General features: G+C 34.7%; 10 protein-coding genes and 1 long non-coding RNA gene across 17 annotated transcripts in view; 8 read left to right on the forward strand and 3 right to left on the reverse strand.

Moving 5' to 3' along the window:
- Nucleotides 1-1,101, reverse strand: part of LOC104884989 (uncharacterized) — a 6,774-nt gene extending 5,673 nt beyond the window's left edge. The window contains exons 1-2 of the long non-coding RNA XR_008968604.1: nucleotides 922-1,101; nucleotides 449-612 (exon numbers count right to left, since the gene is read on the reverse strand). This is a non-coding gene — a long non-coding RNA (uncharacterized LOC104884989). The remainder of the gene's footprint in view (nucleotides 1-448; nucleotides 613-921) is intronic.
- A 14,429-nt stretch (nucleotides 1,102-15,530) lies between these two features.
- Nucleotides 15,531-22,885, forward strand: LOC104887845 (putative pentatricopeptide repeat-containing protein At3g16890, mitochondrial). 2 transcript variants are annotated; one of them, XM_010672593.3, is made up of 5 exons: nucleotides 15,531-18,041; nucleotides 19,971-20,511; nucleotides 21,600-21,844; nucleotides 22,297-22,522; nucleotides 22,610-22,885. In XM_010672593.3, exon 1 carries the CDS (start codon nucleotides 15,818-15,820, stop codon nucleotides 17,927-17,929), a length of 2,112 nt encoding a protein of 703 aa, XP_010670895.2. In that variant the 5' UTR covers nucleotides 15,531-15,817; the 3' UTR covers nucleotides 17,930-18,041; nucleotides 19,971-20,511; nucleotides 21,600-21,844; nucleotides 22,297-22,522; nucleotides 22,610-22,885. The 2 variants fall into 2 exon arrangements, with proteins under 2 accessions (XP_010670895.2, XP_010670896.2); XM_010672594.4 differs by having other exon boundaries at nucleotides 19,971-20,373.
- On the forward strand, nucleotides 20,296-22,737 carry LOC109133544 (uncharacterized). The gene is made up of 5 exons (XM_048640660.1): nucleotides 20,296-20,365; nucleotides 21,438-21,503; nucleotides 21,600-21,823; nucleotides 22,297-22,522; nucleotides 22,610-22,737. The coding sequence occupies exons 1-5, from the start codon at nucleotides 20,296-20,298 to the stop codon at nucleotides 22,735-22,737; spliced, it is 714 nt and encodes a 237-aa protein (XP_048496617.1).
- A 499-nt stretch (nucleotides 22,886-23,384) lies between the features above and the next one.
- Nucleotides 23,385-29,475, forward strand: LOC104888063 (protein trichome birefringence-like 4). Its single transcript, XM_010672892.4, has 5 exons — nucleotides 23,385-24,016; nucleotides 24,820-24,979; nucleotides 27,008-27,207; nucleotides 27,983-28,141; nucleotides 28,760-29,475. The coding sequence occupies exons 1-5, from the start codon at nucleotides 23,460-23,462 to the stop codon at nucleotides 29,067-29,069; spliced, it is 1,386 nt and encodes a 461-aa protein (XP_010671194.1). The 5' UTR covers nucleotides 23,385-23,459; the 3' UTR covers nucleotides 29,070-29,475.
- A 10,509-nt stretch (nucleotides 29,476-39,984) lies between these two features.
- LOC104887846 (protein trichome birefringence-like 4) lies at nucleotides 39,985-42,448 on the forward strand. Its single transcript, XM_010672597.4, has 5 exons — nucleotides 39,985-40,636; nucleotides 41,020-41,179; nucleotides 41,297-41,478; nucleotides 41,715-41,873; nucleotides 42,069-42,448. The coding sequence occupies exons 1-5, from the start codon at nucleotides 40,257-40,259 to the stop codon at nucleotides 42,397-42,399; spliced, it is 1,212 nt and encodes a 403-aa protein (XP_010670899.1). The 5' UTR covers nucleotides 39,985-40,256; the 3' UTR covers nucleotides 42,400-42,448.
- A 491-nt stretch (nucleotides 42,449-42,939) lies between these two features.
- On the reverse strand, nucleotides 42,940-44,755 carry LOC104888064 (protein trichome birefringence-like 4). The gene is made up of 5 exons (XM_057393218.1): nucleotides 44,217-44,755; nucleotides 43,922-44,114; nucleotides 43,601-43,800; nucleotides 43,356-43,514; nucleotides 42,940-43,273 (listed from the first exon to the last, which is right to left on the reverse strand). The coding sequence occupies exons 1-5, from the start codon at nucleotides 44,753-44,755 to the stop codon at nucleotides 42,940-42,942; spliced, it is 1,425 nt and encodes a 474-aa protein (XP_057249201.1).
- A 4,191-nt stretch (nucleotides 44,756-48,946) lies between these two features.
- Nucleotides 48,947-60,979, forward strand: LOC104887847 (AMSH-like ubiquitin thioesterase 3). 2 transcript variants are annotated; one of them, XM_010672598.4, is made up of 14 exons: nucleotides 48,949-49,343; nucleotides 51,322-51,386; nucleotides 51,480-51,555; nucleotides 51,654-51,842; nucleotides 52,539-52,639; nucleotides 54,693-54,798; nucleotides 54,885-54,931; nucleotides 55,083-55,365; nucleotides 55,481-55,570; nucleotides 55,664-55,726; nucleotides 56,570-56,644; nucleotides 57,323-57,385; nucleotides 58,492-58,544; nucleotides 60,565-60,979. In XM_010672598.4, the coding sequence occupies exons 1-14, from the start codon at nucleotides 49,218-49,220 to the stop codon at nucleotides 60,737-60,739; spliced, it is 1,512 nt and encodes a 503-aa protein (XP_010670900.1). In that variant the 5' UTR covers nucleotides 48,949-49,217; the 3' UTR covers nucleotides 60,740-60,979. The 2 variants fall into 2 exon arrangements, with proteins under 2 accessions (XP_048496662.1, XP_010670900.1); XM_048640705.2 differs by lacking the exon at nucleotides 55,664-55,726 and having other exon boundaries at nucleotides 48,947-49,343.
- Nucleotides 60,980-61,721: 742 nt separating this feature from the next.
- Nucleotides 61,722-66,943, reverse strand: LOC104887848 (uncharacterized). 2 transcript variants are annotated; one of them, XM_010672599.4, is made up of 6 exons: nucleotides 66,625-66,943; nucleotides 65,503-65,712; nucleotides 65,342-65,400; nucleotides 63,456-65,234; nucleotides 63,025-63,178; nucleotides 61,722-62,555 (listed from the first exon to the last, which is right to left on the reverse strand). In XM_010672599.4, exons 2-6 carry the CDS (start codon nucleotides 65,618-65,620, stop codon nucleotides 61,912-61,914), a joined length of 2,754 nt encoding a protein of 917 aa, XP_010670901.1. In that variant the 5' UTR covers nucleotides 65,621-65,712; nucleotides 66,625-66,943; the 3' UTR covers nucleotides 61,722-61,911. The 2 variants fall into 2 exon arrangements, with proteins under 2 accessions (XP_010670901.1, XP_010670903.1); XM_010672601.3 differs by having other exon boundaries at nucleotides 65,342-65,397; nucleotides 66,625-66,942.
- A 6,174-nt stretch (nucleotides 66,944-73,117) lies between these two features.
- LOC104887849 (protein FAR1-RELATED SEQUENCE 11) lies at nucleotides 73,118-77,890 on the forward strand. 4 transcript variants are annotated; one of them, XM_010672606.4, is made up of 6 exons: nucleotides 73,118-73,362; nucleotides 74,319-74,546; nucleotides 75,075-76,067; nucleotides 76,179-76,625; nucleotides 76,951-77,032; nucleotides 77,312-77,890. In XM_010672606.4, the coding sequence occupies exons 3-6, from the start codon at nucleotides 75,087-75,089 to the stop codon at nucleotides 77,803-77,805; spliced, it is 2,004 nt and encodes a 667-aa protein (XP_010670908.1). In that variant the 5' UTR covers nucleotides 73,118-73,362; nucleotides 74,319-74,546; nucleotides 75,075-75,086; the 3' UTR covers nucleotides 77,806-77,890. The 4 variants fall into 4 exon arrangements, with proteins under 4 accessions (XP_010670908.1, XP_010670907.1, XP_010670905.1 ...); XM_010672605.4 differs by having other exon boundaries at nucleotides 73,120-73,362; nucleotides 76,179-76,583; nucleotides 76,951-77,890; XM_010672603.4 differs by having other exon boundaries at nucleotides 73,122-73,362; nucleotides 76,951-77,890.
- Nucleotides 77,891-82,493: 4,603 nt separating this feature from the next.
- LOC104887850 (uncharacterized) lies at nucleotides 82,494-88,195 on the forward strand. The gene is made up of 3 exons (XM_010672607.4): nucleotides 82,494-83,337; nucleotides 84,166-84,434; nucleotides 87,733-88,195. Exons 1-3 carry the CDS (start codon nucleotides 83,170-83,172, stop codon nucleotides 88,124-88,126), a joined length of 831 nt encoding a protein of 276 aa, XP_010670909.1. The 5' UTR covers nucleotides 82,494-83,169; the 3' UTR covers nucleotides 88,127-88,195.
- A 966-nt stretch (nucleotides 88,196-89,161) lies between these two features.
- Nucleotides 89,162-96,739, forward strand: LOC104887851 (importin subunit alpha-1). The gene is made up of 12 exons (XM_010672608.3): nucleotides 89,162-89,322; nucleotides 89,438-89,673; nucleotides 90,820-90,916; nucleotides 91,021-91,112; nucleotides 91,216-91,347; nucleotides 91,459-91,644; nucleotides 91,726-91,889; nucleotides 91,972-92,050; nucleotides 94,191-94,319; nucleotides 94,701-94,828; nucleotides 94,914-95,276; nucleotides 96,186-96,739. The coding sequence occupies exons 2-11, from the start codon at nucleotides 89,461-89,463 to the stop codon at nucleotides 95,272-95,274; spliced, it is 1,581 nt and encodes a 526-aa protein (XP_010670910.1). The 5' UTR covers nucleotides 89,162-89,322; nucleotides 89,438-89,460; the 3' UTR covers nucleotides 95,275-95,276; nucleotides 96,186-96,739.
- The last annotated feature ends 11,235 nt before the right edge of the window (nucleotides 96,740-107,974 follow it).

A 107,974-nucleotide genomic window follows, 5' to 3' on the forward strand; every position in this document is an offset into this window, starting at 1 on the left:
CCATCGTCTAAGAGCGAGTAATCATATCAGCCATGAAAAGAACTTAACCTAGAAGTCATACTCATATACAAGAGAATCTATGACTGAACTTCATGATGTTGTTGATGTGTCTTCAATGCCTAGAGCATGAGTGTAACAGAATAGAATTTAAGCCCAAGAACCTATTGTTATCGCTTTTCAAAGAGTCCACGCTCCAAGGGCACCCAAAGAGAAACTCAAGGAGATTAAAAGAAACAAATGATCAAACTTAACTTTTAATACAAGAAGGAATCTCTGCTGATCACATGTTCAATTTCTACTGCTTCAGATGCTACAATATTAGATAAGCTCTTAAATCATGCAATCTCCTATTTTAAGTACTAAAATTTATAATAAACCAGGATCATAAACAGTATATTCAGCATATATAATAAATATTACTATACATATATGTGAAACAGCAACTTACCTAGACTTGAAACATGATTCGACCAAGGCCGGCCTGACAGAGGGGTAAGATTGAGAAAGACTGGTGCTACGTGTGGTATCAGCTCTTGCAGTTGCTCTCTGCCATGAATGTGAACTCAGTCCAGACAAAACATATGCCCTTCTTCTCCCTCTCTACTAGTTCCTCTGTTTCAAAGAATTATAATGAAAAACCCTTTTTTCCCTTCTTTCCAAATTTCGAAATAGACATATATCTTAAGACCATCGAGTAAATTTTGATTTAGGTAAATTCTTTCAATTTTTTACATTTTTGAGTTACTCAAACAATATCATGAACATCACAGACGTAGAAGTGAAACTTAGTCCTATTTGATTTAGCCAATCTTTGAAACATATGATAGTAAATTAACCGAAAAAGAACAACACAAAGGTTACTGTTCTTGCAATAGTTGATGGAAAGAAAGAAGAAAAATTCAGCACATATAAATGAAATACCTGAGACCATAAAATCTGAAGCAAATGTTGCAACTCAGCGGCGGAGAGATGAAGAGGCTAGAGTAGTTCTGATGAAACTCTCTCATCATATTTTAGATAGAGATTGATAATAGAGGAGAGAGAGAGAAAAATGAAAATGATGTTGCAGCCTTACAGGACTTTATAAAAAATTGGAGAGCAGAAGATTGTGGATCTTTCCACTTCCCCATAAATCTCATGACATCATTACATTATTCTCTCAATAAATCTCATGACATCATTACATTACTCTCTCAATAAATCTCATGACATCATTACATTAAAACAGATGATGTTATTATGATATTATCCTACTTGAGTACTTGGAAATACTTGCTGAGTTGTTATTAGCTATGAGCCTATATGATATCTACTCATAATTATTAATTTATTATGAAATTGTGGAAAAAGTATTGGTAATTCAAAATGAGATTATAAAATGGCATCTCACAAACTTTTGGTACCAAATAAGTTAAATTAGTTTCTCAAACCTACGTCGAGGGATTGCTAGCAAAAATTTACCCCAACCCATGCTCCACTCAAGCTCATCATCGTCCATATTCACACTTTTTTTCACTATGTCCTATAATTCCACATAAAAGCAGAAAAAGGTAATATTTAATATGAAATTAAGATGCAGATCACCAAGTTATGTGGTCATTATTGCAGGATTTCGATTTAAGGCTATTATTTTTGGCAAAATGAAACTCTCTTTATATATTTTCTAAACGCATGACCTTGTACAAGGTAAAAAAATGGTAAAAAAAAAACTTTTTCGAGCATCAATTTATGGGGTCATCATTACGGAATTTCGATTTAGGCACCCATTTTAAAAAAGAATGAATATTTAGATTTTGGATTTATGAATGCATGACCTTATAGAGCTTGAAAATACAACCATTATGGAAAAAAAAATTGCTCAAAATTCATTTCCGAACAGCATCAAGTTATGAGGATCATTATAACTGGATTTCGATTTAGAGCACCCATTTTAAGAAAAAAAAAATGAAACTTTATATATCAAACTTCTTAATGCACATCCTTTTAGAAAGTGAAACCCTAAACCCTAAAATCTATATGTTATTCCAAGAACCCATGTGTCGTCTCAAAGAGTCTGGAGTTTTAGGAAAAAAGATTCATGAATTAACGCTTTTCCGTCCAAAAATGTCAAAAGATCATAAACTGGGATACACGACACTGAGACATTTTTCACGAATTCAAAAGAAACTTGTGAAATGAACTCTAGTGTGTTTGGATACCGTTAGAATTCATACATGCTATGGAAATGGACATATAAGACGGAAAACTTAACATTATAGTTATTAGGATTCCAACCGAGAATATTATTCATAGTCATAAAATGCAATCAATGTGGATAGTCTCAATAACCCGTTAGTCATCCTAAGGGTCTATTCTCTTCGGCATAAAACAGTTGAACTGAACTGAACTGAACTGGGCTGAACTAAACTGAACTGAGTTGAGCTGAACTGAACTGAACAGAATTGAAATGAGTTGAACTGAACTTAACTGATTGAATTGAATTAAACTGAATTGAATTAAACTGAATTGAATTAGATTGAATGTAATAAATATATAATTAATATTTAAACAATAATAGTATGATTATTAAATAATAATTATAATTATAAGTAATAATAATGAATAATAATAATAAAATTTAGTAATAAAAATAATGATTGGGTTGGATCGCGAAAATTACATCATTAACCGTCTTGACGCGATTTGATTGGTTTATGGGCTAAAAACGTGGGTTTATTTGTGCTTTGATCTAAACCATGTTCTTCCTAATAATAATAGTAAATAATGAGTAAAGTTATAATAAACAACAATAATATATAGAAACAACAACAACAACAACAACAACAACAACAATAATAATAATAATAATAATAATAATAATAATAATAATAATAATAATAATAATAATACTTAATAGTAATGATATAAAAATATGTATTATAAGAGTAATTAGTAAAATAAATTATACCAACATAATAATAATATTTAACAAAATGGTTATAAAAGAATGGAGTTGTACTGAACTGAATTGAATTGAATTGAATTGAACTGAACTGAACCGAACTGAACTGAACTGACTGATTGGAGCTGAACTGAACTGAACTGAAAAAGTTGGGGAGAACAGGCCCTAAGAAGAAGAAGAAGAAGAAGAAGAAGAAGAAGAAGAATTAGTAAAATAAATTAGACCAACACAATAATAATATTTAACAAAATGGTTATAAAAGAATGGAGCTAAGCTGAACTGAACTGAACTGAGTTGAACTGAACTAAGCTGAACTGAACTGAAAATAAGCTGGGGAGAACAGGCCCTAAGTAATTTTTTTTTGTTTTGGAAACATTCCAAGTAAATTAAAATCACATTACCAATTAAATAAAAATAACGACTATTTCGGAAATGAATCCTAAAACGGGAACACGAAACCTTTGGAAGACTTTGGCTTTCACTATTTGGGGCCCTTTGGGTCAAATGTGTTTTATAGTGTCATTTTCTGAGAAATCAATCATATTTATAAAAATCCTCCGAGTTAGTGAACCGGGGAACACGCCTTAGTGTTATGTCGGAGATTTCTTAAAATCATACTAAGGACGCCACTTCTAGTCTCCAAGTAGACTTAAGCTAATTAAGCGTTGATTTCTATATGGTAGAAGTTCATTCCGACGCCATTTTTCTAAATATTTTCAACAAATCTTTAAAATCTCTATTTTCTCTATGTTCGTAGAGACTTTGGTGGTGCTTCGTCTCCCATTGTTGATTCTTGTTGTTGTTTTCTTCTTCGACCTCCTAATCTCCTTGTTGTAGCTTCGATCTCGCGATCAAGAGTAATTAGAACCTTTGAACCCTTACTACGAGTGCACATGCAACAAAAAGACTGAAAGAAAAGAGATCAAACAACAAATAGAGTAACAATGATAAAAAAAAAATTAAGTTTAGCTAAATAAATTAAAGATAAAAAAATCTAATATTGTTAGTCCCCGACAACGGCGCCAAAATTTGAAAGGTGTGTCACTCACTTAACAAAAATAATTTCATAACTAATTCTCCTAACTATTGGAGGCCCTTGCAGTCAAATGTGCTTTACAGTGCTATTTTGTGAGAAATCAAACATATTTTAAAAAATCAAACAGTGCCTGAGTGTCATTTCGGAGATTCATAAAAATCAAACTAAGAATGCCTCTTTTGGTTCCCGAGAAGACTTAGGGTTCTCGTGCATTGGTTTCTAGACGGTTGAAGTTCATTCCAACGCCATTTTTCTATAGATTTCAAAAATTCTTTAAAATCTCAATGTTAAGTGACCTCCGGTACACGCTTGTGAGGCACTTTTCGTGATTGCTTAAAACCATCCTAAAAAGGCAACAGGAAACCTTTGGAACACTTTGCCTTTCACTATTTGGGGCCCTTTCGGTCAAATTTTCTCTACAGTGCCATTTTCTCATAAATCAAACATATTTCCAAAAATCCTCCAAGTTAGTATATGCCTGAGTGGTACTTCGAAGATTTTTTTAAAATCTAACCAAGGACGCCTCTTCTAGTCCCCTAGTAGACTTGGGGTTCCCGTGCATTGGTTTCTAGACGGTAGATATTCATTCTAACGCCATTTTTCTAAAGATTTCAACAATTCTTTAAAATCTATATGTTCAGTGACCCTGGTACACGCCTGTGAGACATTTTTAGTGATTAATTAAAATCATATTAAAAAGGAACAAAAAAAAGAAACTTTAGAAGGCTTTCGCATCCACTCTTAGGGCCCTTGCGGTCAAATGTTCTTTACAGTGCTATTTTGTGAGTAAATTAAAAAATCCACCGAGTTAGTGAACCGGGGTACACGTCCGATTGTTCTTTCGGAGATTTTATAAAATCAAACTAAGGATGCCTCTTTTGGTCCCTGAGTAGACTTTGGGTTCCTCTGCATTGATTTCTAGACGGTTAAAGTTCATTCCAACGCCATTTTTCTAAAGATTTCAACAATTTTTAAAATTTCTATGTTCGGTGACCCCCTGTACACACACTTGTGAGGCATTTTTCGTGATTACTTAAAACCATCCTGAAAAGGCAACACAAAACCTTTGGAAGAATTTGACTTTCACTAATTTGGGGCCATTTTGGTCAAATTTTCTTTACAGTGCCATTTTCTGAAAAATTAAACATATTTTCAAATATATCCTTAAAGTTAGTGAATCAGGGTATATGCCTGAGTAGTATTTAGAAGATTTCTTAAAATATAACTAAGGACACCTCCTCGAGTAGACTTAGGATTTCTCTGCATTGATTTCTAGACGATAGAAGTTCATTCTAACGTCATTTTTCTAAAGATTTCAACAATTCTTTAATTTCTATTTGTTTAGTGACCCCCGGTACACGCGTGTGAGACATTTTTAGTGATTATTTGAAACCATTATAAAAAGTAAAAAACATAAATTTTAGAAGGCTTTCGCATCCACTATTGGGGGCACTAGTGAAAAAAACTGTTTTTGCTACTTATCAAATGCTTTGGTTGTCTAATCAACCCGAGCATTTGTGAAAATTTTAATAAAAAAAATTCACAAATGCTCGTGTTAATTAGTCAACCGGAGCATTTGATGTCAAATGCTCCGATTGACTAACCAACACAAGCATTTGTGAATAAGTGCTTCTTGCCTCTAGTCAATCAACCCAAGCATATTGTTCTCCTTTTTTTTATTAGTATTAATTCCCCCACCTCCCTCCCTCTTCAAATGAAATTACTGCTCCCCCTATATCTGTCTTTCTGTTCTCTCCCTCCCTTAACTGGTTTCTCTTTCTCTCTACTCATCCCCATCTCCTTCCATACTCAACTAATGAAACCCTAACTTCTCCATTTCTACCCTCCTTATCTCCATCTCCTTATCGTCACCTTGGTTTTCATGCTAAAATTCCTAATACGTTCGTAAGAAACTCTGAATTCGGATGGGTCCCCCATTTCTAGGCATTTGATAAGTAGCAGCCCAGAAACTCTGAATTCGACATTGGATTTAGATAATCCCTAGATTGCTTTCTCTGTATTACTTAATTCTGTAACCTCCATTAATTTCTTCTCCAACTCAACTAAATCTCTGTAATTTTTCCCTTAAGCTGCTTCCCAAACAAAGCAATGGTATATTTTTCTTTCTCTTAATTTCAGTTTGATCTGGGTTGTTTCTTGGTTTTTTTTCCCTCACTAAATTTCATCGAATTGCAAGTTCGTTTTACTTCTTCGCGTCTTTTTATAGATCTATTTATCAATTTCGCTCTAATATTGATTTATGTATTTCTATATAATATCATAATTGAACTGGATTTTTGTTGGGGCATTTTATTGTCAAGGTTTGGCTAATATTCCTGCTTCGTTCTAATCTTCTTTTAGGATTATGTTTGACCCAATCTTTAGTGTAGTTAGGACTTAAGAACAAAAAAATTAGATATATTTGTTGCAACCCAGTTTAACCTTTTCTTTTCAAGTACTTTGTAGTAAAGATCAATTGACATTTTGAAAGCCATTAAGTGTCATATAAAGAGTTCCATATTGCTAATTTCTTATGGGAAATACCATTATGAAGTATATTTTAAACGTCCTTAATTCACTTTTTTTTTTCTCACAAAATAGCATTGTAAAGCACATTTAACCGTAAGGGCTCTTGATTGTAAAATAACACTCAAGCATTTTTATGAGAAATCAAACATATTTTCAAAAATCCTCCGAGTTAGTGAATCGGGGTACACGCCTGAGTGTTATTTCGGAGATTTAATAAAATCAAACTAAGGATGCCTTTTCTAGTCCCTGAGTAGACTTAGAGTTCCTGTGCATTAATTCCTATACGGTAACCTTTGCTAGAGTTGTGCCTTTGGGTGTAAAGCAGTGTTGGAGAACCATCGTCCGAGGAAAATTTCTCCTTATGTGCTGATGGACTTTTTGTCCCTTGATTAATGCACATCTCTTTCCTATCAAAAAAATATAAGCGAAGGGGGAGAAAGATGGTTCCCCCTTACAAAAAGTTTGATGTAACCTTAATAAATTTAAATGAAACAAGTTAACAATGGAATTGAATTTGAAATTTGAAATAACTATTAAGGTAAGGAGAATTTTTTTTGAAATTAAAATTAATTCATTGATTTAATGCCATTCAACAATTCTATAAAATCTCTATGTTTGGTGACCCCCGTTACACGCATGTGAGGCATTTTTCGTGATTACTTAAAACTATCCTTAAAAAGCAACACGAAATCTTTGGAAGACTTTGGCTTTCACTAATTGCGGCCCCTTCGGTAAAATTTACTTTACAGTGCCTTTTTATGAGAAATCAAACATATTTTCAAAAATCCTCCGAGTTACTGAACGGTACACGTTCTCAAACATATTTTCAAAAATCCTCCGAGTTACTGAACGGTACACGCCTGAGTGTTATTTCGGAGATTTAATCAAATCACACTAAGGATGCATCTTCTGGTGCCCGTGTAACACTCCCAAATTTCTCTCTTTTGGAAAACTTATTTAATATAAAACTCCTTGAGAAACTTGAGAGTATTACCGCCACGTGATAATGTTAAAGGCTTTAATACTAACTACTAATTGAACTTAAACTAATGCAGCGGAAATAACTTATAAATAACTTCTCTTTATAAACTTTATTGTACAACTATATAACAATACAAATAAAGAAAATAAAATAACAACTCCTTGACTAATTATGATTCCTCACTAGCTCCCCCATATGAAGTATGCATCAATCAACCTGTAAATTCTGCTCACCAAAAGGGTCATCACAGGGACAAAGTCATAAAACAAAACAAAACAAAAGCGTGTCAGTAAAAATACTGAGTACATGTATATGTGAAATATTAAACTCTTTATTTAATCAAACTTTTGAAATATTTAATTTCAAAAAACCTTTCTTGGATACTTGATAATACTTATATAATATAAAGTATATAACCTTGATAAAAATCCTTTTTCCTTGCCTAGGTACCTTGCCTAAAGTGTGCACACCCTCCAAGTTTAGTATTCCTTACTGAGTCTATTACGAGGGGAACTACCTTGTCCACATGACTTATACAAAAAGTACATGGGTAAATAATATAATAGCTACCGTTCTTGCTAATAAATAACAAGCCGTGGCCTCTTTATAAATTGTGATCATAAAAGATCATATAACTACTAAAAATCCTTTGGAAATAATCCTCCTTTAAAAAGAATAATAATTCTTAAAACTTAGCCATATAAAGGCATAAATTAAATAACTTGTTAATATTTGAAAGCATACTAACAAGGATAGTAATAATACTAAGAATAATGATAATATTAATGTTGAAACTCTCATCATTGATAAAATATAATGACAATGTAGTAAATCACGCCTTAAAGAATTAAAAAGGAAGACTGACTTTACATGACAATATAATGACAATGGAGTATTAGATTTTCAACTTGTACATGCAAAAACTCATTAGGTGCACGACCAAACTCATATAAAACAAGAATATTATTAATCCAAAACGATAACCTTAGAAATATGATATTAAGTTTGCTAACAATTTTTTTAAAGATCTACATATGCACGCACCTTGAATAATAATAAGGACTAGGGAGAAAGAGAAAGGTAGGCTAAAAGGGAGAGAGAGTTTAAATTTGAGAAAAGAGATTTATTTCTCAAATTTGGTGTGAAAAATATGATGGGTGGAGACCCCTATTTATACTAGTTGGAAAAGTAGAATCGGAATAGGACTAGGAAACTACAAGATAAATTTAGGAAAAAAGATAAACTAATCTAGTTAAGATATAACTAATATTTACGCTTATCCAACTAAGATTAGAAAAAGATATAAATTATCCCATAATATATAATTATCTAAGATAAAATAACTAAAAGATAAGAAAAATAACAAAATTAACCAAACCTCATCACAAGTTCACAACCGTGTGAGATAGGCGGTGGAAAAAAAATTCTTTTTTTTTTTTTTTTTCTTTTTATAAAATATTTTTCCTTTTTTTTTGCAATTTCTTTAAAATATTTTTAAATTGTTACTAAAATACTTGAGTTTTAAAACTAGTAAACTTAGGCCCAATATTTATTTGGGCTACAATTTATTTATAAATACTCAAAATCTTTTATAAAAGCCTTTTTAATAAATAATAAGCCTTTTTTAGTAAATAAAACCTTTTTAGAAACTAAAAATTTTCTAAAAACATAAATATTAACTTACTAAAAAATACGGAGTATTACATCCCGAGTAGACTTACGGTTCCTGTGCATTGATTTCTAGACAGTTAAAGTTCCTTCCGATGCAATTTTTCTAAGGATTTCAACAATTGTTTAAAATCTCTATGTTCGGTGACCCTCAGTACACGTTTGTGAGGCATCTTTCGTGATTACTTAAAAGTATCATAAAAAGGCAACATGAAACCTTTGGAAGACTTTGGCTTTCACTATTTGGGGCCCTTCCGGTGAAATGTACCTTACAGTGCCTTTTAATGAGAAATCAAACATATTTTCAAAAATCATCCGAGTTAGTGAACCGGGGTACACGCCTGAGTGTTATTTCGGAGATTTAATAAAATCAAACTAAGGATGCCTCTTATGCTCCCCGAGTAGACTTGGGGGTTCCAGTGCATTGAATTCTAGATGGTCGAAGTTCCTTCCGATGCCATTTTTCTAAAGATTTAAATAATTCTTTAAAATCTCTATGTTCAGTGACCCCCGGTACACCACTGTGAGGCATTTTTCGTGATTACGTAAAACAATCTTGAAAAGGTACCACGAAATCTTTGGAAGACTTTAGCTTTCACTATTTCGGGTCCTTTCGGTCAAATATACTTTACAATTCCTTTTTATGTGAAATCATACATATTTTCAAAAATCCTCCGAGTTAGTGAATCGGGGTACACGCGTGAGTGTCGTTATTTCGGAGATTTCATAAAATCAAACTAAGGATGCCTCTTCTAGTCCCCACGTAGACTTAGGGTTCCTGTCCATTGAATTCTAGACGGTCGAAGTTCGTTCCGATGCCATTTTTCTAAAGATTTAAACAATTCTTTAAAATCTCTATGTTCGGTGACCCCCGGTATATTACTGTGAGGCATTTTTCGTGATTACTTAACACTCTCCTAAAAAGGTACCACGAAATCTTTTGAAGACTTTGAATTTCACTATTTGGGGCCCTTTGGGTCAAATGTACTTTACAATGCCTTAATATGCGAAATTAAACATATTTTCAAGAATCCTCCGAGTTAGTGAATCGGGGAACACGCCTGAGTGTTATTTCGGAGATTTCATAAAATCAAATTAAGGTTGCCTCTTTGGTCCTCGATAAGACTTAGGGTTCCTGTGCATTGAATTCTATACGCTCGAAGTTCCTTCCGATGCAATTTTTCTAAAGATTTCAACAATTGTTTAAAATCTCTATGTTCGGTGACCCCCGGTACACGTTTGTGAGGCATCTTTCGTGATTACTTAAAACTATCATAAAAAGGAAACATGAAACCTTTGGAAGACTTTGGCTTTCACTATTTGGGGTCATTCCGGTCCAATATACTTTACAGTGCCTTTTTATGAGAAATCAAACATATTTTCAAAAATCCTCCGAGTTAGTGAACCGGGGTACACGCGTGAGTGTTATTTCGGAGATTTAATAAAATCAAACTAAGGATGCCTCTTCTGGTCCCCGAGTAGACTTAGAGTTCATGTGCATTGATTTTTAGACGGTCGAAGTTCCTTCCGATGCCATTTTTCTAAAGATTTAAACAATTGTTTAAAATCTCTATGTTTGGTGGCCCCCGATACACGCTTGTGAGACAATTTTTGTTATTACCTAAAACTATCCTAAAAAGGCAACACGAAACCTTTAGAAGACTTTGGCTTCCACTATTTGGGGCCCTTTCGGTCAAATATACTTTATAGTGCCTTTTTATGAGAAATCATACATATTTTGAAAAATCCTCCGAGTTAGTGAACCGGGGTATTTACAACGCCTGAGTGTTATTTCGGAGATTTAATAAAATCAAACTAAGAATGCATCTTTTGGTCCCGGAGTAGACTTAGGGTTCCTGTGCATTGATTTCTAGACGGTTGAAGTTCCTTTCGATGCCAGTTTTCAAAAGATTTTAAGAATTCTTTAAAATCTCTATGTTTAGTGACCCTCGGTACACGCATGTGAGGCATTTTTCATGATTACATAAAACTATCCTAAAGAGGCAACACGAAACCTTTGGAAAACTTTGGCTTTCACTATTTGGGGGCGTTTCGGTCAACTACACTTTACAGTGCCTTTTTACGAGAAAACAAACATACTTACAGGGTCTAAACATTAAAGAGTCGACTAGGGGTAAAAAAAGGTCAACGCCGGTAAATGGTAAATTTGGCCGGAAATTCATAAAGTGGTTCATGTTCACAATCGAAAGTATTTTATTAGGTCCTTTTTGACAAAAAAAATTTTATTAGGTCTTTCCCCACAAAACTTGTATTTTATTAGGTCCTTTCTGACAAAAAAAACCCATTAAAATAAGTTAAATTAGGCTATGTTTAGTTCACCTTATTTTTGCTTATTTCAGATCTAAATAGATCAGATCAGAAAAAATAAGTTCAGATCATGCTTATATTTAAAATCATTATATCTTTCATTACATATTAGTAAAAATTATAATAATTGAATATTAATAAAGTACTCATTGAGACGAATCAAACAAGACCCACGTGACTATATTTTTTCTTATATATTGAGAAAAATCTAAAAGATAAGATCTTGTAATTAGATCGGTTCAGATCATATTAGATCGGATCAGGAAAAAAAAGTTCAGATCAGATAAGTCCAGATCAGAATTTTTCAGGTGAACTAAACATAGCCTTAGTTTCTTAAGCCTACGTCGAGGGATTGCTAGCAAAAAGTTTAGCCCAATCCATGCTCCACTCAGGCTCATCATCATCCATATTCACACTTTTTTTTCACTATGTCCTATAATTCTACATAAAAGCAGAAAAGGTAATCTTTAATAAGAAATTAAGATGCAGATCACCAAGTTATGTGGTCATTATTGCATGATTTCGATTTAAGGCTCTCATTTTTGGCAAAATGAAACTCTCTATATATATTCTAAACGCATGACCTTGTACAAGGTAAAAAAAATGGTAAAAAAACTTTTTCGAGCATCAATTTATGGGGTCATCATTACGAAATTTCGATTTAGGCTCCCATTTTAGAAAAGAATGAATATTTAGATTTTGGATTTATGAATGCATGACCTTATGGAGCTTGAAAATACAACCATTATGGGAAAAAAATTGCTCAAAATTCATTTCCGAACTGCATCATCAAGTTATGGGGATCATTATAACTGGATTTCGATTTAGGCTATGTTTAGTTCACCTGAAATTTTCTGATCTGAACTTATCTGATCTGAACTTATTTTTTCTGATTACAAGATCTTATCTTTTAAATTTTTCTCAATATATAAGAAAAAATATAGTCATGTGGGGTCTTGTTTGATTCGTCTCAATGAGTACTTTATTAATATTCAATTATTGTTATTTTTACTAATATGTAATGAAAGCTATAATGATTTTTAAATATAAGCATGATTTGAACTGATCTGATCTGAACTTATTTTTTCTGATCTGATCTGATCTGATTAGATCTGAAATAAGCAAAAATAAGGTGAACTGAACATAGCCTTAGAGCACCCATTTTAAGAAAAATGAAAATTTAAATTTCAAACTTCTTAATGCACATCCTTTTATAAAGTGAAATCCTAAACCCTGAAATCTATATGTTATTCCAAGAACCCATGTGTCGTCTCAAATAGTTTGGAGTTTTAGGGAAAAAGATTCATGAATTAACGTTTTTCCGTCCAAAAATGTCAAAAGATCACAGATTTGGATACACGACTCTGAGACATTTTTCACGAATTTAAAAGAAACTTGTGAAATGAACTCTATTGTGTTTGGATACCGTTAGAATTCATATATGCTATGAAAATGGACATATAAGAGGGAAAACTTAACATTATAGTTATTAGGATTCCAACCGAGAATATTATTCATAGTCATAAAATGCAATCAATGTGGATAGTCTCAATAACCCGTTAGTCATCCTAAGAGTATGTTCTCTTCGGCATAAAACATCTGAACTGAACTAAACTGAACTGGACTGAATTGAGATGAGCTGAACTGAACTGAGTTGAACTGAATTGAATTAAACTGAATTGAATTAGATTGAATGTAATAAATATATAATTAATATTTAAACAATAATAATATGATTATTAAATAATTATTATAATGATAAGTAATAATAATGAATAATTAATAATGAATAATAATAATAGTATTTTTTAATATTTTTAAATGATAGTTATAAATAAATAATATTAATAATCATAAATTATTATTAATAATAATCATAAATTATTATTAATAATAATCATAATTAATGGTAATAATAATAATTAATAATAATTATTTTATATTATTTGTATTAATATACTAATACTTGATGATGATTATATAATAACAATAATATCTAAGAAGTAAATTAATATTACTATTTTAATAATTAGATTTAATAATATAATATTATTTAGTAATAAAAATAATAATTGGGTCGAACCACGCAAATTTGCATCATAACCCATTTTGACGCGATTTGATTGGTTTATGGGCTAAAAAACGTGAGTTTATTTGTGCTTTTGACCTAAACCATATTCCTCCTAATAATAATAGTAATAATAATGAGTAAAGCTATAATAAACAAAATATTATATATAAATAATAATAATAATACTTAATAATAATATAGAAATAAATGATAATAATAATAATAATAATAATAATAATAATAATAATAATAATAATAATAATAAGGGCATGTTCTCTTCAGCATAAAACAATTGAACTGAACTAAACTGATTGGAGCTGAACTGAACTGAACTGCTTGGAGCTGAACTGAACTTAACTGAATTGAATTGAATTGAATTAAATTGAATTGAATTAAATTAAATTAAATTGAATCAAATTGAATGTAATAAATATATAAATAATATTTAAACAATAATAATATGAATATATATTAAATAATAATTATAATGATAAGTAATAATAATAATAATAATAATAATAATAATAATAATAATAATAATAATAATAATAATAATAATAGTATTTTGGATATTTTTAAATGATAGTTATAAATATATAATATTAATAATCATAAATTAATAATAATAATAATTAATGATAATTAATAATTATTATTTTATATTATTTGTATTAATATATTAATACTTGATGATGATATATAATAACAATAATATCTAAGAAGTAAATTAATATTACTATTTTAATAATTAGATTTAATAATATAATAAAATGATTTGGGTAAGAAAAAAACATAGTTGATTTGTCTTAGGTTCGGTCATGTTCAACTTATTCTAACTTATTTCAGAAAAAAATAAAGTAAGATCAGATGAGATTAGATAAGATAAGTTCAGATAAGATCAGATGAGATTAGATAAGATAAGATAAGTTCAGATAAAATAACTTCAGATAAGATAAGATGTTATGTTCAACTTATCTCCACTCATTTCAGAAAAATTATAATAAGATAAGTTCATATAAGGTAAGACAAGATTAGACAAGATAAATTTACATAAATCTCATTTACATAAGTTTTACAAATTTATAACTAAAAATATTAATGAAAAATTATATCTGCAAGTGTGAAAATCCAAATGTTGCAATTAGAAAAAAAAATAGTGGAGGTACATTTTAACGACTAAACTAGCGGAATTGTAGTAAAATATTTTAAACCAAGGAAGTAACATACATTTTAACGACCATCGGTGACAATTGAAATTATGATTCTATATAAGAGAAAACTATTAACTCAAACAGCAACAATAACAACAACAACAACCGTATTACTAATACAATAGCAATAATAATAAGTTTAACTAAATTGAACTGGAACTGTGCGCAAAATGAGCAGGGGTAAGGTGATAAAGTCGTAGGAAAATGACACCTCAAGCACAAGATCAAATCTCGTCTACGTCACTATTGTTAAACCATATTATTTTGTGCTATACTCCCTCCGTTTCCTAAAGATCTTCTTTGTTACTGTTCCTACATATATACTAAGCAGGATCCATTTGTGTGGGATGGGTAAAGTAGGAGAGAGAAATGGATTAAGATAAATAAACAAATATAGAGGGGTTAAAGTAGAAGAGAGAAAAGGAGTAAAATTGAATTAATAATGTAATGATGGACCGTATGATGGGGACATGAGAGGGTAAAAAAGAAGGGGGGGGGGGGAAATTCCAAATAAGGAATAAAGTAAAAGAGGGAATATCTTTTGAAAACACACTTAAACGGAAAGAGAGAAGATATTTAGGAAGCGGAGGGAGTATTAAAGTAAGACGGTAAGAGTTGACATAAAACTAACTGAACTAAATTGAAACTGTACCCAAAAGAACATGACCTTAGTCGACGACTCGACATGTAAATCCAAATAACAATAAAATATTTCCTCCGTTTTTTTTACTTGCAACACTTTCCTAAAAGGAAAATAATAATTACTTGCAATACTTTCTATGTTTGTTTTTCCTTTCTCTCTATCTCTTTCCAATCACATGAGACCCTCTCTTCCTATCCAATTTTTTGTATTGGAGTTGATGAAAAAAAAAAAAGTGTTGCGAGTAAAAAAAAAACGGAGGAAGTAGAAGAAAGCAGGCCTAAACCTCGGCAGGCAACCAAACTCTCGGAGGCTCGAACATTCATTCAAACTTAATACCCAACAAAACAATCTGCCTTTGCTTTGCTGCACTTACTTTCTCAGTGGAGACTGTAGAGTGGACATGAGGAGATGAAAGGCCTCTCAAGTTTAGCTTCTAGGGCTTCTCCTGCTTTCAAAAACCTTACTAAAAATCACCCAAATCAATTTAAATCCTTCAGAAAACAAAACCCTACAATTCTTGTATCAAATACCCAGAAAACTGAAGATCAAAAATTGAGAGGTAGGTCTTCTTTCGATTCTAATTTCAAAAACTGCACCTTTAAACATCCTCCCCTACAAAATTTTCGCCCTAAAACAATTGATTTTGAAACTCTTTCTCAAATTTTGTTGAGAAAAGACTGGCATTTGTTGCTAAATCATGAATTAAAGGCGGGGAGGGTGGTTCCTACCCCTCAAATTGTGGTGAGTATTATTCAAAATCAAGAAAACCCATTAATTTCAATGAGGTTTTACATATGGGTTTTGAATTTCAACCCATTATTTGAGAAAAATCAGCAAATTAGGGGTGTTTTGAGTAATGTATTACATAGAAAAGGTCCAGTTTTGTTATCTGCTGAGTTGGTTGAGGATATTAAGAGTTCCGGGTATCGAATTAGTGAGGATTTTGTATGCATTTTGATTGGTAGTTGGGGTAGATTAGGGTTAGCAAAGTACTGTGTTGAGATATTTGGACAAATTTCATATTTGGGTCTTAGTCCTACTACTAGGTTGTATAATGCTGTACTTGATGCTTTGATAAAGTCGAATTCGCTCGATTTGGCGTATTTGAAATTCCAGCAGATGCCTGCTGATTGTTGTAAACCTGATAGGTTCACTTATAATATCCTTATTCATGGGGTTTGTAAGGCTGGAGTGGTTGATGAAGCACTTCGTTTGGTTAAACAGATGGCAGATTTGGGTTATGCACCGAATGTGTTTACGTATACAATACTAATTGATGGATTTTGTAATGCCAATAGGGTGAATGATGCTTTTGGGGTATTTGAGACAATGAGAGCTAGGAAAGTGGCTCCAAGTGATGCTACGTATAGGTCCTTGGTGCACGGGGTGTTTCGTTGTCTTCGGCCGAATAAGGCATTTGAATTGTTATCTGGATTTGTTGAAAGAGAACCAGTTTTGCCTAAAGTAGCTTGCGATACTGTATTGTACTGCTTGTCGAATGACTCCATGGCCAGGGAGGCAGTTTCCTTTTTGAGAAAATGTAGGGAGAGAGGTTATCTGCCTGATACTTCTGTTTTTAACATTACATTAACTTGTTTAATAAAGAAGCTGAATGCTGAAGAGACCTGTGAAATAGTGAATAGTTTTTTGGAATTAGGCTTAAGTCTATCTTTGCATACTTATCTTACCCTTATTGAAACTTTGTTAAAAGGGGGACTTGATAGAGAAGCAAGTCAATATTTGGTGCAGGTGTTCCAGGCTGGATTACTATCTAATGTTAACTCATACAATATGGTAATTGATTGCTTGATGAAAGCTAGGATGACTGAAGAGGCACTAGATATGTTCTTAGGGATGCAGCAAAGAGGCATTAAACTAAACCTTGCTACTTTTAATACATTAATTGATGGGTGCTTTAAAGCTGGAAAAATAGGCAAAGCTTGTGAACTCTTGGTGATGCTCTTACAGCATGGATTTAAACCAGATATTTTCACTTTTAGTTCAGTAATTGATGGTCTCTGTCGGGTGAATAGGATTGAGGATGCATTTGGTTGTTTTGCTGAAATGAAGGAGTGGGGCGTTATTCCTAACACTGTTACTTACAACATTTTGATTCGTTCTTTGTGCATTGTTGGGGATATTGGTAGGTCTATGGCATTCTTTAGAAAGATGCAATCTGATGGAATTGACCCAGATGTATATTCATTCAATGCTTTGATTCGAAGCTTCTGTAAAATGAATAAGATTGAAGAAGCCTGGAATTTGTTTGTCTCCATGCTTGCATTAGGACTGGTTCCAGACGATGTCACATATGGTGCTCTTATCAAATCAACGTGTGATACTAATAAATCTCAAGATGCAATGGACATTTTCTTGTCAATGGAAGTTAATGGACGTGTTCCAGATTCACGTACATGTAATTTTTTTGTTGATACCCTTGTGAAGTTGGGTCAGATTAAAGAAGCCCAGGATGTTTTGAGTAAATGCAAACAGTGGGGTATAGCAGTGAAGTCCGTGTAAGTATCGGCTTCAAACTTTAAGCACTATTCTGGTATTTGAGCTGCTCCACAGGGTGTTCAGGCACAAAGCTTTCTGTGCTCCCTGTTTCATAGCTGACTTGGCTGCATGAGAGGTATGTAGCTCAACACCATTTTTAGAATGTTATTTCGCTCATTATATTGTGCTGGCAACTTTTTGGTGTATTAAAATTGCCTGTTGATTGCAAAATGTTACTTCATTCAAGTCACTTTCTTTGATTTTCCTCGTTAGAGAACAGCAGTCTATTTCTCCAGATCCCCCATAGGTGACAAGAACCGTCAAAAGAAGAAAAAAAATAGAAGGGTAAAGGATAAGAAACATCTTAGTATTTGATTGTTAGTTCCATTATTAAGCCTTTGCAAATTGCAACCGTATATTTATCTGAGTGCAGACAACCTTTTATGAAGCCCTTCATGCTTATTATATCATTTGATTATATACTTGATCTAAAATCACAGGATATGCTCAAATTTCAGCAAATATGTATACATTTGTCGTTTCTTGTGGCCCCTTGTGGCTTTGGCCCACTTCTCATCCTATGGGTATTAACTCTTAGATTGGGTCTTTTATTAGCTGGGATAGGTTCCCCACTGCCCTTATGCACCTGGGAGAAGAGTTGAAAATAATAGGATTGACATTGTAAGTTATAAATTCAAAATAAAGAAATATTAATTCCCAGCAGCGGCCACATCCTTCTCTAATATATTGGCATGTTTTGTTGGGATCCTTTACCTCAATCTCTCTTGCACAGTTGCACTGTACTGCCTGAAGCATTTCACCTTAGGTTCTTGCTTGGTGTATGTTTACTAAGATATTATTAGAATAACTACTAACAACCATATATCTAGTATTTGGCTGTCATGGCCGCCTAGCAGACTCTTCTGCTTAATAGTATAGTACTCTCTTCGTCCCCTTTTGATTTCCCCATTTTCTTTGGATGTCCACAAAGATTGCTCCATACTTAAATTGACCATTGGGACCTTCACTTCAGTCTCATATTTCCTTTATTTGGTCCCATCATTTTTGTCTTTCATCAACGCTAAAATTACCAAAGCTCAATGGGGTAAACAAATGCGAATTGAGGGAGTAGAATATTAAGAATGCTTTACGCCGTAGTGATACTCCTTGCTTTTAGTGTATATGAAAAGTTCATATTATAAATTCCCTTCTAAATTGAAGAACTTGAGCATGTTTATTCGACTTGTATGCTATTCTTGCTCATAAATTTGATCCAGAGCTTGGTTGAGATATTGCTTACTTTATGCAGAAAAAGTAACTGCTGAATGCAAGAGGCTCCCCTATTGTTGAGTTTTCTGTTCAAAGAACAAAAATGTACTCTGCACTTGAACTGGCCGTTTTTTGGATTATTCACAATACGAAGCTATATATTTAGCATAACTTTTGGTGGCAGGATTCTTAAATCTGATTGTTCATATATATAGGGGAACTTTCTAAACCTCTCAAAAGTATTAATATGAATATTATGTATTAATAAGCCTGACCTTTCTGACATCTCCTTCTGCATCTACAATTTTGACTGATGATTGATTCGTCTACCAATTTTATTTGACTAAATCAAAATCTTTTTTGTGCTTCTTATAGAATATGAAATAGCTGATTAAAAAATCTTTGCAGAAATGCTCTCTTCGTTATCACAGAGTCAAGGGGTTGGGTACATATCAACCCTCCTTACCCTGCCTTGGTTAAGTGTCTTCAGAGGCACTAGGGTCATATTGATCCGAGTACTAAAAGGGAGGAAAATCTCAAAGAAAGAGGAAAAAAAGCAGAGAATTTTTGCGTTAACTTTCTTGTTTGTTAGGCAACATATTCTCTGACCGTAAAAGTAGGAAACTAGAATCACTTATTTCATAAGTAGCATAATACGGTAATGCCCTTGATTATTTTGTTCCATACTCTACTTTTTCCAACCATGGTTTTTGTAGTGAGAATGTATTAAACAAACAAGGCTCTATGTCCTGGTTGTTATCTTAATATTGATATGGAATTATCCTGCTCTGTGCAGATGGCTTTCATGAGTCGATGTTTGAAAAAAAAAATGCTAGCTCCATGAGACAATATCAGGCATGTTTAGGAGGATATGGTCGAGAAGAAGTTGAAGAACATTCTTTATAATCACAATTAACGAAGTGCATATACAACTTTGTATAGCAATCATTGCTTTAGAGATTGAGCCATTGAATTGTCTGAGGAAGATTATTGATCCTCGTGGAATAAAGTGACATTTATGGAGGGAGTATAGCAGGTGAAGATTTTCAAAGTGCCACAAGCTACTACTTCGCTCGTGACAGGAGACACCAGATACGGCTTCGAGGAAGAACTAGATATTAATGGCGTTAAGGAGGGCATTATCAGACATGGCTATTAAGCAGATGGCTTTACAGATGCAATCTGAGACGTGTCCTTAGGTAAGTGGGTTACATGGAGGAACTAAGATCTCACCACTTCCCACTGCAGACATAACACAGATAGAGAATGGAAGCCAGAGTGGCTGTCATTTGTCGTGTTGATATGAATTCATTTAAGTTCACCACAGTATGTGATAGGTAATGTGTTTTATCAAAGAAGAAAACTGATCATGTAACACAGAAGGTTGATGTGAGATAGTTTAGCTAATAAGTCCTGCCCCTCACTGATACAGTGGACGAGGTAATTAGGTAAAAAAAAATGTGTATAATGTGGACTTGAAGGTTTGAATATGGTCTCGACGTCTTGAGTCTTGACGACGACAATGATGATGATAGTGAAGAATGATTAATATGTAATATTAATAATTTATTATCTTATGCAAAGGGATATATTATCTTTGAACTGGGTTCCTGTTTCTTTGGAGAAAGAGTAATTTGCTGCTTCTATTACATTGTTATAGTTGTACTTTCTCATGCTTGTTTCATACTCAAACCCCTCTGGGGTCTCGCCTGCTTTTTTTCTTCATGAGATTATCAATGTATGGTATGACTTGGGTCAATTGTTTCTTATTGGATGTTGCCCAATTAAACTTGGGAAAATCTGTGTGTCATCACCAGAATTTTTACTGCCTGAAATTACTGAAGGTTAGCTTGATCTGAGTTACCTATATTCTAAAGGTAACTTGTCTCAGCAGAAATCAAATCAGAACTTTAGGTTTGAATTCAAAATATGATGCATAAGATCTTAAGTAAAGTTGGTGACTTACACCCCAACTGTTCTCTCATTTTAAGGAGCTATTCCTCTATTGCACCCAATTTTGTTAAGAAAACCAACTCAATACTTCATAGCATAAATTCCTACAGAAGAAAGATATTATGGTTGGTCATTATATTCCAAATTGGTTGGTCTGCATTATATTTTCTCCTAAGAGTAAAAGTGATCTTTCCAGACATTACCAAAAATATACTCCTATATTGTCATGTTTTATAAAAAGAAATAACTTTATGGCTTGTATCCTTCAAAGTTTTGTGAACTTCATATTCTTTGTTAATGGCATCCTCAGTCAGAATTATTCAGTATCTTTTGGTGACTGTGATAATCTGTACTCTAATATTCAGTTTCACCTCAGGTTATAAGATCGTATTAGTATTTATCTAAGTTTTGTCAGGTTTGATTTGGTTGAAGATTGTCTCAGATTTTAACATAAGTTTCTATATTTGTTCAGCTGGAGGAGATTACGATTATGAGCCTCAAATCGGACCTTTAGGCAAACATCCTGATGAAGGCAATGAGGACCATGGTCATGAAGGGTTCAATGAGGATCACGGTCATGAAGGGTTCAATGAGGATCACGGTCATGAAGGGGGTGAGGAAGATCACGGTCATGAAGGGGGTCAGGAAGATGCTGGTGTGAGCGCGGATCCAACTCATATTGTTGATGGAGCCTTGGTTTGCTTCCATGGGAAAAATGTAAGGGAACTTACAGCTTTCTGAGCCAAACCTTCCTACAAGTTCTTCTATAATAGTGATTAAATTCTTCTACTAGTGAGATTAAGTTGAAACATGTAGTCGTCTGTGTTTTTATGGGGGGTGAAACCTCCAATGCTTAAATTCTACACTTGAGAGCATGATGCACATCATGTCGCCAATTACAAATAATTTTCATTACACTTGCATGTTCTTTTGTATGTTCAATTTAGTAGAACATATAGGTATCATAAAAAGAACATGCAAATGATATATTGTACTAAAACAAACCTACAAGTGCAATGGAAAGAACATACAATTGATAGCGTGATATGCATCATCCTCCAAGGTGTAGGATCTAGATTGCAAACCTTGCCTTCAATTCAATGTTGGCTACCAGGGTGGATTTTTCTAGCTCAAGCCGAGTTCTTTAACTCTGTTTTCTCATGTAGCAGATCTACAACCACTGTGATGAATCCTGCAGACTGACAGCACACGGGGAGCTCCATGTACCCCACGATCACGTCGATGAGTTCTGTAGCGGGCCTTGCCTTGAGGAGACGAACCATATGCTAGACTGCATAGATGGGATTATGGGTCACTTTTTGTTCTTTAATAGGGCCACCACTCAGGATGTCAGGGATACAATTCTTGCAGGCTGTGGACATGGTGATAAAAGAGGTAACAACTTGTTATTTCTGCTGCCATTAAGCTGCATCTTTTGTCTCACTTCCTCGCGAGTTGTTAATCTCTGAAGTTTTCATGCAGGTAATTTTGATGTGGGAGAGCACATTGAAGCTGATGAAGGGAGCGGAAGCATCGGATGCAAGGCTACATATTCCCTACTGTCTGGCATTTTTCTTTCAGCCATAGGGCAAAATCTGTTACTATTGTAAAACCATGGTAGTAAGTAATTATTGACTATACTACCTAGGCTTATTCTCTCGCAACTTTTGCTGTGAGATGTGCTGAGTATGCTTGAAACTTTTTCTTTTGACAATTTGTACTAATTTATGATGAAGGGAATTACTCTTTTATTACGTACTGCAATAGTTGTCATGTGTCCCATTTGGATAATAAACAATCTACGGCTAATCGAAGATGGTTTTTTGGACAATCATATCATATACTCTCTCCATCTTAAAATATAGTTCCCATTTCTATTTTGGGAGTCAAATTTTAAAAACTTTAACCAAATATTCTTACTAACGTATACAAAAAAAACATATTCATAAGGGGTCTTGTTAGATTTGTCTCAATGTATAAATTCCTAATATCAACTTTTTATATTTTTTACTAATAAAAAATAGAAGATATCGTAGATTAAAGATACGTCTTGGAGACTGTGCAAAATGAAATAGGAACTATATTGTGGGATGGAGGGAGTATTTTCTTATATCTTGGAGCTTAGTGGTCATTTGGTTGCACATAAGAACTTACACATCTACGAGTTTCGCTTCTTATGAAGTACCAGAGAATTGTTTAATTGATTATTAGTTCATTTTGCTAAGTTTTGGACCCATATTAGAGGATGGGCAACTTCATAAGTCATAACTAATTAACAACCATCATCATTGAACAAAGTCAAACAATTCTGTCTCTCTTTCTCTGCTAAAACATGGCACCACCAACAAACATATCATCAATCTTTCAATACCTTCGATTAACAAAAAATCATTCGATCATCTTAACATCCTTTGTTCTCCTCTTTTCTCTCCTCACTTTACTAAATTTGCCATTAACATCCAACTTTTTTAAGTCAACCCCAACATCAACTTCCAACACCAACTCATCTGCTTATTTCTTCTCAAACACTTCCACCACCATTGCACCTCAAAGTATCATCACTTCTTTTTCGAACAACTCGGCCGCGAAACAGTCCATCTTGATAGCTAGTCCTCCTACAAGAAGCTTAAGCAAGAATAACTCAAGTTTGGTTATTACTAGTCCATTGCCTAGAATATTGCCGAAGAAAAATGGCTCAACTTTGGTTAGGAAGATGAATAACTCATGTGATATTTTTGATGGGAAATGGGTATTCGATGATTTCGATCCATTTTATACATCCGGGTCTTGCCCGTATGTAGATAGCACCTTCAATTGCTTCAACAATGGCCGCTCTGATCTTGGTTACTTGAGATATAGATGGCAGCCTTATGGGTGTGATATTCCAAGGTGACTTTTTGGTTTGTTTATATTGTTTTCTTTGAGGTACAAAGATTAATCTCTTAAAATTAGTTGATTGAAATCCTTTTTCAAGTTCTTGCATACATAACATGCTTAGGTCTCTCTCACCTTCGGAAATCTATTACAAGTTGAACCCAAAAACACTAGTGATACTAGTTGAGTTAATATTAGATGGTTGAAATTGTTCCAGACTCCACATTATTGTTTGAACCTCCTTTTTGCGCATATGGTTTGAACTTTAACTATTTTCGTCTCATGTGGCCCATAATTTAAAAAGTATTGCTCCGTCCGGAGAAATGATAAACATCTAACTGTTAGATATTTGCAAACATCTAATAGGAAATAAAAAATAATAAAAGGCTGAAAAAGTGGTGATGTGGATCCCGGGAAATAGAAGAGGAATAAGACACTATTTATATTTCATGAACACTATTTTTAGTTGCATAAATACTAGTTTTAGTTACACGAACACTAGTTGTAGGAGAACACGATTTATTAGCATCGAAATTTTCGAGATCACTTTTTTGTCTAACTAACAGTTTGCAATTTTCGAGATCACTTTTTTGTTCAATTGACAACTTTTTACCATATACATTGACAGTTTTACTCCTGATAGATGTTTGCAAACATCTAGCAAAAAGTTGTTTATCATTTCTCCTCCGCCAGGGCCTCCTTATGTGCAAGGAGTTGTAAAAATGAGATGACCTTAGTACTTGATATATAGTCTACTTCTAGTCTTCTATAAAATTTCTTTTATGGAAAACAAAAATTATCTTTGTGATTCTGATTAGGTTTGATGGGGAGATTATGATGAAGATGTTAAGAGGGAAAAGATTGGTATTTGTGGGAGATTCACTTAACAGGAATATGTGGCAGTCTTTAATTTGTCTTTTGAAGATGTTTAAAACTTCAGTGATGAAACATGAAAGTGCTCATTCATTTCATTTCAAGGTAATTTAATCACACAAGTATGATTTTCTCTTATGGGTTGACTGGCTCTTGAGTCTCTCTTGTATCATCAATTTTGTTTATCATGCAAGTAATGTAACCATGTTACTCCTTTGATTAGAAAGATTCATCCTTTTAGTCAAATTTTACCTATATTGATTAATATTTTATATTAGTATAAATAAGTAATTATAAAAGGAACATAATGATAAATTTATGTAAGTATACTAAAATCAATCAGTATTTGGTTAGGTGATAAGAACTTTCTTTTTTTTCCTAACCTCCAAGTCATGACACCAAATTCTATTAGAAGCTCTTTATAGGTAGAGACGAATTTCCTTATTCTCTCCCTGTTCTCCAACAAGGTTAGATTAATTCCCTTATTTATTTTATTTTTTGACCGGTGATTCCCTTATTTGCTAAAAGGTTTTTTTGCTAAACGTATATTAAAAAGAAGCCTGATATCTTACCAAGTTACCATATAGAGCTGATCATTTTGGCTCAGCCCGGATTTTGGGCATAATTTTTTGGCCTGCGGTCGGGCCCGATTCGAAATTTGCTTGGCTTTGGCCCGAAAAGCCCGCTAATTTTGACCTAAAATAGTGGGCTTTGGGCACAGAACTTTGGCGCGACCCGACCAATGGACAAATTTTTTGTCGCGGGCTGGCCCATGATCACCTCTAAAAAACATTACATGTGCGTATTGTAATTTAGCAATGAGTTTTTCAGGTTTCCTTATTTGACTTGTGCGATAGGAATAAAGATGGAATGAATTAAGGAGTTGTTCGTTGCCAAAAGGAAAAAATTAAAGAGTTGTTAAATGTCGCCCTATTTTATGATAATGGAACTAGTGTTTAGGCCCGAGCGATGCCTTGGGGTTTTTCTGTGCTACTAAGAGGGATAGTAAAGATTTTTTGTTTATTTAAATAAATGTTGTATGGGAAAAGATGATTTTAGGAGAGATAATGGAGAATAATTGGTGAAACAACATTAATTGTAACATTTTGGTTGAATAAACAAAGGAAAAAACAAATTTCAAGAAGCAAATAAATGATGGGACACGGTTTTTCTAGACAAAATACGAAAAAATGTGGAACTAAATATGAAAATGGGAACTATATTTTGGGACACCCAAAATGGAAATGGGAACTATATTTTGGGACAGATGGAGTATAATTTAGTAGTAGTTAATTTAAATAAGTCATCTCATACTCATTTAAAAATTTATGTCATTCATTATATGGATTTCGAAAGTTCTCTTTTCATACATCATCATTAATTTTCATTAAATAAGCAATAATAGTATAGTGGAGTGATGGTATCTCTTTCTTTCATGGGATTGAATATTCACGTATGCTTTTTTTTTTTACTATATAAGAAAGATGTGGATAGAATGTTATTCATTAAGGGATGGCGACACATAGCACATATACTTTCTAAGGAGCACTTATCAATATATTAGACGTGGATGCAGCCTAGGCCCATATTTAATACAGACTTATGATCAAATTTTGTTTATAGCTAGTATTACTGTAAATATAAGGGTAGTACTGTAGTGGACTAGTGGTCAATACTCTCTTCAAATGGTATCATGCATACATAATTAATTTTAATGAACATGCAAAAAAAAATTTTTTTTAAGGATGCAAGGGATATGTTTAATAACATTAACTAATTACAACACATATTTGTAATTTTGTGGATACATGGATCACTAAGAGACGTTAGATTAGATGGTGATTTTTTGAAACCCCTTACATAAGGTCAGGGGTTCGAGCCCAGGCTTCAGCTTATTTGTTTTTTAAATAATGAGCACTTGACTTTGTTGCATCGACGTTGTTACACACGCCTTTTAATATATATGTATAGATTTCGTTCCACCTCCATTTTAGGCCACGGCGAATTGTTTTTTTACTCCAGTCTGAATCAGAGACGAAACAAATGTTCATATCTGCCTATGCTAGGGTGAAATTTCTTATTGGAAAACAATCGGACAAGCTATGTGTAAATCTGTTGTTTGGAATTGGGCAGGATTTCAATTGCAGTATAATATACATAGGAGCACCATTCCTAGTCCAACGTTGGCAGCTGCCAGCATTAGAAGGCGCAAAGACACCAAGAGAAACTTTGAGGCTTGACACAATCGAAGATCACATCTCCAAATACCATGATGCTGATTTTCTCATTTTTAACACTGGACATTGGTGGAATCACAATAAAGCAAAGAATGGGTATGGAAATTTTCGATCAAAATGTAATGTTATGAGTGCTTAATTTAATCCTTAATCCCAATTTTTTATATACTAATCATGTAAAATAAACAATTGGAAAATTAGGTTAGAGTTGTAGTCTTGTAGATGTCATCTTATTGTCTGGGTACATGGTGATTTTAGGACACTCACAATATATGCACCCCCAAAAAAATATATATAATGTAGATCTGTGTAAAATGGAGGATGATTGATTAATATGCCAAATTAATCAGATTGAGTTGGTTAGGCTGATTTTGCATTTGCCTAGAGTTTAGGTTTCTCATAATAAACATTAGAGTAACATTGTATGTAAAAGGATAGTATGGTCTTTTGCTAGTCGTAGGTCTGTATTGTAAACATTATATATATTGAATGCAATACAGGCCTACGGCTAGTAAAAGACTATACTATCCTTTTACATACAATCTTACTCTAATAATAAATTCGTGTTGATTTTGTGTAAGTTTCTATGAGGCATGTTTTATTTTTTAAAAAACTACTTTTTGAGGGATTAAACCAATTGGTTGAAAAGTGATCTCCAAACTAGATTCACATAACTCAATTTGCTTAATTAGCATGTAGGGCCTGTTCTCTCCGGTTTATTTTCAGTTCAGTTCAGCTGTTTTATGTCGAAGAGAACATGCCCGTAGTGTTTAGTTGTTGAAAGAAGAACGGAAGAGGGAATTTGACACAAAATATATGTGTCTAAGAAATATCCTCTTAGATTTATTTATAAACTTAAGTTGTTTTGCAGGGAGAACTTCTTCCAAGAGGGTGATGTTGTGCATAGAAAAATGGATGTAGGAGAAGCCTACACAAAAGCATTAAACACTTGGGCAAAATGGGTTGATAAATATGTCAACACCAACATAACCCAAGTCTTCTTTCTAGGTTTCTCTGCTATTCATTTCAGGTGAGAATTTCTTTATGAACCATCTTTTAAAACAGTTCTAACCAACAATAATATGCAAAATAGTCAAACTTTGATATTGTCTTCCTAAGTCTCATATGACTAAATGATGTAATTGCAATGTGGAGAGAAAAAATACAAATTTTTGGTTGTAAATGTTATACCATGTAACAAACCAAAATACATCGCTTCTTTTTATATAAAAAAAAATGACATGAAATAAATTACATAGGGTTTTCTTTTTTTGATAATTATATAAGATTAATGTCATTATTTATATAGCCATATCATTATTGTTGGAGTCTATATCAAAAGTTTTTGTGTAATATGTTTACACTCAAGATACACATAAGAAAAAAACAGTCGCAAAAATGTACTTTTTTCTCTCGTTTGTCTTCCCTTTCAAGGGTCATCACCTTCTTTTCCTTACATATTTAACATGTTATAAGTCTTGAGAGAATACTTCTATATTCCGAGATGATATATAGTTGAGATTATCTTAATGAGAAAGAACATAATTGTAACTTTTATTAACAATTTTACCTAAGTTAAAACTTAGTCATCCTAATTTTTGAAGTGGATAATTTAATTACTTCTTTTTTTCAAAATTAATTGGGGCAGAGGAGGGCAATGGAATTCAGGTGGAAGTTGTCATGGGGAAACAGAACCAATAACGGATGAAAAATACCTAAAGCCATACCCATGGATGATGAGAAGTCTTGAATCAATTATCTCAAAGATGAAGACACCAGTAATGTACCTTAATATTACCAAAATGACGGATTATAGAAAAGATGCACACCCATCTATATATCGAAAGTTCAAGAAGAAGAAACACAAGGAGCGAACTCAAGATTGTAGTCATTGGTGTCTTCCTGGAATTCCAGACTCTTGGAACCAACTTATGTATACTTCGCTTCTCTCTTCTTGAAAGCTTAATAGAACTTGCTAATTTTTCAGGTAAAGTAGTTATTTTTTCATTCTTAGGACAATAAAGATTTATATTGGTGATAAAATTAAAGCTTAGTAAATTTTTTACTTATTTTGGGTATCTTGGATAGGAGAATATTTATAGTACACCTGGGTGTGTATCATGCTCATGGTACACCCAAGACTATTTTCTCCAAATGAGCAAAATGAGTGAATGAGCAAATGAGCAAAATGAGTGAATGAGCAAATGAGCAAAATGAACAAATGAGCAAATGAGCAAACATTTCTATTCATTTAAGAAAATGAGCAAACACTTTTATTACAAAATGAGCAAAATGAGCAAATGAGTAAATGAGCGAAATGTCCATATAAGCAAATTTGGTGTCAAATGAGCACCTGAAGTTCTAATTTATTACAAAAATACCCCTAGGTGTACCATGCTCATGGTACACCCGGGTGTACTATGAGTGAACTCCATGGATAGCTAACGCACATAATGTAATTCTTGTATTATAATTTGACAATTGATATATCTAGAATTTCTTTTTTTTTCATTTTGTGATTTTGCTTCTTTCTATTTCTCACAAGGACGGTTAACCTTAGGCTATTAGTTGAAATCTGACGTTTCATTTTGTATCCGATTTTGTTTATCCTTATCATTAAACAGTATATGATGAGTTGATGACTTTCACTTTTGGTTAATTTTTCATCTGAACTTCTATTTATCCCCCTAAAATTACTTAAAATTACCCCAAATAAAATTGAAATTACATTTATATTTTCTTTTTTCCCTAACCCACCTCCACCACCACCCACCTCCTACCACCACCACCCACCAGCAGCCCCCCACCCTCCCCCACCCCACCAGTAGCCCCAACCACCATCCACTCGTAAAAAATCGAAATTTTTTTGGGACATGGGCGAACGTCCGACTTAGACGTCTAGCCTGGACGTTCGGTCCATGGGTGGAACGTCCAGGCCGGATCGCACTAGTAGAAAAAAGATGATTTGCGTCCCCGGATTTGCGTCGCACAGACACGGAAGTGACGCAAATTACCTTTGTGCGTCGCATGACAAAGAGCACTCGACGCAAAACATCAATATTCATATCAGCATACGAGAAATATGCGTCGCACCGTATGTAAGTGCGACGCAAATTACCTTTGTGCGTCGCACCTAGCTCCGCGTGCGACGCATACTGAGCTTCTAAGTGTGGGGGATTGAGCCAAATGTGCGTCGCACCAAGTCCACGATCCGACGCAATTGGCCCAAACCCTAAAAACGCGTCCCTGACCCTCTCCCTCACTTAACCTAACTAGTAATTCTCCTCCGTCCTTCTCCAGCCGTTCATCTCTCTCTCCCTCCCTCCCCTCTCTCTCATCTCTCCCTCTCCTCTCTCCCTCTCCCTCTCCCTCACTCAACTGTAATTCTCCTCCGTCTTCGTCTTCATGTGTCGTTATTGATTATTGTTATTAAACCTGCGGAAGATTAGCAGATTGAAGCCACTTTGAAGGTACTTCGATGAAATCATTGCTATCAGAAACTTAACGTGTTGCACCTCTCTGCATTTGTCTTCCAACAACATTCATCCTTCCTTCTCTCTCCCCAAAAATTCAAATTTAACCCTTCATTCTTTTTCTTCCAACGAACGAGATAAACTCAACTCAAAAGAAGAAAAATTGGAAAAAAACAATATTGAATCGAAAACCTTCATCATCGTAATAATCAGTTAATTTGTTCGATGCTGAAGATGCTGAGAGTTGATGCATCGAAGATCTTCATTAAATTCCTGTCACACTCAAATCTTCTTCTTCTTGTCCCAGGTATTTTTAGTTATTTTCGCCCACTAAATTATTGTTATTTTCACTTTTGTTTATGTTTGAATAATATCTTCATTGTTTGTGATTCCGGCGACCCGACAAGCAGCGAATCATCAACTCTCAGCATCTTCAGCATCGAATCGCCGTTTAATTTCTCCCACTGTTTGCAGAATCAGCATCTTCAGCATCGAATCGACGTTTAATATCTTCATTGTTTGTAATTCCTCGCTTGTTTTTTTTGGTTCATTTTTTTAATTTCGTTTTTTTATGTTAGATCTGATTATTTTTTTAATTTCGTTTTCAGATTTAGATTTTCTTTTAAATTTTCTCTTCTGATTTTTTTTTAGGTTTATTTTCTCTAATTAGTTTAATACATTTTTTGATAGTCACAGTAATAAACTATGTGCAGAATCAAAACAATATTGTTGTTGAGTGTAATTTATCTCTTTTTCTTTATTTTCTGTAATTTATTATTACAAATCTACGATTGCGTTTGCACAGTGCCTCATTCTGTTCATAAAATCAATTTTTTTAACCAAAAAAAAATTTTTTTTTTTTTTAAAAATTGAAATTTGCGTCGCACGTAGCCCAAGGTGCGACGCAAATCACTTATCTGCGTCACACCTTAGGTAATGTGCGACGCACAATACCGCTCTATGTTGGGCAAGGGAGAACACTTGCGTCGTACCGTATAAAGGTGCGACGCAAATAGCTGAACCATTTGCGTCGTTTCCGTATACGACGTAGATCGTTTCTGAGTAATTTGCGTCGAGGGCTTTGGCGTCGCACCATAGTCCGACGCAAATAGGCGCCTCACATCCGACGCAAATTGCCTTTTCTGTACTAGGACGTTCTCCCCATGGCCCGAACGTCCAGGCTAGACGTTCGGGCCATGGGGCGAACGTCTAAGTCGGACGTTCGCCCATGTCCCAAAAAAAATTTCGATTGCAAGGAGGCAGGTGGGGGTGTTATCTGGGTTAATTTCATTTGTAGCAGATGTAGATTATTGTCATCAAGAAAATTATTGCAGATTTAGATTAGAGAGGGTGGGTGAGACGTTCTTTTTGAACTCCGTCCTTCTAGGGAAATGGGCTTCATTGCAAGATTGATAATTTCAACCTCAAAAATCTTGACTTTCTTTTTGTTAATCTTCCGTATGAATTTTGTTTTCCATCTCCCATGTTTTTGTTCGTTTGTTTTTTCCTCCTACTTACCTCAAAAAATGCCGGCAGGTGGAGGTCACATGCACCTTTCCAATGGAAAAAGTTGGTGACATCAAGAAAATTATATGGCAAGGGATGGTGAGAGTGGTGGTTTCGGGAATAGAGGTGGTGGTTAGGTAATGGTTGTGGGAATGGAGGTGGTGGTTGTGAAAAAGAAAAGGGGAAAAAGGAAGGGTAAAATTGAAAATATTTAATAGGACCGGGTGATTTTAAGTAATTTGAGGGTGATGTTTAACAATCTTCTTACCTATGATGTTGTCCTAGATAGGATCATAGGAACACCAATTAACATGCAAGAGAACCAGTTATGATCTCATGTATCATTATGTGTAAATCCCAATTCTACAAAATATTAGTGTTGTACCAGAAGGAGAAAGGATTGAGACATAAGATGAAAGAGAAATGGGAGATATAATCCTCATTGTACGAGAACGTAACATCTTTAATTGTATATTATCCATGATTATCCACAATAAATTAGAATATAATTAGAAGTTATTTTATTGGCTAGATCTTTAAATGGATCTCTTGACTCTTGTGGTGAGTCAAGGCCTGCCCTCAAGATTGAGAAAAAGAAAGAAAATAAATTTATTTTTGAAAGACTAAAGGGAATGTAGGTAAAACCTAAAACAACAATGAAAAATATAGAAGGGTAGAATTAGGAGATTGGAGGATTCGATTATATTCTTGGAGATAAACAATTGTAGTATTGAGGAATTATAGTTTTGGAGAAAAATCATTTTGAAGTGGAGAAAGTATAATTTAAAGAGGAGAATTCGTACAAGTGTGGATAATCATTGTGTTAACCTGATTAGGTTAATCCTGACATTTAATATATATATATATATATATATATATATATATATATATATATATATATATATATATATATATATATATATATATATATATAATTATATATATATATATATATATATATATATGAGAATTTTATATAAATGATATGGAGAAATATGTTCAAGTGGTTCAAAAGGTAATTGATGAATTTTTCCTAGCTTACAACCAACACAATCATTATGAACATGCCCGGTTAAGGCCCTGTGCAAGGTGAGCAACTGCACAGAGCCACAAAAATATAAGGGCCTAATTATTTTGGTCTGACCAAAGGAAAAAAAAAATGAAACTGCACGCCTTTCTCTATTTTCAAGCACTTCCCTTCCAATTCCCAAAACCCCATTAATGATACCTATCTCTCTCATCTCCTATTCCCAAAAAAAAATCCAGCCTTTCTCCATTACAACTCTAAAAAAGTAATTTACAGAGATCAATTATTATCTGTTTCTTTCGTAGATGGAATAGATGGAAAAACCCTTAAGCAACATTCTTGAAGTGGAGACAATTTAGGGTCTGTTCTTTTCGGCATAAAACAGCTGAACTGAACTGAACTGAATTGAACTGAACTGAACTGAACTGAATTCAACTGATCAGAACTGAACTAAACTGATCTGAACTGAACTGAATTGAATTGAATTGAACTGAAATGAATAGTGATATGTGAGAGTAAAAGTATTGTCAAGAGCTGAACTGAACTGAACTGAACTGAATTGAACTGAACTGAACTGAATTGAATTGAACTGAACTGAAAATAAGCTAGGGAGAAATAATAGTATATGTTTCTTTCTTCTTCAACCTGCAGCTTTCATCCACTAATTGAAATCCTTTTTTGTTTCTGGTATGGGTTTTTAGATTATTCTCTAACTATGGTAACTATTTTACTTCTCTTCTCCTTTTTATTATGCTATCAAATTTCGAGTCTTTTTTTTATAGAGAAAAATGTGGTTAAGGTTAAATTTGTGAAGTTTTGTGGGTAATAAAGTGGAAGAGTGTAGACAATAAATTACAACAAGAAGAACAATTGGAAGAAAAATTTGAAGAAGAATTACAAGTCGAAAAAAGTTATAGTAGTTTAGTGAAGCAAATATCAGGAAGTAATAATAGTGGAAGAGGCACAAGTTCGATAGATTAATAATATTCAATTTATTACTAGTTGAAGGTAATTTCTAAATTATGAACATTTTGTTATTTAGTTGTTTTTTGTTTGGCTAATCTGAAATTTTGGTTAATTTTATTACATTTTTATTATTTTTGGAGGTGTGAATTGTTCAATTATTAAATTTCAATGTTTATTTATTAATATGGGCTAATTTTTGATAGTGAAGACAAGTTTGGGTTCAATTGTATAGACACATTGCTTACCGGATTCCTGAAACAGAACCTCCCCTGTTGTCTTGTCATTAACAGAAACGAAATTTTTATCAAAACTCACAACACAATCAAAACTCAAAGAAAATGGATAATGAAGCAAAGTGGTGATCGTATGATCATAGTTCGTATCACGATCCAAACCAAATAAAGTAGACTGAACCAAATCTTGATTCGAAACTTGACACTAAATAGCATCCAAAGAATCAGCTATAACCATCCATTTTTCGAGAATCTCCCTTTTTAATATGAGAAAGACAACATTTCAATTCCATAAATCGTGCCATACGAGCATGCATAAAACGAGTTTCCAAATGATTAAAAATTTTCTCAGAAGTTGATAAATCATGAACATCAACAAACACATCACGGGATAAAGTGGCAAAAATCCAAGATTTAATTTGCTGATCAACACGTAAATAATCATAGAATTGAACATTAGGAATCGAAACACCACGTTCATTTAAGACATGAGAAGGAGGAATTGAAGTAGACCAAGTAGTGTCTTCAACCATACAGAGTAATTGATGGGAAAGAAGCAAACAAGTAATTTGAGTTTTCCACAACAAATAATCCTCAAGAGAAGATATAGTGATAGTTACCAACTGGTTGAGATTTGGAGCAGAAATTTGCGGAAGTGTGAACACGGGATGCTGAACCATGGATACGGACGGCATGGCAACAATGGGGGGGTAAAAACCCGGTGGAAATCGCGATGGAGTTCGCGAGAATGAGGAGGGTGACTGGGCTTGAGCGAAACCCGAAGAAAGCCCAAACAAGGGCTTTGAAAAACCATCAGCAACTATAGAATGTTGCCATAAGCCAGCAATGCCAAAGGAGGCCAGCGAGCCATAGGCGGAGGGTGACCACTCCCTGTCGTAGGTAGAGATGGCAGTGGATCCTGGACCCGGCTCGGATCCATGGATTCGGATCCGTTTTTCCGGGTCTGGATCCTTAAATTATGCACCCGTTGGATCCAGGTCGGATTCGGGTCCACTTGTCATATCACGGATCCGGGTCCGGATCTGTACAATAGACCCGGATCCGCAGATTCGTTTTTTAAAAAAAATCTCCACGTTGGGCTGGGCCTCCTGACCTCCTCTCCATTTTATTATCCTAAGTCTTACTCTGTTTATTTCCTCGAAGGCTTATTTCCTCCTCTCCACTGTTCTGAAACTCGTGCGTCCTGCGGCAGTAAACCCTAAGTCCCTAACTCCCTTCAGCCTCCTACTCCGGCTAGACCTTCGCGTTTCTCCACCAATTCCGGCCACCGGTTTCTGCTCGTTCTCGATCCACCATTTCTGGCGGCCAGTTCCTGCGCGTTTCTCCACCGTTTCTCCATCGGTTCCGGGCTCCAATTTCTCAGCTCTTTCTCTCTCTTTCTCGAAGGCTTTGTTATACTTTTCGAATTTGATTTTTTTTTTTGTTATGTTTTTTCTTGTTATCTATCTTCTTAACATCTTTCTTAATATTGATGATTTTCTAGGGTTTTGATTTGGTATGATATGTTTAGGGTTTTTTATACTTTTCGAATTTGGTTTTTGATTGAGCCGGACCCGTTTTGGACCCGAATCCACAGGATCTGGATCCGGGTCCACCTTTTTAGACCCAGTGGACCGGTCTAGATCCGACCCGTTGGCATCCCTAGTCGTAGGCGTCACAGTGGCAGCCGGTGCAGCGGAAGACGCTACGGCAGTGGTGGTGGTCATGGCCGACGCAAATGAAGTGGAATCCATGGTGTATTAGAGGCCGAAGGAAGCAGGCGAAGGGATCATGAAAATTTTTAATTTTTCTAAAAGAAACTTAGGTTGTGATATCATATACAAGTGTGGCGAATAATTAATTTTAATTTTAATTTTAATTTTTTTAAAAGAAACCTAGGCATTTGTTAAAAACATGACTTTCAAATAGATCGAATAGAGCAAACTTATCCATTAAAAAAATTCATTCATAGAGAAACAATTATCTGCAACAAATCGGAGAAACATCAGATCTAAAAATCCAATGATCAAGGCTACCTGTCCTACAAATACTTTAGTATAGATCTTAACTTGACCCTTTTAAAAACAAAATTCTTAAGCATACAACAATTGGCAAAAATGTGGACCTAACAAAAACCAAGTCTTAATTGTTCACATTAAAAAAATAAAACAAAGTACTACTGGAGTAGTGGAGTAAGTATTATATACATGTCTGTTGAAGTGAATAATGCCTTCCACGAAATAAAGAATGTAACACTCAAATTATATGACGTGCTCTAGAGAAGATACAAAAGCGCCGGACAATGCAATTAAAACTCACGAAAATTTAATCATAAACTGTAATACTCCTATATAATAGTACTAAAAAGGAATATGACCGAAATCAATGGGAAAATCATGGGGCACACTCAAATTGTGAGCAAAGAAATGCAAATGCACAAGTGACAAGTTATGTAGGTGGTAGTTGCCCTTGATGTCCTAGCAATTAAAGTATTATGATTATGATGTGTTTCCATCAAAAAAGAATTATGATATGTAAATTCAATTGGCAGCCATAAAGCACCAAGGATAGAAAGAGATGGTAGCTCAATGAAGTACCACCCTGAATTGTAAGGCATTGATTAGGGTTTCAATCCTTATTTCAATATTGTTGGGGCGTTTACTTTTAGCTGTTTAGCCTTGTATCCAACCTTTTAGCTAGTGTGCGCTGCATGTTAGTAGTCTAGTAAGGGTTGATTTTCGGACAAATTATCTTTCCTAATAAAAAAAGCACCAATGACCCTTGGGTTCAATGATATCGCTTTTTATTTCCCATATCATATCTTGTTGGAAGCAAATTTCAATGTTTGGAGGGGGGGAGGGGGGAGGGGTTGGGGTGCTTGTTGGGCCTTTGGGTGAGTGTTCTGTGTGAGAACAACCCAGAGAGAAAATTCTTCTTACCATAGGGTTCTCGAAAGAGGGTCCAAAAAACATTGGTAGCAACAAAGCAACATAAGGTGATTGCTACAAAATTTGGTGAAAATTAAAATCATAGAAGTCAAATTTATATTTAGTGGTGTTTTTTTTAATAGAACAGAAGCAACTAATTAACTCCATTTATTATTGAGAATTGCTTCATAATTTCGAATTGTTTTATTTTCTTTGTAATCTAAGGTAGAAAGTTAGGGCCCGTTCAGTAATACTATGGTTTTCTGTTTTTTGGTTTTTTTGATTTTCAGATTCATTTGATATATGCTCTATAATGAATAAAAAATTAGTCAAATTGATTGGGAACATTATAATTCTAAAAACTGACAACTAAAAAGTGAAAATCACTTTTTCTGGTTTCCTGTTTTTGGTTTTTAGTTTTAAAAAAAAAACTAAAAACAAAAAACGATAACGAACGGGCCCTTAGAGTATGATTTGAAGTTAGTATGATTTGTTAGCATATAATATTATATTGGAAGAGATTTTCGCATTTGAGAAATATGTAGGTTGTTTTTATGAAGGGAAAAATATGTAGGCATATATATCACTAATCACTGTATTGCACTTATAAACTCTAATGGTTCAACCTTTAAGGTGCAATTTGTATAGATGTGTGTGTGTTTTTTTTTTTTTTTGATTAGGAAACTAAGTCAACCCAAGGACTAACCCCCTATAAGGCTATTAGCCTGTAGGAAATACCAACACATTGGCTGGTAAGACATGCATAGTATGCAAAGGAAATACCCCAGCATAATGATGAGGGGTAAGGATCGAACCCCTGACCTCAGGGGTCAAGGGGGAGCGCTCTATCCACTGTTATAAGTATAAGTTGTATAAGTATCTTGTGGGAAACCGGATGGTACTTCCAAGTACGTAACAATACGCTTTCCTACAAGAATTTTACCGACCCACTATGATCAACAAGGTTCATGGTAAATTCCTGTGAGATACGAAGAAGGTTCAATGAAGTTTGGTTGATGACAAACTTCATCCACTACAATGTGTTTGAAGGATGTGTTTTACTTTGAACAAGGAGAGAAATCTAGAAATGAATCTCCTTAGGCAAGTTTGTGAATGTATCTAACCACTTCCAATATGTGATATCTTCATATATATACCTTATAAGATTTTACAGAAGAAAAGCCTGAAAGCACGCAACCATTCAGACGAAAAGACAAGCACCAATTCGCGAATCGAATCAGTTCGTCACAAAACGGACGAACCGGAGCTAGCGCTCCAAGGAGGAGCGAGCGCTCCTCAAGCCTGCAGGTTGGAGTTTCTCGCAATTCCAAATCCCTGTCGGATTTGTGCGGACGCTCTACTTGGAGAGAGCGCTCTCCAACGCCTTTTCGTTATTTCCTTCTAACTAACTACGTTTCATTACGCCACAACATCGAAACGCAAACATCACAAATTAATAACGAACAAATTTAACTATAAATGTTCTAACATGCACTTGAGCTAACTCCTATCCTTTTGTATAGTTGGGTGTGAGATCAGCAGTCTAGCCATAGTTAGGCAATAATTGAGATTAAATCCAACAATTCATTAGTCATTTTCTCCTATTGCGTGGCTAGTTCTTACAAGAGTTGGCAAAACTGATAAGTAATAGTAGATGTGAAGTACTACTATCCCGCTAACATATTGCTGAGAAGGTAATTGCAAATACAAGGTTGTTCAAGTGGAATACTAATATGAAGTTCACTATTGAGTAGTAACAACCAACATTAGTACTTTTGTCAGCTTATTGTTGAAACTTGAAAACATTACTGATATTGGTGGGGTTACTTATGTACCATGATGGGATTATTTATGTCCTATGTTGAGGTACTTATTTTAGGAGTTACCGATCAATATAAGATGAGTTACTAATTGTTTCGACTTTCTTACCATTATCAATGGTTACATATATAAATTGAAAGAATTACTTGCAGGGTGAAAATTTGGTGTATGGTTTGGACTTGGGACTAATCCAATTCGATCCGAACAAAATTTGGATTTCAATTTGCCAATCTGAATCCAAACGAATTAGAGTGTGAATCTGATCCAATCCAATCCAATCCAATCCGATTTTTCAAACTCTAGTTTGGATCCAATCCGAAAAATCGATTTTGTAAAACTCTATTTTTTTATGCAATAAATAAGGCATGACAAGTCGATAACAACATCCCAATAGATTTACAATTTACGAATTCATAATTTATTACAAAACCCATAGTCTATTAATAAACTAATAACAAAGCCATAGGCCATATTTCATTACAACGTAACGTGACAAAATACCTGAGATTTAGTCCAACAACACACAAAAGGTTCAGTTCAACAACAAAGAATACAACAACCCTTAAGCAATGGGCGATTTTTTTAAATAAATCAGTTTATCACTTAAGCCCACTCCAGAATTTACATAATACAAAGCATATTATTATTTGGTTATATTGGATACTAATCCAATCCGATCCGAAAATCCAATTTTTCAAAAATTCTCAATCTAAATTCAATATGAACAAATCCAATTTTTCAAAAAGTCTAAATCTGAATCCAATATGAACACAATTCGAATCCGACCCGATTTACTATTCGGATTGGATTGAATTGGATTTCGATTTTATCCGAATAATTTTCACCCCTAATTACTTATATCTTAATATAATTAGTTCGACTTTTATACACGTTGCGACATGGTTATTAACCATGCAGTCTTGCTTGAAAAATTATATCTTCATCAAAAAGAATAACAGGGTACATGTTTTCTTGTTCACTCAAAGGTTACAACAGTACATGGAAGGAAGATAGTCTTTTTCAGATTCACTTCCATTATGGTTGACTTTTCATAATTTTAAAGTGTATTTATGGCGTATGATACAAACTCCCTCACGTATCATAACGAAGTTAAATCTACATTGAACAAATAACCTTCTTAACAAAAAAAAACTTTCAACAACTATTAACAACCATCTTTCTGTGTAAAATCATGACTCAATTATCAAACATTTCCATTTCTCAAAATCTTCCATCAACAAGAACAACAGTGATCTTCACATGCTTTCTCCTGTTTTTTTCTATCCTCTTCTTACAAAATTATCCATCTTCTAACACATTTTTATCAACAGCATCAGCTTTAACTTCCCAACTTATCTCTTATTCCAACTCTGTTATTAACCCTTCTTCTCCAAATAACACAAAAACTTGTGATATATTTGATGGAAGATGGGTTTATGATGATTCTTATCCGATTTACGCACCCGGGTCTTGCTCGTACGTCGAAAACGAATTCAATTGCTTCAGAAATAGCCGCCCTGATTTTGGTTACTTGAAGTATAGATGGCAGCCATATGGGTGTGATCTTCCAAGGTCTACTATTTCCTCTGTTCTATGTAATCTTTTTTCGGATTTTTTTAAACTTTTAGCAACAATTTCTATTTTAAAAGTTACGTGGGATGACAATTTTGTAGCCAATTACTTTGCTATAGGTTAGTTTTTCTTTTGTACTAACCTCGCTAGATTAGTGCCTTTTGACGTTCAGCAATACTAGTAGATGCTTAAATGTCCAAGTATTACAATATAAATCTTTTGAATGTCTTAACATGTTTATTACTTGTTGTGTAATAATAACCTTGTTATAGTTACCTTCAAAAGTACTTATTAATGATTGGTCAATGTTTATGACAAAGTTTAAAGGAGGAATCTTCTGACATACATTAGATTATAAAAATGGTTGATATGTGATTTAACAGGTTTGATGCAAAGAAAATGATGGAGATGTTAAAAGGGAAAACATTAGTATTTGTGGGAGATTCATTGAACAGGAATATGTGCCAGTCTTTGGCTTGTTTTCTGAAGATGTTTAAACCAAAAAGCTCAAGATCTGGGGCTTTGTATTCCTATGATTTTAAGGTAAGTTTATTATCATACTTTATATCAAACTATTTGCATATACTACATGATAATCATTAATATATATAGATCAGAGAAATGTACATGTTTATGATACCCATTATCTTTTTGTTCTAGGATTATAATTGCAGCATAAAGTTGATCATAGCACCCTTCTTAGTGCAACATCGATACCTCTCGAAGAAAAAAGAAAGATTGAGGTTGGACATCATGGAACCTATTATCTCCAAGTACCATGATGCCGACTTTCTCATCTTCAACACTGGCCATTGGTGGAATCATAATAAGTCCCAAAATGGGTATGGAATTATATATATATCAGTAGTTTTTCTTTCTCCTTGTGGGTACATATGCTATTTTGCTTTATATGTACGTTTCGTAATAAGAATATGTTTGGTTCAACATTTTTGAACTCTAAGAAAATCGATCAAATACCTACTCGATTTCTTTTTATTTAGCTCAACTCCTCGTCAATGCATTATATGATTTGATAATCTTATTGACAAATGTGCTTAAATTGTTGTTTCTTTTGCAGGGAGAATTTTTTCCAGGAGGGGGATGTTGTACACAGCAAAATGGATGTAGGACTAGCGTATACCAAAGCGTTAAAAACTTGGGCAAACTGGGTTGACAATAATGTCAACAAGAGCAAAACACAAGTCGTATTTCGTGGGTTTTCTAATACTCATTTCATGTAAGAAATGTTTCACAAATTTAAGTCTTCTAACTCAAAATACATAAATTTTATATTATCTCTGTATTTTTAGAGGTAACATTTGATTATTATAATATATTCGTTAAAAAGGCAAATGTTGCATCTAAAAGAAAATACATGAAGTATCTATCTTAAAGTTACTAACAATCTTATGTTTGATTGAAATTGGTGCAGGGGTGGTGATTGGAATACGGGAGGGATTTGTGATGGAGAAAAAGAACCAATTAAAGATGAAAAGTTTTTAACACCATATCCATGGTTAATGCAAACACTTGAAACAGTAATTTCTGAGATGAAGACACCAGTGTCATATCTCAACATTACCAAATTGACGGATTACAGAAAAGATGGGCACCCATCGATATATCGACGTCCTGGGAAGCCAAGACGAGGAATTATTCAAGATTGTAGTCATTGGTGTCTCCCTGGAGTTCCAGACTCTTGGAACGAACTTATGTATGTCTCTTTGTTACAATCCTTAGAAGGATCCAATAGAACTTCCTAATTTGTAGTGTTTTACTACTATATAAATGAGAAATGATTACCCCGCGAAATATCACTGACTTGTAAGTTAGTAGAGACTTTCTTCTTTTGAAACATTTACATCGATTTTCTACATATATTTTTAAAGATAAATAAGGGTAAATTACGATTAAGAGACCCTTCTTTCAAGAGAAACGCCTAACGTCCTAATTCCTAACCTATCACTTTGAAGGATCGAGAAAAGTTGCATATAGCCGTATATGGACTTGAATGCTCAGTCCAATTTGCCCCCATATACATGCCATATATGATATTACCTCACTCAATGTGAACAGTGTAACTATTGTATCATAACCAAAAATGAGTAAGTATACGAGTATCCATTTCATTTACAACCATTAAATCAGTGACAATTAACTAGTCCTGTCATTATATTTCATCTCATTTTTTCCTCTTACAAACATCAGTTCATCTTTTTTGATTAAGAAAATCAGACTTTCATTAATCTAACCTAAAAAAATTCACCTAACAATGACTAAAAGGAGAAAAAAAACCCCCAAAACTAGGGAGTTCCATTAGGCCATTTAGAAGACATCAACAAAGAAGCATAGAGTAGCTGGTTCCAAGAGTCCGGAACTCCAGGGAGGCACCAATGACTGCAATCTTGAAACATTCCGGGCCGTCTCTCGGTCCCAGGCTGCCGGTATATAGAAGGATGCCCATCTTTTCTATAATCGGTCATCTTACTTATGTTAAGATACACCACAGGTGTACTCATTTTCGAAATCACAGATTCAAGTGCCTTCATCATCCATGGATATGATCCTAGGTACTTATCATCTATTATAGGTTCTGTTTCTCCATCACAATTCCCACCTGAATTCCACTGTCCTCCTCTGTTAAATCACCAATATAAAATCAACCCATTTTACTTTGAAGATCATCAAATAATGGGTTAAAAATAGTTCAATTAATTACCTGAAATGAGAAGTAGAATAACCAGCAAAAAAGACCTGAGTTTTGTTCTTGTTCACATTTTTATCAACCCATTCTGCCCATGTTTTTAAAGCTTTTGTGTATGCTTCTGTAACTTTTAATTTGGAAAGCACAGTTTCACCCTCCTGGAAGAAATTCTTCCTACACAAAAAATTCAATCATACACTTTATTTATGTACTTATACACTGAAATTAAACAAAAACTTGTAGGAGAATATTTTTTTTACCCTTTCCTAGTTTTGTGATGAGTCCACCAATGTCCAGTATTAAAGATGAGGAAATCAGCATCATGGTAATTAGAGGTTGTAGCTTGAATCAAATCAAGTCTTAGCATTTCTCGTCGCGATTCGACACCTTTCACACTAGGAAATTTCCATTCTTGAACTAAGAATGGTGATCTAATGAACTCTACAGTGCAATTGTAATCCTATATAGTATATACAAGAACACCCAACAACAACAACAACAACAAAAATTACACAATGACTAAAAATTTTACTTGAGCAAGAAATTAATGTACTATAGTTTTGATATTGGATAACTTTTACCTGGAATTTGAAAGAATAGAAACCTTCAGTTCTAAACTGTCTTTTTCCTGAAACTTCAAACATTTTGTTTTTATCAACTAAAGACATTCTTAAAGAACAAACCAAAGATTCCCACATATTTCTATTTAGTGAATCTCCTACAAACACCATTCTTTTCCCTCTTAATATCTCCAACATCTTCTTCCCATCAAACCTACCAAAAAAAAAATGAAGAAAAATAAAAAAAATTTCAAGAACGAAAATTCTGAATTAAATATCAAAAGAAAGATAAGAAATGAAAAGAAAAAACAGAGACCTTGGGATATTACACCCATTAGGCTGCCATCGATACCGCAAATAGCGAAGATCGGAGCGGCCATTGTTGAAGCAATTGAAGGTATAATCCAGAAATGGGCAAGACCCAGGTGGGTAAATTGGGTCAGAATTATCCAAAACCCATTTCCCATCAAATATATCACAAGAATTTTTATTCTTGTTAATAACAAAATCATGCTCTGTTTTTGATAGTGTTCTTGGAGAATTAGACCCATTTTCATCAAGTGGGATAGGAGAATGAGAAATAGCCACATTCGAGCCGGTTTCGAATGTTCGGGCTGCGATAATGGAGGAAGTTTTGGGGAGAGAGGAGAGAGATGAAATGTAGTTTGAAGCAGAGAGAAGGTAGGAAGTTGCAGTGGGTACAGTTGTGGAGGGTAAAGAGTTTGGTGTTAAAGGAGTTGTGTTTAGTAAGATTAGGAGAGAGAAAAAGAAGAGAAGAAGGAAAGTTGTGAAGATAAATTGATATTTTCTTCGTTGAAGATCATGGGAGATTGTGTATTTTTTTAATGGCGCCATTTTTACAGAGAGAGAAAAAACAGGGTTATACTCTGTTTCATGAGTGTGGTTGATGGTGGTTTACGAGGTACTTCTGTTTTATGATAGTTCTTTTTCGGCATGTATGGAAAATTTTCATGTTTTTTTTAAAAAGTTGCATGGCACTTTGTAAAGGAGATTAACTAGTGTTTGATAATCTACAAGTTGTTAGTTATGTTTCTTAGATAAGATTTATACTTCCTCCGTTTCTTTTTACTTTGCAACGGTTTGACTTTTACACTATTCATCAACTCAACTTAGTTTATGTTTGGTGATTTATAGTTAAGAAAAAACATATTCATGTGGGATCTTGTTAGATTCATCTGAATGTATATTTTCTGAATATATACTTTTTATAATTTTTGTTTATCGATAATTAAACTTATTGATGGTTGAAATTATGTATTGACAAGCGTGAAAGTAAAATTGTTGCAAGCAAAAAGAAACAGAGGAAGTATAAGATTGTTAGGTATTATTGATTCAATTTTTAAAATATACTACCTCTGTTTTTATTTAGTTGCAACGTTTTGACTTTCACGCTTGCCAATGTACAATTTCAAATTGTTTTATCTCTGATTGTATGTAAGTAAAAATTATAAAAATTTGATATTATGAAAGCTTACATCGAAACGAATCAAACAAGACCCCACATGACTATATTTTGTTTAACATATAAATCAATAAATATGGTCAAATAAGAGAACATGAATAGTGTAATTTGTCAAACGTTGCAACTAAAAGAGAACGGAGGTAGTATTTGGTTATTGTAGAGTTAAAGTATATTTGGAGTCAATATCTGTTTATTTCGAAAATCGCATTACTTACTTTAAGCCATAAAGCTCATTTTAAAAAATATTTGCTTATTTTCAAATCAGTATGCTCAATTGAAAGTTAAATTACCTCATCTAGTAATTTGAAAGTTGCTTTTGCTCAATTTGAAATTTTAAATTTGCTCAAGATATGTATGAGTTTGTGATGTATGAGGTGCTAAGAAGTAACAAAGAAACAAGAGCGCAAGAAAACTGGCTTTAATGAGAACGTATTGTGTCGGACTCGTCCGACCATAATCTTGGTCGGACGACTTTCAGGTGGTTCCAATTTTTTTTCCAGGTAGTCTTCATTTTTTTTCAGGTAGTCTTCATTTTTTTTTCAGTTAGTCTTTTTTGTTTTTCAGTGGGTTTTTGTGCTTCAGTTAGACTTACTTGGGTTTCAGTTGGTCTTTATTCTTTTTCAGGTAGTCTACATTTTTCTTCAGGTAGTCTTCATTTTGTTTCAGTTAGTCCATTATTTCTTTCAGTTTGCCCATTATTTCTTTCAGTTGGTCCAACTGAAAGAAAACAAAGTCTAACTGAAAGAAAAGAAAGTCTAACTGAAAGAATAAAAAACACCAACTGAAAGAAAAAAAGAACTAACGGAAAGAATAAATGTGAAGAAGATGCCAAAGACACATTAAGAGCACCAAACAACAACAGCGGGTTGAAACTCCGGCGAATGAGGGTTCTCCGACTCACCTGAATTCTGTCCCTTCTGATTTTTCTGCTGAAGTTGGTGCACTGGACAACAAATCTCTTCCTGAAGAGCTTTCAAGAAATGTTGTGTTTCTATCGTGCGACAATTCCGGTTCTATCGTGCGACAATTCCGGATGAAGATGAGTAGAGGAGAGAGAAAGAGGCATTTACTATTCATTCAGACTTTTAGTATGTATGCAGTATGTATGTATCATTGTCATCTATCCTAATCTTGATATCATCTATGCAAATGACTAAGGTTCTCTGCAGATTCCATTTGCTGACTTTTGACTCTCTGAGTCTGTTGTTCTATGTGATGAAAAAGAACAAGTTCGGGAGGAAGTGAAAGTGGAGATTTTTGGATTTTAAATTTGTTTCAACAAATTCAGAGTACTGGGCTCAGCCCGTCTGACAATATGCATTGGGTCAGACGGTCTGACCCAATACTTTCACTTTATCATAAACATTAAATCTTACAATAGATGAAATAGTCGAGCTTAAACAATTTTACAAAAGCAATAATACATAGTACTGGAAAAACTTATTGTTTATAACACAAGTTGAGGGGTTTCTAAAATTTGTAACCGGAATTGAAATTGGTTGGACCAGGTTCTCATTTTTTGGAATTGATTTTGGAACCAGTTAGGACAAGTTCCCACACCGGATACCCAGTTATCTGAAAGTGTGATGTAATGTCGATTCTGACTTTAAGTGACTCTCTAGGATTGGTATTGGAATGGTTAGGAACCAATTATAGTATTGAGTATCCGGTACCCAATGACATTCAAAAGTTTAATTGTTTTATTGTTAAACTTGATAAAGACTAGAATAAGAACCATATCATATACTTCCTCCGTTTAGAAATAGTTGCACCATTTCTATTTTGTGCACTATTCACATCTTACACTTAGATTGTCTTTAGTGATTTATATTTTAGGAAAAACATAGTCATGTGGGATCTTGTTAGATTCGTCTCGATGTAAATTTTTTTAATATAAACTTTTTATAATTTTTACTTATTGATAATTAAAGATATTAATGGTTGAAATTATACATCGGCATGCGTGAAAAGTAGAAATGGTGCAACTATTTCTAAACAGAGGAAGTATGTATTAGTATCCCTTGATATAATATTGGCCAAATTTATATTGACGAGCTAAGAAGTTTTAAGACTAAATTATTCATCATACATAAAAAATTCCACTAGGTGCCTAGTCCGAGACCTAGTTTCATCAAATATCTATATTTACCGGGTACCCAATGGGTACTGGATCCAAATTACTACCTAGAATTGTAACCACTTGCAACCGGGTCCTCAAATTTGGATCCACACCCCATCACAACAGGACCAATTTCAGTTCCGAAACCACCATGTCCAACCTGTTTTGAGTTTAGAATGTGGTACCCAGTTTTTCTGCTCACCCCTACCTAAGCCCGTCGACTCTAATCGACTCGGTTCTAAAATTGGGTAACCCAAAACCATATTTCAAAGTCGAAATATAAACCTGATCCAAAACCCTCTCACGACCCAAAAACTCCATCTTGATTAGAGATGGCAGTGGGTAATGGACCCTACCCGGATCCGTGGATCCAGATCCATTTTTGACGGATCTGGATCCTCAATTTTTGGACCCTATGGATCCGGGTAGGATCTGGATCCTCCTTGCAAAATATGGTTCTGGACCGGGTCCTAAATAATTACCCAGATCCAGATCCGTTTACCCGTTTTTATAATATTATAATTTAATATTTTATTTTGATAAAATTAGTTATTACATGTAAAACAGATTTTCGCTTGAATTTTGGATTTGTTCCAATTATTGTGTGATTTTTGTGCGAATTCACTAGATAGTTAAGTTCGAAAATTGGGTTGATAACTAATCTACATTTTGATAATTGAATAGTTGTAAGTAGTTAAAATGGTTAGTTTTCAAAAATAAAATGTATTTTTTGGTTTATATTAGATTACTTTATTGTTTAAAATCTTTAATTATTGTGAAAATTATGATAGTTTGAAGACAAGAAGCAAGGATCCGTTTTGGATCCATTTAGGACCCGTATCCGTAGGATCCATACGGATCTGGATCTGGATCCTCATTCTTATTACCCAGCGGATCCGGGTAGGATATGGATCTTTGCCTAAAAAACGGATTTGGATCTGGATCCTAGAGGACCCTGTCCAGATCCTACCCATTGCCATCTCTAATCTTGATTCTATGAGGTTAGACATGCTTTTATGTACTAAGGTGTTGTTTGGTTGACATTGTTTAACATAGGAAGTTAGAATTTCTAGGAATTGGAATTTCTTGATGTTGTTTGATTGACAAATTCATGGGAAGTAGAATTTCCTAAGAAGTTCCACTTACCACAAAATGGAGGAAATTACTTACCTAGGGAGACCTAGATAAGTGAAGATTCTTATAGTAACTTTCACTTCCCGTAAATCACCAAACAACATTTAACAATTCCTACAAAATATAATTACATGGAAATATAAATTTCCAAAAAATTTACACTCTCTGCATTCAACCAAACGGCCCGACTCGATTTTGATCAGCTTATAGGCTTATAAGTATTATAGAGGTAAAAAAAATTGACCTCTACCTCGACCAGTTTGCCACATTGGCGGATTGGCCTCCCTTGTTCACTTTTTTTATTTTTTATTTTTTATTTTTTATTTTTTTTTGAGGGGATTCACTTTGTTATGTCGAGTGTCGACAGTTCGACACATTTCTTAGTTTTTTGCTCTAAATACTTTTCACGACTGAACCTAACATTTATCACTTCTGAATTTATTTCATCTTATACTTCCTCTAAATTATCACTCAATCTTGTTCATCTATAGATTGTGATGCGATTATCGCACAATTTTAACTCGGAATTGATTATTTCTTCGCCGGAATTTAATCGGTAATCGCGCTCATCGCCGGAAATCATGATTCGTCTACCGTCGACGCCGGCGAAGAGGATCGATGTGAACACATTAGCGAGGAAGATCGATGTCGATAATCGAATTTCGTTAGGGTATTATTATCGAATCGCTGAAACTCTTCTCAAACAGGTTACTTTTTCTCCACAATTATGTTTTAAGAATTTCACATTGTTCAAATTCTTACTTTTTTGTGGAGTTAAATTTACAGTTTAATTAGAGTAGTTCGGGATTCAATTAAAGTCTTGATTTTGCTGCTGTATTGCCCTAGAATTCGAATTTAGGATGGTTTTTGTTTGTTGCTGGTGTTTGTTGACACTTTGAAGACTTTTTTTCTTCTTCTTGAAAGCTGAAATCGCTATTTATATGTGATTCAAGTCATTCTTAAATTTGAACTAGCAGGTATAGTTTTTAGTAATGATTAGGAAAAGATACCAAATTCATAGATGAATTTCGAATTTGGTTGTGAGATGTCAGAATCCGAGAACTTACATAGCGCGTAAATATAGCTTCCTTTTGGTTACATGGACGGCGAATTGCCTCAGTGTATATGTGGCCTTGTAGGAGTTCCTACATGGCTCATTGAGTACTCATGTCATGATTTCCCTTAGTTTCACTTTTGGTGGTATGGAAGAGGACCAATAGATGGGAATTATTTTTCTACATGTTATGTTCGTCGTGTATAGACTTGTAACATGTTTAAATGAAATTTAAAATGTAGCTAATTGCTAGCTTCATCTCACTTGAGCTATGGTTGTATATGTGGGGTTGATAACAGGGTGAACCCCTCTGCTTCAAAGACCCGCCCACATGTATACATAGAGAAGAATAGAGAACAAGCATATTTGGTCTTATAGTTCTATGTCATTATGTGGAAGGACTGAGCTGGGGTAGAAGTTGAGTTACTTTTACTTCACCTATGTTAGCAAGACATGTGTAAGTGTGTTGGTTAAACATATGCATCCGAGTGTTCTGGAACGCTCTGATTCAAACTTCTGGCCATAGCCATAGGGACTTTTCTCCAAAGAATTGAACCGTTTTTACTTAATTCACCTTTACCCGCAAATTGCGATCCATAAAAGATAAATTGCTACATGCAAGTGGTATAGTTAAGGGTCAACAAAATTAGGTAGCAAATTGTGTTCTTGACTTCATTTACCATTTTTGCACCGTATATAAGGTCACACTGAGTTGAACAATGGCGCGGGGATATAACATGTATGAAATATATTGTACATTCTGAAAGACATTTGCATGTGTGCAAAGATCATGTTTTGGGTTGAGTGGTTGACTTGTTTTCCTTTTATAGCCCACATCTGCCGATATATTACATAATCTCTTCTTCTTGTGTGCTTTTTTTTGTTGTACTTTTTTTCTCTTTCAGTGTAAAATGACTTTCATGGAAAATAGTTTACAATGGAAAACACAATTCCAAAATTGGTTTTCCGTTGTTTGGTTCCATATAAGAAAAATAATGAAAATGAAAGAAATATGAAAAGGAAAGTAAGGAGGTAGTGAGAGGAATGTGTAAGAGAGATAAGGAAAATAGTTTTCCCTAATGGTTTTCCATCATTAGGAGTGTAATTTTACTCCAAGGGAAAATGATTTTACACTCCTTTGCCAACCAAACAATGTAAAACTGAAAATAGAGGAAAACAGTTTGCCAGGAAAACGTTTTACGCCCTACCAAACAGAACCTTAATGTTCCGTGGTTGAAATGAATGACTTGCTCAGCTCAAAATTGAGGTCTTTGGTGCAAATTTCATACTGTATTGAGGGTATGACATGTGCTAAGTTGTATAGTAACATATATTTCTACGTGATAGAGTTGGTCCGTGATATCATGATTATCTTTTCAACTCTTAATGATGTAAGGCCAGGTTTGAATGCTGCTTCTTCTATTTATGCTGCTAGAGGACTGTTTGTCTTCTTTTCTTGTACGTACTTCTCTACTTAACCGAAAATTGTCTTAATAGGAATGGCAGTAACTTTGACTTTTTGGTTGTTTGCATGAGGACCATTGCTCTCGCTTACTTGTTGTTGCTGCTTCTAGATATCGAGCCTTGATTGTCATTTCAAAAATATGATATGCTATTCTTGATTTATTCAGGCTGATGTGTATCGAAAAGAGAAGAACATAGTGGACTTGTATGTTATGCTTATTAGGTTTTCAAGGTAAATTTTATTCCTATATTATATGCCTGCTAGTTTATTGTGTAAGCATTGGAAAAGATCCTTGCATTCATAAGGTCACTCTTCATTTTGTAGCTTGGTCTCTGAAACAATACCCTTCCATCGGGATTACCAGGCTTTACACCCTAGAGAAAGAATGCATTACAGAAAAGTAAGCTACGGGATGCCGTTTGTGCTTTTTTGGTCTCAAATGTTTTAAATGATCGTTTTTGTTGATGAGTTTCATTTGCTTGCTGCTTTTTGCTGTAGAAATTGCTGGCAGTGATGGATGAGCTGGAATCTTTGAAGCCTGAGTTTCAGCGTCAGGTGGATGAATTCAACAAGGATTGTATAGGAATGCAACAAAATCAATTTAATGGCAGAGAGACGACCTCATATAACTCAGAAGCATCTTTGGGATGGCCCTCCGCTTATGCTCCGAGATTGGAGAGCAAGCAGGTATCTAATTTTTAATATTTTTCATCTAGTATGAGATTGATTTGCACTGTTCTCATAACTTGTAGGATTCTTGGTCTCTAAAGCTGTACAAACTGGTTCTGTAATACTTGCAAGTTGCAACTCTATCTTCTTTTCTTTTATGCTGAAAATCTTAGTGCATGTCGTATCTTTTTATCTTTGCTTATGGCTGAGGCCTTCCAGTGGACTTCAATGGATTATATTTACTATAATTGTATCATTCTACATGAATGTCGTGATTGCCTTTAATATTTGATGAGGTTTTCTTTCAAGCTATTGTTTTCTACTGGTTTACTTAGTTTCTATTGAGATCATGGACAGGGGGTGGAGGGAGAAAAAATAGTGGATTTTTCCACAGCGATGTGAATGTAATTCCCTGAATTGTGGTTTCATGCTTTCTGTATTACGGCATGCTTTAGAGTATTCTATATTTCTATGATTCTATCTATTAGTTAATTAGTTTGTCACTGTAGTTCATAGACTCTCAAGTCTCAAATCTCTACAGCCAGCAAGGCATCAAGATTGTCGTGGATAGATGTTGATAGAGCCTCGTTTCTCGTGTTTCACTGTCTAATATTTCTGTGTTCAATGCTGTGTTTTACCTTTAGCTGCTCATTTGTTCGTTTTTTTTTGTCATCCTCCTGGGGCTGTTAGAATTTATGTTTGCTCTTAATGCAGGTAAAACCTGCTAGCGAAACGCTTCCGTATTCATGGAAACAGAATAATGATTTTCAAGCTGCTTCAACTTCAATGCCTTTTGAGAAAAAATTCTCTAAGCTGTAAGAATACACTTTTTTAATATGATTTAAGAAGTTTCTCCTTTCTTAACTACAACGAATTGTACTCTTGTTCTTATTCTAACATATTCGCTTTAGTGTGTTGCACAATCAAGTCTACAGTTGAACAGTAAGAATCTTCTGCATAAATGGTACTCCCTCATCCCATAATAAAGCTCCACATTAATAAAATAGTTAGTCCCAGAAAAGCATCTACTTTCTTTTCCAAATTAGTGAAGCTAAAGGTCAAGCTTTATATATGTGTAATTCATCTTACCATTGCACTCAGTTGAGAGTTTAAGAAAATTAATTTTTAGTCATGTAAACATTCTTAATTTCAGTGGGCAAATAAAGAGATTTTCTTATTTCTCTGACAATGGAAGTAGTGACTTTGGATTATTATTGCCCAATATCTCTTGCATTAGTAACTTGGGGGATGTGGTGCTACATTGAGTGTCTTTACCAATGAAAAGTTCTCTTCTCGATAATTTATTTTTCTTTTTTTTTATTTCAAAACTTCCCCCTTTTAAGTTAGTATTAAGAGGGTTACATGCCATGCACTGTTACAGAATTTGCTGCTGTTATCTCAATCTGTTTCTTCTGGGTACAAATGAGGGGTGATGAGGCATGTCTGATTTAACTCTATGATAATTAGTAGGAACCTTCTTGGGCCGCCGTTTACTTCCCCTTTCTTAATCATTTAGGTAAAAGGGGTTATGGGAATGTGTGATGGTTTCTAATGAACTGCAAACAACAGTTGCTGCTGCTATTTTACTTTTCATCTTATGATTCCATAACAGTTGGTTTATATGATGTCACTTCTGAGTTCTGATATACCTCCGTTTTTTAATAAGTGACACAGAGAGAAAGGGCACACTTCTTAAGAAATCTAGAGAGAGAAAGTTGGGACCACAATTAAGAGATAATGGCAATTAAACTAAATAACTTAATCACTACACTAAACTAATTTGCCTCACCAAATCGGCCACCAGACCCAAGCACCACCGCCACCCAACCACCACCACCGCCACATCAACCCAATCACTACTGCTGCCACCTCAACATAAGCACCACCACCACCTCAACCCAAGCACCACCGTCACCCGAACCATTTTCGTCCACCACTGCACCACCAACAGGCCACCACGACCACCATTTTCTTTCACCACTACACCAGCTAAAATAGCTCCCAGAAATCTCTCTCTCCTTAAAAATCTAGAAATCTCATCTTCTTCTCTTCCCTCCTCCACCAACGCTGCCCACTTTTCGTGGCTTTAATCTCGAAATTTTTCATTTGAAACTAAAAGAGAACAAAAATAAACAAGATCCAAACAATATGTAGATCTACAAGATTTCGAAGCATAACAAACAATTTTACCAATTTTCGTAAATCCCACCACCTCCATAACAAGAAATTACTATATTTTGATGAACCATTATGAGGAGAGAGAAAATGGGCGGTTGTTGAGTTTTTGAGTTCTTGGGGGGAGACGAGAGAGAGGAACTGAAGGATGGTGGTTAACGAGAGATGAGGAGGTCTTGGTTGAGGAGAAAGAGGGTGGTGTGTGGTTGAACAGCGGTGAGTCGGAAAAAATGGTGGTGGATTGAGGTGAGAGAAGATAATGGGGTGAGAGAGGAGGAAGATGGTGGTTGAAGGGTGGTGGTAGTTCATAAATGGTGGTGGGGTTGAGGTGAGAGAAAAAGAGGGGTTGAGTTGAGGTTGAGGAGATGATCTTCTAAGGAAGACATAGGGTGGGTGATTAAATTTAATTTGGGTTAGGTTTGTAGTTAGGTGATCAAGGGGTTTGGTTTATAAAAAGTAGTAATGGCAATTTTGTTATAAAAGCAACAAAAACTTTCCATTTTGAGCTATGTGTCACTTATTGTGACATTTCCCTAAAAGAAATACGTGTCACTTATTAAAAAACAGAGGAAGTATAATGGAATGTCAGTATCTTTTTCAGCTTTTCTTCGACATTATGATTGTATTAGAAGCTTTCTTCTGCATTACATATCCTCTGTAGGATGACCTATATTCATTATGATTGTGTAACAGGTCTTTAGCGGTGCCACTTCCAAACCAGGAAACATTGTCGAGACACTCATTTTTAGGTCCAAATGGACTTCGTCGTCAGTGGCAAGGACCGACTACGGAAATCAAGGTGTGTAAACTCTGGGATATTTTTCCTGCATAATTATTTTTGTTAAATTTATTTTGTTATCATTATCATGCTTTTTTTTTATTCAGGTGTCTTACCCAAGCCGTGCTGACTTAACTCCAGCTAAAGATTCATGGTTAGAGCTTTGGCAACTTTTGTGGATTTGGTTTATCTTTCAAATAATGTTTGCATCTTAGCTCAGATGATTATTGAATCTTGAAAGATGTCATCTTTTCATTTTCGTATCATTTCTGCCTCTAACTACTCACATTTCTTGTGGCTAATAGCCTCACTCAAAGTATACAAAATGCAGCTCGAGTTCAAAAGGATGAAGGTATAGGACAAGATATGCAAGCAGTCCTCTCATTAGATGATGGTGGCTGGTCACGTTGTGAAGAGGACATGCCTGTGGGAATTATAAGGCAACCATTGCCACCTCCTGTACTTGCTCAAGTTCAGCCTGCATTGCATCCTATACCCCCATCAAGAGTTGCTGATCCAAGACCTGGACCAGCCAAGCCTTCAGAGGATGGAACACAGAGTCCTAATTCATTTCAAGATCTGCATATTGTAGGTTTTAACAACTCAATTATATGGACAAAATGCTTGGTTTTGTTTCAGGACTTACTATTCTTCCTTTTGTTTTCTGCGAAATATTGAGGCTAAGAATATTATCTTATTGCAGCCTGTTAAAATGATGGAAGATTTCTTGAGACTGGCTCAACAAAATACGAAAAAGAATCTTGAAACATGTGGAGTTCTAGCAGGTTCACTGGTATGCTTTTTTGGTTTCTGGATGTGTTCCTTTTGCAAGTAATTTATATAAAAAACGCTGTTCTCAAGTGCTTCAAATTCCTTATGGGTGCAGAAAAATCGGGTGTTTCATATTACTTCTTTAATTATTCCAAAGCAAGAGTCAACTTCTGATTCTGTAAGTTTGTTCTTTTCTTCCAAATAGATTCTTGTGATCTGGATCGGTTTGTTTTAATTATTATGTCCGGCTGTAGCTGGATGCAGTGAGCGATTTTATATTCCTGAAAAGAAATGGAAAATTGTAAATTTGGCCTTGATTAGTGTACCTACCTTTCTTACATCTTTTTAAAATTCATCCAAAGGATGGTTCTAGGATGATGAAAAAGGAAAGGATGTCGTGGTCTAGACAAAGTTGCTAAGAATATTTTTTTAATGGGATGTTGCCGCTAATAATCTTGTGCTTATTCAGTTTTATGTTGTGTCAACAAGTTTTTTATCAGCTCTTTATTCGCTTTGTTTTGGATTGGATTTTAGTCTTGCAGGAAAGACTATTGGTCATAATTTCTTTCGTTTTTTGGTATTTTTTTTTCGCCATGTGAATTTCCTATTAGTGAACCATTAACGTCCCTGTGCAGTTAGTTAGAAACTGAGAATATTTACATCAAGTGCTTGACATCTGTCTGTGTGTATTTGCTGGGCGTGCTTCTGTGTGCATATACTTATATGCAAGTATAGCATTCACAGGACACCACACAATATCACCTTAGTCCCAAAGGAAACGCAAGACACATAAGGGAGAACTATGAAAGTACTCATACATTTTGACCAACTTTTGAAATTGACGAGAATTATTCACTTCCAACAACTTAGCTCAGCTATACAAAAGGTTCTCATTAACAAGAGGAACAGTTGATAAAATAATGCTTACTAGAAATTGCCCCGTCTACTCTGTTGGCTCTGATATTTTTCTGCAACTACTCCATATGGCAAGCTGAAGAAATATTCTGTCTACCTTTTACAGTGTCAGACATTGAACGAGGAAGAAATTTTTGAGGTTCAGGACAGAGAATCACTTTTTCCTCTTGGATGGATTCATGTGAGTTCTTTATCCTTGATAATATGTTTTTGAGCTAAGCATTTCTTTTTTTCTTATTGACCTTACTGTATCATCTTCTTGGATCATCGAACTTAAGATTTTGATCATGATATTCCACTGTTGATATTTAGATTTTCTGACCTTACTGCCAAGTGTCAAGCACTATACTTTGGAGGAGTGTTGGATAGCTGCGTCCGAAATAGGCAGTTTCCCTCTTTCCCATCAGAGGAAACAAAGAAAACTGGCTAAAATATATGGACTTTCACTGATATGTGCAAGATAATACGAATTCAACTATTTGCTATGAATAGTATGAGAATATTACAAGTATATTATGCTTGTAAGCTCTAGAAAAATAAAAATCAAATAATATACGTCAGCATATCTATTAATTTTTTAAAAAATGTAAACCAACAATTATAAAAGTTACCCAACGAGATATTTTCTAAACATTCTATCATCGTTGAGCTCCTTATTAGTTGGCGCAATCAAGAGTAAAGTTCATATTATTCATAGCAAATTGTTCAGATCGTATTATTTCGCTCATATTGGTGAAAGTTCATATTGTTTCAGTCAATTTTCAAGAAAACAATTTACGAATTTCTTCTGTGCTTTAGATACTGCCTCCTCTGATGTTCTAGCTCCATTTCTCATTCTTGTGTTTTTTCATGCTGACAGACACACCCTACACAGACATGTTTCATGTCATCAGTGGACTTGCATACTCATTACTCATATCAGGTATAAGAAAGTTCATTTTCGTGCTTCCTGGCTCAGTTTTTTGTTTTAATATACAAATCATTCTATCGCTTTATGAGCAGTTGTCTTGCTGTTATTGACAAGTGTTTTAGACTGAAATACTTTTAATCTAGGAAGTACTGATAAAAAGCTATATCTTACTGTTGGTGGTAAATGGTGGGTGTCTGGGAAGTTGGAGAATGAGCCATTGTGGTGGATTAGTTACTGGTAAAGCAGCTATCTCCATACAAAATGAGAAGTATCTTATTTCCTTTCTTTGCTGCCTTATGTCGAAAGGCCATAATTTGCTTTTATACTTTACTTTTGATGGCTACTAAAACTCAGGGAATGTGCAGGACCAAATTACAAATCCCCCTCCCCCCCCCCCCCCCTCTCTTCAAATTATAAATAAAAGTTAACATGAGGTCTGGTGACTTGTTGACATAAGATTAAGTGATTACTATTGCTGCTTCAACTGTACTAGCATAAGAGACTAGTTTTTATGGTAATCTAGTTTTTCCATGTGAAGTGGTTTAATGTATCAGATCTTTATCTAAAATTCTATTTACCAGGATATATTTCCTCTGTATTCATTTGTCCATTTCCATTTTTCTACACAAACCAAGAGATATCGGTAGGGTCCGTGAAGTCACTTGGTGGCTTGTTGAGAGAAAAATAAAAACACGACAAACAATAATACCTTCCAAAATTGAGATAGAGATAAAAAAATTACGGGGATGCAATATATTATCTTTGTATCTTGATCAATTAGATGCTTGCAACTATAATCACTGGAAACTGGACTAGTATACCTGAAGTGACTATAGTCTATATATATAGTATATGAGCGTTTTTTAACACTATGTTTTCACATAAGGCCAAGTGTTTTATGGCAAGTTGGGGCCTTAGGTTAATTTTAGTTTTTGCTTTGTCACAAGTTTCCTCCTGAGAATTTTTTGATGGTGTTGTAATATTAAGAAATCCTAGCTACAAAGTTTCATCTCCAGGATCATATTTGAGATGCCAATTTCGGAAATTTGGAGGTGCTATTGTCACTTCACTATTATCATTACTTTGCTGACCTAACATTTGCTCAACTTGCTTGTCAGATCATGTTACCAGAATCTATTGCAATCGTTATGGCACCTACAGATTCTTCCAGGTATATTCCATCTTCCTTCTGTAGTTGTTGCTGCCTTGTATCATGAATTAAGAAAAGAAAGAATAGCTTAAGCTAAAGAGTTCACTTGTCATGGAAAATGCAATATTCCTTCTCATCCTTAAGGATGAAGAAAAAGGCTTGAAAATGTATCTGGTTTTATGTTTTTCTCTAGCCTATGTCCGTATGTTGATAATATTCATTATTTTAACTTTGTGATGTTTACTTGAATTTTTAGTGCGATTTGTGACATAATAGAAGGCAGGCATAATTCCAAGTTCCATGTTGGTATCTGAAAATGAAAACAAACCAAAATTGTGAAGAATTTAAAATTTGATCTTATCATAGTTGAGGAGGTTGGCCTTAAAAGTTAAAATATTGTGGCATGAGATAGTGAGCATATTAATGCAAAGTTGGCTGCTTAACATTCTTGGGAAAGAAGTGAGTTTGGTATAATAGCTCTGTTTAATAGCAAGAAATGTTACAGAAGGCCTCAGGTTGAGCGGCAGTTCTTTTGATGAACTATAGTGACCAGATATGCTCACTGGTTGACTTTGTATAGAAGCTAAAGAATTTCTTTTACTTTATGAAAAGCTTCTTTTCTTTGGAAACCGCAATTTTTCTCTAACAGTTTGTTTGGGTTTTAGTACTTCTGATCGAAAATTAAAAGTAAGGAAAAAAAAGATAAATGGATTTGATTGGTTTAAGTGGTAGAAATAGGATTTTTCTGTCTAGTTAACTATTTCATAGAGGGACTAGAAGGAAATGGGAGAAAGGGGAAATCGTGATTGAAGCTGAGTAAATGGAGAGTTTGGTGACACTGTGGCACTGGATGGTAAGAAGGTACCTGTGAGTCAATGTTTTGAGTACAGTGTCTATTTTTCAGAGGAATGAAGATATTGGCCAAGGTGAAGATGTGATTCACAGGCTTAGGTGGCTGCCTCAAAATGGTAAGCACCAATGGGATATTGTGCGATCGTTGCATAGCTCTAAGTTTAAAGGAATATCTCATAATACAGTTGTAGACACTTAGATCTATGTTATTTTATGGGCCGGATTGTTGGGCATTGAGGAAGGTTCATATCAAGAAGATGAGTTGGAATTGCTTTGTTGAGACTGAGTTGTGTCTGCTGGCATAGAATATGGAATGGAATGAAGATTTTGGATAAGATAACAGATATCTGATTACATTGGTTTGAGTAAGTGCAACAACGTTGACCAGAAGATGCACTATCAAGGAAAGGTGAGTGTTGAAATTATGGGGATTTTAAATGTAATTTAGGGTGGCTGATGACTTGTATGGAGGGAGTTAAAAGTATAGTTTAGAAATTGGATTTGCAAGAGCATATAACACTAGATGGAAATACATGGAGGAAAAAGGATCTTGTTGAGATGGGAAAGAAATGAAAGATTTTATGTTATCAGCTTTCTTTTCATCGAAATTCCGCTGATCTGGGAGAAGAGAATTAAGGGTTTATACAGTAGTCTTTCCTGTCACTTTCTTTCTTTTCCCACAACTCCTTATAATTATCAAACAAACTTAGGCTTACTACTAATTTCATTTCCTTTCATTATTTTTCAATTGAATTCCTTCCTACCAAACAAATAGTTTCAGAAGTTGGAAGGATCTCTATCTTGTCAGGAAGTAGGCCTACTTTCCTTCTGTAGAAACAATGCACTTCATCTAGGGTTTTGAACCTAGACCAACTTGGTGGCCTTGTACAGTTTTACTTGTCGATCTCCAAGGTATGTTTATTAGATGGAAGTCATGGGCCCAAATGACCTTGTGGTTTGCGTTGCCATCAATATCCAAACCTAACTAACTACTTTTAGAGAGCATTTTGACAATTAGAGAGCAGAAAAGTTCGAGAATTGATGAAAAGTTGACGTTAGCAATTTCATCTTCCTTAAAGTGAAGCTAGGTTCCATAAGACTTCATAAGATTTTTCACTTGTTACGTGCAGTTCTTCAAACACTTGTTAGCTGCTGTATCTGATGTAATGACTTGTTTGTGTCACTGCAGTCCGCATGGAATATTTCACTTGTCCGATCCTGGAGGTGTTTCTGTGATCCGGAACTGCCAGCAGCGTGGATTTCATCCTCATGAAGAACCATCTGATGGCAGCCCACTCTATGAACACTGTTCACATGTTTATATGAACCCAAAATTGAGGTTTGATGTGGTCGATCTGCGATAAACATTTCTGTTTCCAACTTTTGTATTTAGGAAATTAAAATTTCAGATCAATGCAATTCGCTAATCATTTGTACAGATACAATCAAGTGATCCTATTTGTAAAATTCATTATTACTGGAAAAATCAGGTGAAAGTGTTTCATCTGCCCTTGTATAATGTGAAACCCAAACATGTCTGCACAGCATCTTATTTGTGAAGGTTTACTACTGATGAAAGAATCAAGTTTCTCTGTTTGTACTTATTGCATACTCTTTTTATCTCTATCAGAACGCATGTAGATGTTGAATTAGACAAGCAGTTAACTGTACTAGCTCTTCATGGGGATTGGGAAGCGGATCAAGATTTGTCTCTGCTTCAGATCTTGTGATTGTTTCGGTTTTGAATTCGTGTCTATTAATCAAGGTGGGGAATCAAAAACGATTGTTGCCAAATCCAATGTTTAGCTCTCAAATCCAGATACTGCCATAATCGAGTGATCATTCAACCAATACTTCCGTACATGGCATCATGTGATTGATTTTGTTGCATATTTCAGTTGCATTTCTAAGACAGCGCTCAGTTTTCTGCAAAATAATTAACTGGCATGGGATGAACAAAGAAAAAAGTGGGAAGATTTGGGGTGATGTCATGGTTGTAGAGTTTAGGGAAGTGAGTGCATGTAACCTGTGGTTGAAAGATGGAATCCTATCGGATACAAGTAGCCCCAGAAAAGAGGCGCTGCTAAGTGGTAACTGGTAAGGCAGCCGATTTTGGTCTCGCTAATTGAAGGTTGGAGCGTGCAACTTTTTTACGGTTCTAAGGATAGATCTTGTTGCCTAACAGATAGGTATGTACTATAGGAGAAAACGACACAAATGACCTTAGATTAATAAGTCCTTTTGTTCAGATTAGTTATCTAGCCTTGTAAGTTTGCAGATTAGTTTCATATCCGTTTTGTTTAGGATTGCAACTCCCTTATAATGTTAAACGTAGATTCTTGGTACTTTATATTGTAATACAATAGTACTTCAATCTGGGGTGAAGAACACAAATTTTTGACGAATCTTTCATATATCTTCCAGTTTGCAAACCATCATTGATCAAGAAAGAAACAACAAAACAAGGTGATAGTACAAAGAATTGAAAACTATAGGAAATGATACAACTTGGAATTACATATTACATTCCGAAATTTTAATGTGATGATAAATCTGAAGACAAGATATCTGAAACTATTTCCCCAACCAAAGAATCTACTATCTGGCCTTCAATCTCTACTCCAAGCATAAATTCATCCACTTCAAAGTCCAACCATCTTCCATATTTACTGCTCATATCCTTGTCTACAAGCTCATCCACCATACTATTTCCCAGGTTTCTCCAAACCTGGATCTCCTTGTATACTTCTTCAGCCACTCTTTCCTTTCTCTTCAATGTTGCAATGCCTTTTGTCCACATTTCAAATCCACCACCCACGAAACGCTGACACTTCAAATCTAAGCATTCGCCAACACAATCGAACAACATTTTTCTCTCTTGTTTGAACTCATCTTTTCCACCTCCTCTTCGTCGTTCTATCTGATCAAAGAGATGTGGGTTCACTATCTCACGTGTTCGGCCTGCCACATAATCCTTAAACATCAGCTCCGCATTGCTAAGTATGTCTTTTACATATCCTAATTCCCATGCAGTTGATTTCATGGAATATTTTTCTGCATTAATTTGAGACGAGAAGGTAGAAGAAGCTGATTCTGATTCAGCTTCTATTGCAGTTGAAATCTGTGAAGAGCGTGAACCGATCACTTCTTGAGCTTCAATCGATGAACATTGTCTGATCTCTGAAAAATTTATAAAGAAATCTTTCAGCAAATGATAAACTAAGATTATGATGCTTTTATGGTTTGAGGCATTCCGTAATTTTTGAAAGCAATTTTTCCACTTTAGTAGACGACTAGACGTGTGGCAAACTTAACCTGACCCATATTATCTGATCCAAACTCGATACTGGATAACCTGATATTGACCTGAACTAGAACAGACAGACACGAAAATTGATCTGACTGAAATTGATTGATTTTCACAATATACAAAATTGACCTGACCTGAATTTACCCAACCGAACCTGAACCAATCACCCACCCAAATGTGACTCAAACTGATTTCGAACAGGACAACCCATTTGCGCCCTCTTTCCATTTTGTTATACATTTTCCACCAAGTCGTTACAACTTACAGTACCACTACCAAGTACATAGAAGTAAAAGTACATTAATGGGGATACATGAATGACTCTGACACTGTTCTTACCTTCTGTGACGCAACTTGTTGAGGTTTCTGAAGAACAACAACTTTCTGTCAAAAAAGAAGGTTCAAGAATGGAAATTGGACTAGGCAAATGGATGTTATTCCATTTTTTTGTTTCAGTTTTGTCGCAGCTGTATTTTTCCATTTCTTCCCCCGCCTGAGAAAAGAGAAGGTTGTTAGCCAATCTTATCAGTAAATTACCAAAACAGTTTGCAATAACACATAATCAAATAGTTTATCCATTAATAATCTTATCTTGATGCCCAGACAGCACTTGAAGTCCTACACTCTAATAATCAGAAGAAGGCATTTCGACTTGCTTGCCTATGCTAGTTTTGCTAGAGTCCAATGCACAGATGCTTCTCAATTGAAGTATAAAGTGAGAGATTTGAATATAAAAACAATAATGGCTCTTGTTGAGAAGATTTTTCTACCTGAAAGTTGAATTTCCTTTTGAATAGTTCAGCTTCATTGGTAAATAAGTCCGAGAACAACTGACTATTCGTATCAAACACTAGTGGCTCTTGTTGAAATGTTTTTTCTCGGACCTTTCCTGTGGCACTCTCTGCACTGCGAGGTACCACAGTTTGCTGAGCTGATTCTAGAGCTGTACCCGTTTTGAAAATGGTGCTATGAGACTTCTCTAAGTTGGAGGTTAGTTGCTCCAATAATTTACTCAAAGCATCACCCTTTATCCCAGTGAGTCCCGGAGAAGATAACCTTGTCAACTCCGAGCCAGATGACATCTTGCTTCCATCATCAGAGAAAACGCTACTATCATTTTCAGCCAACTCTCTAGAAGGCTCTGAACCAAGCTGTGATCGAGTTATAGGAGCAGTGAATGTGAAAGAAACAACATCCATTCCTTTCCTTCGGCTTTCTTCTATCCAACTAAATTGCTTATCTGCCACTACACTAGATTCGCTTGGCTTTTCATGTTTGCTAGAGAGCATCATGTTTTCAGTTACTTGATTCTTATCAAAATGCATATTTCCATCTATTGATCGTTTCTTTCTAGGAACATTTCTGACTCCAGCATAAGGAACCCCCTTACCATTTTCCCTTGCATGCAAGCTAGATTTTCTTGAACTTGTTCTTGAGGTCCCACCTTCTCTCGTTGAACTTTTTTGTCGACCATGAGAAGTTTCCTCAGAAAATGCTTTTTTACTGCTTGTAGTAGTAACCGAAGCCTTAGGAGCAGATCTCTCCCTATGAGAAGGGCAGTTCTGTTTCTGATTATTTTGCCTAAGCACAGAGGAAGTGCTGTGGTTCAAAGATTTTCTGTTTGACTTCGGACCACCTGCTTGGTTCCTTGATATCTGAGTTGACTTGTTATTATCCTGATTTTCTGGCTCTCCCAAACTTTTACTACTTGATGTCAAGGCTTCCCTTTTCTGGACATTAACCTTTGCTTGTATGGCAAGCGAAATTGATTTTCCCTTATTCTTTATGGCAACAGAACTCTCTTCCCTACTTGGAGGCTCCCTGGACAATGTCTCAGCCGATCCATTCCAGCTCTTGTTCATGGGCTGCCCCTTTAAACACTTGGCTGCCTTCGACTCAACCGGCCTTTGTTCAGAAGCCGTGGATGGCCTCTGCGCTGCAGCCGCTGCTTCCAGTTTCTCTCTCATTTCTCTAACTTTAAATGGAACTGAGGATGATCCACCTGTAGATAATTTAGCTCGGGGATTGGCTGGTGGGCCAGGCTCAATTATTTTTGCAGCAGCTTCCATGATGTGTGCTGCATCTTGAGATGGAACAAAAATAGGACTCTTGATTGGTGATAAAAGCTTGTGATGAGTGAGTGGAATTGTTTTAGCTGATTTTGGAGGCAAAATCTCAGTTTGAAACTTCTCAATTGGTCTATTAGTCAACTTCATTGATCTAGTTTCCAATTCATTATTCCTAGAAGTAGCCCCCCTTCTATCACATAGTTGGCTTGACTGCATAATTTGATGATCGTGATAGAAGTCAAGATTTCTTCCTCTAAATGGAGCCTCTCTAAGAGAGATCGAGTCAAAAAATGGGGATGAATATGGATCCCCTGCATTTGATGTTGGTAAGGAATCCAATCCCATGAGCCTGGCCACAACTCCAGGAGCTTTTATTCCATATCCATCATCATCTGTCACAGATGATGCACAGCTATAATCACTTCCCCCTCTGACACTCAATCCTGCGCCAAATGCACCAAATTCTTCCTCATCTGCCTCCTGGGTTATATATGTGTATACATATATATGTGTGTTAGTCAAAACAGCTCAGATCACAATGTACACTGTAAATTTCAGTAGATGACACTCATTGAAGAAATTCTTACCACACGTATTCTTGTCATAGGGAAACTCTCCTCGCCTCTCTTCCCATACTTTGAGTCTTCTACCAAGAAACAAAAGAAAATTATGTAGACTGAATAAAGCAAATGAAATGGAAGATCACATTACAAAAATAATTCACACACACAATAGAACGTAGCTGCACCTGGTAAATCAAATTTGCTTGGAAACAGCTTCTTTCTAGACTTTGCATTCCAGTCAAAGAGCTGCAAGAAACCACCAACGTACCTTCCACTCTTCGATCCATGCTTCTCACCACCCATTATTGCTGTCTACAGACTTTTAAAGATTTACATTTAAAGATCCAAGTCCATTCTTGAAAACATAAACACTCAGCGATGGGCAGTTCTTCAACCTGATCATATGAGAAAGATATTCAATATCCAACTAATGAAATGCTTCAGATACAAGCTTGGATCAAGGTGACTCTTAATTGTGCTTTCTAGTCTAAAATCAGCTACCTAGTTCACATTTCAACTCGGCGTATATGTTATGTCTACGAACACTCTCAAATAAGACAGAACAATCAAAGATGATTTCCCCTACCACACAGAAAAGTTCAGCATTGCTGCCACTGTTAATCAAGACTCTCGATTTCAACTAATTCACCCTTATTACAAAATTCACACCACATTTTAGGCCAAAAATTGCCAGAAGCAAAAATGGGTACATTCCAATCCTCGGATCCCCACTCGTATCCGATTCTTATCTTCCCAAGTCCGAATAACTTAGTTAATGCCTTCTATTGATACCATTATAAGTAGCAAATCCTTAAAACTTAACAGACTGAAATATAAGCTTGTCCATAAACATTTGTACATTATCTGATCCTCATCTCAACAGCCCATTTCAGCAAATTTGCTTCTAAATTCTCTTTTACAGTTGAGGAATATCAACTAATTGACAGTGTCAGCGTGACAGTAAAACCTTAAGTACACCAAAAATACCTCCAAAAATACACTACAACTAACTAGAAAACCCAAATCAGTTAACAAAACACAGCTTCAGCTCAAGTCTACTATAAATCACTACATTCTCTCCTACAAAAAACATTAAAGATTCAATCTTTTTAATGACAATAACTAATCATATGATCAAACAAACCCCATTTTTCACCACAACCAAAAACTCAATAATCACAGTAAAAAAAATCAGTTTTTGTAGCTTTGATAGTAAAATAAAGACTAAACCTTGAATGAAATAACAAACATTCCATGAACATTAATGTAAACCCAATTCCAAAAATGCAATTTAAGATTAAACTTACAAATTACAATGAAGAATTGTACATAAGAATTCCGCAATGTCTCAAGATTGCTTCTTTCTCTCTCCTATAATTGATGGGTAACGTCTATTTTTTCTGGAGTTTCATAAAACAGTAGAATAGTTGTTTAAGCAATAAATTTGAGGGGTGCCCAGTTGTTGCAAATACCAGAAATCATGAGAGAGAAAGTGAGGAGAGAGAAATTCAGTGAGAGTGAAGCAGAGTGAAAGCATTAAATGGGAATTGAAAAAAGTGGTATAAAACAACGGAATTTTTTCTTTTTTGAAAATATTATGAAAATAAAATAATTCCAAAAACTTTGTAACGTCTCTTTGCTGAGATTGAGATTTCAAATTACAAACAAAGAACAAATACAGGGACAAAAAGTCGACTTTTTTCTTCAACGAGGGTGATAGAGTTACGAGGGTTGTGATGTATTTGGGGAGTGACAGTCCTGTGATATATTGACACGTGTAATTTGAGATCCTTTTGCCACGTGTTTGCTAGGTGAAGGGGTTGTTTGGAGAGGTTATTATTGAATTTTATGGAAAGTCAAAAGAAAATGGGTAAGTGGGTGAAATTGTTTGGGTTATTTGGATTTTGTTAAGGATGATATGGGGCCTGTTTGTGCCTTGATGTGTCTGAGATCCCAACATGATGGACCAAACTCCAAATATATATATTCAGATTTGAGAGGAGTTAATTTCATTATTTTCAAATAAGAAATTTAAAACGATTTTGGAAGTTCATTTTTCCATTTGATTCGAGTTAAATAATTGTTTTTTAAAAAAATTGTTTTTCGATATTTGAATTCAAAATAATATCTCGTTATGAAACGAAAAAAAAGTAATATAAGGCTTATTAAGTATCCAAATTTTGTATGGAGAAGTATATGGGAGGTAAGGCGTTGTTGCTGGAGGGGTTGAAGTGGAGAGTGGGGGATGGAAGGAGTATTAATGTTTGGGAGGATGCGTGGCTACCAGGGGACACGGTGGCGGTTGTGCCTACACCAAACCTTGAGAGTGATGTGGGTTTGACAGTGTCGGAACTGATACGTGAAGAGGGGGTGGGATGAGGTTGCTTTGACAACGCATTTAACAGAGGAAGATGCGCGTTTGGTGAGGGATATCCCCCTGAGTGCTAGGAAGCCAAAGGATATTTTGTTTTGGTGGCCTAACACGGATGGGATCTACACAACGAAGTCGGAGTATTGGTTAGGGAGGCTAGGCCATGTTCGGGGATGGATGAATCAGTTTGGTGGTGATAGGAGTGATGTTTGGCGCTCGATATGGAATCTGGGAGGCCCGCCTAAGTTGAGCCACTTTGTGTGGCGTGCATGCTCGGGGGCTCTTGGTACTAAGGAACGGCTGCGTGAGAGACATATACTTAATAATGGGGATTGTAGTCATTGCCCTAGAGCGAGGGAGACTATTAGTCATGCTATTTTCCATTGTTCCTTAGTGCAACTAATATGGAAGAACTCTCCATTTGCTCACTATCTAATTGATATCCCGTCCACTTCTTTTACTGAAGTGTTTGTTTGGCTGCGGTCGAAGTTGGACAAAGATGGTTTGTTGTCGTTTTTGGCCCTTGCTTGGGCGGCATGGACCTATCATAATTCTGTTGAGCATGGTGATCAGTGGTGTAATGCCGAAGTGAGTGCAGTGGGGTTCTTAAAGCTGGTGCACGATTATGCGGGTTACGCTGCCAAGACCCAAGGACAACGCACGAAGCTTCCGGTATCGTCACGAACTAGTTGGGTACCTCCTGCTGAAGGGTGGGTTCGAGTTAATACGGATGCAGCTACGGAAGCTATGGCAGCAAAATTTGGCCTGCAGGAGGCGCAAAGGGCGGGATACACCAGGGTGAAGCTTGAGTGTGATGCTTACAACCTAGCTAGCCAAGGCTATCAAGCAAAAACACTATGGAAGATCTCCATTGGACTTGGTTGTGGAAGATATTGTTTTGCTTAGCTCTAATTTTACTGATTAATCTATTTCTCATGTTAAGAGGAGAGGGAAAATTGTAACTCATTTGCTTGCTCGCTTTAATCCCTATAATGGGGAGGAACAAGTTTTTGTGGATGATGTTCCGCAAGGTATTTTAACCTTGGCGGAACTTGATGTTGGTTAATAAAATTGATCGAGCTTTCCCCTTCAAAAAAAAAAAACAAGTATATATGGAGGGGAAAAAATGAACTTAAATTTTCAACTAAAAAAAGTCCGAGAATCTTAACTTTTGACTACTATATACTCCTTCAACTTTTGAAGAACTTCCTATTTTTCATAACAACGTAAATGAAGATAAGGAAGAGATAAAATATGCAGTGGGGTCCTTTTTTATTCAAGTACTAGCATATTTTACACGCTATGCGTGCGTGTCATGTTAATGTTTTTTTTTTGTTATTCACAATTAGTTATTCATCAATGTTATAAAAAATTTGATTTGAAAATACATTTATAATTATTGTTAACTTTTTACTATATTTTTTTAGATCAATGTTTCATTGGGTTTACTAGTTATTTGTTCATCATTATTCAAATATATTCTCAAGAGAAAGACATATATATTAGAAGAAAGTTTGTGCTCAAATAAAGTGGAAGAATTTATGTATCAGGTTCAATTGTCGAAAAGAGTTTAATTTATATAATAGAGATAATAACCGAAGAATAATCAACATTTAGGTTTTAAAATATTATGAGTATCATTATTAATATGAAATTCAAGTTTTAATTTTTTTTCTAATCGTGTCAATCAAGTTATATTATCAATTTAATTTTTAGATAATTTTTTTTCATACGTAGATAATAAGAGGAAATCATTCTCCTTAATTTAATATTTAATTGAAATTTCAATTCAATTCCATTATTAACTTGTTCAATATGTATGGCAAGTAGGAAGAAGAAAAAAATTTTATATAACAACTTGATTTCATTAAGGATATATTAGACTTTTATGAAAAGACACCATCTTCCTCCCCCTTTCACTTATATAATAGAGATATTAAAAAAACTTGTTGCGAGAGTGTACCTGTCGAATATATGGATCCAGCGTTTGGAGTAAAGTAGTGTAAAGAGATAAGAAATTTTAACAAATAAGGAAAGTAAAAGTTGGAAGATTTTTAAAACGCACTTAAAACGGAAAGTAAGTTGATTCTTAAAACCGAAAGGAGTGTTTTAGTGCTCTATAATAGAATAGTATTTAGGTAATAAATATTTTTTCGTAATGCCTTTCTCCTTATTTCTTATTTCCTCTAAAAAACCTTTTTTTGTTATTTTTGCCTTTTCGGAGCTGCCATCATCTTCCAATAGCCGTAGCCCCCAACTTCTACTTCTTTTGTCTCGTTTCTAGTTTCTTTAATAATAATTGGTTTCTTTATCTCCATTAGTGGGAGTTTGGAGTTTCATTTGTCTGTCTTCACTATGAGGTTTTAGATTTTAAATTTTATGGTTTCTCCCAAAATACAGTTTATTGGTAGTTTGCTATATAATTTTCTAGTTCGTATTTGAATCTCATATGCAATCAACATGATCTAATATAGAGATTATGCATGCATAATTATGTTTGAATGATAGATACTCTCATAAAACTAAGGATGCATGATCCACTGAACAAACGGAGTGTATGTATTATTGTAATATTTTCATCACCGTCATCATACAATATAGAAAAATCTTATTTGATGAAGTTAAATCGTGTTACATTTTACTCTAAAAATAACTATTGTAAACGTCGTATGATTTTCCGCAAATAAAATTAATATATCCCCTCATAAGAAAAAAAAAGTGTTGAGGTGATATATATATGACACTCATTGTTTATATAGGCGCAACACTGTTAATATTAGTAGGGTGGTACAAGGTCGTTTAGAATAAGAAAGGCAAAGTAGTTTAGGGACCGATTGAGGTCGTCAGTTTTCATTTTATAAATGTAAAGTCATATGATATAAGTGATATAATAAATTTAAAATTAGTCATACTTATACGAAACATGTTAATTATGAAAACTGAAAATAGATAGCTGAAAACTACGGGCCCGTTCGGTATTACTGTGGTTTTCTGTTTTTTGGCTTTTTGATTTTCAAAGTCATATATTATATGTCCTATAATGAATAAAAAAATTCATCAAATTTACTGGGAACATGATGATTTTGAGACCTGACAACTAAAAAGTAAAAACCACTTTTTCTGGTTTCCTGTTTTTAGTTTTTAGATTTTTTATAAAAAAAAAAACTGGAAACTGAAAACAAAAAAAACAAGAACGAACTAGCCCTACATTTTCTAATTTTCAAACAAAAATTGGAAATTGGAAACTAAATACAATAACAAAGGTTCTCTAGTTTTCATATTTTTGTTTTCAATTTTTAAGAAAAACTGAAAACAAAAAACAATGATTAACGAACCCTCGATTCTTATAATTTGCACAATAAGCTTTCTATATTCTCTTTTATATGTCCCTCATAATCTCATGGCAAAGCTATGTTCTTGTTTCTTTTATAGACCATTATATAAGCTCGGAAAGAAATTATCTGCTCTCATATTTTCGAATCACTTTTAATATTTAACAAATCATATTAATATTGTATTAGAGCTCGAATAGGGTCTGAAAAATTGAGATGTATGAAAAAATCCTGATAAGAAGAGTAATTACTTCAAAAGAAATGTATAAAATCTAAACATTTCATTCTGTAATCAACTTACAAATTTCAATGTTTTACCTACATTATAGACTTGTATATTAGGTATATTGTGTTACAATTCTAGAAAATCTAAGATAATACATCTCTACAATGCATGCTAATCAATGAAAATTGTGAGTGTAATTGACCCAAAATCACTTATTATATTATTTTAGGATTTTCACAGTATCATGCAACCAATTATGCAAAAATAATCTATACATCTCTAATAACCACGAACCACTTTGGAATACTTGCTTTTGACCCAACGAAAACCATTTTTAAGGGAAGCCTTAGCCTTAGACTCCATAGCATATGTCCTATATGTTGTAATTCTTGTTTTCCTCTTCATTTCACTTTCATCAAAATTCCAATCATAAGAATTGTAATTAGTAGGAGATGGTTTGAAATAAGGTGTAATTTCATACCTATAAGAAGGTTGTGATTGCATTTGCATGGATGAATTACTAAACGTTGGGCTCACATTGTAGGTACAATAACGCGAAGCATGATCAAAATTAGTCATTTCTGACATGTGATGGTCTATGATTTGCTTCTTATATTGCTCAAAATGATTATGATCAATAATGTATGCATTTTGTGATGTTTTTTGACCTTCCATCTCTTTTTATTATTGAATATAAATGTATTTCCACCACCCCAACTTTGCTTTATTAATCTCTTTAGATGTTCTTCCAAAAGATACAAATGCAGAAAGTTGGGATGGGGAGATAAGCAAGAAAAGAGAGACTAGAAGGATAAAAGACAAAAAGATGGTAACATGAGATTTTATATGAAAAAACAAAATTAGATAGCCAAATTTAGATTATCCACATGACGAGAATAAATGTTCATATGAATTCCAAATTTAGGGAACATTACAAATTCTAGTAAGAACAACTTAGAACTTTGTAAACATTACATTTCAAGATCTTTCATGTGTTGTTTGTTTTTGGTGTTTGCACCCAGTTGATCTTTTGGGCTATATTCGGATCGAGACCAAGTTCGAACTGGTTAGGTTTCATTCCTCTCCCAAGGGTGTTGCGGGGATTCGAACATAGGTGCGTCCTACCAAAGCTAGTCTCCATAACCACTGGACCAACACTTACTTGGTTTTATGTGTTGTTTGTTATGGCTCTTAATGTTTTTTTTACCACCATTTATCAAAAGTTACATTCTTAGATGTATATTTGTAAATAATTGATAAAACCTAATCATTTAAACCTAAAAGTGTATAATCCGACAACTTAATAGGACACGTTAATTCTTTTGTCAAAAAAAAAATACCAACCAAATCATGTAATATAATTTTTTTTAACCAATTTAATATGTCAATATAAGTAGAGCATCATTTTTAAAAAATATCCTCTAAAGTTAAGTTTATTCCAAATTAATCGAAAATTGAAACTTATTAAAGTAATCTCTCCACATCGAGACTATTCCTTTGTAAAAATAAAAATAAAAAAGACTCCTATACTTTGATTTTTTAAGGCAAGGACAAGGCGTCATAATCAGACTAAAACCTCGCACAAGTCAACCCGATCCGGTGTTTGAAGGCAAGATTCCTCGGGAGTAAGGGAAATTAGTAAGGGAAAATCCCACCCCCAAAGTGTCTCTAATGAGAGAGATACAAACTGAACCACTACACTAGATACTACTTGATAAAGAGACTATCATACCTAAACCTCTCAAAGAGAGGAAAAAAAAGATCTATCTTTTTTCTAAGGTAAATAAATAACTAACCACAATTATGTAGACGTGATTTTTGAGTATTTTCCGAGTCCAGACTGTCCAATAGTCCACAATACCAACTTTATGATTTTACTCAAGGTTAATTATCGTCTCTGTTGGTGAGAGGCTGAGATAATCCATTTTACCAATTACCAGTACTGCGCACGATAGCTCATCTCCTAGAGTGAAGGGTTATCCTTCTCCCCCTTGATGCGCTCTACTCCCCCCTCTTTCCCAAAATACCCATCTGATAATTCTCTTCCCCGCCATTTTCCCACTATCTTCCCTCCATTTTTTTTGACCGTTGCTTCCTAATGTTCTCAAATTTAACGGTATCTTCTCTAATTACTCTTTTATTAACTGTTTACTCGTATTTTAAGTTGTGGGTATTTATTATTTTTCTTTAATTTAGTGATTGGTATGATTAAAATGCTCTAGCTTGAGGATGTAAGAGTATGTAATAATTTTTTTTTAGTTGTTTGTTTTTTGGGTTTTATTTATTCTGGATCTGAGTTGAAATTTAGGTTTTTTTTTGGTTTGAAATTGATTATATACCCAACTGAAGTTTTGGCAATTCAGTCAAAAATAATGTTGATATTTGTACATAGGATGATGATTTCATAATTTATTCCACATTAATATAGAAAGTTGGTGAATTTTTGGGTACTATTTCACCAAAATAAGCATGTTGTCACTTGTCAGTTGTTTTTCCTGTAGTATTTTTTTATGGGGCTTCCTGAACTTGATCCCCACATTAATATACTTGACGAATATTCATACTTCTAGATTGGAAAGTCTTGTTCTTGAGCTTCAAATTTATTTGCTGCATAAGATTTGGTGGGTCAGGAGTCAGGACTATGCATGAATAACATTCTCATGATTCATGAATATTTTGAAGCAATGACCCCACATCTTGCATATTGAACCATTTGTATTCACTAATTCAAACTCCCCTTATAATAATGAAGTAGAAACTCTGTTGTACATGAATCCTGCTATTCGACGGTGGCCGTAATAGTTTCCTTATGAGTTATCACAGTATCCTCGATTCGTCATGGTGTAATATGCATAATCTGTCATTGGTTGCTATTGAAAAATAGTTGCAAGATATGCTTTTTTTTATATATATAATTTAATTGACTTGATGACATATCTTGGAGGTCATCGTCATTCATTTCGGACTTAAATGTTATCCCAGCATTGTATACATTCTGTGCATACATTCATTAGAAATATTGTAAGAGCATCTTGTCAGATTGTTTACTATTACAGTATCTTGTTTCTGCAGTTACTTTCAGTTGCCTAATCTTGAAGTTCATTGAAGCTTGAGCACCACTGCGCTTTTGCAAGCGCTGGCTCTAAGAAGAAGCCGTAGTGTCCTTCCTAGAAAATTGAGGTCTGAGGGGTAAGAAATCAGTGACCTTTCTGAATGATACCCTGATGTAAATGATACACTTTGTTTCTGAAGGAAAAGCTCAATTGAATAAGCCTTAAGTGCTCAGGCTCAAGTTATTCGGTTTGTTTTCTCTTTCTTCTTTTTTTTATAAAAATTATATGTCAGACTGAAATGATATTACACCCATGGTTTTGAGGAGGACTATATGCTATCTAGGTCATATTAATATGGTGACAACTGACAAGAATAAAATTAGGTTTAAATTTCAGTTTTTTTTTTACAATCACCAAATCAATATGTATAACTGTCCATAACAACAACAAATGATCCAGACGTTAGTAACCACAAAACAATAACTGTAATCATCCAGAATTCTACACTCAAGATTTTCCTGTTTCAATTATGGGAAACATGGAAATTGAAGAGGAGTATTCTCCTTCAGTCTGTATCCTTATAGTATGAGTGAAGAGACAAGATATGTAGGGGTGTAAATGTAATCCATTGGGAAACAGGGTGGCTGATCTAATGTCATCCCTAAACATGATCCCGTGTATGATGTTAACATATAACTGAAAATGTTACAAGAATTTCTTTATCCTTTAGAGTTTTGAGCTTCATCAGAACTGATTTGTTGCTACCTGCTTTCAGTTGTCTGAATGAATGCAGCAAGAAATGACTGAAAATGAGAACCAGGATTTGGAGTCCTCCGAAAATGACACAGATCTGTCACAGGACAACGTGGGGTCTATAGAGGAAATACCAGACGATACTATATTGTTAAGGCAAACATCTGTCAATCTGGTTCCATTTATCGGGCAGAGATTTGTTTCTCAAGATGCTGCATATGAATTTTACTGCAGCTTTGCCAAACAATGTGGTTTTTCAATTAGGCGTCACCGCACCAGGGGAAAAGATGGTGTTGGCCGGGGAGTCACACGAAGGGATTTTACTTGCCATCGTGGTGGATATCCACAAGCAAAACCAACAGAGGAAGGAAAGTTACAGAGGAACAGAAAATCGTCGCGATGTGGTTGTCAAGCATACATGAGAATAGTGAAACGGTCAGATTTCGATGTCCCTGAATGGCGTGTCACGGGCTTTAGTAATAATCACAATCACGAACTTATCAAATCATTTGAAGTGCACATTCTTCCATCTCACTGCACCATATCTGCTGATGACAAAAGTCGGGTTTGCATGTTTGCAAAAGCTGGAATGTCAGCTCGTCAGATGCTAAGATTGTTGGAGATAGAGAAAGGTGTTAAACTAGGTTGTTTACCGTATAGCGAACTAGATATCAGAAATCTGCTCCAGTCTTTCAGACATGTTGATAACGATAATGATGCTATTGACCTTGTTGGCATGTGTAAGAGATTGAAAGATGAAAATTCAGAATTCAAGTATGAATTCAAGTTAGATGGTCGTAATAGGTTAGAGCATATTGCTTGGTCATATCCTTCATCCGTTCAGCAATATGAAGCCTTTGGGGATGCAATACTTCTGGACACTACTCATCGTCTGGATGCTTATGATATGCTTCTAGGCCTTTGGATTGGTGTTGATAATCATGGAATGGCTTGCCTTTACAGCTGTGTGCTTTTGCGGAATGAAAACCTACAGTCCTTTATCTGGGCATTAAAGGTATTCATACATCCTAAAATTCAAAGGTTAGAACTCTATTGTGCTAAATGAGAAGTTTCAGTCTCAATTCTGATGCTATGATTCTATTTTCTCTTTGTTAAAAATGTGCAGACTTTTTTATGCTTTATGAAAGGAAAGGCACCACCACAAACGATATTGACTGACCAGAATATGTGGCTTAAAGAGGCAATCGCTTGTGAAATGCGTGAAACTAAACATGCATTTTCTATATGGCATATCATGGCCAACTTCTCAGACTGGTTTTCTTTGCCACTTGAGTCTCATTATGATGATTGGAAGGCTGAATTTTATCGTCTTTATAGCTTGGAAATGGTTGATGAATTTGAAGCTGGTTGGACAGAGATGGTTGATAGATATGGACTACAGTCAAATAAGCACATCATCAGCCTCTATGCATTACGTAACTTTTGGGCTCTATCCTTTTTGAGGCGCTACTTTTTTGCTGGACTTATGAGTAAATCTGTGACGGACTCCATTAATGCTTTCATTCAAAGGGTATTAAATGCACAATCTAAACTTGACTGTTTTATTGAGAAAGTAAGCCCTCTTTCGTACTTTTAAAAAGCAATTCTTCGTGTACTCCTGCAGTTGCCATACTTCGGGGTAAAATGGAAAATGAATGTGTCTGCGTATTCATCTTTACAATTTTTTTACCCTTTAAGTACTCTATGTTAGAAAGCTATGAATTGTCCCCCTACTGGTTTAGACCACTTAGTTGTATGACTATGCACTTGCGGAATTTCGAAGATCGCTGATAGCAAGATTCACCTAGTTGTTGTAGTTGTTGTAAAGGATAACTAGGAAGTTTGGTTCTTTCATCTCTTGTTAAATATATTGGGCCTTTTTCTTAACATGTTTACAGGTTGCTGATATTGCAGAGTATGGTGAACAAGCTAGATCAAAGCTGAAAATGCAGCAATTACCGAAAGTCTCCCTGAAAACAGGTTCGCCAATGGAATCGCATGCTGCTACTGTTCTTACACCTTTTGCTTTCTCTCTCCTCCAAGAAGAGCTTGTATTGGCCCCTCAATTTGCCTCCATTTTGGTTGGTGAAGGCTGCTTTCATATCAGACACCATACAGAAATGGATGGAGGGTGCAAAGTGATGTTGGACCCTCAACAAGAACTCATTCACTGTAGCTGTCATCAGTTTGAATTTTTAGGCATCCTTTGCAGACACATTCTTCGTGTTCTCTCAACTAATAACTGTTTTCACATACCAGATAATTATCTGCCTTTGAGATGGCGCCTTGTACCAAAAGAGCACATTGAGAAAGAGCAAAGTGAGAAAGTCAAAATCCTGGCATCTTTGGCTTCCACAATTCTTTCAGAATCTGCTGCAACTGAGGAACGCCTCAGCTTTGCATGTGAGCAAATGTCCATGGTATTGTCCCACGTCAAGCAACTGCCTAGGTTGAGTTGTCATCATCATATGAATGAGATGGGATTCAACAGCCCATCAGGTTCACTGATGGTACCGGAAGTTGAAGATTCTGATGGTATTGTTCAGAGCTTCAATCTCGGAAATCTTCACGAGTCTTTGTTGGACAAGTTGAAAGAAGGAAATCCAAACTCCGAGGCTGGTAATATTATGTCTCGAAAGAGACGACGTTGTTCTTTTCCTTGCTGTGGACAATTTGGACATGATGCATCTGATTGTCCCATTATGGAATCTGACAGCTTACGTTCAGATGGAGATGCCTTAGGATTCTTGTAAAGTAGGAGATACTCGCTAAGGAGCAAGTTTGTACTTCAAATTCTACTCTAATATATATGAAAGTAATTATATACAGATATTCTCACTTTTTGGGGTCAACGTGGATACCTGGAGATGGTCTCCTGTCAGTTTTCGTACTGTCTTTTGCTAACTTACAAGTATTTTTTTGCAACTTTTTGATTTTTGATTTTTGTATTATTATTACCAATGTGTTCTTGCAAGTTCCTTTCGCTGCTGATTGCTGAGTGCTGACACATTAGCTGGAACATGCTCTTACCCAGGTATATGCTTTTGTTGGTCATTTCATTATTAGTTTACGCCGATGGTAGGCAGGTCAGAAACACGTTTTAGAAGAATAATTTCCATATTCCATTGATGCAATTTTCCTGATAGGTAGGGACAACGACGAGCACAAATGATATCAGAATGCAGAAGGATGTTGCAGACAGGGCTTTGAGTCATCAGGACATCTTCGTGAATCATGGTTATTTAAATGTTTACTCTAGTTTAATCAAGATAGTATACCATTTAGTACTTATTTTTCCTGTCTCGATTTTCAGTTCTATCATTTTTCTCCCATATTTTTTTCCCTATGTTATTCAGACTACATTTCACTCTACCCATGTTGATTACTCGACATACCAACTTGGGTATATTATATATACTTCATTATGAAGCAAAAAGTTGGAATAACTTATAAAATAGCTGAGTGTGACACTTTGATATCATTGCTCGAGTCGGAGTGACATCATTTGTATTTATATACCGCGCTTTATAGGATCCTAAGTAGTATTTGGGCTCGGGCGTTGCTCCGGGTTGGTACTGTTTTTAGAGGTGGGCACGGGCCGTGCCGGGACGGCCCACGTGCCAAGCCCGCGTGCCTCGTGCCACAACGTGCCGTGCCAAAACGGGCCAAGAAATGCTTGTGTCGTGCCGGGCTCGTGCCAAGTTGTAAAATCTAAGGCCCATGCACGACCCGGCCCACGTGCCGTGCCATCGTGCCTTATACAAATTTTAAATATTATGAAATTTTAACCAAAATAAGCGTGCCAACTTGTGGGCTGGCCCGTCGTGCTCGTGCTGGGTTCGTGCCAAACTTTTAGAATGTTGTTCATGCATGGCCCACGGCCCACCACTCGTGCCGGCGTGCCGTGCCGTGCTTATAGCGGGCTCGTGCTGGGCCGGGATCAAATCGTGTCGTGCCGGCCCGGCCCATGCCCAACTCTAACTGTTTTACAAATTTCATATGCATTTTTGTCCATTCCCATTAAAATATATTAAGGAAAATACAACATTTAAAAGGTATAAATATAATAATGTGGACACTTTAAACATGATTAAAAGTTGGTTGAGATGGTAATTGTGTTATATATAATTGCAATAGGTCACAGGTTCAAATGTTGAGGCAAATCAATTTTATTTTTGGTAATTGACATGACTTGTCACTTGTGTACATATTGGACAATTCTAGGGGAGTAACAGAGGTGTCACGTGTCGTGTATACATTGCGTGGAGGTGTCACGTGGCGTGTATAAATTGCCAGGCACGCCTTTTAATATATTTATATGCAACTCTTTGTTAGGCTTTAGATATTTTCATCAGAGCATATGGTAAACTGCATATAGGTTCCTATATCTAATGACGTCAAGCTAGGCTCCATTCAAATTCTCTTTCTCTCTATAGAAAAGATAGAATACATTCTTCTTTCAGCTTAAAAATTGATCATTGAGAAAAAAAAATTGATGGAATATAGTTCTTAAAGTTTACAAATTATATTATGGTAGGTAGGAGTCTATTAAGATTTTTGTCTCTAAATCTGCTTCAATCAATTTGATCACCTCATTTATGACTTTGCCTAAATCAATCTTCTATTCCTCGATGTCAAAATTCCCGAAGAATGATCCATTTATGACTTTGCCTAAATCAATCTTCTATTCCTCGATGTCAAAATTTGCCTAAAGAATGATTTGAGGCCATAGTGTTGACATATGTTTCTAAATGCATGGTTACCCACCAGGTTTTCGAGGTGGAAAGGGAAAGAAAATGGCTGTAGTGGTGCAGATTGAAGATAATCAAGTGGATTACAGATTGGGAAAGAAACAAGTAGAATAACTAAATACAAAACATAGAAAGTAATTATTTCGCGGGTAGTTAGACCTTGTTCTTTTGCTGAACTAAATTTGTTTAATTGGACTCAAACAGTGAGAGGAAACTAGTTGAGTTGAACTGAATAAAAATTATGAGAGGAAATTAGCTTAACACAACTGAACTACACTGAATTTCTATTAATTTAGTCGAAAAGAATAAGGCGTTAGAAGGTTATACCGATGATGCAGTACATCTTTAATTGTTTTAGTACATGTATTACACAACGCAAACAAGTATGCTGAAGCTTTTCGTCTAAATCTGTACTAATTGATCTTCCAATGTTTAGGCAAGTAAAAAGATGGAGGCAATTAGAATAAGGGACTACGTAATTGTACTATAATATCGACAAGATTACCGAAAGTTCCTTTTATCATCGAGTCAAATAAAGTCGTGTTGTGTTAAATAGGCTTAGACAAGATGCTTTTCAATTATTTTGGCGAAGATATTTGGTAGCCAGTAGGTGAGATGCGAATTATGTCTTGGAATTCAAAGACAAAAATGATCTTAAATTTCTTCACCAAAAAAATGATCTTAAATTTAGCACATGAAACATGAATTGCAACACTAATGATAACTAATAGAAAATCAATGTGAAAGACAAGTACATGGTGTCAATAGTGTACTCCGGTTTGAGGATAGTTCTTTAAATGGGATACAGATGAGATGAATTTAATGAGATTTCATATGATTTTTTTTCTCTAATAAATTAGTATCAAAATATGATAAAAGTTTAGTTAGAACTAGAGATCAGATTGAATCTTAATAAGTTCATATCAGATCACCTTATTTCAAGTGAAGAGAATAGAGCCTAACTCGTAAATTAACTTGAATAGGATGTGCAAGAAGGATTACATTTTCTCAACTTAAGATAGTTCCAACATATAAAACTAAATTTTAGAATGATAACTAGTCCAATTTTGAAGTTGGTTCTTTGGTTAAGCAATATACACGCATGGGCTGAATATGTGACCTAACTTAGCACATGATAATAATATCTAGTAAGGTTCGCAATTGGTGTACCTTTTTAAAAGCAAGAAGTGTGTCATTCTGATGTTTAGAATTAAAATGAATAAATGATGTTTATTCTTACCTTTCATGATAAGTATAATCTTTTCAGGTACAACCCTCAATTATCATATTTCTCAAAATAATCTTATAGTCCTATAATTTCTTTCAAACCAATCTTATTTGTCACATAACTATAATTTTGTTTTAAAAAAAGATACTTAATATAAAACCATCATTGCTAAATGACTTTGACAAATTACATAAAAATGATATCATATTAGTATACCATTAACACATTTATAGAATAATTCTTTGACATACAAGGTTAGTTTGGAAATCTTTAGCACTTCAAAGTGATTTTGAGAATTTTTGAAAATAATTTGAGGTTAGTTTAAGCTCTAATGAATCTCAGTCCCCAGGTACATTAATCTAATTTTTTTGTAGTGGGCTTACCCATTAAGTCAATCGTGGGTTATCATTCGGCGATCTATGGAGTAATGGACTGATGTTTGGCTAACTTTTTGCTAGTCATATTGACTATTTCCGGGCATATGCTCTAAGTTGGTAAGCAAACCTTTTCTCGCATACTAATTATAGTGTGTTGGTGGATGAGGAATATTGAATGAACCACTTTTAAAAAATTATTAGTCTAATGTTAAAAATTATGCTTTGGTTACAGAAAAGTTGGTTGAAGATTACGAATCCATATAACTAATAGCAGGGAGAATAGACTTCAATTGTTATCATTGATCATAAAGAACATAATCTCAAAAGTTAGTTAGGTGATTAATGATTGAATTATGTATTATCTTGATGTTGATAGTGCTTTTGTCTTTGATGTACTTGCTACAACGGCCCTAATAAGGGTTTATTGAGCTTCATTCCAAGTTTTTGACCCAAATTTCAAAATTTCGAGTTTGTTATTACTCTAATATGTTTTTGACCTCCTTCTTGCCCCCCTAACCCTTAAGGGGTGACGGAAGGAACAAGTATATTGACTATTCCTTACTCCTTTTCTCTTCCTTTTTGGAGTACGAGAAAGGAGTAGGGGGTAGAAATTCAACAACGTGGATCATTCAATGCAATGAGATCAAAGTGTATCAGATTAATGGAATCGTTGGGTCAATAGCTCGACCTTCAACCCAGTAATAGACCCACAAGGCACTAGGTTGACCTGTCGAGACAAAGTTGTGCTCGAGCCGCTTTTGAATCTAACTGGATCCTACATAGGGCCAATTGGGCTTGGATTAACCTGGTCTAGTAAGCAACTCTAATTTGATTACAAAACAACCGTCATCATTGGGGAGTATTAGCAACTAATTGACAAATTTTCTAGAATAATAGCTTGTATTAATGGTGATTGGTAGTGGATGACTATGGGACTCCTCATTCTAGGGTGTGCTATGCATTATTAAAATTTCCTTTTCTACGAAGGAATACCGTGGTTTAAGTAGAGGCCCTGTCTTCCATGATGATTAATAAAATACAAGCCTAATTATCAAAAAAAAAAAAAATTGCTGCGACATAAAATAAAAGTTGTGGTTTGTAGATTGTTATACAATAAATTATGGTGTTATCAAGGATGTCTTGGACTACTTGTCAAGATTGAGGTGTTGTGAATCGGTCACAGGTTCGAATTCCGCTTTCCCTTTGTACTTTGTACTGCATTCGTCGCTCTTATGGATAAAAAATTATGGTGTAATAATTACACCCAAAGATTTGTGTAAAATATATATTCCATAGAAGTTCCTAATGGTCCTAAGCAAAGCAATGGCGTAAAATACTGACACTACTGAGTACAGAGTAGTGAGTACTGACTACTATTTCACGGCTCCATCGAGGAAGTTCCACACTTCCACTTTCACCAAAAAAAAAAAGCGCCACCAGACCATCATCAAATCATCATATATATAAAATGACATGCAATGACATGAACTTCCATTACAAAACAAACATAAAATAACAAAGTATTGTATGGTTACAAAAAAATCTGGTATGAAATCTTACGATTAAAGTTGCCTAAGCCTAAACTTGGCTCAAAGAATCTCTCTTCTCTAAAGCAACCTTTTATGCAAGCTATTCTCACTTGAACACTTTCTCTTTCAATTTTCAATTCTTGTTCTAAAAACCTCAAATATAATCCCATTTCTCTTGATAATACTACAAGTTTTGAAATTGAGCAATTACAATTGAGTTGTACAATATCATATGATGATGCCTAGTAATAGAAGAGCAATAACTCATGCAGACTTGGCTCCCAAACCACGAGGTCTTCAACTCTCCAGCAAAACTGGAGCTCTTCTTACCATTCTTTGCATCCTCTCTGGTCTTCTTTGCTTCATTCTCTCACTCTTCGCTGAAGCTACTCGGAGCGAGGTATTTATGTTTTCCAAAATTCTATATATATTATATATGCTACTCCTCTCCTTTTAACATTTCAATTTTCAATACTAGCCTAAAATGTCAACATTTCGTCAACCTGTACTGTGTTGCTCTTTCATTAATATATACAATCTAGTGGACAAAGTCCTAATCTAAATCTAACAACATGAGTAATTTTCATCTATAATTAGTGTTTGTATGACATAATTGAAATACAAAAATCTTCCTCATCGCCTTAGCGGATTGTTTTTGTGGACTTCAAATGCAAACTACCAGCTCACAATCTTTAACTCTTTAAAATAAATACTTCCTCTGTTTTTCTATTTCTAATTGTGTATTAGTAAAAAAATTATACTAAAAATTTTGATGTGTTGGAATTCTTGCATTGAGATGAATTTAACAACTCTTCTTAATTGGGATTTTTTTTTTATGTAATGATGTGAGATAGCTTAAAAAAATTGGTTGATGAGCAGTGTCAAAAACGAAATGGTATAATTGAAAAAAAAAAACAGAGGAGATACTTATATTTATGTTACTCTTTTGAACATAATGCTAAAAGTTTCTTGTTCAAATTTGTAATTTTCATGTATCTTTTCGAGCTCACATGATGTCACAAATTAAAAAAGAATTGAGGAAGTATATAAAGTAATCACAACAGCAATCAAAAGATTCAAAAGGTGATCACATATGATGATTTTTTAAAACATTGTAACGAATATATGAATATAAACAAATAATATTAGTGTGTATGTGGTATGATCTTATGTCATTTTCAATTAATGTATCCTAATTCCTAACCTATGATGTTAACTGTTTTTGTAGGTGACATGGATGTTAACAAATAATGATAAGAAAGGGCAAAAAGGAAAGGCGGATTACGAGTGTGTGTATAGTGGAAGTGGGAAAGTGCCTTTGATTTGTGCATCCGTTGCATTTGTAGCCTTGGCATTTGCAATGCTTGTTCAACATTCATTTATGTTGATTGCAATTAGCAAGACTTCTCCTCCTGTGTACGTTAGCTGGGACCCTCACTCTTCTAGGCCTATGAAAACTCTTACTTGGCAAGCTGCCTTTTTCTTCATTTCTACTTGGTAATCTCTTTCTCTCTCTCTCTCTCTCATTACTCTAATCTTCTCTAATTCTTGATATGATCACATAATCTAAAAAGTTATCTATGTGTTCTTATAAGTTGTGGATGACTTCATAGAGCATTAATTAGAGATTGGACTATTGGTAACACATTAACCTCTCAATCGTATGAGGGCAGAGAGTACAATTTGATCTTAATCCTTAGGTGCGTGGCACTGGATCTGGTAGCTCAATCTGGCGTCTTATCCAACCAGGCCGAGCAAGATCATGGCTCGGCCTAACTTGCTTTGGCCAGTTATTAAGATTGGTGATTTATTTGAATTTATATGAACTCATGAAATCAAATTGAAGTTATTGAAAATTATTTGATTATTTGAAGATATTTTGAGACATTTTTTCTACATGTGGAATCTTGCCCTATATTGTACATTTGAAAGATTAGGGCTTAAGACATGGCAAAGGTATCCGTTTTGTCGTTTTAGAATATTAGATATCATTTAGTTCTTTGACCGAAGAGAGGAGTATCGTGCAGTAGGTGGCTTCTTTTTAAGCACTAACAAGATATGTTGGAGTGGCTTGAGTGATCAAATCAAACTTTTTATAGAACCATATTTTGTCATTTAGAAATAGTTTAATTAGAAAACAAAGAGTCGGTAACACATCCACCTATCACTTGTATGAGAATAGAGAGTGCAATTTGATCGTAACTCCTAGTGGCCTAGACCCAATGGTCCAACATGGCGTCTTTTCCAATCAGGCCATGCAATATCATGGCTCGGCCCAGCTTGCTTTGACCAGTCATTAAACTTAGTGATTTATTTGAATTTTTCTGAACTTGTGAAATCAATCTAAGTTATTGTCATTTATTTGAACATTTGAAAATATTTTGAGACATTTCACCTATTTTTGACTATACAAGATTGATAGTACTACCACAGATTATACATTTAAAAGATCAGGGCTTAAGACGTTGCACAAGTACCCCTTTTGTCGTTTTCGATTATTAGATATCATTTGTTTCTTTTCATCGGAAAAAAATGAGTATTATCGTGCAGTAGGTGACTGCTTTTTAAGCACCAACAAGATATGCTGGAGTGACTTGAGTGATCAAATCACACTTTTTTTGGAACCATGTTTGTCATTCACGAACAACTTAATTAGAGATTGAAGAGTCGGTAACACACCCACCTCTTAATTGTATGAGGATAGAGAGTGCAATTTAATTGCAACTCCTAGGTGGCCCTAGACCCGATGGCCCCACTTGGCGTTAGGGGTGTGCAATTTTGGACCGAGACAAGAATTCAGATCGGGGTCGGATCGGACCAGTCTCTTGTCCAAGACATTTTGGGATTTCGGGTTTCCGGTTCGGTTCAAACCCAGAATTTCCCGGTCCGGGCCAAAATGGATCATAATTTTTTTTATAAAAATAGGTTTGAAGGTTTAAAAAAAAGTTTAAAACTTAGAAAAGTTAAAACCTCATCTTTATTACCTTTAAGATTATTGCTTTTAGTATTATTAGTTTTTAATGTATCGAATTTATTAATATGTTTAAACCTTATCAAAAAAACGATTTTTTTTTAATAAAAAAAATACAAATTCCGGTCCGGTCCGAATTTGGACCAGTGCACACCCCTACCTGGCGTCTTATCCAACTACGCCAAACAAGATCATTGCTCAACGAAGCTTGTTTTGACACTCCCCAAATGATTGTATATGATTGTCCCCGAACTCGATGATTTATTTGAATTTATCCGAACTTTGTTAAAATCAATGTGAATTCATTGGAGTTTATTTGACATATTAAAACTTATTTTAAGACATTCTAACTTCCATCTTTACAAGGTTCACAATACTAGAATAGATTGTACATTATCTAATATATCAGGACTTAATACATTGCACAAGTACATGCACCTTGTGTCATTTTAGAATATTGTATATGATAATGATAATTTTCATTTGTTTCTCTGATTGGAAAAAAGAGACTGGTATAGTGCAGTAGGTGGCTTCCTTTTAAGCACCAACAAGATATAATGGAGTGATCAAATCAAACTCTTTTTTTGGAACCATGTTTTGTCATTCTGGAACAATTGTCTATATATGACATATGGAATATTGTTTGTACTTAATTTATTCTATTATACATATTCATAGTAATTCATATATATTGTACTTGTATTTCGTTGGTTAAGAATATGATTAAAGATGAGTGATAATAATACAGTATTAGGTTTCCCCTTGAAAATAAAGCATCTTTTAGTTTCTAGCTTTTTTTGTGCGTCCTTGTTAAACCATCAACTTGCTTTAATAAAAGGTTGCTGAGTGCCTTACTGATGTTCCAGGTTTTACGTAAAGCATAAGAATTTGTTCTTAGTACGAGCATAAAGATACTCCAAGAATTACCGATCACAATTTTTCAATTTTCATCCAGGGAGAAAGGATAAAGAAAAACTATATTGGCTCGGTTGTATTAATTCCTATCATAAATGACCTTTTTATATAAGAGAGATTTTGTAGTTTTCATGGATAATTTTTTTTTTTTATCCGAACATAACTTTAATCGAGCTAATATGTTTTTTTTTATCCATAAGAGCCGCGAAGGCAGTACAAAGAAGGGGGGTGGGATTCGAACCCGTGACTTATGTTCACAACACCTCGATCTTAACCACTAGACCAAGACATCTTTGGTACAACCGAGCCAATATGTAATGTACGTTAAGGAAATACTATGTGCATCAACATCTTTTTACATGGAAAAGGTTGATACGATCATTTGATTTATTTTGTAGGTACTTGAAATAATTACTTGTTTTAATTCAAAGTAAGTTTATTTGTCGTTACTACATGTACCGGTGGAAAAAAGAAGAAGGAAATTTTAGTGACTGGAAGTGTCTTTTGTTGATTACACTTAATCTTTACTAGTGCTTTACCATATGCAAATTGATGTTTACAAATTTAAACTAATTTTTATCGTAGAGGTTGAGTTTTCAGGAAACTTATTTTCTTAAAGTCGAAGGGAGCACATCTTCGGCCATGGAATTACTTTCCAAAAGTGGATTGACTCAACATTTGTATTAAAATCAAATGTGATAGTCACAAGCGTCATTTTAGATGTTTTGCTGGAATTTTTTATGAACTGAACTTATCTGAGTTTGTTAGAATAGGGTACAAACCCTTCCACGTTCATGCTTCACTTGACTTTCATTGATTTACAATATTAGAACTCCAACTATACTAACATGAGAAAAAACATACAAATTTCATGATCTTTCTCTAACCATATAATATTATGCTTTACAGGGTGTGTTTCGCAGTGGGGGAAATAATGCTACTCATAGGTTTAAGTGTAGAATCAGGCCATTTGAAAGATTGGTCTTCACCAAAATCAAGTTGTCTAATCATTCGACAAGGAGTTTTCACAGCAGCTGGAGTATTCTCTCTTCTATCAGTCTTCTTAGCTGCTGGTTTATATGCCACAGCATTAAGGGTCCAGTGGCTTGGGCTACAACAAGAGAATGTTAGACGAGAGATCTTGGAAGCCTCTACATTGTATGCATCTCCGCCTAGATCACCCCAACGTGATCGGATGGCTCAAGATGCATCCACGAATGTCGCTACACAAGATCAAACGGTCCAAGTTTCGGCATTGTCTCAACATCAAATTTTAAGTAACAAGGAAGATAGTTTTGTATAAAGATGGAGTTGGTAAATATACATATTTGTGTGATATTGTTATACTGAGAGAAAAATTGCATACATGATATACCAAATGTACATTAATTTTAAAGGCTAAAATGTAAATACATAAATTTTATGAAATTTTCACATGTTTGAGCTATACTTAAGTTATGATTATAACAAGGTCTTTAGTATATACTCTCAACGATTCAGTTTTAAGAGAAGACTTTCGTGATTGTGTTTGCATCTCTTTCTTTATTTTAAAAAGAAAAAGAAGTATACTACCAACAATTGTTTAATTTGAGGAAATATGCAAGTTGGATTCAAGTATACTTTTAAGAATTCTTTGTGAAATTAAAATTACTCCCTTTTCAAAGAGTAATTTTTTGAAAAAAAAAAACTCATATATTATTTCTTTTATTAAAATCTGTGTTTTATCGCCAAAAAGTTGCAAAGTGATACCAATATTATTTTCGATACTTTGACGTTTTGACCTATATTTCTACTCTTGATTATGTATGTAAAAGTGATCTAATTTTTTATCATTTTTTTAACTTATTCATGCCTCTCTTTTTTTTTTTCACTTTTGTATTGTGCCATGATTTACTTAACATTGCTCGCTCATAGAACCACACATTATTAGTAAAAAAAACTATCATAAACCCTAACTTTGCTTTTGTACAACATTTTTCAAAATCTCTAATTATGCTTCCCTCACGGCTCACAGTATAATACTTGTGCATAAAAGTAAAATTAGGAAAATCCAAAGTGAAAAGTGGAGGGAAAAGAATCACATAAACTCTACATACATAGTGAATCTCGAAAACTCAATCATAAAATAACGCTGATATTCATTCGCATCCAAACCTCTTAAAAGATAAGAATAATGCCATATAGCCCACGGGCTACCAGAGTGTAGTTCTTTAAATAGGCCCAGCACAAACTACTTTCAATTTAATTAAGGAGGGAGGGAGGGAGGGAGCGAGCGGCTATGAATTTGAAATCAGGTATTCCACTGTTTTAAGTAACACTCTGAAATCTTTACCTAGCAATTAGCATTAGCAATCAACACGAAATATCGATTAGTATATCTTAAACTCCACCCAATTGAAAACGACGGTTTAAATTAAAAATCCCCCTAAAAACACACACTCATTTTCTCTCTCACACCTCACCTCCAAACCCTTTCTCTCTCTCTTCGCTCTTGCTTTGGTACGCTTTTTTACTCTTTCTCTCTCTTATTATTTTTGATATTTATCTACTTCTGCTTCATTTTTTATGTGAAATTGTGAATTAGTAAAGTAATTAGGGTTTTATAATCGTGCAGATTGATCGAATTCGACTAAAACGATGTCGTTAAGGCCAAATGCTAGGACGGAAGTTCGCCGGAATCGGTACAAAGTCACCGTCGACGCAGATGAAGGTCGTCGGCGTAGAGAAGATAATATGGTGGAGATCCGAAAGAGTAAGAGAGAAGAAAGTTTGCTTAAAAAGCGTCGCGAAGGTCTTCAAGTTCAGCAGCCATTTGCTCCGCCTCTTCATACTTCTACTGTTGAGAAGAAGGTCTAAATTTTTTTAATACATTTTATCTGTGTTTGATTGCCGAAAATTATGCGATTTTTAGGTTTTAAATGTTTCTGTAATATGTAATTATTTGTTATTTGAAATGTCTGCTTTTTTTTCAAATCTAAATTTAGGATGCTGATCGTGTATTGTTTCTAGATCCTACTTCTAGAAGCTGGTGGAAGATTAAAATATTTCGATTTTTGTAAATAGTTTGATTTTTTTTTTTTAAATTTAGGAGTTCTGATTGAGTAATGTTTGTGGAGTGACTTTCGGAAAATTTACTTCTTATTTTTTTAGATCATACAATAGAAAAAAAGGACAAAAATGATTTGGCTTAACGCTGTTGTCAATTTGATATTACGTGAAATGCGGAGTACTAGGTCTAACAATTAGTAATTTATTGCATTCTTCGCCTGTAACTAGGTTGTGTTTGACTTTGTGCAAGAAACGTTGACCATAATTTTGTTGAAAATTGTTTTGAGGTATCATGTAAAATAACATATCTGGATTGATCTTAGGTCTTTAGGTTATCCAATGGTATTATAATAAATAATTTGACCACAATTACTCAATAGCTTGTATTGTTTACTGAAGGTTGGGTATTGAATTGTTGAGGACAATAAGGCCTTTTTGTTTAATTCGTGTATCAAAATGGATATGTGAGTGTTCAATTGCCGTTTCTTTTTCTCCCTAAGAAACTATTAAGATTATGTTTAGTTTTGCGCAATTTGTTAGCATTACTTAATTCTGGTTGTGGAGTGGTGGTGACCTATACTTGGGAGTGATGTACAGCTATTTGGAGTTTGCTTACTGATTTCTCTTTGAGCTCTAATTTTGCCCCCATTCCTTATGTTACTCTGTCTAAAGATTAGTGTGCACACACCTGTGGAAGATCGGATAGAAGTGTAGAGTGCAGAGACGTATTGTAACCAATCTAATTCTATGGTGTAACATATGTTTATGGCTTTAAGCTAAATGAGTGATTTACTTTAAAATTCTGAAGGATGTTAGCATGACAACTGACAAGATGGCTGCATGCATGACTTTTGCTGTAACTACTAGTTCGGTGCTTGGTAGTAGCTCTTGGCATGAAAACTTGTGTATTTCATTATTGACTCTTAAATTGTCTGTGTCTCTTTGCAGCTAGAGAGTCTGCCTAATATGGTAGCTGGGGTTTGTTCTGACAATAATCAAATGCAGTTGGAGGCCACTACACAGTTCCGTAAATTGCTTTCAATAGGTATTAATGTGATGAATTTTTTCCCTTGTGCTACTTTGGCGTGATGTATATTTAAGTAGTCTGTAATTGCTTTTGACTGTTGGTCATATTATTGACTTCTGTAGAAAGAAGTCCGCCGATTGAGGAAGTTATAGAGGCTGGAGTTGTTCCCCGCTTTGTGGAATTTCTGCAGAGGGAGGATTATCCACAGCTACAGGTTACTATTCTTGATGTATTTATTGTGGCTTCTTTGCAGTTGGAGGAGGCCCTTTTGACGTGTAGGTTGTTCTTTTACTGAAAAGTTGGATTTTATTGTTTAGTTTGAGGCTGCATGGGCTCTCACAAACATTGCGTCAGGGACCTCGGAGAATACCAAGGTGGTAATTGATCATGGGGCTGTTCCGATTTTTGTGAAGCTTCTTGCTTCTCCTAGTGATGATGTTCGTGAGCAGGTATGACAAGAAATGATTACCCTGTTTTTCTGTTAAATTTTGGTGTGTTGTCAAGGGACTGAGAATTGGTAAATAACTGCTTCTTTGCTCAATGTTCTGTGAAAAATGCAGGCAGTGTGGGCTCTGGGTAATGTTGCTGGTGACTCTCCTAGATGCCGGGATCTAGTTCTGAGCAGTGGTGCGTTAATTCCACTGCTTGCTCAGCTAAATGAGCATTCCAAGCTTTCAATGCTTAGAAATGCCACATGGACTTTATCAAATTTTTGCAGAGGAAAGCCACAGCCACCTTTTGACCAGGTTGGTATCCTTAGATAAATCTCTATTGTGTTTCAATGGCTTTTTTTGGTAATAGCTTATACAGTGAAATGCCACGCTCAGGTGAAGCCAGCTCTTCCTGCCCTTGAGCGTCTTGTTCATTCAAATGATGAAGAAGTGTTGACAGATGCATGCTGGGCACTTTCTTATTTATCAGATGGACCAAATGACAAGATTCAAACTGTGATAGAGGCAGGTGTATGCCCTCGATTGGTGGAGCTCCTCATGTATGCACCCGTCGCTCTGTTTGCTTTCATAAACTATATTGTGTTTTTGCTTTTAGTCACATTGTTTTGAATTCTCATCCAGGCATCCAGCTCCATCAGTTCTGATTCCTGCCCTTCGTACAGTTGGCAATATTGTCACTGGAGATGATGTACAAACACAGGTTAGAATTTAGATTCTAACAGGCCCGCTTGCTTTCATTGCATAACTGTTACATAGATGGTGGAAAACTCGGAAGATTAGCTTTGGTGTTGAAGAAAATGTAATATTGCTCTAAAATGATCTATAATCCTCATTACACACAGATAACATGAAAGATTACAGAGATTTGTCAGCTTTCTTATTTCCTCTTTTTTTCTTATGCTAGTGACTTTTCTCCTGCTGCTTGTGTTTGTTTTCTGTATTTAGTAAACATACGGGCTGTATATCTAATTTCATATTAATACTTGATCAGAAATAGAATACTCGTGAGTCTTGAGGGTGTATCTCTAGAATATTGTAGCTGAAGTGGAGAGGAATGTTTTTCACTCTCTCCCCCCCCCCCCACCTTTCTTTAGGGTGGAGGATGCAATGGGTTGCACATAATGTCCTCATATTTGTTTAAGTGTTCAGGGACGACTATCTTACTCCGACTCTTCTAATTTCCTCATGTACCCATGTCCGACTTGTGTTTTGATGGACATGACACATAAACATGGATACTTCAATTCAAACCAAAAACTTGACAGTTTCATATGATATGACCTAGTCCAACACCCAGACACTGTGTTCGATTGGACACTTGTAGCTGAGTCTTAGTAACATAGATAGACTGTTCTACTTCTGTCAGATGTTCCATTTTTTAGATAATGGTCCTATATATTATTTTGAAAGCTGTTGGGGTTAGTTTCATTAAATTATGTGATAGTAATGTACAGTATGCTTCTATTGTATTGTACATCCTTATCCATGATAACCTTAATTGTTTGTAGGAATGATTTTTCTAAATATTGTTAAAACAAGAGATTGTTTCCATCTTGCATCTGTGTCCTATTTATTTACGAGTTTACCATCTATGTAGGACCAGAAGTAGCTCTCGTGAATTATCTTCTTATATTGGTCCGCTGGCAACCAATATGTAGCAGTGTTCAGGTTATGTAAGAAAAAGTCATTGGTATGTCATATGGGGATTCAAACCCAGAGAACCGTAGTAAAACCAAGTTTTCGACTCCTTGCCTCTCCACCAACTAACCTATTTTTTTAAGAGAACCTTATGCAAAATGGATATATTAATTTAATTTTGAAGCAATATACAGATAAGTCATACCTTTTTAATTCTACTTCTGCTAATAAAGGTTCATGGAAACTGAAATACCAGAATGGTGCAAACAGATGGTGGGTTAGTTTTGGTTTGGTTTGAAATACATGTTGTGGAACTTTCTACTGGAGACAACAGGAGAGGCTTCGTCGATCAGGATAGGTGTTAGGTTTCTATTATTGAAGGTCATTGCTGCTTTATGGTGCAATATTCGGGATTCTATATGGTTATGCTGATCAATATTTAATATTGAAAGTAATTGAAGTAGCAGTATCAATTACTTGTCTTGTTTCTTTTGATGGTCAAATACTGAAGCTAAATCTTATTGTTTTTGTCTCAACTCTTACGTCTTATGTGGGAGGTTGATCTAAAGTAGTCTGAACATGGAGCCTCTAATCACATGTTTAGGGGAATGAAGTTTTGCGAACAAAAGCACTGAGGAGCAGGTGTAACTAGAATGCTAGATTGTGGCCCTGTTTTACCATCTCAATGAGGACAATGTAGAAGAAGCATCTTTCCTTGGGAGGACATAAATTGAGTTTCACCAGTTCTGCCTAGTCAGTCACTAAATAACTGGATTGTTGAATGTTCTCATTTGACCTAGACCATGTGCATTCACAAATCACAATGGTGATGTAGTATGAACTCTAAGATTGCCCTGTTAGGTCATTGTTATATTCTTTGCTACTAACTCCATTTCCTTTTGCTCTCCCCAATTCCGTTTCTCGGACGTCCCCATATTATTGTCTTGTACTAAAAAGATCATATAGGATCACCACTTTACTCTCACATTTCCTCTATTCGATCCCACTAGTCTGTCTTTCATCAGCCTCACCCAACCAAAATGTAAAAAGTAAATAAAACTCAGTGGGGCAAACCAATGGGGTGGAGGGAGTACTGATTTGTTGTGAGCTTTTGTTATCTGGATTATTTAGTGTGATAATTTGCATTTTGTAACTTCAATCCTTTAATATTTCTTCTAACTTGCCTTGCCTTATCATTGCAGTTTATCATCACCAATGGTGCATTGCCATGCCTTTTGAACTTGTTGACTCTGAATCACAAAAAGAGCATTAAGAAGGAAGCTTGTTGGACAATATCAAACATTACAGCTGGAAATAAGGAACAGATACAGGTGATACAACCAATCCCTGTTTTAAAAAAATTCTGCAGCAAGATTTTCCTCGGCATTTATTGTATCTCATTTTTTATTACCCCCTGTCCCATAAGTAAGTTCCAGTCTCCTACCATGTTTGGATATTCTAGGAATAATTTCCCATTCCTTTAGGAGTACTTTCTTACTGCTAACGTTGATGTTGGCCTTTGCACCACCCTCTCACCACTTTTCTAGCTCCTGTCTACACATGCTATTTGCTAATGGGAACTTATTTGGGACGGAGGGAGTAAAGCCAAACAAATAGGCTTTACTGCATTTGTTTATTTTTATTACTTAATTGATACTCGTTGCATCATTGGTAGCAATTGGTGATTACTGTTCTTTTTCTAAATCTTTTAGGCTGTTGTTGAAGCTGGTTTGATTGGTCCCCTAGTCAACTTGCTTCAAACTGCGGAATTCGACATCAAGAAAGAAGCTGCTTGGGCGATATCTAATGCTACATCTGGTGGATCTCAAGAGCAAATAAAGTTTGTTTCGATCATTTGGAGAATTTTGTCTTGTTTGTCTTTTTCCTTCGAGATGATAACCTTAGGGCGGTCTTTTCTGTGCTAGGTACCTAGTGAATCAGGGGTGCATAAAGCCATTATGTGATCTACTTGTGTGCCCTGATCCAAGGATCATCACTGTCTGTCTTGAAGGGCTGGAGAACATCCTGAAGGTAGGTGAAGCAGAGAAGAGTTTGGGCAGTACTGGAGATGTTAATTACTATGCCCAGTTGATAGATGAAGCTGAGGGATTGGAAAAGATAGAAAATTTACAAAGTCATGATAACAATGAGATCTATGAGAAGGCGGTGAAAATTCTTGAAACATATTGGTTAGAGGAAGAGGAAGAGACCGTACCATCAGGTGATCAAGCTGGGTTCCAGATGTGGAGCAATGAAGGTCCCTCTGGCGGTTTTAAGTTTGGCTGAAGGTAACTTCACTCTGTTTGATTGCTTCTTGACTGAATATGTGTCCCTTTAAACTAATGTTTGTTTTCACATTCACGGGACCCCCAGGCTTATTGAAGTCACTTGATTGATCAGTTACATGATACATTTGCTTATACATTAAATTAGGGTAGAGTTGTGATTCTCAGACTTTGCTGCTAATGTGCAACTTGGGTACATCTCCTATTGTTGGACACAGAAAAATTGTTAGTTTTGGTGTGAAATGATGTGTCAAGTGTCATTATCAATGTTGCACTATCTGAGTCTGACACGGGTACTTGAGAGAATCCAAGCAACACGGGTTAGTGTGATTCGTTCAGTCTTTGACTCTTTGTCGGCAGAAACTTCATGTTTTTTGAAATTCTCACTCTCTGCTTCATGAATGGATTGGCACTCTTTCTGCTCTTTCTATCTGGATTTTACATTAATGAAAAAAGTTGGCATTAGTGAACTTTGACGTCAGCGCCTCAGTGGAAACGTCATTATTGAATTTTCTCCTCATGTCCTAATATAATTCCATGCACTTGCCTATCTACTTATCTAGTCTCAAGGTTCCCTGTGATGGAATTTAAGCTCCATTATACACTCCCTACCCCCTCCCCACTGCTGAGATGAAAAGGTCTTAGGTTGAATATCTTGGGTCATAGTTTCTTCACAAACCAAATCTTCATAGGCCTTGGCCCAAAACAAGCCTGGGTATCTTCTCACTCCCTTTTATTTCCCTTATAAACTCGTGTGTTAAGGTCCTATGTGGTAGTCAGACCTACTATATCCCTGCCTGTTTAATATCTCTTTTGGACCTTATGTGTGCTGTTATTTGAGAGGTAAGGTTCTACGTGGTAGTTGTTGACATGCTTTATACCTCGAGGCTAATTTTGTATCAAAACACACAGGATTCAGATAGATGGGTGCATGAAGTTGCAGTATGTTGAAGTCCACATCGGGTTTCAGACTCTAGCTTGACATAAGGTGAACTTTGAAGTCCAGCTCTGCTCAAGCTGGGTTTGGTGTCAATAGTATGGGTTGGTATCAGTGGTTAAAGAGGTGTCGCGAGCGGGTTTGTCAATGGTGAATGTGGTCTTGTTTGGCGTCCCTCCGTGTATTTTTACCCTTCAGTTAGGGGTTTTATGTCGAAATATTGAATTTTTTACCGGGTCGGTGTTTCTTTTGGGGGGTTTTGTTGGGGTGGTGGAGGGGTGATATGGGGAGTTTACTTATGTTGAAGGGGGTTTATGTAGTCAGTGACTCATTGTTTGCATGTTCAAATTTCAATAGCATCATTATTAGTAGTTTTTATCCCAGAGACTCGAGAGTCCAGGAAATATATGTTTTCTACTGTAGTTCATCCTGATATTCTTGTTACATTTCAAGTAAATATGGAGAAATTTCCAAAAATGGAGATGAATGCACGAAAGTTGAGACAGGAAATATACATATGTTTATATCATTTTCGGCATTCATCCCTCGGCTACTCGCCTATATGTATCAACATCACCAGGCTGCTCCTTAAGCAATAAGACTGTTTAATTGGTCAATTGCAAGTTTTAAGTCCTGAAAAAGTTGCTATTGAAGAAAGGCTATGAAGCCGGCAAAGAAGCATCCATCATTCCATTTTGTACCATTTAGGATCCACGATGTATATACGAGCATGTAGTTGAAAAATACGTATCTATCTTACTAATTAGCATTACACGAAGCTGAAATCTTTCATTATCATAGCATGATTAGAAAGACATGAACACTGAACAAGGGATTCCGTCTACACCCGTGGGACTCCAAAATGGAAGCTAACAAAAAAAAAATTGTTTTTTCTGGTACCAAAAATACTCTTATGGTACTAATTTTGATTCTAATGCTACTAGTTTCTAACTTCTCTTTTAATAGAAAACTGAGAAATGTTATATAGGCATGGAAAAGTAGTTTAATAGGTATGGTGCTGTAATCAGTGGCGGAGCCAGGATTCTCAAAGTGGGGGGACGAAATAAGAATTCAAGTATTTTTAAAAAAAAAAATAGAAAAAAAAAATACAACACAAATTGTTTAATACTAAATGTTTTACATTCAAAATTCCAAAATGCTTATAGTCTTAGAATCAACTCATAACTATAAATCAACTACATATCAAAGTATTACTCTTCAAACAAAACTATTCAATATTTCAATTATAAATCAACTCATATTTATTCCTAATTAGAAATTTCAAATTAACAACAAATTCCAAACCAACAACAAATTCCAAACCAACAACAAATCAATCAACAACCATAAATCTGCAATCACAAATTAACATTTCACAAATATCATAATTCAATAATTCACAACCAAACAAAACTTAGGGTTAAGAAAACTTACATACTGACTGAAAATTGAAATGGGTGTTTCGGGAGGTCGGCGAGTCTCCTAAGTCCATCGTGGGTCGCAACATGCAAGCATCGCTTCCTCTAATCCTCTTCGCTCCTGACTTCATCGCAAGCTCACTTCCTCTTCGTGACTTTGTTCCTCACCGGCTCACCGCTCGTCGTCGTTGGCTCCAACGACTGTGAATGTGCGGTTGACGTCGTCCCTCCGCCGTGGCGCTGCCGATTTAGGGTTTCTTTCAATCTCTCTTCCTTCTCTCTCTTCCGAAGAATCTTCAACGTGTTTTTTTTCAAAATGATTCACGCGTCTACTGTGAATGTTTTTTTCGTTTTTTTTTTCTTTTTTTTTAAGAAATTATTTTCTTAAAGTGGGTCCCCCTGCTGGCTCCGCCACTGGCTGTAATGCAAATCATTTATAGTTAAGATGAACAGTAGTTTAATTTGTTTCAATATTCTTTCTACTTTTAGCTATTAAAATGAATACTAGGAAGAGTGAAAGAGTAAATAGGAAAGACTACATAGTAGTTGAGTACGTGCGAGGTTTAACCTTAAAGAGATTTTGCTATGACAGAGTTTATTTCAAAGTTTAATCTTATATAAATTGCGTCTTAAAGAGATTTTGTTATGTTTTAAAAGAAACGTTAGGCCATGGGGATTAGGAGAAGGGAAAGATAGAAAGAAAGAAAATGAGGGAATAATGCTTTGAACTGAATAGAAAGAAGTACTAAATATGTTAACGTTTTATTAATTTTGATACAGCGTAAAATAGTAAGTGTGTATTATATTCATTTTAGAGCGGATGGAGTATAATTGAGTTTTAAATTTTATTTCGAGGTGATATATATATATATATATATATATATATATATATATATATTATATATATATATATATATATATATATATATATATATATATATATATATAATATATATATATATATATATATATATATATAATTCCTCGTTCTGTTTTAATGAAACGTTTGTTTTTTTCATGCAACCTAACAAGCTTCTTTAATCGTTAATATCCTTAGTTATGCACATGTAAAAAATATGAAAAAGTTATAATTTGATAGTATACATTGAGACGAATCTAACAAAATTTCACTTGACTATGTTTTTCTTTATATAATGGCGATAAATTAGAGTCAAAATTGATCAATAAAAGTGTCATTTCACCAAATGTTCATTTAAAACAAAATGGAGGAATTAAATAAGATTGAGTTTTAGATAGTAATTACAACTTACAAGTAGTAGTAATAACTAATAGTATGAAGATTAATTTTTAAGTTTCCCCTAAAAAAAAATAACTAATAGTATGAAGAAGTATATAAAAATCATAGGCACCTTGATCTGGTCAAACACTACAACTTTAAAGCATTAGAGAATGAATTAGCTAAAGTGTCGTTCTTAGTAAACAACTCTAAAAAAATTCAAAATCTACACGATTTCATGCGATCGAGGAAGAGTACAGCTTTCCCTGTCTTTGTCTCTGTCTCTGTCTCTGTCTCTCCTTTAACCCTTCGCCATTCTTAAGTTCTTTTGCCTTGTGTCATGTTTCTTCTTTTCCTTTTCTTAGTTTTTTCGTCTAAAAAAGATTTAAAAATTTGGGGAGCAATGCAAGAATTTTTTGTTCACTAACTTCCATGTTATTCGAACCAATTAAACTGAAGCTGAAGTTTCACCAAAAATAAAAAAAAAAACTGAAGCTGAAGTACTAAATGATGATGTAATGATCATTGAAAGAGTAAAATGGGTTTTCTTTGACAGGTTTCTAGCCCATTCAATTTACCTAATCACCAAAAATAAAACAAAAATTATTAACATAGGCAGTTTACTTTTGATGTAAAATTATTTAAATTCAAACTTACAATTTGCTAACAAGTTGATTCTTTCACACTCTCACTCACGACTATCTTCCACATCAATCTAATCGTCAATTCTCTTTTTTTTCTTTTATTGGACTCCCGAACTACAACTAACAAATATAACTCAGACGTCAACCGAATGGACTAAACCAGAACTAAATGGATTAAAAAATGTGAATATTGAATGGATTATGTTGGTCACTAAATACATTAAACTAATTATTATTTAAAGGAATTGATCCGTTGTCTTTTTAATATTGAGTTTGGATCATTCTCTAATTTTTTATTAAAAATAGTCGGATTCTTACAAGAACAAATGAAAAGATAAGAGGTATAAAAATCTATTTGTTGATTAGGTAATGCCACATTGGATTAGAGGGCATTTTCTAATTTTTCTTATTTGTGCCATATAAATGGAATTTCAAATATCAACGAGGATCATTTTAAGATGAACAAACCAAAATCATTGCAGACAACTTGCGTCATTTGATGTCTCATTTCAAATATCGGCGGAATTGTAAAAACGTAAATAATTGTTTCCTATTTCTATCACTAGTCACCACATGCGGGTAACAATTCGATGTCTAATTAGCAATTTAGCATAAGATAAGTATATAGATAAGTAAACGGAAAATTAAGCCTGATTATATAATAAAAGGCTGAAAAATTATCAAAAAAAAAAAAGTAAACGAAAAATTCAAGAAGAAGAATAAGTTGAAAATTGCTCCTATATTCTTCAGGGTTTATTACTTTATTATGGTGAACAATCTTCAATTGTAAAATTAACTACCAACCATATAAATTTAATCATACACTAGGATATATTGCACCGTTTATAATGTATGCATTCAACCAACCATATTATAAAATAAAATTATATTGAATTATAAACCTATAGAGTATAAACTATATATTTGAGGCAAACATTTACTAGTATATGTTTAGATCATGAAAACAAAAAGGTTTATTGGTGTACTTATCTGTCTTATTTGATGATGATTACATTATCCGACCGTGCTATCTGTGAAATTGCTGCTTATAGACTGAAGGTAATCAACATAAGGGGACACAATATCATAAACGTCATCTTTTAGGAGTGGCTTAGAGTGAGATACTTGGTTTGATTTATTGCCACTAAATTAGTCTAGCAATTTGACAAAATCTGTATTTTTCTCAAACTGTCTCTTAAGCTATTAACTTTCTGGGAAAAACTTTATCTACCCATTGGGTAATTTACCCACTAGAGATAGATATTAATAATAAATGGAGTCCAACTCAGCAAAATTATTTATTTTTAATTGTCTATTTCTAATGGGTAGTCTACCCAGTAGGTAGATGTAGCAATCTCCCAACTTTCTTTGTATTTACACTACTATATATATCAAGATTTAGAGTTTACATTTGTCTCTTAGTAACCTCTTCATTGCTTTTTTGTTTCTTTATTGGAAATATGTGAACTGTGACATCTTTATAGTTTCAGTTATTACATGCCCTAATCCCTATTAATAATTAACCGTTTCGTGACACTTTTTACTATATATCTTCTAAATGTTATAAAAGACTATATTTTTTGTCACTACTCTGATTATGTTTGTTCTCATCTTTTTACAAAGTTATTTCTCTTCTACAAACTAGAGGTGATCATGGGCCGGACCGGGCTGCGGCCAACAAAAATTTGTCCATTGGTCGGACCGCGCCGGGCCAACGGGTCGGGCCAAAATGATCACCTCTACTACAAACCTACAAGAATTTTAGAGTTAAGAGGTTGTTTGTGAGGAAGTGATGAGCTGAACTGTAGTATTTCCTCTTTAAATGATTAATATTAATCTCAAATTATATACTTCCTCCGATTATTATTAGATGTTACACTTTTCAAATCACGGACTCCTAGGTAATTTTTGGAGTGGAGAGAGATAGAGAGAATGAAAAACAAAAGGGCCCCATATGAACATGTGATAGGAGAGAGATAGAGAGAAGTTATTACCCAAAACAAAAGTGTAACATCTAATTTAAAATTTCCTAAAATAGAAAGTGTAACATCTAAAAAAAAACGGAGGAAGTAAAAAAAGGAGTTAAGCTAGATGACATCCACAATATTTGTAATGCAAGTGTATATAAATTTCTTTTTTGTGTGCTATAATGTGAATGCCTTTACACAATTTCTTTAAAAAGCCCTAACAGCCAACAGGTTAAGTGAATCTAGAATGCTATTTCTTCTTGTTATTTCTTCCTCCGTTGTTATGCCACGTAATTTCTAATTCTCTATTGTAACCAAATTGGTAAATCAAAAGAGCAAAAGTGCTTAAGTTTGAAGATATAAAGAGAATCTTGAGTTGCCAAGTTAACAACTTCATTACTTTTTGAGTGTGTGTCTTCAAAATCGAGTTAATTTATGGTGGAATCTATTTCATGTTAGGCCAATATCAAGTTGCGTTAGTTTTGCAAGTTGGATCTAAACCAAGTCATTCAAGTCGACTCAGTTCATATTAGGTTTTGGGTGAACTTTAGTCTTTTGGTCCTCAGTTATTGAGAAATTCTAATTGATATAATCCAATATTAAATTAATGTCTTAAACTTACAATATTAATGAACAAAAAAAAGTAAGTAAATTTAATCAATTTCTATACCGAATAGGATTTTGTTTGAAACTAAACAAAAAAAACCTAAAACGGAAATTCAACCTAGTTACTCCTATAATATACAAAATCCTACTAAATTTTGGGTAAGATCTTACATGATGACTTATTCACTATCCAGTTACTAAATTTAGTTACAAGGTAAGGTAGGCAATAAAAATTGGTAAATGATTTGTACTAATTATAGCAACATGCAAAATGGAGGGAAAACTTTCAAGTTTTGATGCAATGATAGTGATGGACACTATTATAGTATTTATAAGCTAAATTATTTCCTCGAAGGCACTATGAAAGAGAAAAATTGGCGCCTTAAACTTGAAAGATTCCCTCCATTTTTAAAATGAGGTTATATCGTGCGCGCCCTTTCTGAATATTTGGCGGGTGTGGTAGCTATATTATTCTAGTAAGTAGTAAGTAGTAAGTATATTTGATTTGATAATATTTTTTGAAGCATGCCTAAGAAATTACTCCAAAAAGTCCTAATAAAAAAACAGAAATGGAATGAACAAAAATGTGTGGAAGGTGGACAGTGGACTGGCTAGTGGCTAGTGTTAGTGTCTGGTCAAACAATTTCCATGCTTTATGCTCATTTTTACAAGTGTTGCTTAGCTGTCTGTGACTATCAAATGAAGTTGAGGCATTTATTATAATAATCCACATTGAAAGTTGAAACTGCCCATAAAACCAGATAAAATTAAAATAAAGAAGTCATTTTTTTTGTTTTCAAAAAAAGGGAAGTTAAAGTGTTATTAATATTATAGATTTAGTACTAGAGGGTTTATTAAAAGGGAAGTGCTAGAAGAGTGGAGGCTTTTGATTTGCAAAAATAAGAGGTTAGAGATTATAAGCTAGGATGGAAAGACATATTCATGTTCAAGATAAGTTAAGGAAAAAGATGAGAGAGAAAGAAGTAGAGAGAGAAAGAGAAAAGAAAGGAGAAAAAAGCCCCAAGTCTAAATTCCAAATCCCTAGCCAAGGAAAAAACCCCCAATTCAATTTGGAGAACCATTTCATCATTTCGCAAGGTAAATTGCTCTTAGACATAGTTATAATCTTTCTGTTATCTGTTCTAAATGCAATTTCCAAATCCCCTTGCTTAAAAAAATCTTCATTGCAAATCTTCAAAGTCTATCAAGAGAAGATTTTTTCTTCTCGAAACAAAATTTCTGTTAATGGGAATTTTCCCCATATTCCCACTAGATTAGTGCTAGTGATAGTTTCCTTGTCATTAGTGGGACTCAAAGGTCAATCATTGTGTTGGATTAAAGGTTTCTTCTTCCTTCCATTCAAATTCAAAGTTCGATTCATGGCTAGGGTTTGTCGGGGTAAACTGTTTTGGGTTTCTCTTTCACCTCTTAGAGTGAATTGGTTTTTGGGATTATTTCTGCTGGTTTTCTCGATTTTGTCTGAAATATGGGTGTCCAGTACCACGGCCAATCCGCCTGGCTACTGGGTCGTGGTTGTTGCGGTATGCTGGAGATGGTTCTGTCTCTTCGCAGATGCTGATTTATTTGTGTGTGTGAGTGACTCCGTTGAAGTCATCAAGGCCTTATCATCAAGGCATAGATGCTGTAATCTACAACATCTCCAGGTTGCTGTTTTTTCTGTGAGGTGTAAGAAAATGCGATGCCTTCTCTATGAAGAAGCTCAAGTAGGTGGCTTGTTGCTACATATGAAATGGTGTAAGTTAAATGTTCATATGTTTTTCTTGGTATCCAAGGATGAAGTCAATGTGTTATCAAGGCTAAGCATTCAATGCGATTCAGTTCAATTCTATCTAGTAGGTTCAGGTAAGATGACCTGCAAGGTATGGTTTTTACCTATTTTAGAAAGGTTTTCATTAGTATATTTCTTTAGTGGTGAGAAGTTTGTCTTCTCTTTATTTAGTGTGTTGCTTTATTTTTTATATATAATTGTGGGATGTTCAAGTTTTGAAGATTTATTCATAAACTTGCAAGTTATGAGGGAATTTCAAGTCCTTCAAAAGGTTATCAAAATTGTCTATTTTAAGGCTTTTGTAATTTCTGTATGCTCATTGTTTGGAAGATGGTTAAGACCCTACCATATATCAAGGGTAGATTTAGTTCTTATCTATGCTCAGTTTGGTCTGGTCACCTCCGATTTTGGATTGAATGATCGTTATTTTGTGTCCAATTTAGCAAAATTCAATCTAGACTACTCAAGCCACTGGATTAGATCTTGTTGGTTGTCTTTCAAAAATTTCTACTTCTATAAAATCTCCAATTTAGGCTGCGGAAGCTATTGGATTGGATTTTTCTACTCCATCCTAGGCCCTAGAAGCTATTGGAATGGAGAATTTCTTTTTTGTTATCATGTGCCAATAGAAGGCCTTGGCTATTCTGTGCAACAGAGTACTGTTAAAGCAAAATGTGTTGTCCTTTTGCTAGCTATTATTCATGTTCCGATGAATAAATACAGTTTGTCTGCTATTAATTATGTAATGCAATTATTTAAGACCCTCTGGATGTTTTGCAATGTTGGAAATTTTTCTAATATGAATTTTTTATCATGTAATGGTTGTTTGGAGAAAAACATTGCTAGTAGATCTCGCAAGGGGCAGAACTTAGTTAAGTCTTGCCTTCTAAATGTCTATGATTTATGATTATCAGTAGTTGGAATATAAGAGGTTCGAGGAGGCCTTTAGCTATGGAAGAAGTGAAAGTGTTCTGTATATCTAATAAAGTACAAATTATGATGCTATGTGAGACTAAAGTGTCAACTCCTCCCTCTGAGGGATGTGTTAGGTACTCTGGCTTCACTCATTTTGACTTCCTTCCGTCAACGGGGTTAGCAGGGGGAATGTGGATCATGTGGAAGAATGATAGTAGTAATCCTATTGTTCTATCACCCATTAGTAAATCTTCTCGTTTTTGGGCTTGCAAAATTGAACTATTAGCCAGTAATTTTAGCTTTATTGCGGTTTTCATCTATGCTCCCCCTAATTATAATTTAAAGTATGAATTTTGGGATGAATTAATTGATTTTATTAGAATGCTTGAAAGCCCTTTCATTATATTAGGTGACTTCAATGAGTTAAGTTCCCACTTAGATAAATTAGGTGGGGCTGAATTTAGATTTTCCAGATTAGCTATTATGAATTATTTCTACTCTGCTATAGAATGTATAGAACTCCCATTTGAAGGGAACCCATATACTTGGCGAAAAACAAGAAGTGGTTCAAATAATATTTTGGAAAGGTTAGATAAGGGAGTAGCGAGTATAAGTTGGCTAAATGCTTTCCCAAATGCAAAAGTTACCCATCATCTTTTCACTTCTTCTGATCACTGTCCTATTTCAGTTGAGCTCAAATCAAATAGTAATTTAAAAGCACCCCCATTTAAATTTGATAAAATTTGGACAACCAGAAAAGATTTCGATGTTCTAATCAAGAAATCTTGGTGTCAAAAGTTTCAAGGTTCAAATATGTATTGTTTAACAAGGAAGTGCAAACTTTTAAAGGAAAAAGCTAAATCTTGGGTCACTACCAGATTTGGCAATATAGCTAGACAATTATGTAACGTCGAGGGAAAGCTGCCTAAAATTCAAAATCAATTACTAGAACGTAAAGATTGTCCTCTTCTTATTAGACAACAAAATTTATTTTTGGCTAAGCAAACAAAATTGCTAGAGTTTCAAGACTCTTATTGGAAAATCAAAGCTAAGTCTAATAATTTAAAATTAGGGGATGCAAACACAAAGTATTATCATGCGTGTGCTTCGATTAGACGAAATCGTAATATAATCACTTCTATTAAAGACCCATCAGATCATCTAGTTACTCAACCTAAATTAGTAGAAGAATGTATTACTAATGCTTTTAAGAAAAGATTTACTAAGAATATGGATTGTTGCTTTAATTATGACTCTGATCTATCTTTATTAGAGTGTATAATTTCTGAAAATGATAATCTTGACTTATGCGTTGATATATCGATAGAAGAAGTCAAATCTGCTCTGTTTGATCTAGCGCCGGATAAGTCTCCGGGTCCAGATGGTTTTACTCCTTTCTTCTATCAAAAGTATTGGACTCTAGTGGGAAACTCAGTGTATAGGGCTATTAAAGCCTTTTTCCACTCAGGAAAAATTTTAAAAGAAATTAATCATACTTTCATCACTCTAATTCCGAAAATTGAAGCTCCTTCTAATCCAAATCACTTTCGACCTATTAGTCTTTGCTCAACTATTTATAAAATTATTTCAAAAATTATGGCTAATAGATTAAAAGTAGTGTTGGGTCGGATTATTCATCCTTTACAAGGGGCTTTTGTTCCTGAAAGACAAATTCAAGATAATATTTTATTAGCTCATGAAGTGTTTCACTCTTTTAAGAATAAAAAAGGAAGAGAGGGATGGTTAGCTATTAAATTAGATATGGAAAAAGCTTATGATAGACTAGAGTGGAGTTTTATTTTTGCAACTTTCAAGAAATTGGGCTTTTGTGAGAAATGGATTAATTGGCTTCGTCAATGCATTACAACTGTGTCCTTTTCTGTTTTAGTAAATGGTATTCCAGGAGATATGTTTTTCCCTTCTAGAGGTATTCGACAAGGAGATCCTCTTTCTCCATATATTTTTATTCTATGTGCAGAAACTTTAGCCCGGCAACTGTGTCACGCTAGTTCCTTAGATTCTAGATTGGTAGGGGTCACTCTTGGTCATTCTAGAGTTAACATTCCTTTTTTAACTTTTGCGGATGACACAATGATTTTTGCAAAAGCTAAAGTAGAAAGTTGTCATGCTATAAAATCCATTCTTAACAAATACTGCTCTATGTCAGGACAACTTGTCAATTTCCATAAGTCTGCCTTCCAATGTACTACTAATACCCCTACAGAATTATTAAATGTGTTCCAAAATATTCTTCAGATGGAAGACTCTTTTTCTCTAGGTAGTTATTTGGGTTGCCCAATAATTAGTAACAAAGTCACAAATACAACTTTTAGTTTCGTTCAAGAAAAAGTCTCCTCTCAACTTACCAAGTGGAGAGCTAATTCTTTATCTCAAGCAGGAAGAGCTATTTTAATTCAGTCTAATCTGGCTTCTAAAGCTAGCTTCCAAATGCAAAGTTTTTACTCTCCCTCCTGCTATACTCTCTTCCCTGGATAAGAATTATAGGAATTTTCTTCGGAATAAGGATCCGACTTCTAAAGTTCCTAATTTGATAGGTTGGGATAAGATTTGTATGCCTAAAAAATTTGGCGGATTGGGGTTGAGAAAAGCTAAAATTAATAACTTAGCTCTACAGTTTAAACTTCTTTGGAAAATAATTAGGATGCCTAATAATTTATGGGTAAAACTTGTTAAGCAAAAATATCTAAAGCAAGACACTTTATTCTCTTATAAAACTAAAGCTAATGTCTCTTGGCAATGGCGTAAGCTTATGACGCTTCGTGCTCCTTTTAAGCAAGGTCTTAGATGGGTGGTTGGGAACGGGGAGAATATTTCATTTTGGAATGACAATTGGGTGTTTAAGTACCCTATTAAAAATAACTACTCCCCTATTATTGGGTCAGAGGAGTTGATGGTTAACTTTTTTATTACAGATGATGCTCAATGGAATAGAGTTCTTCTCTTAAATTATGTTCCGATTAATGTAGTAGATGCTATTATGAAAATCTTTATCCCTTCTAATAAAATTGCAGATAGGATTTTTTGGGGTCTTACTGCAGATGGAGAATATTCAGTTAAATCAGGTGCTGCTCTGCTTCAAGGGTATGGCTTAGATCCGCCCAACCAGGTAAGTTTTACTTGGATTTGGGATTTATCCATTCCACCTAAGATTAAATTCTTTTTGTGGA

This window comes from Beta vulgaris, chromosome 3 (genome assembly GCF_026745355.1).
Source record: "Beta vulgaris subsp. vulgaris cultivar EL10 chromosome 3, EL10.2, whole genome shotgun sequence".
Lineage (NCBI taxonomy): Eukaryota > Viridiplantae > Streptophyta > Magnoliopsida > Caryophyllales > Amaranthaceae > Beta > Beta vulgaris.

Bases quoted from the DNA above. Each gene is read 5' to 3' on its own strand.
- LOC104888064 (XM_057393218.1), bottom strand. From the start codon at position 44,755: ATGGCGCCATTAAAAAAATACACAATCTCCCATGATCTTCAACGAAGA. The intron at 43,801-43,921 runs GTAAAAGTTATC...TATACTATATAG, and splicing joins TCTATTCTTTCAAATTCCAG to GATTACAATTGCACTGTAGA. The intron at 43,274-43,355 runs GTAATTAATTGA...GTGATTTAACAG, and splicing joins TATTCTACTTCTCATTTCAG to AGGAGGACAGTGGAATTCAG.
- LOC104887846 (XM_010672597.4), top strand. From the start codon at position 40,257: ATGACTCAATTATCAAACATTTCCATTTCTCAAAATCTTCCATCAACA. The intron at 41,479-41,714 runs GTATGGAATTAT...TTTCTTTTGCAG, and splicing joins CATAATAAGTCCCAAAATGG to GGAGAATTTTTTCCAGGAGG. The intron at 41,874-42,068 runs GTAAGAAATGTT...AAATTGGTGCAG, and splicing joins TTTTCTAATACTCATTTCAT to GGGTGGTGATTGGAATACGG.
- LOC104887848 (XM_010672599.4), bottom strand. From the start codon at position 65,620: ATGGGTGGTGAGAAGCATGGATCGAAGAGTGGAAGGTACGTTGGTGGT. The intron at 65,401-65,502 runs GTGCAGCTACGT...GTTTCTTGGTAG, and splicing joins AAGCAAATTTGATTTACCAG to AAGACTCAAAGTATGGGAAG. The intron at 62,556-63,024 runs GTAAGAACAGTG...TAAATTTTTCAG, and splicing joins AACAAGTTGCGTCACAGAAG to AGATCAGACAATGTTCATCG.
- LOC104887845 (XM_010672593.3), top strand. From the start codon at position 15,818: ATGAAAGGCCTCTCAAGTTTAGCTTCTAGGGCTTCTCCTGCTTTCAAA.
- LOC104887849 (XM_010672603.4), top strand. From the start codon at position 75,087: ATGCAGCAAGAAATGACTGAAAATGAGAACCAGGATTTGGAGTCCTCC. The intron at 76,068-76,178 runs GTATTCATACAT...AAAAATGTGCAG, and splicing joins CCTTTATCTGGGCATTAAAG to ACTTTTTTATGCTTTATGAA. The intron at 76,626-76,950 runs GTAAGCCCTCTT...ACATGTTTACAG, and splicing joins TTGACTGTTTTATTGAGAAA to GTTGCTGATATTGCAGAGTA.
- LOC104888063 (XM_010672892.4), top strand. From the start codon at position 23,460: ATGGCACCACCAACAAACATATCATCAATCTTTCAATACCTTCGATTA. The intron at 24,980-27,007 runs GTAATTTAATCA...GGAATTGGGCAG, and splicing joins CTCATTCATTTCATTTCAAG to GATTTCAATTGCAGTATAAT. The intron at 28,142-28,759 runs GTGAGAATTTCT...TAATTGGGGCAG, and splicing joins TTCTCTGCTATTCATTTCAG to AGGAGGGCAATGGAATTCAG.
- LOC104887851 (XM_010672608.3), top strand. From the start codon at position 89,461: ATGTCGTTAAGGCCAAATGCTAGGACGGAAGTTCGCCGGAATCGGTAC. The intron at 90,917-91,020 runs GTATTAATGTGA...TGACTTCTGTAG, and splicing joins CCGTAAATTGCTTTCAATAG to AAAGAAGTCCGCCGATTGAG. The intron at 91,890-91,971 runs GTATGCACCCGT...ATTCTCATCCAG, and splicing joins CGATTGGTGGAGCTCCTCAT to GCATCCAGCTCCATCAGTTC.
- LOC104887847 (XM_010672598.4), top strand. From the start codon at position 49,218: ATGATTCGTCTACCGTCGACGCCGGCGAAGAGGATCGATGTGAACACA. The intron at 51,387-51,479 runs GTAAATTTTATT...TTCATTTTGTAG, and splicing joins ATGCTTATTAGGTTTTCAAG to CTTGGTCTCTGAAACAATAC. The intron at 55,571-55,663 runs GTATGCTTTTTT...TTATGGGTGCAG, and splicing joins GAGTTCTAGCAGGTTCACTG to AAAAATCGGGTGTTTCATAT.
- LOC109133544 (XM_048640660.1), top strand. From the start codon at position 20,296: ATGGCGTTAAGGAGGGCATTATCAGACATGGCTATTAAGCAGATGGCT. The intron at 20,366-21,437 runs GTCCTTAGGTAA...TGGCATCCTCAG, and splicing joins ACAGATGCAATCTGAGACGT to TCAGAATTATTCAGTATCTT. The intron at 21,824-22,296 runs GTTTGCTTCCAT...CTCATGTAGCAG, and splicing joins ATATTGTTGATGGAGCCTTG to ATCTACAACCACTGTGATGA.
- LOC104887850 (XM_010672607.4), top strand. From the start codon at position 83,170: ATGATGATGCCTAGTAATAGAAGAGCAATAACTCATGCAGACTTGGCT. The intron at 83,338-84,165 runs GTATTTATGTTT...CTGTTTTTGTAG, and splicing joins CTGAAGCTACTCGGAGCGAG to GTGACATGGATGTTAACAAA. The intron at 84,435-87,732 runs GTAATCTCTTTC...TATGCTTTACAG, and splicing joins TTTTTCTTCATTTCTACTTG to GGTGTGTTTCGCAGTGGGGG.